The sequence below is a fragment of the Loxodonta africana genome, chromosome 15 (assembly GCF_030014295.1).
Source record: "Loxodonta africana isolate mLoxAfr1 chromosome 15, mLoxAfr1.hap2, whole genome shotgun sequence".
Classification (NCBI taxonomy): Eukaryota; Metazoa; Chordata; class Mammalia; order Proboscidea; family Elephantidae; genus Loxodonta; species Loxodonta africana.
The window spans coordinates 61,388,322-61,532,500 of record NC_087356.1 but is presented as its reverse complement, the minus strand read 5'-3'; the positions used below and the strand labels follow the sequence as shown (position 1 = coordinate 61,532,500).

The window sequence follows — 144,179 nt, the reverse complement described above, 5'->3', positions numbered from 1 at the left end:
AAGCTCCAGAAGATAAGCTCGATAACTGGGATCTCCTAAAAATTAAACACTTATGCTCATCAAAAGACTTCATCAAAAGAGTAAAAAGCAAACCTACAGACTGGGAAAAATTTTTTGGCTGTTAGAAATCAGACAAAGGTCTAATCTGTAAAATCTACAAGAAAATCCAACACCTCTATAACAAAAAGACAACCCAATTAAAAAATCAGCAAAGGAAATGAACAGACTCTTCACCAAAGAAGACATTCAACCAGAAGAACTAAATGGTGCCTGGCTACAACCGATGTCTGCCCTGACAGGGAACACAACAGAGAACACCTGAGGGTGCAGGAAAGCAGTGCGATGCAGACCTCAAGTTCTCGTAAAAAGTCCAGACTTAATGGTCTGACTGAGACTAGAAGGACCCCAGAGGTCATGGTCCTCAGACCTTCTGTTAGCCCAAGACAGGAACCATTCCCAAAGCCAACTCTTCAGACAGGGATTGGACTGGACTATGGGACAGAAAATGATACTGGTGAAGAGTGAGCTTCTTAGATTAAGAAGACACATGAGACTATGTTGGCGGCTCCTGTTCGGAGGGGAGATGAGAGGGCAGAGGGAGTCAGAAGCTGGCCAAATGGACATGAAAATAGAGAGTGGAAAGAAGGAATGAGCTGTCTCATTAGGGGGAGAGCAATTAGGAGTATACAGCAAGGTGTATATAAATTTTTGTATGAGAGACTGACTCGATTTGTAAACTTTCACTTAAAGCACAATAAAAATTAAAAAGAAGACAAAGCAGCCAACAGACACATGAGGAAATGCTCGTTATCACTAGCCATTAGAGAAATGCAAATCAAAGCCACAATGAGGTGCCATCTCACCCCAGCATTACCGGCATGAATTAAAGAAAAAAAAAAAAACAGGAAATAAAAAATGTTGGAGAGGCTGCAGGGAGATCAGAACGCTTATGCACTGCTGGTGGGAATGCAAAATGATACAACAATTTTGGAAAACAATATGGTGCTTCCTTAGAAAGCTAGAAATAGAAATACCATATGATTCAGCAATCCACTCCTAGGAATATATCCTAGAGAAATAAGAGTCGTCACACGAAAAGACATATGCACACCCATGTTCATTGCAGCATTGTTCACAATAGCAAAAAGATGGAACCAACCTAGATGCCCATTAACAGATGAGTGGAAAAACAAATTGTGGTACACACATACAATGGAGTATTACACAAAGATAAAAACAACAATGGATCTGTGAAGCATCTCATAACATGGGTGAATGTGGAAGACATTAAGCTGAGTGAAATAAGTCAATCATAAAAGAACAAATATTGTATGATACCATTACTGTAAAAACTCATGAAAAGGCTTACACACAAAAAGAAACAATCTTTGATGGTTACAAGCGAGGGGAGGGGTGGAGATGGAAACCACTAAACAGACAATAGATAAGTCGTAACTTTGGCAAAGGATAAGACAGTACACAATACTGAGGAAGCCAGCACAACTTGTAAAAAGGAAGGTCATGGAGGCTGTATAGACAGAACCAGACTCCCTGAGGGACCAAATTGCTGGGCTGAGGGCTGTGGAGATCATGGTCTCGGGGAGCATCTGGCTCAATTGGCATAATACAGTTTATAAAGAAAATGTTCTATATTCTACTTTGGTGACTGGTGCCTGGGGTCTTGGAAGCCTGTGAACGGCCATCTAGGATACTCTACTGGTTTCACCCCTTCAGGAGCAAGGAAGAATGAAGAAAACTAAAGACACAAGGGAAAGATTAGTCCAAATGGCTAATGGACCACATCTACCATGGCCTCCACCAGACTGAGTCCAGTACAACTAGATGGTGCCTGGCTACCACCACTGACCGCTCTGATAGGGATCACAATAGAGGGCCCCAGCCAGAGTTGGGGAAGAATGTAGAACAAAATTCTAACTCAAAAAGAAAGACCACAGTTGCTGGCCTGACAGAGACTGGCGAAACCCTGAGGGTATGGGCCCTGGACACCCTTTCAGCTCAGTAATGAAGTCACTCCTGAGGCTCACCCTTCAGCCAAAGATTGGACAGGCCCATAAAACAAAATGAGACTGAAGTAGCACACCAGCCCTGGGGCAAGGACTAGAATGCAGGAGGGGACAGGAAAGCTCGTGTCATGGATTGAATTATGTCCCCCCAAAAAATATGTGTATCAACTTGGTTAGGCCATGATTCCCAGTATTGCATGGTTGTCCTCCATTTTCTGATTGTAATTTTATGTTGAGAGGATTAAGGTGGGATTGTAATACCACCCTCACTTAGGTCACCTCCCTCATCCAAGGTAAAAGGAGTTTCCTTGGGGTGTGGCCTGCACCACCTTTTATCTCTCAAGAGATGAAAGGAAAGCAAGCAGAGAGTTGGGGACCTCATACCACCAAGAAAGCAGCACCAGGAGCAGAGTGCATCCTTTGGACAAGTGGTCCCTGAGCCTGAGAAGCTCCTCGACCAGGGGAAGATTGAGGACAAAGACCTTCCTCCAGAGCCGACAGAGAGAAAAAGACTTCCCCTGGAGCCAACACCCTGAATTTGGAATTTTAGCCTCCTTATTTTTGTTTATTGTGAGGAAATAAATTTCTCTCTGTTAAAGCCATCTGCTTGTGGTATCTCTGTTATAGCAGCACTAGATAACCAAGACAGCTGGTAATAGGGAACCCAAGGTTGCAAAAGGAGAGTGTTTACATGTTGTGGGGTTGTTAACCAATGTCATAAAAGAGTATGTGTACTAACTGTTTCATGAGAAACTAGTTTGTTCTGTAAACCTTCATCTAAAGTACAAGAAAGAAAACATAATGAAATACAGGGGAAAAAAAAATGGACAAAGGATACAAAGACACCACCAACGAAGACGGCTACCAAGGCACATGAGGAAATGCTGGCAATCATTAGCCAGTAGGGAAATGGAAATCAAGATTACAACGAAATACTGTCTCACCTCAACATTACTGGCACAAATCAAAAAACAGAAAATAACAAATGTTGGAGAGGCTGCAGTGAGATTGGAACTCTCATGCACTGCTGGTGGGAATGCAAAATGGTATAACCATTTTGGAAAACAATATTTCTCTTCCTTAAAAAGCTATAAATAGCAATACCATATAGTCCCACAATCCCACTCCCAGGAATATGTCCTAGGGAAATAAAATCTGTCACACAAATAGACATGAGCACACCCATGTTCATTGCGGCATTATTTACAATAGCAAAAAGATGGAAGCAACCTAATTGCCCATCAACGGATGAATGGATAAACAACTATGGTACATACACACGATAGAACACTATACAACGATAAAGATGAATCTGCGAGACATCTCATGACGTGAATGAATTTGTAGGGCATTATGCTGAGTGAGATAAGTCAATCACAAAATGATAAATACTATGTGAGACCACTATTGTAAAAACTTATGAAAAGGTTTACACACAGAAAGAAACAATCTTTGATGGTTACGAGGGAAGGGAGGGATGGAGAGGAAGAAACACTAACTAGACAATGGATAAGTGGTAACTTTGGTGAAAGGTAAGACAGTACACAATACTGGGGAGTCAGCACAACTTGACGAAGGCAAAGCCATAGAAGCTTCATAGACACATCCAAACCCCCTGAGAGCCTGAGTTACTGGGCTGAGGGCTGGGGATCATGGTCTGGGGGACTTCTAGGTCAATTGGCAAGATATAGTTTATAAAGAAAATGTTCTACATCTGACTTTGATGAGTAGCATCTGGGGTCTTAAAAGCTTGTGAGTGGCCAGTTGATTCTCCACTGATTCCACCCCACCCAGAGCAAGGGAGGAAAAGGAAAACCAAAGTCACAAGGGAAAGATTAGTCCAAAGGACTAATGGATCACAACTACCACAGCCTCCACCAGATGGATTCCAGCACAAAAAGATGGTGCCTGGTTACCACCACCGACTGCTCTGATAGGAATCACAACAGAGAGTCCCAAACAGAGGTGGAGAAAAATGTAGAGCAAAATTCAAACTCCCAAAAAAGACCAAACTTACTGGTCTGACAGAGACTGGAGAAATCCAGAGAGTATGGTCCTCAGACACTCAGCACTGAAGTTACTCTTGAGGTTCACCCTTCAGCCAAAGATTAGACAGGCCCATAAAGCAAACAATAATACACATAGCTCAACCATGTATATGCCACTAAAGGGGCACACCAGCCCAGGGGCAAGGACAAGAAGGCAGAAGGGGACAGGAAAGCTGGATGAATGGAAGTAGGGAACCCAAGGTCAAGAAAGGAAGGGTGTTGGCACGTTGCAGGGCTGACAGCCAATGAGAAACTAATTTGCTCTATAAACCTTCATCTTAAGCACACACACACACACACACACACACAAAATTCACAGGGGCGGGGGAGTTAAGCGAAAAGACGATGTATAGATAGAAAATATTTGGAAACCATATATCTGATAAGGATTTAACATCCAGAATATATAAAGAATTCCTACAACTGAATGACAAAAAGACAAAAAACCCAATTTAAAAATGGGCAAAAGGCTTGAATAGACATTTCTGCAAAGAAGATATACAAATGATCAATAAGCACATGAAAATATGCTCAACATTGTTAGTCATTGTTGTTGTTAGGTGCCCTCGAGTTGGTTCCAGTTCATACTGACCCTGCACAACAGAATGAAACACTGCTTACTCCTGTGCCATCCTCACAATTGTTGCTATGTTTGAGCCCGTTGTCGCAGCCACTGTGTCAATCCTTCTTGCTGAGGGTCTTCCTCTTTTTTGCTGACCCTCTATCAAGCATGATGCCCTTCTCTAGGGGCTGGTCCCTCCTGACAACATGTCCAAAGTAAGTGAGACAAACTCTCACCATCTTCCTTTCTAAGGAGCATTCTGACTGTACTTTTTCCAAGACAGATTTGTTTGTTCTTAAGGAAATGCAATGCAAAACCACAATGAGATACCACCTCCACCCACTAGGATGGCTATTATCAGCAAACCAGACACTAACAAGGGTTGATGACAATGTGGCAATACAAAATGGTGCAGCCTCTGTGGAAAAATTTGGCAGTTCCTCAAAAAGTTAAACACAGAATTACCACAAGACCAAGCAATTCCACTTCTAGGTATATAGCTAAGAGACCTGAAAGCAGGGACTCATGTGTACACCAGTGTACATTGCAGCATTATTCAAAATAATGCCAAAATGTGGAAACAACCCAAGTGTTTGTCAGCAAATGAATGGGTGAACAAAATGTGGTATACATACAATAAAATATTATTCAGCCACAAATAAGTAAAATAACGTGAATGAACTTTGAAAACATTATACTAGACAACAATAAATTTACTGTAAGTGTAAGAGTTTATTTCTGGTCTCTCAATTCTATTCCTTTGATCTATATTTCTGTTCTTATGCCAGTTCCATACAGTCTTGATTATCGTAGCTTAGTAGTTAAGTTTTGAAACTGAGAAGCCTGAGCCCTCCAACTTTGTTCTTCTTGTTCAAGATTGGTTTGCTATTCTGGGTCCCTTACATCTTCATATGAATATTAGGCAAATCTGGTTCCTATTATTGTGCAAAAAAAAAAAAAAAAACTGCAAAAAAAGAGCCAGCTAAGTTTTGATAAGGATTGTACTGAATATGTAGATCATTTTGGGGAATTTCGCCAGCTTCCCATCCATAAACATGGGATAGCTTTCCATATATTGAGATCTTCTTTAATTTCTCTCAACAATTTTTGTAGTTTTCAGGGTGTAAGTTTTGCATTTTTTGTTAGATTTAGTCCAATGTATTTTATTCTTGTTGACGCTGTTGTAAATGGAATTGTTTACTTAATTACATTATCAGATTGTTCATTGCTAGTATATAAAAATACTATTGATTTTTGTATATTGATCTCATGCTCTGCAACCATTCGAACTTGTTTACTAGTTCTAATAGCTTTTTAGTGAATTCCTTAGGGTTTTTGATATACAAAATCATGTCATTTGTAAATACAGATCGTTTTACTTCTTCCTTTCCATTTTGGGTGATTTTTACTTTATCTTCTTGCCTAATTACCCTGGCTAGGATCTCCAGTAAAAAGTTGAAAAGAAGTGGAGAAAGCAGGCATCCTTGTCTTGCTCTCGGTCTTAGGAAGAAAGCATTCAGTCTTTCGCCATTAAGTATACTGTTGTTGTTAGGTGCCTTCGAGTCAATTCCAACTCATAGTGACCCTATGCACCACAGAATGAAACACTGCCCAGTCCTGCTCCATCCTCACAATTGTTGCTATGCTTGACCCCATTATTGCAGCCACTGTGTCAATCCATCTCATTAAGGGTCTTCCTCTTTTTCACTGATCCCCTACTTTACCAAGCATGATGTCCTTCTCCAGGGACTGGTCTCCCCTGACAACATGTCCAAAGTATTTGTGACACAGTCTCACCATCCTTGCTTCTAAGCATCATTTAAGTTGTACTTCTTCCAAGACAGATTTGTTTGTTCTTTTGGCAGTCCATGGTATATTCAATACTCTTCACCAACACCACAATTCAAAGGCATCAATTCTTGTTGTTGTTGTTGTCATTGTTAGGTGCCATCGAGTCAGTTCTGACTCATAGCTACCTTATGCACAACAGAACGAAACACTGCCTGGTCCTGCGCCATCCATACAATCATTGTTATGCTTGAGCTCATTGTTGCAGCCACTGTGTCAATCCACCTCATTGACGGTCTTCCTCTTTTCCGCTGACCCTGTACTCTGCCAAGTATGATGTCCTTCTCCAGGGACTGATCCCTCCTGACAACATGTCCAAAGTATGTAAGATGCAGTCTCGCCATCCTTGCTTCTAAGGCGCATTCTTGTTGCACTTCTTCTAAGACAGATTTGTTCGTTCTTTTGGCAGTCCATGGTATATTCAATATTCTTCGCCAACACCACATTTCAAAGGCGTCAACTCTTCTTCAGTCTTCCTTATTCATTGTCCAGCTTTCACATGCATATGATGTGATTGAAAATACCATGGCTTGGGTCAGGCGCACCTTAGTCTTCAGGGTGACATCTTTGCTCTTCAACACTTTGAAGAGGTCCTTTGCAGCAGATTTGCCCAATGCAATGCGTCTTTTGATTTCTTGACTGCTGCTTCCATGGCTGTTGATAGCGCATCCAAGTAAAATGAGATCCTTGACTGCTTCAGTCTTTTCTCTGTTTGTCATGATGTTGTTCATTGGTCCAGTTGTGAGGATTTTTGTTTTCTTTCTGTTGAGGTGAAATCCATACTGAAGGCTGTGGTCTTTGATCTTCATTCGTAAGTGCTTCAAGTCCTCTTCACTTTCAGCAAGCAAGGTTGTGTCACCTGCATAACACAGGTTGTTAATGAGTCTTCCTCCAATCCTGATGCCCCGTTCTTCTTATAGTCCAGCTCCTCAGATTATTTGCTCAGCATACAGATTAAATAGTTATGGTGAAAGAATACAACCCTGACGCACACCTTTCCTGACTTTAAACTAATCAGTATCCCCTTGTTCTGTCTGAACAACTGCCTCTTGATCTATGTAAAGGTTCCTCATGAGTGCAATTAAGTGTTCTGGAATTCCCATTCTTCGCAGTGTTATCCATAGTTTGTTATGATTCACACGGTCAAATGCCTTTGCGTAATCAATAAAACACAGGTGAACATCCTTCTGGTATTCTCTGCTTTCAGCCAGGATCCATCTGACATCAGCAATGATATCCCTGGTTCCACGTCCTCTTCTGAAACTGGCCTGAATTTCTGGCAGTTCCCTGTCGATATACTGCTGCAGCTGGTTTTGAATGATCTTCAGCAGAATTTTGCTTGTGTGTGATATTAATGATATTGTTCTATAATTTCCACATTCGGTTGGATTACCTTTCTTGGGAATAGGCATAAATATGGATCTCTTCCAGTCAGTTGGCCGGGAAGCTGTCTTCCATATTTCCAGTGCTGCATCTGTTTGTTGAAACATCTTAATTGATATTCCATCAATTCCTGGAGCCTTGTTTTTCGCCAATGCCTTCAGAGCAGCTTGGACTTCTTCCTTCAGTACCATCAGTTCCTGATCATATGCCACCCCTTGAAATGGTTGAACATCGACTAATTCTTTTTGGTATAATGACTCTGTGTATTCCTTCCATCTTCTTTTGATGCTTCCTGCATCACTTAATACTTTCCCCATGGAATCCTTCACTATTGCAACTCGAGGCTTGAATTTTTTCTTCAGTTGAAAAAATTTCTTTCAAGCTGAAAGAACTGAAGAAAAAATTCCATTCTTCTTAGGTCTTCATTATTCATTCTCCAGGCTTTGCATGCATATGAGGCAACTGAAAACACCATGGCTTGGGTCAGGTGCACCTTAGTCCTCAAGGTGACGTCTTTGCTTTTCAACACTTAAAGAGATCTTTTGCAGCTGATTTGCCCAGTGCGATACGTCTTTTGATTTCTTGACTGTTGCTTCCATGGGTGTTGATTGTGGATCCAAGTAAAAAGAAATCCTTGACAACCTCAGTCTTTTCTCCATTTAGCATGATGTTGCTTACTGGTCCAGCTGTGAGGATTTTTGTTTTCTTTATGTTGAAGTGTAATCCATACTGATGGCTGTGGTCTTTGATCTTCATTAGTAAGTGCTTCAAGTCCTCTTCACTTTCAGCAAGCAAGGTTGTGTCATCTGCATAACACAGGTTGTTCATGAGTCTTCCTCCAATCCTGATGCCCTGTTCTTCTTCATATAGTCCAGCTTCTCATATTATTTGCTCAGCATACAGATTGAATAGGTATGGTGAAAGGCTACAACCCTGATGCACACCTTTCCTGACTTTAAACCACATAGTATCCCCTTGTTCTGTTCAAACTACTTTCTCTTGATCCTTGTACAGATTTCTCATGAACACAATTAAGTGTTCCGGTATTCCCATTCTCTGCAATGTTATCCATAATTTGTTATGATCCACACAGTCGAATGCCTTAGCATAGTCAATAAAACACAGGTAAACATTTTTCTGGTATTCTTTGCTTTCAGCCATGATCCATCTGACATCAGCAATGATATCCCTTGTTCTCCAACTTCCTCTAAATCCAGCTTGAATTTCTGGTAGTCCCTGTTGATATACTGCTGCAGCTGCTTTTGAATTTTTCTTGCATGCATTATTAATGATATCATTTGATAATTTCTGCATTCGGTTGGATCACCTTTCTGGGAATAGGCATAATATGGATCTCTTCCAGTTGGTTGGCCAGGTAGCTGTCTTCCAAATTTTTTGGTATAGATGAGTGAGCACTTCCAGCGCTGAAGTATGATACTGTGGGTTTTTAGTACATGCCCCTTATCAGACTAAGGAATTTCCTTACTATTCTCAATTTGCATGATGTTTTCATCATGAAGCAAGAAGAGAATGACAGCGGAAGCTACAAAGACTCTTGAGGCTAAAGGAGGCCTAAATGAGATGGATTTTTATTTCTGGCAAGAAAAAACAGGATTAAACTTTGGACCAGAATCCAAATGGGGTAGATGGCAGGCATTTCACCTGAAAAAGATTGAAAGAGAATGAACATTTTCTTAGATAACAGTTTCATTTCTTTTCTCCCCTCCAACTTTCTATAACTTCTTCCCCATTGTCATTCTCAGTTGGCGTATCACTGAGAAGACAGAAGTCAAAAAGGAACTTCTACAACATCCCACCATCTTGTCTGCACACCTTTCTGCGTGTGTTAATTTCTGTGACTGTGGATGAACTATTTGTTCTCCTATCTTAGGCCTACCCTGACTTGTGGCTAGACCCAGTTCCCTTTCACCTACTCGAACATTGCTTCAGCATTTCTTCCCCCCTCTTCTGCATCATCAGTTTTTCATGATTACTAGAGTATTCCCATCAGTATACAAACATTTCTCCACCCTTAAAAATCAACCAACTAGGAAAACAATGTGGTGCCTCCCTAAAAAGCTAGAAATAGAAATATCATATGATCCAGCAATCCCCCTTCTAGAAATATATCCTAGAAAAATAAGAGCCATCACATGAATAGACATGTACACAACTATGTTCATTGCAGCATTATTCACAATAGCAAAAAGATGGAAACAACCTAAGTGCCCATCAACAGATGAATGGGTAAACTATGGTATATACACACAATGGAATATTATGCAACAATAAAGAACAATAATGAATCCACAAAGCATCTCACAACATGAATGAATCTGGAGGGCTTTATACTGAGTGAAATAAGTCAATCACAAAAGGACAAATATCATATGAGACCGCCTATTATAAAAATTCAAGAAAAGGTTTACACACAGAAAAAAAAAAAAACAAACTTTGATGGTTACAGGTGAGAGGAGGAATGGGGAGGGGAAATCACTAACTAGACAGTAGACAAGTGTCAACTTTGGTGAAGAGAAGGACAATATGCAATATAGGGAATGTCAACACAACTTGACCAAGGCAAAGTCATAGAAGCTTCCTAGTCACATCCAGACACCTTGAGGGACCTGAGTTTCTGAGGCTGAGGGCTGGGGACTGTGGTTTTGGGAGATATCTAAGTCAACTGGCATAACATAGTTCATAAAGAAAATGTTCCACATCCGACTTTGGTGAGTAGCAACTGGGGTCCTAAAAGCTTGCGAGCAGCCATCTAAGATACATCTATTGGTCCCATCCTGTCAAGGGTAGAGGAGAATAAAGAAAACCAAAGACACAAGGAAAACACTTGCCCAAAGGACTAAAGGACAACATGAACCACAGCCTCTGCCAATCCGAGCCCAGAACTAGATGGTGCTGGCTACCACCACTGACAGCTCTGACACAGATCACAATAGAGGGTCCCGGACAGAGCAGGAGAAAAATGTAGAAAAAAATTTAAATTCACAAAAAAAGACCAGATTTACGGGTCTTAGAGAGCCTGGAGGGACCCCCAAGACTATGGCCCTCGGATACCCTACTAACTCAGAACTGAAGCTATGCCCAAAGCTCACTTTTCAGCCAATGATTAGACTGGCCTATAAAACAAACGGTAACACATGTGAGGAATGAACTTCTTAGTTCAATCAAGTGTACGAGACCAAATGGGCAACCCCTGCCCAAAGGCAAGAGAGATGGAAGGAAGGGGCAGAAAAATTAGATGAATGGGCCCAGGGAGGCCAGGGCATAAAGGGGTAGAGTGCTGACATTACAGGGATTGCAACCAATGTCACAGAACAATTTGTGTACAAATTTTTGAATGAGAAACTCATTTGTGCTGTCAACTTTCACCTAAAGCACAGTAAAATCAAAAACAACAACAAACACTGAAAGAAGGAAGGAAAGAGAACATCTCCTTTCTTTAGCCCACATCCTCCTTCATGGTTTCCCTTTATAACAAAACTCCTTTGAAAGAGTTGTCTATACTTGCTGTTTCTATTCCTTTCTTCACATTCTCTTTTGAATACATTTTAGTAAGACTACTTGCCTTTACCTCGCAATGAAAGTGCTCTTCTCAAAGCCACCAAAGACTTCCACATTGCTAAATCCAGTGCTCAGTCTCAGATTTCATCTTATGTGACCTATCAACAGAATTAAACACAATCCTTCATGTGCTTTTTTTTATTGTTGTGAAATTATAGGTAACATTTGGCAATTGAGCATCTTTCACATGTACTATTCAGTACCACCAATTGGAGCCCTGGTGGTGCAGTGGATAAAAGCTCAGCTGCTAACCAAAAGGTTGGTGGTTCAAATCCACCAGCCTCTCCTTGAAAACCCCACGGGGCAGTTCTACTCTGTCCTATAGGGTCATTATGAGTTGGAATCAACTTGACAGCAATGGGTTTGGCTTTTTTTTTTGGAATTACATCAGTTGTGTCGTGCAACCATCACCAACATTCATTGCCAAATTTTCAGTCACCATAGACAGAAAGTCAATGCTTCCTCCTAAACAATGATTCCCCCTTTCCCCTTCCCTCCTGCCCTGGTAACCACTATTAAACTTTGATCTCTATACATTTGCCTATACTAGGTATTTCATACAAATGAGATCATACAATATTTGTTCTTTCATAATTGACTTCACCCAACATGATGTTTTCAGGGTTCATCTATGTTGTAGCATGTATCAGGACTTCATATTCTCTTATTTTTGAAGCACTGTAATCACAATACCAAAGCTTTTGATTTTTCGACCTACTTCAACTGACTGTTGCTTCTTAGTTTCTTTTGATGGTTTTCCCACGTATCCTGCTGTTGTTGTTAGTTGCTGTCAAGTCAATTCTGACTCATCTCCTTTCTCTTAATATTGGAATGTCCCAGGGCTGAGTCCTGAGTTTTCTTTTCTACCTACACTTGCTCTTTTGGTGATCTCATCCAATCTCATGGCTTTAATATTATTTATATACTCCTGAATTTATATCTCTGGTCCAGAACTCCCCTAAACTCTACTCCTATACCCCCAACTGTCTACCTGACATTTACACAAGGTTGTCTAATAGATGTTTCAGACTTAATATGTCCAAAATGGAGTCCCTGGGTGGTGAGAACTGTTAAACACTCAACTACTAGCCGAAAGTTTGGAGGTTTGAACCCACGCAGAGTTGCCGTGGAAGACAGGCCTGGTGATATGCTTCTGAAAGGCCACCATCTTGAAAACTCTGTGGAACAGCTCTACTCTGCACACACAGTTGTCATGAGTCAAAATTGACTCAACAACAACAATAATGTCGGAAAAGTAACCCCGTTCTTTCCCTCCAGATTTGCTCTTCCCACAGTCTGCCCCATATCAATTAATAGCAATTCCATCCTTCTAGTTAATTTCGACCAAAAAGCTTAGAGAAATTATTGATTCCTTTCTTTCTCTCTCTCATCTTTCATCAGTCCATTAGCAAAACATGTCATCTCTGCCTTTAAATTGTATCTCCACTTCACGTTGCCACTGCCGGACTCATTTCAAACTACCTTCATCACTTTCACGGATTATTGTTAAGAATTTTCCAAGTAATTTTACTGGCTTGCACCTTGTGTATTTTCTCAATACAGCAGTCAAACTTAACAAATCCAAAAGCCGACTTTCTGTTCTCTACCCTCTCCATTCACATACATACCAATCAAAGCAACAACAGTAAAAAAAAATCTATTCCTCTTGCCATCTTTTCCATCTCAGTAAATAACAACGCCATCCAAAATAAGTATGGTGTCAACTTTTCACATATGTCTTTTTTATACAACCCATTTCCAATCTCTGTTGGCTCTACTTTGGAAATATATTCAGAATACAACTATTTTTTAGTACCTGCCCCATACCACCTTGGTCCAATCATCATCATGTCTCACCTCAATTATTGCATTAGTCTCCTGGTTGGTTTTCTTGCTTCCACCCCTGCCCCCTATAGACAGCAGTCAGAGAAAACCCATTAAAAAAAAAGTAGGATCGTGTCATTCCTCCCTTCAAAACCCTCCTTTGGCTATTCATTTTACTCTAAGTAAAGCCAAATTTCCTACAATGTCAAACAAGGCCCTGATCCTGATTACTTCTAAGACCTTACCTTCGACTACTTCCCTTTTTGATCACTCTGCTCAGCCACATTGATCTTGTTCGTGGACCATTCCAAGGACAGTTTTGCTTCAGGGCTTTTGCATTTGCTGTTTGCTTTGTCTGGGAACACTAGACCCTCAGGAAATGTTTGGTTCACTTCCTTACCTGTTTTAAGTCTTTGGTCAAAAGTGCTGTACTTACCTTATCAAAGAGGCCTCTCATAAAAAAAAATTCCAGATATTTTGACATGATTAGTAGTTTTACCTAATGTTTTGGATCTTTACTCAAAAAGATCTTTATGAAACATTTTATTTCATTTTTCATTTCCTCATTGCTATTGTTATTAAGTGCAAATAATTCAACTTTACTGAGCTACAGTTTTTTCTTCTGTTAAAATAGAGGGCTGTACTAAGTGACCCCTAGTCTCCCCTGTAGCTCTGACATTCTATGAATCCATTAATCATGTTTTATACTTTTTATTGTGGTAAATACATGAGTAACAAAACATGTGCCATTTCAACAATCTTCGCATATACAGTTCATTGGCATTAATAACGATCATCATTTGTCCAACCATCACCCAAATTTTTCTACCACCCTTAACAGAAGCTCAAGGAGCCCTGGTGGTGCAGTGGTTAAGCCCTTGGCTGCTAACCGAAAGACTGGTGGTTCAAATCCACCAGCCGCTCTGAAAGATGTGGCAGCCAGCTTCCAAAAATAACAACTTTGGAGACCCTACAGAGCAACTCTAATCTGTTGTCTTGAGTCAAAATTGACTCAGTGGCAATGGGTACCAAAAGCTCAATGTCCCCTAAGCATTGAATCCTCCTTTCCCCCTCCCTCTTTCCTGTCTACCCCTAGTAACAACTAATAAATTTTGGAGTTGAGTTGCTTCTGCGACCTGGTGCTGCTGCGGGTCTTTTTTCCAAGATGCCTGAGGAGACCCAGAGCCAAGACAAGCCATGGAGAAGAAAGATGTGGAGACGTTTGCCTTCCAGGTCGAAATTTTTTGGTTGATGTCCTTGATCATTGTCTTAAATTATGTAGGGCGGCTGTAAGAGAAATACAAGTGGATGGCTTTAACAAAGAGAAATTTATTTTCTCAAAGCCTCGTAGGCTAGAAGTTCAAATTCAGGGCGACAGCTCCAGGAGAAGGCTTTCTTCCTCTGTCTCCTCTGTAGAAAGATCCTTCTCATAACCTCCTCCTGGACTAGGAGCTTCTCTGCACAGGAATTCTGGGTCCAAAGGACACGCTCTGCTCCCCACACTGCTTTCTTGGTGGTTTGAGGTCTCTCTGTTTCTCTGTTGGTTTCTCTCTTTTATATCTCAAAAGAGATTGATTCAAGACACGATCCAGTCTTGTAGATTGAGCCCTGCTTATTAACATAACTGCCACCTATCCCACCTCATTAACGTCATAGAGGTAGGATTTACAACACAAAGGAAAATCAGGTCAGATGACAAAATGGTGGATAATCACACCATACTGGGAATCATGGCCTAGCCAAACTGATACACATATTTTTGGGGGACACAATTCAATTCATGACAATCATCAATATTTTCTACTCGAAGAAAGAGATCTTTCTGAGTAAGCTTATTTCAATTTCATCAGATGTTCCGGACAAAATCAGATATGAAACTTTACACATCCCAGTAAACTAGAGTCTGGGCAAGAGCTGCATATTAATCTCATTCGAAACAAGCAAGATTGAAACCTCATGATTGTGGACACTGGAATTGGGATCACCAAAGTGTTTATGGAAGCTTTTAGGCTGGCACAGACATCTCCATGATTGGCCAGTTTGAGATGGGGTTTTATTCTGCACACTCAGTTGCTGAGAAAGTGACTGTGATCGCCAAACACAAAGATGATGAGCAGCGTGTGTGAGAGTCTTCAGCAGGAGGGTTGTTCACAGTTAGGATGGACACAAGTGAACCTATGGGTCATGGATCAAAGGTTATCCTACATTTGAAAGAAGACCAAACTGAGTACATGAAGGAAAAAAGAATGAAGGAGATAGTGAAGAAAAATTCTCAATTTATTGGTGATCCAATTATTCCTTTTGTGGAGAAAAAATGAGATAAAGAAGTGAGTGATGATGAGGCTGAAGAAATGGGAGAAAAAGAAGAGATGGAGTCTGATGACAATCCTGAAATAGATGTTGGTTCTGATGAAGAAAAAGAAAAAAAGAAGGATGGTGACAAGAAGAAGAAAAAGGAGATAAAGGAATAGTACATCGACCAAGAGGTACTCAACAAAACAAAGCCACTTGGATCAGAAATCCTGACAATATTACCAATGAAGAATACGGAGAATTCTGTGAGAGCTTGGCCAGTGACTGGGAAAATCACTTGGCCGTGAAGCATTTCTCAGTTGAAGGTCAGAGGAGCCCTGGTGGTGAAGTAGTTAAGAGTTTGGCTGCTGATTAAAAGGTCAGCAGTTTAAATCCACCATTCATTCCTTGAAGACCCTATGAGGCAGTTCTACTCTGCCCTATAAGGTCTCTATGAGTCGGAATTGACTCTATGGCAACGGGTTTGGTTTTTGGTCTCTTTGTCCGAAGACATGCTCCCTTTGACCTATTTGAAAACAGAAAGAAAAAGAATAACATTAAATTGTACATACGCAGAATTTTTAACATAGATATCTGTGAGAAGCTAATCTCTGAATACCTGAATTTCATCACAGGCATGGTGGACTCTGAAGATCTCCCTCTAAATATTTCCCATAAGATGTTGCAACAAAGCAAAATTTTAAAAGCTGTCAGAAAAAATTTGGTCAAAAAGTGCTTAGAGCTCTTCACTGAACTGGTGGAAGATAAAGAGAACTACAAAAATTTTATGAGCAGTTCTCTAAAAACATTAAGCTTGGAATACATGAAGACTCTCAATAGGAAGAAGCTTTCAGAGCTGTTAAGATATTACGCATCTTCTTCAGGGGATGAGATGGTTTCTTTCAAGGACTATTGCACCAGAATGAAGGAAAACCAGAAACACATATACTACATCACTGATGAAACCAAGGACCAAGTTGCTAACTTGGTCTTTGTGAAAAGTCTCCAGAAGCATGGCTTAGAAGTGATCTATATGATCAAGCCCATTGATGAGTACTGTGTCTACGAGTTGAAGGAATCTGAAAGAAAGACTTTAGTGTCAGTCACCAAAGAGGGCTTGGAAATTCCAGAAGAGGAGAAAAAAAAAAAAAAGAACAGGAAGAGAAAAAAACAGAGTTTGAAAATCTCTGCAAAATCATGAAAGACATCTTGGAGAAAAAAGTTGAAAAGGTGGTAGTGTCAAACTGATTCATCACGTCCCCTTGCTGCATTGTCACAAGCACATATGGCTGGAAGGCAAACATGGAAAGAATCATGAAGGCTCAAGCCCTAAGGGACAACTAAACAATGGGCTATATGGCAGCAAAGAAACACCTGAAGATAAACAGTGACCATTCCATTACTGAGCAAAAGGCTGAGGCTGGCAAGAATGATAACTCTGTGAAGGATCTGCTTATCTTACTCTACAAAACCACACTCCTGTCTTCTGGCTTTAATTTAGAAGATCCCCAGACACATGTTGACAAGATCTACAGGATGATCAAACTTGGTCCGGGTATTGATGAAGATGGTCCTACTGACAATACCAGCGCTGCTGTCACTGAAGAAATGTCACCCCTCGAAGGAGATGATGGCACATCGTGCATGGAAGAAGTCTCCTGAGCTCTGCCTGAGGGATCACTTGTACATGTATTTCATACTTTATCCTCATTCACTCTGATAATATATTTTCAAGGATTTTTTTCTTTATTTTTGTTAATCTCTTAAAAATCTGTATGGCATGACAATAAGAGGAAGATTAAGATTTCTTTCTACTGCTAACTGTGATACTGTGATACTTTAGGCACTAAAGCAGAGCTAGTAGTTTTCTTCTAGTTTAACATTACCTTATTTAACAGATCGAGGTAATGTTTTTTGTAGGGTGTATGTAACCTAATGTTAACTCAGTGGCCTAAAATGTTTAGCTATTAGGCAGATTCCTTAGTTAATGAAATTTTTTGTCACTGAAGTCTTGAGATATACCTTGATGTTTAAAAGAAAAATCTTTGTTAAAATAACTTGAGTTTCACCTTCTAGTATCTTATTTTTAAGCCTTCCATCCCCTGTAGTTACCAACTGTGAGTGTACTAGGTCTCTAGATGTTAGTATGCTACACTGAACCAACTCAAAGGGCTTGTTTTCCAAAGAAGAAAGTATGAATTAGAGTAGCAAAGTTATGTACCTACCTAGGCATGGAAGAAGTCGACTAAGCTCTTCCTGAGGTAAAGTATTATAATGAAATGTGCAAAGACCTGAAGAAGAAAACAAAAAGGGATGAACACGCTTCACATTTCTCAAGCTGAAAGAAATGAAAAAGTTCAAGCCTCGAGTCGCAATTTTAAAGAATTCTATGGGGAATATATTAAGCCACACAGGAAGCATCAAAAGAAGATGGAAGAATTACAAAGAGTCACTGTACCAAAAATAATTGATCAACCTTCAACCGTTTCAGGAGGTAGCATAAGATCAAGAACAGATGGTCCCGAACAAGAGGTTCAAATTGCACTGAAGGCAGTTTGTTGTCAACCAACTGAAACAGATCCATATTTGTACCCATTCCGAAGGAAGGAGATCCAACAAAATAAGGAAATTGTTGAAAAGTATTATTAATATCACACACAAGTAAAATTTTGCTGAAGGTCATTCAAAAGCAGTTGCAGCAGTACATTCAACAGGGAACTCCCAGAAAGTCAAGCTGGATTCAGAAGAGGATGTGGAACAAGGGATATCATTGCTGATGTCAGATGGGTCTTCGCTGGAAGAAGAGAATACCAGAAGGATGTTTACCTGTGTTTTATTGACTATGCAAAAGCATTTGACTGTGTGGATCATAACAAATTATGGATAACATTGAGAAGAATGGAAATTCCAGAACACTTAATTTGGCTGTTGTGGGACCTGTATATAGACCAAGAGGCAGTCATTTGAAAAGAACAAGGAGACACTGTGTGGTTTAAAGTTGGGAAAGATGTGCATCAAGGTTGTATCCTTTCTCCATACTTATTTAATCTGTGTGCTGAGCAAATAATTCAAGAAGCTGGACTGTATGAAGAAGGATGTGCCTTCAGGATTGGAGGAGGACTCATTAACAACCCAAGATATGCAGGTAATACAACCTTGCTTGCCAAAAGTGAAGAGGACTTGAAGCACTTACTGATGAAGATCAAAGACCACAGCCTTCAGTATGGATTACACAGCAAAATAAAGAAAAAATCCTCACAACTGGACCAATAAACAACATCATGATAAGCAGAGAAAAGCTTGAAGTTGTCAAGGCTTTCATTTTACTTGAATCCACAATCAACACCCATGGAAGCAGCAGTCAAGAAACCAAAAGATGCATTGCATTGGGTAAATCTACTGCAAAAGCTCTCTTTAAAGTTAAAAAGCGAAGATGTCAACTTCAGGACTAAGATGCACCTGACCCCAGCCAAGGTGTTTTCCATCACCTCAAATGTGTGTGAAAGCTGGACAATGAATAAGGAAGACCTTTGAAACATGGTGCTGGCAAAGAATGCTGAATATACCATGGACTGCCAGAAGAATGAACCAATCTGACTTGGAAGAAGTACAGCCGGAATGCTCATTAGAAGCAAGGATGGCAAGACTTCGCCTCACATACTTTGGGCATATTATGAGGAGGGACCAGTCCCTAGAAAAGGACATTATTCTTGGTGAAGGAGAGGAAGACCCTCAATGAGATGGATTGACACAGTGGCTGCAACAATGGACTCAAGCATAGCAACTATTGTGGGGATGGCACTGGACAGGGCAGTGTTTTGTTCTGTTGTACATAGGGTCACTATGAGTCAGAACTGACTCTATGGTACCTACCAACAACAGGCTATTGCGAGGGTAGCTTGAAAAATAACCCCACTAAGCTTGTGAGTGGAAATGTAATGCCCAGATCACCTGCCGTGTCAAAAGGTTGTAACAAATACAGTTAAAAAAAAAAAAAAAAACCTTTGGCTTGATACAGTTGCCTATTCTATATATTTTATTTGAGTGGGGTCATACAATATTTGTCCTTTTATAACTGACTCATTTCATTCAGTATGTTTCCAAGGTTCATCCACATTACAGCATGCATGAGGACTTCATTTCTCTTTATGTTGTTAGGTGCCACGGAGTTGGTTCCAACTCATAACGACCCTATGTACAACAGAACAAAACACTGCCCAGTCCTGCACCATCCTTTCAATTGTTGCTACGTTTGAGCCTATTGTTGCAATTGATCTCATTTAGGGTCTTCCTCTTTTTTTGCTGACCCTTTACTTTACCAAGAATGATGTCCTTCTCAGGAACTAGTCCCTAAGTCTCACCATCTTCCTGACTAAGGGGCATTCTGGCTGTACTTCTTCCTAGACAGATTTGTTCATTCTTGTGGCAGTCTGTGGTATATTCAATATTTTTCATCAACACCATAATACAAAGGCATCAATTATTCTTCAGTCTTCTTTATTCACTGTTCAGGTTTCATATGTATTAAGGCGATTGAAAATACCATGGGTTGGGTCAGGCACACTTTAGTCCTCAAGGTGACAGCTTTGCTTTTTAACACTTTAAAGAGGTCTTTTGCAGCAGATTTGCCCGATGAAATGCATCATTTGATTTCTTGACTGCTGCTTCTATGGGAGTTAATTCTGGATCCAGATAAAATGAAATCCTTCACAATTTCAACATTTTCTCTTCCAGTCAGTTGACCAGGTAGCTGTCTTCCAAATTCCTTGGCATAGATGAGTGAGAACCTCTAATGCAGCATTCATTTGTTGATACATCTCAATTGGTATTCCATCAAATCCTGAAGCCTTGTTTTTTGCCAGTGCCTTCAGTGTAGCTTGGAGCCCTGGTGGTTAAGAGCTTGGCTGCTAACCAAAATGTCGGTAGGTCGAATCCACCAGATGCTACTTGGAAACCCTGAGAGGTAGTTCTACTCTGTCTTATAGGGTCACTGTAAGTCAGAATTGACTCCATGGCAATGGGTTTTGGTTCAGTGCAGTTTGGACTTCTTCCTTCAGTACCATCAGTTCTTGATCATATTCTGCCTTCTGAAATGGTTGAACTTTGACCAATTCCTTTTGATACAGTGACTGTGTATTCCTTCCATCTACCTTTGATGCTTCCTGTGTCATTCAATATTTTGCCCAAAGAATCCTTCAAAATTGCAACTCAAGTCTTGCATTTTTTCTTCAGTTCTTTCAGCTCGAGAAATGTGGAGCATGTTCTTCACTTTTGGTTTTCTAACTCCAGGTCTTTGCACATTTCATTATAATACTTTATCTTCTTGAGCTGCCCTTTGAAATCTTCTGTTCAGCTTTTTTACTTCATCATTTCTTCCATTCACTCTATGATCAAAAGCAAGTTTCCAAGTCTCTTCTGACATCCATTTTGGTCTTTTCTTTCTTTCCTGTCTTTTAAATGACCTTTCACTTTCTTCATGTATGATGTCCTTGATGTCTTACCACAATTTTTCTGGTCTTTGGTCAATAGCGTCCAGTGCATCAAATCTGTTCTTGAGATGGTCTCCAAATTCAGGTGGGATAAACTGAAGTTTGTATTTTGGCTGTTTTGAATTTGTTCTAATTTTCTTGTGCTTCAACTTGAACTTGCATACAAGGAGTTGATGGTCTTTTCCACACTTGGCCCATGGACTTATTCCGACTGATGATATTGAGCTTTTCCATCATGTCTTTCCACAGATGTAGTCAATTTGATTTCTGTGTTTCCCATCTGGTGAGGTCCATGTGTATAGCTGCTGTTTATGTTGTTGAAAAAATATATTTGCAATAAGGAGATTGGTCTTATAAAATTCTGTCACGTGATCTCCAGTGCCATTTATATCACCAAGGCCATATTTTCCAACTACCAACACTTCTTTGTTTCCATCTATCATGGATTGAATTGTGTCCCCCCAAAACATCTGTCAACTTGACTAGGTCATGTTTCCCTTGTTTGTGTGATTGTCTACCATTTTATCTTCTGATATGACTTCCCTATGTGTTGTAAATCCTATTACACTGATGTAATAAGATGGGTTAGTGGCAGTTATATTGATGAGGTCTACAAGATTAGGTAGTGTCTTAAGCCAATCTCTTTTGAGATATAAAGGAGAGAAGTGAACAGGGAGACAGCAGGAACTCATACCACCAAGAAAGCAGCGCCGAGAGCAGAGTGCATCCTTTGGACCAGAGGTTCCTGTGCTGAGATGCTCCCAGTCCAAGGGAAGACTAATGGCAAGGACCTTCCTCCTGAGCCAACAGAGAGAGAAAGCCTTCCCCTGGAGCTGACGCCCTGAATTCAGACTTTTCGCCTACTGGACTGTGAGAGAGTATACTTCTCTTTGTTAAAGCCATCCACTTGTGGTATTTCTGTTATAGCAGCATTAGATGACTAAGACATCAGCTTTAAAATTCTAGTCACTAGTAATTATCAATGCATCTTGACTGCATGTTTGATCAGTTTCAGACTGCAGAAGTTGGTAAAAAAAAAAAAAAAAATCTTCAATTTCCTCGTCTTTGGCCTTAGTGGTTGGTGCATAAATTTGAATAGTAGTCATATTAACAGGTCTTCCTTGTAGGTATATGGATATTATCCTATCAGTGACAGTGCTGTATTTCAGGATAGGCCTTGAAGTGTTCTTTTTGACAATGAACATGTCTTTCCTCTTCAATTTGTCATTCCCGTCATAGTATATCATATGATTGCCTGTTTCAAAATGGCCAATACCAGTCCATTTCGGGTCACTAATGCCTAGGATATTGATCTTTATGCATTCCATTTCATTTTTGATGACTTCCAATTTTCCTAGATTCATACTTTGTACATGCTATGTTCTGATTATTAATGGATGTTTGCAGCTGTTTCTTCTCATTTGGAATTGTACCACATCAGCAAATAAAGGTCCCAAAAGATGGACTCCATCTATGGTATAAAGGTTGACTCTAAGGAGGCAACTCTTCCCAGGTTGTATTCTGAGTGCCTTCCAACCTGAGGGGCTTATCTTCTAGCACTATATCAGACAACATTCCACTGCTATTCATAAGGTTTTCACTGCCAATTTTTTTCAGAAGTTCCTTCTTCCTAGTCTGCCTTAGTCTGGAAGCTCTGAAAAACCTGTTCACCACGAGTTACCCTGCTGGTATTTGAAATACCCGTGGCAAAGCTTCCAGTGTCATATATACATATATACAAAAAAACAAAAACAAAAACCAAACCCACTGCCACCGAGTCGATTCTGACTCATAGCAACCCTACACAACAGAGTAGAACTGCCCCATAGAGTTTCCAAGGAGAGCCTGGCAAATTTGAACTCCTGACCTCTTGGTTAGCAGCTATAGCACTTAACCACTATGCCACCAGGGTTTCCATGCATATATATATACACATATATATTCATACCATGGAACTGACTTGTATACATGTGTGTTGTTGTTGTTAGGTGCTGTCAAGTTGATTCCGATTCATAGCAACCCAATGTACAACAGAATGAAACGCTGCCCTGTCCTGAGCCATCCCTATGATCATTGTTATGGTTGAGCCCTTTGTTGCAGCCCCCAGATCAATCCATTGCTTTGAGGGTCTTCCTCTTTTTCACTGACCCTCTACTTTACCAAGCATGATGTCCTTCTCCAGTAACTGATTCCTCTTGATAACATATCCAAAATATGCTAGATGAAATCTCGCAATCCTTGCTTCCAAGGAGCATTCTGGCTGTATTTCTTCCAAGACAGACTTGTTCATTTTTCTGGCAGTCCATGGTATATTCAGTATTCTTCACCAACACTGTAATTCAAAGGAATAAATTCTTTGATCTTCCTTATTTATTGTCCAACTTTTGCATGCATATGAGGTGACTGAAAGCACCATGGCTTGGGTTAGGCGCACCTTAGTCTTCAAGGTGACATCATTGTTTTTCAACACTTTAAAGAAGTCTTTTGCAGCAGATTTGCCCGATGCAAGGGGTTGTTTGACTTCTTGACTGCTGCTTCCATGGGCTTTGACTGTGAGTCCAAGTAAAATGAAATTCTTGACAACTTCACTCTTTTCTCCATTTATCATGATGTTGCTTATTGGTCTAGTTGTGAGGATTTTTGTTTTCCTTATGTTGAGGTGTAATCCATACTGAAGGCTGTGGTCTTTGATCTTCATCAGTAAGGGCTTTAAGTCCTCTTCCTTTCAGCAAGCAAGGTAGTGTCATCTGCATAACTGGGGTTGTTAATGAGTCTTCCTCCAATCCTGATGCTGTGTTCTCCTTCACACACTACAGCTTTTCAGATTATTTGCTCAGCGTAGAGATTGAATACAAAAAAAAAAAAAAAATTGCTCTCAAATCGATTCCAACTCATAGTGACCTTATATGGTAGAGTAGAACTGCCCCATAGGGTTTCCAAGGAGCAGGTGGTGGATTTGAATTACTGAACTTTTGGTTCGCAGCCAGGCTTTTAATCGCTGTGCCACCAGGGCTCCACGGATTAAATAAGTATGGCAAAAGGATACAATCCTGATGCACACCTTTCCTGACTTTAAACCATGCAGTATCCCCTTGTTCTGTTTGAACGACTTCCTCTTGACCTACATACAGGTTCCTCAGGAGCACAATTAAGCATTATAGAATTCCCATTCTTCTCAACGTTATCCATAATTTGTTATTATCCACGTAGTTGAATGCCTTTGCATAGCCAATAAAACACAGACAAACATCTTTCTGGTAGTCTCTGCTTTCAGCCAGGATTCATCTGACATCACCAATGATATCCTTCATTCCACATCCTCTTCTGAATCCAGCTTGAATTTTTGGCAATTTCCTGTCAATGCACTGCTGCAACCACTTTTGAATGATCTTCAGCAAAAGTTTATTTGCATGTGATATTAACGATACTGTATATATATACCCACACACATATACAGATGCTACACTGGTTTTGCTTCTCTCGAGAACCCAGCCCAAGACATTTGGTACCAAACGTGTGCTGATTCTAGAAAAACAAAATTGTAAAGATGAGTTTTCTAAATTGGTTCTCAAGTCTGATTAGTTTTAAAGATATTGATGTCTCTGCTTCCTGCAGTAAAGAGGGTACTGCTAATCCATGTCATGAGATAGCAATAGAAATAGACAAAATTTTACCACCAGTAGATCAAGCATCCATGAGAGGTGAGGCTCTAGGTGATTGCGTGTTTGCTACTTTTCTACTATTTTGTCAGAATGAAAAGCATAATGAAACTAGTTGATTGGTCCTGATTGCACTAGACAAAGCCGTAAAAGAAAGAGATGGGCTCAGGGCTTCAGAATCACAGCTCAAGCACTGCGTAAATGACCTCAATATTGCCAGTTGTACCCTGAAAAAAAGCTTTATTTGTTGTAGTAACAGAACTGATATTGGTGGAAATCAAACCCAGAGTCTTATTGTAAGAGTGGTTGAATTACAATGCCAATTGGATTTCCAATCTCGAATGGTGTCTGAAGTTAAAGTGGGAAGAAATGGGATAATGAATGTTGGGATGGGGGCATATGGGCAAATAATCAGGAACTGGGGACACTGAGCCCCTAAATTCTGTTGAATCAGTCCTGCCAACTAAACTGGCCCTCCTATTTCATCTAAAGCATTTACTCCATGTTTGTCTGCTAAACCACACTCTCCAGTAAAACATTTAGCTCCTCCACCCCCATCTGATGAGATTAACCCAGCTGTGTCTGAAGCACCTCTGAGTCATCACCTGGGGCATTATCTGGGGCAAATTCCGTATAAGACATTGCCGAATGTCCCCAGGACCCATCCCTACCACCTATTTTTTCTTTTAGACCGATAACTATACTTAAGTCCCAGCAAGCCCCAAAAGGTGAAGTAGAAAGTGTGACCCAGGAGAAGGTACCCTATACACCAAATGAACTGCTTGAGTTTTCTAGTATGTACAAAAAGAAACCTGGGGAATATGTGTGGGAATGGCTATTAAGGGTGTGGGATAACGATGCAAGGGACATAAAGTTGGGTTAGTCTGAGTTTATTGATATCGGGCCAGTAAATACAGATACTGCATTCAAAGTTTCAGCTTGAAAGGTTGGAAAAGGATCTAATAGTTTATTTAGTTGCATTTAGAAGCATGGATTAAGTGGTGGACTACACTAAATCTGACCCCTGGTGGCTCGGTGTTAAGAGCTCGGCTGCTAACCGAAAGGTCGGCAGTTGGAATCCAAAGGCCAATCCTCGGAAACCCTGTGGGGCAGTTCTATTCTGCCCTGTAGGGTCACTATGAGTCAGAATCAACTTGATTGCAATGAGTTTTTTTTTACACTAAATCAAGTCAAAGTCCCCGACATGCCTTGGTATACTGTAGAAGAAGGTATCCAAAGACTTAGGGAAGTTGGCATATTAGAGTGGATTTATCAGGTTAGACCCACAGATCCACATATGGAATGGCCAAAACACATCTTCTACCATAACAGTGAGGAACAAATTTGTGAACGTAGCCCCAGCATCCTTGAAGACTGCTGTGATTGCTATTTTATGTAAGTCAGATTTGACATTGGGAACTTTCTAAATGAATTAAGACACCTAACTACAATAATTTTGGGGTTAATTACAATAGGGATGATTGGACCCCACGGTGTTAGGGGCCAAATGGCAGCTCTTAATTGACAAAGACAAGGTGGGCATGGTTACCATAATGGACAGTGAGGTCAAAGCAGTAATCAGAACAGTCTGACTCACATGGGCTTATGGCATTGGGTACTTAGTCACAGTGTGCCTAAGAGTGAAATAGATGGGAAACCTACTAAATATTTACTTGATTTGTACAAGTGGAAGAAATCTAGGTCAACTGAACAGAAGTCTAACTTGAATCACCAGAACAGAGAGTCATGACACCTCAATCATTTTCCAGACTTGAGCCAGTTTGTAGACCCACAACCCCATGAATGAAGGGCAGGCTAGGTCCTCTTGAGGAAGGACACCACTACACTGCCAAAATTTAGATTGTTAACCTTTCTTCCAGCCTTCCCCAAAGGGATCTACAGCCTTTTACAAAAGTAACTGTTCACTGGGGAAAAGGAAATAATCAGGTTTTTGGAGGATTACTGGACACTGACACTAAATCCAGGAGACCCAGAATGTCACTGTGGCCCACCATTCAGAGTGGGGGTATACGGAAGTCAAGTTATTAATGGAGTCTTAGTCAGGTCCGTCCTCACAGTGGGTCCAGAGGGTCCCTGTACCCATCCTGTAGTGATTTTCCCAGTTCCAGAATGCATAATTGTAATAGACATACTCAGCAACTGACAGAACCCCCACACTTGAATCCTTAAGAGTAGAGTAAGGGCTATTATGTTAGGAAAAGTCGAGTAGAAGCCATCAGAAGTGCCCTTACCTAGGAAAATAGTAAACCAAAAGCAATGCCACATTCCTAGAGGGATTGCAGAGATTACTGCCACGGTCAAGGGCTTGAAGGATGCATGGGTGGTGATCCCCACTACATCCTCATTCACTTCACCTATTTGGCCTGTGCAAAAAATAAATGGATCTTGGAGAATGACAGTGGGTTATAGTAAACTTAACCAAGTGGTGAAAATACAGGAAAAATATTAAAGGACCCAGGAAGCATAAGAAAAAGATGGAAGGAATACACCAAATCATTGTACCAAAAAGAGTTGATCAACTTTCACCCATTTCAGGAGGTAGTATATGATCAAGAGGTGATGGTACTGGAGGAAGAAGTCCAAGCTGCACTGAAGGCATTGGCAAAAAATAAGGCTTCAGAAGCTGACGGAATACCAGCTGAGATGTTTCAACAAATGGATGCAGTGCTGGAAGCGCTCACTTGTCTATGCCATGAAATTTGGAAGACAGCTACCTGGCCAACTGATTGGAAGAGGTACATATTTGTGCCCATTCCAAAGAAAGTTGATCCAACAGAATGCAGAAATTATTGAACAATGTCATTAATATCACACACAAATAAAAATTTGCTTCAGGTAATTCAAAAGTAGTTGCAGCAGTACATTGACAGGGATCTACCAGAAATTCCAGCTGGATTCAGAAGAGGACGTGGAATAAGGGATAGTATTGCTGATGTCAGATAAGTCTTGACTAAAAGCAAAGAATGCCAGGAAGATATTTACCTATGTTTTATTGACCATGCAAAGGTATTCAATCTGTGTGGATCATAACAAATTATGGATAACACTATGAAGAATGAGAATTCCAGAACAGTTGTGTTCATGAGAGACTTGTACATAGGCCACGAGGCAGTCGTTTGAACAGAGCAAGCAGATACTGCATGATTTAAAATCAGGAAAGGTATGTGTCAGAGTTGTATCCTTTCACTATACTTATTCAGTCTGTATGCTGAGCAAATAATCAGAGAAGCTGGACTATATGAAGAACCTAGCACTGTGATTGGAAGACTTGTTAACAAACTGCAATATGCAGATGATGCAACCTTGCTTCCTGAAAGTGAAGAGAACTTGAAGCACTTATTGATGAAGATCAAAAACTACAGCCTTCAGTGTGAATCACAACTCAACATAAAGAAAACAAAAATCCTCAAAACTGGACAAACGAGCAACATCATAATAAATGGAGAAAAGACTGAAGTTGTCCCGGATTTCATTTTACTTGGATCCACAATCAATGTCCATGGAAGCAGCAGTCAAGACATCAAAAGACCCATTGCATTGGACAAATATGCTGCAAAAGACCTCTTTAAAGTGTTAAAAAAAAAAAAAAAAAGATGTCACTTTAAGGACTAAGGTGCGACTGACTCAAGCCATGGTGTTTACAATTGCTTCATGTGCACCTGAAAGCTAAACAATGAAAAATACTGAAGAAGAATTGATGCCTTTGAAATATGATGTTGGCAAAGAGTATTGAATGTACCATGGACTGCCAGAGAATGAACAAATCTGTCTTGGAAAAAGTACACCCAGAATATTCCTTTGAAGCAAAGACAGCAAGGCTATGTCTCCCATACTTTCGACACGTTATCAGGAGGGACCAGTCTCTGGAGAAGGACATCAGGCTTGGTACACTATAGGGTCCTCAATGAGATGGATTAGCACAGCAGCTGTAACAATGGCCTCAAGCATAACAATTGTGAGTATGGCATAGGACCAGGCACTGTTACATTATGTTGTATTTAGGGTTGCTCTCTGTTTGAACCGACTGCACAACACCTAAGAAGAACTACAGCTACTAGGTGATGACTCCAATTGCAGCTGCTATTGCAGATGTGGTTTCATTGCTTGAGAGAATTAATACATCTCCTGGTACCTGGTAAGCAGCTACCGATCTGGCCAATGTCTTTTGCTCAATTCTGTTTTCGAAGGAACACCGGAAGCAGTTTGCCTTCAGCTGACAGGGCCAGCAATGCACCTTCACTGTCCTACCTCAGCAGTATACTATCTCTCCAGTCTTATGTTATAATTTAGTTTGCAGGGACCTTGATCACCTTTTCCTTTCACAAGGGGTCTCACTGGTCCATTACATTGATGACATTATGCTGATTGGGCCTAGTAAGGAAGAATTATCAATGACTGTGGAATTATGAGTAAAGAATTTGCGTGGTAAAGGATGGGAAATCAACCCCACAAAAATTCAGGGACTTTTGACCTCAGTGAAATTTCTAGGAGTCCAGTGTTGTGGGGCATATGAAGGTATTTCTTCTAAACTGAAGGATAAATTGTTACACCTGGCTCCTCCTACAACTAAAAGGAGGCACAATGCCTGGTGGGCCTCTTTGGATTTTGGAGGCAACATATCCCTCATCTGGGTGTGTCTATTTATCAATTGACTCAAAAAGCTCCTAGTTTCTAGTGGGGCCCAGATCTTGGGTTCATCAGCCCCCATAGCTACATGAGTCTGGGAAAGCCTCCAGCCTGATACCTGACCCATGGACTTGGAACTTGCCAGCCTCTACAACCTCATAAGCCACTTCTTGAGATTAAGCTCTGTCTATCTCTCTCTGTCTGTCACTCTGTCTGTCTCAACATAAAGAAAATAAACATTCTCACAACTGGGCCAATAAGCAACATCATGATAAATGGAGAAAAGATTGAAGTTGCCAAAGATTTCATTTTATTTGGATCCATGATCAACATCCATGGAAGCAGCAGTCAAGAAAACAAAAGATGCATTGCATTAGGCAAATATGCTGCAAAAGACCTTTTTAAAGTGTTAAAAACCAAAGTGTGTGTGTATACATATATATATGTATATACAGTGATACGTTTTGCTTCTCTAGAGAACCCAGCCTAAGATATCATTCATCTATTGATGGTTATTTACACTGTTTCCATCTTTCGGTTATTGTGAATAATGCTTCAATGAACACTGGTGTACAAGTAAGTATTGGTTTGTGTTCCTACTTTCAATTCTTTTGGGTATGCACCTAACAGTGGAATTGCTGGGTGATATGGTAATTCTATGTTTAACTTTTTGAGGAACCGCCAAAATATTTTCCACAGCTGGTGTATCATTTTACAGTCCTACTTTTTTTTTTACCAGCAATAGATGAGGGTTCCTATTTTTCCAAATCTTCACCAACACCTGTTGTTTTCTGTTTTTTTGGTTTTTTAAAAAATCTTATCATAGCTATCTTAGTGGGTGTGACACCTCGTTATGGTTTTGATTTTTATTTCTCTAATGATGGCACCCTGGTGGTGCAGCAGTTAAGAGCTTGGCTGCTAACCAAAAGGTCAGCAGTTAGAATCCACCAGCTGCTCCTTGAAAACTCAATGGAACAGTTCTACTCTGTCTCACAGGATCTGTGATCATTAAGGTCTTGTGTCAACTTGGCTGGGCCATGACTCCCACTGGTTTGGCTGGGTGATTAGGGACTTGGAAGGAACACGATTGGAAAATTGGCGACAAGGAGGTATGAGGAAGAGGTGTGTGGATAGACTTTATCCACCATCATGGTATCCCACACAGCATTACCTTGGATCAAGGCACTCACTTCAGAGCAGATGAGTATGGCAATGGGCCCACGCTCATGGAATTCACAGGCCTTACCATGTTCCCCAACATTCTGAAGCAGCTCTCTTGATAGAATGATGAAATGGCCTTCTAAAGACAAAATTATGGTGCTAGGTAGGTGGCAATATCTTGCAGGGTTGGGGAAATGTTCTCCAGGGGGCTGAATATGCTCTAAACCATCACCCAAAATATGGTGCTGTTTCTCCTATACCCAGGATTCATGGGTCCAGGAGTAAAGGGGTGGAAATGGGAGTGGCACTATTCACTATTACTCCTGGTGACCCGCTCACAAAAGTTTTGCTTCTTGTCGCCACAACCCTATGCTCTGCAGGTCCAGAGGTCTTAGTTCCAAAGGGAAGAATGCTCCCTTCTGGAGACACATTGCTGATTCCATTGAACTAGCAGTTAAGAATGCTATCTGGCCACTTTGGGCTCCTTATGCTTCTGAATCAACAGGCAAAGAAGAGTTACCGTATTGGCTGGTGTGACTGATCCTGATAACCAAGAGGAAATTAGATTGATATTGCATAATGGAGGTAAAGAAGACTATGTCTGAAATGCAGGAGATCCCTTAGGGCATCTCTTAGTATTACCATGCTCTGTGGTTAAAGTTAATGGAAAACTATAGTAACTCAATTCTGACATGACTAAAAGCAGCCCAGATCCTTCAGGAATGAAGATTTGGTCACCCTACCGGGCAAAGAACCACAACCAGCTGAGGTGCTTGCTGAGGGCAAAGGGAATATGGAATGGGTGGTGGAAGTTCTAAATACCAGTTATGACCATGTGACTAGTTTCAGAAATGAGGACTATAATTGTTAGGAGCATTTCTTCCTTGTATGCGTGCATCAGATATTTTTGTTTTCTTTTCTTAAAAAACCCTGTGATGTAGTGGTTAAGAGCTATGGCTGCTCACCAAAAGGTCAGAAGTTTGAGCCAATCAGGTGCTTCTTGGAAACTCTACAGAGCAGTTCTATTCCCTCTTGTAGGGTCCCTATGAGTTGAAATTGACTTGACAGCAACGAGTTTGCTTTTTATTTTTAGTGTCACTGATAAAATGAAAGATGTAAAAGGGCTAGTGCGTATTTGGTTGTATGCGTATTTGTCGTATCATGTTAGGAGCAAGGGTGACTTTATAATTGTCTTTATTCAGAGATGATGTATGATTTAAAGAGATACGTACAGTTGCCGAGTTGACAAGGGGTGGACTGTGATCGTTAAGGTTGTGTGTCAACTTGGCTGGGCCATGACTTTCAGTGGTTTGGCTGTTATGATGTAGTTTGGCAGTCATACAATTATGTGAGCACTTCCATGATGAGATTTGATATAATGAGATCACCTCCATGATAGCATCTGCTGTGAGTAGCCAATTAGTTGAAAGGGAGTTTCCTTGGGGGTGTGGCATGCATCGAATATGTAAATGGCTTTCTGACAAGATTTGTGGGCTTTTACTTGGCATTAGCATATTTGAGGAAAAATCAGATAAGAATATTTTAAAAAAATGAAGAAACCCTAAGAATAATGTGGAACTCTATCCAGAGGAATAACCTACGAGTGATTGGAGCACCAGAACGGGTGGGATAACAGAAAATACAGAGAGAATTGTTGAAGGTTTGAAAACTTCCCTGATATTGTGAAAGAAGCTCATCTAACCTCACACAGGGTGGATCCCAAAAGAAAGTCACCAAGATGTATTATAATCAAACTTGCTAAAACCAAAGATAAAGAGAGAATTTTAAAAGCAGCTAGGGATAAACGAAAATTTACCTACAAAGGAGAGTCAAGAAGACTAAGCTCGGCCTACTCAGCAGAAAATATGTAGGCAAGAAGGTACTGGGATGACATGTATAAAGTCTTGATGGGAAAAAAATTGCCAGCCAAGAATTATATATTCAGAAAAACAGTCTCTCAAATATGATGGCGAAATTAGGACTCTTCCAGGCAAAAAGAAATATAGGGAATTTGCAAAAACCAAACCAAAATTATAAGAAATACTAAAGGGAGAACTCCGGTTAGAAAGTCAATAACATCAGATAACAACCCAAAACTAGAGCACAGGACAGAGCAACCAGATAGCAACCCAGTTAGGGAAATCACAAAAATAAGTCAAAGCTAAAACACTTGAAACAGGGAAACACAGACTTAATTATGAAATATTAAAATAAAAAAGAGGGACTAAAAAATGTTGTCATAGATCTTTCATATGGAGAAGAAGTCAAGGTGATATAAAGAAATAAAAGATTGGTTTAAACTTAGAAAAATAGGGGTAAATATTAAGATAACCACAAAGGAAACTAACAATCCTGCACATCAAAATAAAAAAACAAGAAAAACATAAAGACCAGCAAATACAAAATCAACATCAATGAAAAAGAGGAAAAGAAAATATATAAAGAAAAATGACTCAGCACAGAAAATTAAGTGGAACAAAGAAAGTGTCAACAACACACACAAAAAAAGACATCAAAATGACAACACTAAAAGCATACCTATCAATAATTACGCTGAATGTAAATGGACTAAATGCACCGATAATGAGCAAGAAAGTAGCAGAACGGATGAAAAAACAGGATCCGTCTATATGCTGCCTGCAAGAGACAGGAAACCCTGGTGGCATAGTGGGTAAGAGCTATGGCTGCTAACCAAAAGGTCGGCAGTTCAAATCCAACAGGCACTCCTTTGAAACTCTATGGAGCAGTTCTACCCTGTCCTATAGGGTTGCTATGAGTCAGAATCAACTCTATGGCAATGGGCAATGGGTATCAAGAGACACACCTTAGACTTAAAGACACAAACTTAAAAAAAAAAAAAACTCAAAGTATGGAAAAAATATATATCAAGCAAACAACAATCAAAGAAGAGCAGAAGAGGCAATATTAATTTCTGACAAAATAGATTTTAATGTAAAACCCACCACAAAGGATAAGGAAGGACACTATATAATGACTAAAGGGCCAATACACAAGGAGGACATAACCATAATAAATATTTACACATCAATGACAGGGCTCCAAAATGCGTAAAAGATTTGTGGGCTTTTGTTTGTGCTGGATCCTGCAGCTGGCTTCTGTTTGTCTGACCTCCAGTTCTTGGGTCTTGAGCTAGCAGTTTACTTGCCATCTTGTCTGCTAATCTTGAGATTCGTTGGTCTTCTCAGCCCATGAGCCAGAGCCCTGCTATCTAACTTGCCATTCCTGGATTTGCCAGCCCCTGCGGCTACACGACTCAGAGGAAGCCTCCATCCTGACCCAAGATCCAGCCTTTACAACATGTGAGCCCTTTCCTTAATATAAATCTCTACATATATTTATATGCTTTACTGGTTTTGCTTCTCTAGCACACCAGCCTAAGACAGGGTTGCTATGAGTCAGAAATGACTTGACAGCAAAGGTTTTTTTTTTTTTTAAATGACTAATGACATCGAGGAAACCCTGGTGGTGTAGTGGTTAAGAGCTACGGCTGCTAACCAAAAGGTTGGCAGTTTGAATCCACCAGGTGCCTCCTGGAAACCCTATGGGGCAGTTCTACTCTGACCTATAGGGTCCCTATGAGTTGGAATTGGCTTGAGGGCAATGGGCAATGGGCAATGACATTGAGCATCATTTTATATGCTTGTTGGCCATTTGTATTTCTTTTTTGGATAAATGCCTATTCAAGTCCTTTGCCCACTTTTGATTGAGTTGTTTGTCTTTGTTGTTAAGTTGTAAGAGTTTGTTATATATTCTGGATATTAAATCCTTATCTGAAATATAAACCCCAAACCAAATCAAACCTATTACCTTCAAGTCGATTCCAACTCATAGAGACACTAGAGGAGAGAATAGAACTGCCCCACAGGGTTTCCAAGGATCAGCTGGAGAATTTGAACTGCCAATCCTTTGGTTAGTGACCATAGCCCTAGTTTTCAAAAATTTTCCCCCCATCTGTAGGTTATCTCTTCACTTACTTGATAAAGTCTTTGATGAACAAAAGTTTTTAATTTTGGTGAGGTCCCATTTATCTACTTTTTCTTTTGTTGCTTTTGCTTCAGTATCATATCTAAGAATTCATTGTAAAAACTAAGTCCTAAAGCATTACTCCTATGATTTCTTCTAACAGTGTTATGGTTTCAGTTCTTACATTTAGGTCTTTGATCCATTTTGAGTTAGTTTTTGAATATGGTATGAGATATGGCTCCAGGTTCATTCTTTTGCTTGTGGAAATCCAGTTCTCCCAGAATCATTTATTAAATAGATTGTTCTTTCCTCATTGAACAGACTCATCAGCCTTGTCAAAAATCATTTGAACACAGATATATGGGTTTATTTCTGGACTCAATTCCATTCCATTGGTCTATGGCGATCATTATACTAGTACCCTGCTCTTTCGACTACTGTAGATTTATAATGTGTTTTCAGATCAAGAAGTGTAAGTCCTCCTACTTTGTTCTTTTTCAAGATTGCTTCAGCTATTCAGGGCCCCTTGTAGTTCCATGGAAACCCTGGTGGCATAGTGGTTAAGTGCTACGGCTGTTAACCAAAGGGTCGGAAGCTCGAATCTGCCAGGCGCTCCTTGGAAACTCTGTAGGGCAGTTCTACTCTGTCCTATAAGGTTGTTATGAGTCAGAATCGACTCAATGGCACTGGGTTTGGTGTTTTGTTTTGTTTTTTTCGATTTTGTAATTCCATATAAATTTGAGGATTCGCTTTTCTACTTCTGCAAAGAAGGCTGTCGGAATTTTGATGAGTCTTCCATTGAATCTATAGATTGCTTCAGGTAGTATTGACATCTTAACAATATTAAGTCTTCCAATCCATGAGCACTGAATCCTTCTATTTATTTAGGTCTTCTTTAATTTCTTTCAGTAATGTTTTATAGTTTTATACACAAGTCTTTTTCTTTTCTTTCACTTCCTTGGTTAAATTTATTCCTAGGTATTTTATTCGTTTATGTGTTATTGTAAATGGAATTGTTTCCTTGACTTCCTTTTCAGATTGCTCCTTGATGATGTATAACAACCTGAGTGAATTTTGTGTTTGACCTTGTATCCCGCCACTTTGCTGAATTCATTTATTAATTCCAGTGTTTTCTTGTGGATTCTTTGGGGTCTTCTGGACATACGACCATGTCCTCTGTGAAAAGGAATAGTTTTACTTCTTCCTTCCCTATTTGGATGCCTTTTATTTCTTTTTCTTACCTGATTGTTCTAGCAAGTACATAGCAGGAGTGAGAACAGGCATCCTTGTCTTTTTCCTGATCTTAAGGGGAAAGCTCTCAGTCTTGCTCCATTGAGTACGATGTTAGCTATTGGTTTTTCATAAATGCTCTTTATCAGATTGAGGAATTTTCCTTCTATTCCTAGCTCGTTGAGAGTTTTTATCATGAAAGGGCATTAAATTTTGTCAAATACCTTCTCTGTACCAATTGATATGATCATGTGGTTCTTTTCATTTATTTTATTAACGTGATTGATTTTCTACTGTTGAGCCACCCTTGCATATCTGGAATAAATCCCACTTGATCATGGTGTATAATCCTTTTAATATGCTAGTATTTTGTTAAGGGTTTTTTCATCTTTAGTCAAAAGGAATATCGGTCTGTAGTTTTCTAATGGTATCTTTGACATCAGAGTAATGTACTGTCATAGAAAGCATTAGTAAGTGTTCCCTCCTCTTCTATTTTCTGGAAAAGTTTAAGAAAAATTGGGACCACTTTTATAAATGTTTGGTATAATTCCCCAGTGATGCCACCTGGTTTAGGACTTTTCTTTGTTGGAAGTAATTAGGTTGTATACTTTTGGCCTCACTCTTTCTGAAGGTTTGCATTTCACTTGCTGTTTCTGCTGAGTTATTGTAGACTATAGAGGTAGGTTTTACTTGTGGACAGTAGGATAAGGGCAAGGCATTCTCCTCTGCTGTGACGGCAGCACTGATCTTGTTGACAGAGTAGATGCGTGTTCTATAGATCAAAGGGGAATAGGAGGGCAGAACAAGAGGGTATGGGAGAGTATGGGCATGAGTCCAGCAAGAGAGGAACAACCCCATGAAAGCTCAACCTTGGCTCTTACCCAGAAGGGAACTTCCAGAATCCAGACCAAGAGATGGGACATGTATGTGATAGAGACAGTTCCAGGGTTATGGCAGCAACAGGGGATGTTCAGGTACCAGCTGGTGCTTGGCATATTATCCCAGGCAGTCCAACCTGAAGTGGCTTGTTCCAGCTACTTTGATTTTGAAAACTTGTGTGTCCGCTCCCTTGTATTGTTTCAGTATATTACTTAATCCTCCAGGCCTCACCCTTACCTGTTTAGCCCTTTTATAATGGGCAGGAATAAAACTGGCAACAACTTTATTGACTACCCACTGGTTACAGAGCCCAGAAACTGCTGTTTTCATTTCTTCTAGCCATCTAAGTTATGATAAAGGAAGGAGTAGGGGTCACTGTGAGTTGGAATCGACTCGGCAGCAATGGCTTGGTTTTGGGCTTTTAAAGGAGGTAGCAGGTATTACTTTTCCCTGTTTATTTACTTAGACCGTTTATGGAAGCAAAATCTTTCCCTTTAGTTTTCCTCTAAGTGTAGTGAGCATACTTCACTTTATGTCCCATCATGGACATTTTTTCATGCTTCTCAGAAGAAAAAAAATTTGGAAAATTGGAAATATTGTAGAGAAAGACAAAAGCATGTGTCCTTCTGTCATTCTGGGCCCATTCTACTGGGTAAAAGTCTTTAAATATGTTGATTTATATTTTTCAAGCTCTCTTAAAGGGGAAATGAATAGTCCATCTCTGGTCTTGCTCTCAGTATTACCAACCACAATTGGGGGTATGCCACAGAGAAGTCAAATTGATTCTATTTGATGGAGGCAGTTTGGTCTTGTACTGCATGGGCCATCATTTCTTCCAGGCCCCAAGATGAGATCACCCCTGTTGGAAGTTATCACTCAGTTCTTGACATAGGCTCTCCCCAGCTCAAGCATACACGACAGTCATTAATGGATGAAACTATTAGACGGTGTCATCATCTCAACCCACTAATCCATGTTAGCATCACTAAAATTGGGACAGGCAGACATTTTGTGCCTCCTGATGTGATGCAGTAAGATGCATACACTACATTTTATGAAGTATTTTTGCCAAAAAAGTTGAAACTGAATATAATCAAGCATTTCAGCCTTTCTCACAAGGGTTCTAGGAAAGAATTAAGCCCTAATGCCCTAAGCAATCCATTGTAAGTAATAAATTAACTTCTGTCCTATTCATCTAGAATGGTACTACTTATGTACCATCCTTGGGAGAATTGAGAAAATAGCCCCTCAAATTATTTTCTGTGTTTTTTGGTTTAGATAATGACAATACATAAGAGAAAAGCCACAGAGATTTCATTTATGGAAAATAAAGAGAAGGGAAAACAAGTTAAATTACATCACATAGAAGCAAACAGACATGGAGAATATGAGTCATTCTATAAAAAAAAATGGACCCAATTTCTTCAGCAAGTTAATGGCTTGAATTTAGAAACTGGGAAGATGGCTCTGGATCAACAGATACTAACATAGGTAAACCCATACGTAACAACCACCAAATGTAATATGTGGACCTTGTTTCAATCCTGTAGTGAATAAATAATCTGTAAAAATATATCTTTGAAGCAATCAGAGAAATATCTATACAGTGATGGATACTAAAGTATATTAAAAAAAAAAATTTTTTTGCTATCCAGTGACCCTACTGGACAGAGTAGAACTGCCCCATTGGATTTCCAAGGAGCAGCTGGTGGATTTGAACTGCCGATCTTTTGGTTAGCAGCTAAGCTCTTAACCACTGTGTCACCAAGGCTCCCCTGAAGTATTTAGGGATGAAATAAAATAATGTTCCCATTTTATTTTTAAATAATTCAACAAAACGGGACAAAAGAGATGAAGTAAACTTGATAGTAGTGAATCTAGGTGATGGCTGTGTGAAGGTTTCACCATACTAATCGCTCTACATATTTTGTCTATTAGATTTTCTTTTAAAAAGTCATTTATTTTAGAAAACAAGCCTGAAATGACTTTATTGACATTATGATTATCCTCTCCTGCCCACCTAAATAACAGGAGATTTAGACGGGAAAGTAGTATCCCTTAGTTCGGGGACTTCTGACATGTTTAGTTTTTATCAAGGGGTGACTAGAACCTAGAAGTTGTCAGTGTTTTGTGGTCTTCCTATAAGAAAGACTGATTAAATAGAAATTAGATTTATTCCAACAGATCAGGTCTGCATGGATGTTTACTGACATAACTCACACCCTGAGTAATCAGATAGGCATCTGTCACTTGTTTTTATAAGATGTCCAGTAAACCCATCAACCCATTATAAGGTGTAGCTCATAAATTCGCAGGCGTATAAGAGCTGGAAGAATCAAGGATGGAAGATCATGGGAAGAACATTAGAGTAGAAATGACAAAAAGAACAAAACGGTAATTTCGTAAAAGAAGCTTTGAAATTTTAGGGTGAGATGGGAGTAAGAGAGAGTATTTATTTGATTCAGTTCAAGGATGGGAAAACCATTTATATTTCTATGTTCCCTCTGAATACTATCTTGAAGAGATCAAAAATTTGCTTTTTATTTTTAAGACTCTCTTGCTCTGTCCTCAGAAGCCCTACTGCTATGGGATAGTTTGTTCAGTTTTTAAGACAGAAGTCACAATTTAAATCCTGGCTCTGCCACTTATCAGCTGTGTGACCATAAGCAAGTTACTTAAGCTCTCTGAGCCTCAGCTTCATCATCTGCAAAATGGGAATAACGGTAGTCTTTAGCTCATAGAGTTGTTGGGAGGGTTAAATGAGATAGTGCTTATTCAACAGTTAGCAAAATGCCTGGCACATGCTAAGTGAATAAACGCTGGACACTACTACCAGAATTCCTACCTCCATTATCATCATCAGCATCACCATTGCATGTTCTTGGTCCTACATATCCAAATATTTCTATTCATTTCTTGTTATCACTATCATTCAACAATTCAAGAGGCCCACATGGAATCCTTGATGTTTCAGCTGTCCCAGCTAGGAATGAACTAGGTAGGCATAAGGACACAGGAACGTCTCATTTTGCCTTTTGTATAACTGCCTGAGAGGAGAAGTTTTCTATGCCCCTAGGTAACGGTGGGAGCCCCAGGTGGTGCAAACACTTAACACGCTTAGCTGCTAACTGGAAAGGTTGGTGATTCGAGCCCATCCAGGGGCACCTCAGAAGAAAAGCTTAATGATTTACTTCTGAAAAATCACCCACTGAAAACCCTGTGGAGCACAGTTCTATTCCAGCACACCTGGGGTCACCAGGAGTCAAAATAGATAGACTTGAGAGCACTTGTTTTTTGTGTGTGTGTACGTGTAGGTGATGATGATACTGCGTTTGGTGATTTGATTTTATTCATTGCTCCATCTTACCCTGGGCCTTCTTACACTAAAGCTAAATTTTTTTTGAAGGTGGAGAATCAAGGGAAAAGAGTGCCTTCTTGCCAAATGGATGGGTGTGCCATTTAAATTGCAAATTAGCACGCCTTCTTTATTGCTCAACCAGAGAATTAGATGATGCCTACCTCTAAATCCATCTTCACCCAAAGCTGTATATACCCTCATTAGGCAAAATCCACCCACCTTATCACTTCCTCCAGATTGGGTTATGGTTCAGCCTGAGGAGGAACAAGCCTTACCCTGTTTTCCCAGGTAGACACTGTTTTCTGTAAGGAGTTCAAAGCATTTGCCATACAGATGGCAATACATCTTTTGCTGTCACTCATTAGAACTTCATGTCTTACAGTTAAAACTTAACCTTCTGTCTTTTGGGGTTCAGAGTCAAGAAGTTTTTCTATACAGCTGTAACTCCTTGTTCTTACCTTTCAAGTAACTTGGGTCACAGACAGATGATGGGGAGCCAGAAACAGAGGTGAGACTGGAAGGGAGACTATACAGACGTAAGGCAAGAAGCAGGGCAGAGACCAAGATTAACAATAGATGGTCAAGAGAAGAGAGAGTTTAAGGAAGAGCAGGTTTGGTGCTTGAACCAGCACAGTGGAATCAGTAGTTTAGCTAGACGTGGGTCTCTGAGAGCTGTGGAAGTGTTTGTTTTTAGCCTAGCAGATTTCCATATGGTGGCCCAGGCTGGAAAATCTATCAGAGAATGTGATCTGACACAGGTAAACAACCATAGCTTGAGATTTAGTTAATGCTCTGCTAAATATGTATTTTTCTAATCTATTGCATTTTCTGAACCCCTTGCCTACCTCTTTGTCTTGACCATTGGCAAAATGGAAATGTATAGATGAATAGCTGTTCATGAAACTTAATTTGGCTCCAGGAGTATGATAAAATTGGATCCATATCCCTCCATACCTGGCCCGCAGAGGCAGCAGGGGATGGGCTATGTGTTTTCTTGCTTGGTGTTCTCCTTAGGCCGTGGTTATACTATGTGGTATAATTCTGCTGTATGGCATATAGGAAATAGGTTGTGATGCTTATCTGAAGACACATTGCTTTGAACTGGTGAGCCAGTTACCCCAGTTACCGATATGCCTCATGCTTCTGAGCTTGCCAGGAGCCCTTTCTCAGGTGAGCAGTTGGAACTGTAAGCCTTCCCAGGAAAAATGATTTATAAAGAAATCACCGGGGTGGCTTCCAAGTTGGTATTGCCCGTATATGAATCTCACAGGGCTGAACTTGACTTTTCCTTGGAATTCTAGGGAGCTGGGTACTGGCAAACAACATTTAGTTTAGTTAGCAAGAGAGGTCTTTCATTTGCCTGAAATGACCTTCCAATTCTCAGTTTTAAAACTCTGCTCACCCTTAAGGCAAAGCACTACTACCGCTTGTTCTATGAAGACTTACCTGATTTCACTCAATCAGAAGCAAATACTTCAACGATAGTATGCTACTTACAACTCTACTTAGCACACATTTATTTCTGCCTTACATGATAACTGTTTATGTATGCTAAATGATAATTTTCAGAAAAAGGCAAAATCATGACTCTCCTACAGAAATAAAAATGAACATCTGTTAAAGATTTTATTTAAACTCATAAGGGAATCAAACAGGTGTTATAACAGGTTCCAAGGAAAAAAATGCACAGATTTATATGGATAAAGGAATGTTCAATTGAGTATGCAAATAAGGGCATAACTGGTTTTTCTCCACAGGGCAGGAGAGAAAGTCAATTAAACCTCCACCTGACAGAGCATAATTTGCATGTCTATCAGTTATCTATAATTTGCAGAATTGTAAAATAGTTCAAAGATAACTAAATGCTAAAATCAGGCAACTTGGAAGAGTGTCCCCTAGATAATGCATAATTTTCCGCTGAGGCATACATTTTTTTCTATAGCCTACTCTTGATTGTAAAATAAGGTGGTCTCATAAGATCAGATCTGATGATTTATACAGGTTCAGCAAGAGTGTTAATTTATCACTTAGGCCTTCTTAACTTTGCTTTGCTGGACGTTTTCATTAGGAATCTCAGATTTGACTTTTAAAGACCTTTTAATATTTGCTATGGAGCCCTAGAGAGGCCTGGTGGTGCAGTGGTTAAGAGCTATGGCTGCTAACCCAAAGGGCAGCAGTTTGAATCCACCAGTCACTCCATGGGAACACTATGGGGCAGGTCTACTCTGTCCTATAGGGTAGCTTCAAGTCGAAATCTAGTCAATGGCAATGGGTTTGTTTGTTTGTTTCTTTGTTTTATCTTGAGGCAAAGAAGCCAGGCCAAGAAACTATCTCCATAGGGTTTCCAAGGAGCAGTTGGTGGATTCAAACTGCCGACCCTTTGGTTAGCAGCTGAGCTCTTAAACACTGCGCCACCAGGGTTCCATGTTTCACCTTAAGTACCTAAAAATGTGAGTAAATTCCTTTCTTCTCGAGGTCCCCAAAATATCCTAAGGTTCCTGGGCCTACCAGGCAGTGACCTTCTCACTCACCTGTAAGGCTGGTCCCTCTTACTTTGACCATCTTAGACTGTCTTCCTTTGTTTTTACAGGCTGTTGTTATTCACCTCTGCTTTTAAAGCTGTCAACTATTGTATGTATATTCCCCTTACCTTCTGTCCCATCCCAGTCTCTGACAGCTAACTCCCTACGTCTTCACTGAGACACTGCTTCAGTGCCATATTTCACCAACCCATTTTCCCTGATAGAAGTGCATAACCCAGTACTGAGCACAGACCTCAGTCATACTTGTCAATTACTGGGCTGCTGGACGATGAATAAAGAAGACTGAAGAAGAATTGACACCATCGAATCGTGGTATTGGTGAAGAATATTGAATATACCATGGACTGCCAAAAGAACAAACAAATCTCTCGTGGAAAAAGTACCAGAATGCTTCTTGGAAGCAAGGATGGTAAGACTACATCTCACGTATTTTGTATATATTATCAGGAGAGATTAGTCCCTGGAGAAGGACATCATGCCTGGTAAAGTAGAGGGCCAGCGATAAAGAGGAAGACCTGCAACAAGATGGATTGACACAGTGGTTCCAACAATGGGATCAAGCAAAACAATGATGGTGAGGATGGCGCAGGACTGGGCAGTGTTTCGTTCTGTTGTACATAGGGTTGCTATGAGTCGGAACCAACTCAATGGCACCTAACAGCAACAGCAGTATATTCATTCAGAGTTCATCTGTCTTTGGCCTGACTGGATTTTTTAAAATTTTGAGGGGTGTGTGTGTGTGTTTTAAATCACATTCTATGCAAGATACAAAGAATTGATAAAGAAACGGGTGAGTTTTCTGTTTTTCTAGAGATGCCTGACCATCTCTTTTTTTTTTGGCTGAAGCTCTGTCTTTATCAACTAGGAAGAACCTGTCCACGTTCATAGTGAACTGTTCTAGTTCGCTACTAGGAAGGAGGGGAAAGCGTTAGTAGTAGTGCTCAGTAAGCAGAGAGAAATTATTGGGCACACTCTAGCATACAGTGAACATTTAGATAATTGGAACATTTAGCTGATTCTGAAGAAAAGGAGACTTGGGCTTGAGAATGAGTTTCCAAGAATGTAGGTCTAGGCTCAGAACTCTCTCTCCCAGGAATTTCAATCTTGATTCCTGAGTCTTGCTGTCTGTCCTTTACATATTTCTTCACAAAGAATGCCAACAGTGTACTAGGCGCCAAGGATCTCAGGCCAGTGCTAGAGAGTTTTGTGGAGAAATCCGAGGACGAAGTTTTTGTTGGGCCACAGTAAACAAGAATCAGAGTTTTTCCAGATCTGGAATAGACACCCAGGGACAGCAGGGATATCTTCAGTCTTCGTTGTGTGGCATTGGTTTGACTCAGACCTTCGTCCATCCCACTAGTAAAACTTTTCCCCTGAAGACCATCTAATCCTTGCTGGTGAAAAACATCATAGTTCTTTGAAGTACAAGTTTTGGATTTCTAAACTCTGATTTCCAACTTTCATTTGTCCAACCTGTTCTCCCTGTCTCATTCCTCTTGTTTCATAATGTCACAAGAAAAATGTGTTCCCAACTGTAGAACTAAGACAGGGGCAATATAAGGAATGGAGGCATTCCCACAACTTCCCTGAGCAATGTTGGAGGCTTTATTGGTCAAAGCCAATCTGATTTTACAAATGAAGTGGCCCTTGGGGAGAGCTGATATCTCATCTTTCCACCATTATCGTCACGTGAGTCATGTATGCCTGTTCTCCCTAAGCTTTAACCTTCTTGTCTGAAGAATGGGAAGGAATGTTCTCCTAACCATCCAGAGGTGCAGAGGGAGCTGCTAGATAAGAGTTGTAATACCTTGGGTTCTAAGAAAAAATACTGAAATCTGTACTGATGTGGGCAAAGTTAGGTAGGTATAAACTTGAACTAACATGGACAGCTAACCATAGCATATTCTCAAACCAAACCACCAAATCCACAGCTGTTGAGTCAATCCTGACTTATAGCAACCCTAGAGGACAGAGTAGAACTGCCCCCTAGGGTTTCCAAGGCTGTAAATCTTTACCAAAACCGACTGCCACATCTTTCTCCTGCTGAGTGGCTGGTAGGTTCGAACCGCCGAACTTTTGGTTAGCAGCCAAGTGCTTTAAATATTCTCAAAAGGCAAGATTTATACTTAAAAGGTAAATTTTTTGCCATCCTTCATTTCTAAAATTAGCAAATTACTAAAAGGAACTTATAAGTTAACAAACAGCCCTTTTTTTAACTTAAAAAATTTTAATAAAATAATTATAGATTCACAGGAAGTTGCAAAAATAATGCAGACAGGTCCTGTGTACCCATCACCCAGCTTTTCCCAATGGTTACATTTTATATAACTATAGGAAGAAGTGCAGCCAGAATGCTCCTTAGAGGCAAGGATGGTGAGACTGTGTCTTACATACTTTGGACATGTTGTCAGGAGGGATCAGTCCCTAGAAAAGGACATCATGCTTGGTAAAGGCCAGGGCCAGCGGAAAAGAGGTAGACCCTCAACGAGATGGATAGATATAGTGGCTGCAACAACGGTCTCAAGCATGACAACGATTGTGGGCATGGCGCAGGACTGGGCAGTGTTTCGTTCTGTTGAACATAGGGTGCTATGAGTAGGAGCCGACTCAACAGCACCTACCAACATAGGGCAATATTACAACCTGAAAGTGGACATTGGTACAATGTATGTGTACTGTTCTGTGCCATTTTACCACATGTTAGCTTGTGTAAGTACGCCACGATCTAGATACAGAGCTGTTTTCTCACCAGAGATCTCCCTTGTGTTGCCTGCATACAGTCATATCCTTCTCTCTACACCATCCATAACCCCTGGCCACCACTAATCTGTTTTCCATCTCTGTAATTTTTCCTTTTGAGAACATTACATAAATGAAATCATATACTCTGTGGCCTTTTGATATCGGCTTCTTTCACTCAGCATAACATCATTGAAATGTATCTGTAAATTATCGCATGTATCAATAGTTCATTCCTTTGTGTTGCTTAGTAATATTCCGTGGTATGGATGTAACACAGTTTGTTTAAGCATTCACTTATTGGAGGCATTTTGGTTGTTTCTAGTTTTTTGCTATTACACATAAAGTTGTTATGGACTTTTGTGAACAGGTTTTTTTGTAAATATAAGTTTTTATTTATCTGGGAGAGATGCCCAGGATTGCAGCTGCTGGATTGCATGGTAAGTGTATGTTTGTTTTTTTTTTAAGAAAGTGACAACGTGTAATTGGTCATCTTTTTTATTCACTCTGTCAACCTCTTTCAAATGGTGAACTTAGATCATTTATATTTAATGTAGGTCCTTGGACGATGCAAACGGTTTGCACTCATCTACTAGCCTAATGATTGGCAGTTTGAACCCACAAAGCAGCGCTGTGAAAGAAAGTCCTGGGCATCTGCTTTCATAAAGATTACAGCCAAGAAAACCCTGTGGAGCAGTTCTACTCCGTAACACATGGGGTCACCATGAGTGGAATCAACTTGGTGTCAGTGTGTTTGGCTTTTGTTTATATTTAATGTAATTATTGATATGTTAGGGCTTAACTTTGCCATTTTATTTTTTGTTTTCTGTGTTTTTCATTTCTGTTTTCTTTTTCCTGCTTTTCCATGTGTTATTTGAACATTTTTTAGAATTGCATTTTTATTTATCTGTTGTGTTTTTAAGTGTATCTCTTTCAATAGATTTTTAAATGATTGCTCTAGGTGTTACGTTTTTCATACATAACTTACTACAGTCTGCTAGTGTTTGCATTTTACCAACTTGAATAAACTGTAGAAACCTTATCACAAATAATGTTACAATCTTTGTTTCAATTGTCAAATGCAATTTAACCTCAAGAGGATTACAAGAGTATATTTTATTTACCTGTATTTTTACTTTCTTTTGTTTCTTCTTCCTTCCTATGTTCCAAGATTGCTTTTGAAAAATCATTTTCTTTCTGTTCGAAAAACTGCTTTTAGCCATTCTTTTAGGATAAGTCTGCTGGTGACAAATTTTCTTAGTTTTCCTTCATCTGAGAATATCTTGATTTCACCTTCATTCTTGAAGGATATTTTCACTGTATTTAGAATTCTGGGTTTACAGTTCTTTTCTTTTAACACTTGAAAAATATTATGCCACTTCCTTCTGGCTTCCATGATTTCTGATGAGAAATCCATTGTCATTCGAATTGTTTTTCCCCACAGGTAAGATGTCATTTCTTTCTTCCTGCTTCAATGATTTCTTTGTCTTTAGTTTTCAGAAGTTCGAACATAATGTGTCTTTGCATGAATTTCTTTGGGTTTATCCTTTTTGGGGTTCACTCAGTTTTCTTATTCTATAGGTTTATGCTTTTTTTTTTTTTTGCCAAATTGAGGAAATTTTCAGCCATAATTCCTTTGAGTATTTTTTTTAGCCCACCTTCTTTCTCCTCTCCTCTGGGACTCTGATGACACAAATGTTAAATCTTTTGCTATAGCTCTGCAGGTCTCTGGAGTGCTATTGTTTTTTTTTCCTCCTGTCCTCCCCCCAATTTATTTTTCCCTATCATTCAAATCAGGTAATTTCTATTGTTCTATTTTCTAAGTTCAAGGAGTTCCTAAGTGGCACAAACATTTAAACACTTGACTACTAGCTGAAAGGTTGGCAGTTTGAACCCACTCAGAGGTGCCTCAGAAGACAGGCTTGGCGATGGACCTTGAAAACCCTATGGAGCAGTTCTACTCTGCATACATGGGGCCACTACGAGTCAGAAATGACTTGATGACAACTGCCATCACCAACACCTTCAACTTCAGGTCCCTGGATGGTGCAAACAGTTTGTGCTCAACTATTAACCTAACGATTGGAGGTTCAAACTCACCCAATTGTGCTGTGGAAGAAAAGACCTGGCAATCTGCTTCCACAAAGATTACAGCCAAGAAAACCCTATTGCATAGTTCTACTTTGTAACACATGGAGTTGCCATGAGTTGGAATTGACTCGACAGCACTGGGTTTGTTTTTTTTGCTTTATCTTAAAGTCACTGGTTCTTTTCCTCTGTCCTCTGCAATCTGTTGTTGAGCCCATCCATTCAGATTTTTATTATTGGTTATTGTATTTTTTCAGTTCTGAAATTTCTGTTTGGTACCTTCTATTCCTTTGCTGTTGGAGCCAACTTGATGGCAACTAACAAGAAAAATTTCTTTGCTGAGACTTCCTCTCTTTTTCCCATTTTTTCAAGCATGTTCATAATTGTTCATTGAAGAATTTTTATGATGATTCCTTTGAAATCCTAATCAGATAATTTTAACATCTGTCTTCTTCTTGTTGGCATCTGTCGATTGTCTTTTCTCTTTCAAACTGAGATTTTCCTAGTTCATGGTATGAGGAGTAGTTTTTAACTGAATCCTGTACATTTAGGTCTTAGACATTTTGGAATTAGGTTATGAAACTCTGAATCTATTTAAATCTCTTCTAGCAGGCCTCCTCTGATACTGCCCTGGTGGGTGGAGGCGGCACTGTGTTGTGATTGCCAACAAATGTTTATTAAATGAATGGTTACTTCCAGATACTAGAGCAATGAAAAACTATCCTCAACTTGTGTGACTAGTCTGCCAGAGGCTACCTCATTTTTGTCATTACCATATTTTCCTTCTTATTTTTGCCCTGAACAAAGTGACTTTGGGAGATTTTAATAATTTACCGTCTTCCCCATCCCACTCCTTTTTTTCTGAGGACTGCCTGCTTTCAAGTTGTCCTCATAGATACCTGCTGCCACCACTGGTGTCTAAAGGAGGTTGATATTTGAAAGCAAGGCTGCACTCTTGATTGCTGACAGTGGTCCCCAAAGTCCATTCTTCAGGCTATAATTGGCCATTAGGTCAGTCTTGAGTATCATGAAACCCCAACTTTTGACCAGTTACATCAAGGCTGGGACTTTCTTTGCCAAACCTTTCCATAACATTGGCTTTTATTGAGAAACAAAACCTTTTTGGATACATGGTCACCTTGCTTATCTATCTTTTGACTATGTTGACTTAGAGAGATTTCAGTGTCTGACATATTTTTAAATAGCTTTTTGGATTTTTACGAGACTTTACTTGACTCATCCAATCATCCTGGCCAACCCTATGTTACTCAACATCTGTTATCATGATGCTTACAGTAACTATGGGTTGTCTATATACACACACATATACGCGGATACCCACATACATACACATTTACACACACACACGCACACGATGTTAAGGATTTTGCAGGTCAAACCTATTCTGTTATACTCATTGACGCTTTTTAAGGAGTCTGATCCTTGACACCTATATTTTGCTCTCATTTATTATGGCCATTGGTTTTCTCAGTTGTGGTCAATATCTGATCCTAATACTGTATGTAAGATCATGCCCACATAATAATTGCTCAACTTACTGAACCTACTTACTATGGCCAGGCACTGTGTTAACACTTTTTATATGCATAACTTTAAATTCTTACAGCTACTCTGCAAGGTAGGTGCTATTATATACATTTTACAGGTAAGAGAACTGAGGTTCAGAGAAGTACTAAGTATCTCGGCCAAGATTAACTCTGACTCCAAGCCCAGGTACTTTTCACTATGCCACTCTGCTTCTCAATAAAAAGGTCTAATATGAAATTGAAGCCCTGGTGGCACAGTGGTTAAGAGCTACAACTGCTAACCAAAAGGTTGGCAGTTGAAATCCATCAGCTGCTTCTTGGAAACCTACGGGGCAGTTCTACTCTGTCCTATAGGGTCACTATGAGTTGGAATCGACTTGGCAGCAAGAGGTTAGCATGAAATTGAGTCTTTAAAAAATTGAATAATTTCTATTTCTTCTGATATCCCAACTCCTACCTCTCAATCAAGAATCTGGGTCTTGATTCTATCACAAAAATATTCTGCTATTCTCTGTTACTAAGACAGAAGTAGGAGGATAAAGTGTTCAAAGAATGATGCTTGCGTGTGTGGTGAAATTTCTTTTCCTTTAAAGGTTGGAGTTCTGTTGCCTACTGGCTTAGTCTCGTGGCAATTATTCTCCTAGACTTTCTCAGGTGTTCAGGTGTTTTTGCCCCTTTGAAAAAAACAGCTGAGGATGCTTTTGCCATGTCTGGAAGGACCCAAACAACTAACTGGCTACCTCCAAACTCCTGTGAAGGTTGCCAGCAGGAGGAACTGGCATTTAGTAGTTTTAAATGGCCATTAACTGCCAACTCCGTTGTCACAAATGTCTGACTCTAAACTGTAGTAAGTCATTTTTGACCAATTATAGAGCTATCCACTTAAAAACTGAAGGGCTTTTCCTTTAGTTTCTGATTCAGTAGCTCATCTCGTTCTCTCCTTATTTCCTTTGGGGACTGTCCACACCCCTGCAGAGCTTGGGGAGGTGGTGCGTGCAGAGGTGCCAGGTAACAACAGGAAGGTGAGTCAAGGGTGGAGAGCTTGTGTAGGTGAGTGAAAGGAATACCTGAGCCATGGCATCCCTCTTTGTCACTCCGCCATGCAGCAGGAAGCAAAGAGCTCATTCAGCTCACCCCTAGGAGCAACTAAGAAAGAGTTCCAACAATAGTAGGAGTGTTCTAGCTGCCATCGTGACCCCTAAACAGTGATTTGGTGCCAAAATGCACAGGACTTAACCGGGACAAGGCAAAGACTGTTTCAGGACTGGTCCTGCTCCCGGTGACTTGTTGGCACACCATGAATAACAGCCATACCACCGTGAGAGTATATTCTTCCTTTGTTTATTTTTTTTTATTGTACTTTAGATGAAGGTTTACAGAACAAACTAGTTTCTCATTAAACAGTTAGTATATATATTGTTTTATGACATTGGTTAACAACCCCACAACATGCCAACACTCTCCCTTCTCAACCCTGGGTTCCCTATTATCAGCTTTCCTGTCCCCTCCTGCTTTCTAGTCCTTGTCCCAGGTCTGGTGTACCCCTTCAGTCTTGTTTTGTTTTATGGGCCTGTCCAATCTTTGGCTGAAGGGTGTCCAGTGGCCATACTCCTGGGGGTTTCTCCATTCTCTGTCAGGCCAGCAAGTCTGGTCTTTCTTTTTGAGTTAGAATTTTGTTCTACATTTTTCACCAGCTCTGTGCAGGATCCTCTATTGTGATCCCTGTCAGAGTAGTCAGTGGTGGTAGCCGGGCACCATCTAGTTGTACTGGACTCAGTCTGGTGAAGACCGTGATAGATGTGGTCCATTAGTCCTTTGGACTAATCTTTCCCTTGTATCATTAGTTTTCTTCCTTCTTCCTTGAGAGCATATTCTTAATGCCTCTTTGATAGTTCCAGTCCTGGGTAAGCATGGTCCTCTGAGAGCCACTAACACAGTTTCTCCAAAGGGGCATGAAAAGTGAGTGGTAAGGAGCCTTATTCCTTGGGTTCTCTCCTTCAGAAATGGGGAGACAGATATTTCACACTCCCAGACTCTGGATGGCACCTCTGCAGCTTTGAAGACGGTCTCTTCTTTCCTCTGCTGCACCTCCCATGCTCTGTCATTGCCAGCTACCTTTAAGCTGCCTCCTTGCCTGATTTGTATTCCAGTTTTATCCTTCCCTTTAGTCTCTTGAAACAAGTAGCTGTCTTCCACATCATTATTCTTGTTTATTTTCCGCCCCTTAACCTGCCTTCTTTCAAGCCTAATGTCTGCTGGGTGTCATTGACCCTACAGCCAGTTCATCATCGATTCTGAGATAGTAGGTGTCCCCTGGGATTGCTCCAGGCAAACCACAGTCTATACTCACCCTACCCAGAGGGATAATGTCAACCCCACTGACTTGTAAGAATTAAATAGGTGTGCACCTTGGCACAGCGTGTGGTATATACTTAGTGCTGTTATACTCCCCCTTTGGTGTTCTTCCGTACTTTACCTAATCTAGTGTTTATATCTCTCTTCTAATCCCCTTTCTTCTTTCCTCTCTGTCCCTTTACTTCCTGTCCCTGACTTGTTCTCTTCATTTCTGCCACTGGATCCATGCCCCTGATTGCCTGGCATTAACAGAGGGTTTTACAACTCTACTTACCCTCTTTTTGCTTGACTCCAGGGCTGGTAACAGCCAAGCCCATCATTCTGGGCCCTAACCTGTTTGGTGGAGTTTTGCCTCACTTCCCTGACCTTGCACTTGGGCCTGGTCACTCCTAGGAGTTAGGGGCAGGGTGGGGTTAGGGCTGAAACCCATTTGCACAGAACATTCCTATTTTATGTTCTATTAACAACTTTACTGTCCAGGGGCATGCTGCCTTCTCCACCCTTCTGTGGTTCACCTTGAGCTCATATCCAAGGCTTTGACAGTATCTCAGTTTACAGGTAGAAGCACACCCCAGAAACCTTTAGGCCAGGGAGAGTCATTTATCAGAGCCTGGCGAGTGGGTCGCTATGAGTTGGAATCAGCTCTATGGCAGTGAGGGTGGTTTTGGTTTGGGCTTGGCGAGCACAGAACTCCCTACCTGGTAGCCCGAGAGTGGCCCTCCTCTGCTGCCTGGCTGCTTGCCGCCAGAGAGAGAGCAAGAAGGACTGTCACACCGTCCCCCCTGGGAGTCGGTGGGGAGGCCAGCCCTTCTGAGAAGCAGGGGTGGTAGGATCCTGGCTGGCTGGGTGTCGGAGTCTGCCATCTGAGAGGCACAGGAAGCTCAGCTGGGCCCTGAAACGGGTGTTCTGGGCAATATTGTAGGGCCCTGAGAAACCTTGTGTGTTCCCAGGGGGCGCCCGCACACCGATCAGCGGAATGTGCGGTCGAGCTAGCCCTCCAGGGTGCCTCAGTTTCCCGATTTGTGTCGGGAGCCACTACTCAGGGTAGGGGCCAGCTGTGGGCTGGCAGGTACGTCACAGAGAGCCGGTCACATCTGGCATCCTGGCTTTCAGTTCCCCCCGCTGGCAGTGAGCCGGAAAGTGCAGGGCGAAGAGGAGCCCCCAGACACTGAGAGCGGTCAGTCCCCGCCCGGAGGCAAAGCACAGGCACGCCCACGTGCTGGAGAACTGGCAGGAGCATTGGGCAGCACGCTCCGGCCCAGCGCGACCAGGGGGCGGTCAGGTGCAAGGGGGCGGAGGCGCGGCCGGGGCGGGCCGCCGCGGGGCATTTAAACTCGCCGAGCGCAGGAAGCCGCGGCCGCTCGGCGCTCTCCCCGCTCCCCATCTCCGCTTCCAGGACCAGCTGGCGAGATGCGGGCTTCCCTGGCCCCAGGCGTCTGGTTCCTCCGCGCCTTCTCCAGGGACAGCTGGTGAGCTGGGCTGGGAGGGAGGCCCGGGAGCAGCTCCCCGCCGACCGGGACCGCCCCGGGCTCCAGCCGTGCCGGGCGCTGAGGTGGCGCCCTGGGAGGCTAGACTAGACCGGCTGGGCGTCCCGGCCGCGGCCGGGGATTCTGGCGGGCTGTGGCCCTGGGCTCCTGCAGCGAGGGGCACAGCCTGGACCGGTGCTCACACACGCTACCTGACTCTCGGCTTTCCGCACTCCTCCCGTGAGCCACAGGCTGCCTAGGAGCGTCCCCGCGGTTCGCCATCCTCCTCTTCAAACGCACACGCACACCCCAGGGCAGACCTTCAGAGCGCCCCACTTTGATGTCATTGAGCACCCGGGGACTTGCAGGCTAGGGAACCGAGGCCAGGGGGTGGTGGAAGTGCTGGGAAGTGGCCAGTGGAGTCGCTGGGCGCCTTTCTGGGTGCCTTTAGCCCTTGGGTAACACAGAGGCCATAACTCAGTGGTCCTGGGAGCTTGCCCTGAGGGTTTCCAAGCTCAGAGAGAAGTACCTAGGAAGGGCAAGCCTCTCCGACCAGCTCCTCTGCTCCTTCACTCCAACAGCTGCTTTCCTACCGATTGGGTAAGACCTCAACAGGTGGGGTGTGTGGTGGGGTGAAGGGCTCCAGCCGGCTGGTCGTCGGAGGCTGCACGCTGGAGCGGTTTGCTTGATCTTTTTTCTTACACGGGAAATCTTCCTTCCATCATGAATATAATAAGATGACACGTTCGGTTTAGCGTACAATATAGAGAAAATAACTTCAAACTATCAATACTCTTATTACTCAAACAGTAAAATTCCTGAGGGAGGTTCAACATTTCACTGTAGTTCTTTTTGTTCTTAAGACTTTGTTCTGATAAAGATGTACAGTGAAAAAATTGTATTCCAAGTCTTCTTGAAGATGTCTCTGAAGCGTCACATGACCAGTGGACATAAGGTTGGGTTTACTTGTTTCTATTTCATGACCAAGTTTTATTTCAGTTTTTTTTTTTACAATTTTAAATTTATTTCTAGAAAAGAGCTAATAAATTTCGATTCAAAACAAACTGATATTTTAAAAGAAGATATAAAGAAATCTTGCTTCTGTACACAGTGTGTTTAAATATTGTGCTGTTTGCCATCATTTAGAAATTATAAAATGTAGCATGTATAGCCAGATTCCTGGCTTCTAGGGAGAGAGGGAAGCAAAAACAACAAATAAAACAGATTACAGTGCAATGCGAGGCTGAAAAGCTTAGATTAAATTGATAGGAATTGAGACGAGCCCGCTTAAGGTAGGGCAGGTGCTTTTAAGGTGATCAGCTTATGGTTTTAAAGCTGGAAATCCTGTGTCTCCAACTTGCTCAGCCCTGGGCAAAATGGAATCACTGGTCACCTGAGTGCTTTTCATTTAGTGATGTCCTTGGTGATGACTGTCCTCATCACGTCCAGCCTTCGTCACTCATTTCCTTGGTCCCTTTTCAGTTTGGGACTGTTAAAAGATATTTTTCTGAAAAAGGAACAGTCATGACTTTCCTACAGGTATAGAAAGGAACATGTCTTAAAGATTTTATTTTAATCATAATGAGGGAGCCAGCAGATAAGTTGTAACTTGTTGAAAAGAAAATCCGAAGATCATACCCATTTATAGGAATATTGAGGAAACCGATTTTTCTATAGGTTGGGAAGAAAGACTATTAATCTTCTGTGACTGCACGGGTTATTTTCTATGACTTATCAGTTACTTACCATTTCAGAATTAGAAAATAGCCCAAAGACAGTGAAAGCCTTGAGTCAGATAACCTGGTGGGGTACCCTCTGGACAATGCATGGTTTCCTGTTGAAACAAATTTTTTTTTCTGTGACCTATTGCTTATGAGTCACCCCAGTCGATTCCAACTCAGAGTGACCCTATAAGGCAGAGTAGAACTGCCCCATAGGGTTTCCAACTTCTCATCTTTTGGTTAGCAGCCACTGTGCTACCAGGGCTCTTCCTCATTTTGATAAAAAGTAATCTCAAAGAAAGATTAGTCTCGATCACAGAATAAATCTGGGTTTCATGAGGTTTGGTTTGATTACTTAGGTGCAGCAAGACTCTTAATTTACTATATAGGCCTTCTTATGGTGGCGTAGAGGGTAAGTGCTATGGCTGCTAACCAAGAGGCTAGCAGTTCAAATCCACTGGGTGCTCCTTGGGGAAAACTCTATGGGGCAGTTCTACTCTCTCTTATAGGGTTGCTATGAGTTGGCATCAACTCGATGGCAACAGGTTTGGTTTTTTTTTTTTTTCTTTTTTTGTATGTTTGCTTTGCTGGAAGTTTTCATAAGGAATCTCAGATTGGAATTTAAAAAGCCTTTTACTCTTTACGGAAACCCTGGTGGCATAGTGGTTAAGCACTACAGCTGCTAACCAAGAAGCCGGCAGTTTGAATCTACCAGACGCTCCCTGGAAACTCTATGGGGCAGTTCTTCTCTGTCCTATAGGGTCGCTATGAGTCGGAATCGACTTGATGGCAGTGGGTCTGGTTTCGTTTTTACTCTTTACTGTCCTGAGACTAGGAAGCCATACCGAGAAACTGTCTTCACTGGGTTTCACCTGCCATATGTGAAAACGTGGGAAAATTCATCTCTTTTCGAGGTCTCCTAAATATCCTGAGGTACCTGGGCCTGCAAGGGAGTAACCTTCCATATTTGCCTATAAGGCCGGGAAACCAGTAAGCCGGTTTTCCTGGGAGACTTTTATTAGCATTGGCTTCTTAGAGGCCACCTTAGTTCTTCAAAAGGGGCTGGTCATGTCTGATTAAATGACCATCATTGTCAAATATGATATTCCAGGCAAAGCCTTGGCTACTTAACCAATTTTTTGCAGTGATGTCCTGGTAAAAAAGAGGACAGGGTCTTATTCAACCTGTGGAAACAACCATATTGTCATGAACAGTGAGAAGACACAGTAAGAGTTTCTGAATTGGGAGGGCAGGGGTCAGGCAGGGAGCATACCATATCATTTACAAATGTTTCATTTCAGTTTGTAAAAGCAGAGTCTACTAAATTCTTCTGGATGATAGATAATATAAGAAAGAGAAAGGGCTTCCTTATATACCCACAAAGTAGAACATTATAGCAACATCAACAATATTGCAAACATAAATGACAGTCTTCCCTCATCAGTTCATTCAGTCCTATGTGATTGATCCTTGTTCTGTTCCATCTTGGGTTAGCAGTTTTACGAGCCTGTCTGCTTCTTGACTAAAGAGCTCTGGAAATCCGGAACTTTCTCTTAAATTTGTCTTAAGCGATGCTACCAGAAGCCTGTACCCATGCGTCAGTGCCTGGTACGGTGTTTTTCTGAGCTAGTCCTTGGCTGTTCAAGGACTCTGGCCTATAGCTGATTACAGAGCCTTTAGGGAAGCATCAGAGTTCAACAAAAACCACACATCAGTGACAGAGACTTAAAAAGATGCTGGTTAACTTATTTCCCAAAATAAGTTATAAGTAAAATAATTTTCAAAAGTGAAAGATGTGATGAGAATTCTTAACAGGAATGGTGCAGATGGCTAAGTGCTCAACTACTAACCAAGAGGCTGGTGGTTTGAACCCACCCAGAGGCACCTGGGAAGAAAGACCTGGCAATCTGCTTCTGAAAGATATCAACCTTGAACACCCTATGGAGCACAGTTTTGCTCTGCACACATGGGTCTTCATGAGCCAGAGTCAACCCAACCACAATGGATTTTTTAAATTTTTATTTTTTATGGTGTGTGAAACAAGATCCAAAAACAGTTCTAGATAAAATGTCTAAAATCATAAGGCTATTTTCAAAGAAGGCAGTGAACACTACACCTGATTTATAAAAACGGATGGACATAATTTTTACAAAGGAAAAAACCTTGAGCTATAACATATAATAATCCTGAGACATAATTTATATAATACTCCAAAAATATACCAAGAATATCAAGTAAAGAGATGCCTTGAGTCTAGAATAGATGCTAAACATCTGTGTTTTAACAAAACCCTATAAGAAAGTCTGATGTGTAACCCCATTTTGAAAGTCATTGGCCTAGAAGATGCTAGATTCAAATTAAATAAGTAAGGTTGCAGCCAAGGTAACATTTGAATTGGAACTGAAATCATGACTAGTAACACTATACAGTTGTCATCAGCATTTACCAGGATGCCGATAAGTAGAAACATGTGGACAGAGCAGGCGTTGAGAAATCTGTAGGAATTTCTCATACTGCATATAATTTCTGAAGTATTTATATAAATAACATTTTACCTCTGTAAACTTAACCTAGAGAAGGCTGAGCAGCTCTTCCGATTTGAGAATTATTCCCATATAACTCATCAATAGCAACATCAAATAAACCTAATAGTTTCTAACACCTCTCTCTTCATAAGATGAAAGGGGCCCTCTGGGACATCTCAAAGATAATTTCAGGTACAAAAGAGATCTTAAAAATTTTATTTTACATTTAGGATTTGGTTTGGATAGGGCAAAAATCAAAAGTTGTCAGGAGACAACTTAAGATCGGACCATGGGTGCCTGAAAATACAGTATTTGTCTATTTGAAAATGACAAGAAAACATTTAAAAATAAACATAGAAGGGGAATTGTAAAGAACTTTAGCTCTTTCCTAAGTGAGAAACCTTGTTCTTGGGTGCCGCCGGGTAGGTTCCAACTCATAGCAACCCTGTAGGACAGAGTAGAACTGCCCCAATGAGTTTCCAAGGTGCGGCTGGTGGATTTGAACTGCCAAGCTTTTGGTTAGCAGCCAAGATCGTAACCACTACACCACCAGGGCTTCATCATAATGACCCTGTAGGACAGAAGAGAACTGCCCCATAGGGTTCCCAAGGAGCAGCTGGTGGATTTGAACTGCTGACCCTTTGGTCAGCAGCCATAGCTCAACGCTGTGCCAGTAATCAGGAATAATACAGTTTAAAAAGCATAGAAAATTACACTGGTAAGAAACAACATCGTTGCTATCTGGAAAGATTACCCAGAAGTAAAAAAATAACCTTTTACAACCTGTTCTTAAGAGCAGACCAACAACCACTATTCCAAGAAAAACTTCTCATTTTAACAGCAAGAAAACCAGTTTAGTTTTGTATAAATATATATAATGCTAAAGGGGCCACAACCTCATTTTTAAATAATATGAATAAACCCATCAAAACTGAGTCAGCTTTGGGAAAATTTTCACATACTTAATTGCTTCTTTTCAAACTCGTTATTTGCACATGCTATAATCCAAGGCAAATAAAATTCCCTTTTTACAAACATACAAATTTATCCATTCAGGTTTTTGAAAATTTTTATTTAATTTATTTTTTATCATAAGCGTGTTTACAACACACTTAAACACTTGCCAATGCAACCTTTTTCACATGTACTAATAACTGAGGCCAATTACAGCAGTCATTTTGTATAGCCCTTGCCAGTATCCATTCAGGTTTGTCCTTCACTGTTTTCTTTCTCGTTCTGGAACAGCCAGTCATTTTACCTGGGGATAAAATATTCTCTGTTTTTCCCATAAGAAACAAAAGCACGTCTCATTACCTTGTGTACAAAGTTGTACCTCTCTGCAACTTTTGCTCTTGGCAGAGTCTCATTCACATCTGTGAATTATAACCTTTAAGTAGAGTATATTTCACAGAGACAGTGGGGAAGGAGTGGATAACTGTATTTTAAAAGAGCTAGCAGTTGAGCACTTAACCACTGCACCACAAGGGCTTCTTAAATGTAATGATAGATGTGAACATTCTTGACCACCAGCGGCTGAGGAAGGGTACTCAATGAGTGTTTTACTTCCTTCCGGATGAGTTTAGCTTTGGACTCCTATGATAAACTCTGAGGGCAACAAAGACAATTAAGACATGGTCCTGCCTTCTCAGAACAAAGGACCAGCCTGGAGAGAGGGTGTGTACACATAAGTCAACAGTGTTAGAAACCAAAAACCAGTACCAGTTGCCATCGAGTCAATTTCCAATTCATGGCGCCTCCATGTGTGTCAGAGTAGAACTGTGTTCCACAGGGTTTTCAAAGGCTGATGTTTTGGAAGTAGTTTACCAGGGCTTTCTTCCAAGGCACCCCCGGGTGAATATGAACCCTAACTTTTATGGTTAGTAGCCAAGTGCATAACCATTTGCCCAACCCATGTGCTGACTATGAAGGGGGCGATGGTTCATATGTATTACGTCATTTAGAAGACTAACTAGGAGAATGTAGAACTCAGTGAGGTGAGTTTGAAGAAAGCTGCCTTCTGTATGTCTAGCATGAAAAATGTTAGCAATTATATGTGTGAATTCCTTGACATACAATAAGCATGCAATAAGTGACAGCTATTATTATCATTATCAATGCCAATGTTATTATTAGGGATAGATGGTAACGCAATTCGCCTTTCTCGTGTTAAACAAAATATAGGCTGGGGTAGGCAGAAATAGGAGAAAGACTCACAGTCTGAAATAAAATTAGAAATGAATCCTCTGTCAAACTTGCTGTTTTCATGTGTCCCAAGGAAGGCATTTAAGCAGAAGTGAAGAAAACAGTCCTAGCTAGGCCTTCCTGGCACAGGAAGCTGGAGGGTGGATTGGCCCTGGGCCTTGGACTCCTCATCTGTAAAATGGAGATAATGATACTACTTCATGGGATTGTTATGAGGATAAAATGAAATAGGATGTGTAAAGTACTTAGAACGCCAGGCTCATTAATCACTAAGTAAACATTAGTTAGGGGTTATTATTCTAGCTAATTTTCCTGATACTTGGTGCCAGGTGGTGTTTATTTGCAATTCTTATAGAATGTAAGGTATCTGTTTCTCCATCCAAGATGTGGGTATAATGAAGTGCAGAGAAGTAATGTAACTAGTCCAGAGTCTCATAGCTAGTGAATGACCGAGCTGGAAATTGAACTCAGGTTAGCGTGCCTCCTAAGCCCACAGCCTTTATACTGTCCTGATATAGGCAATCCCCGAAGTTTCGAACATCCAACTTACATTTAACTCGTGGTTGTGAACCAACCCCCCTAAAACCTATTGTATTAAAAATCTCAGGTACATAGAATGGTTTGTATTAACAAACGGGTGCTACTTTGTTTCAGGCATCAAAATGTGTATTATTACTGCATGTCAAAGACGCTTTAGTGTATCTGGAAGTGTTTCTTTAATGTTTTTTGTGCGTAGAAAGTTACACTGTATACCAAGACAGACATTTGACTGACATTCCATACGAACCATACCTAACTATTCTGACTTAACAAATTCAACTTAAAGACAGATTAAGGAATGGAACTCGTTAGTAATCCAGGGACTGCCTGTAATGGTGTGCCGTGGAGAAAAATCAGGCACCCATTTGGCTTTCGACAAATCACTTAATCTCTCTAAGGCTCAATTTCCTTATCTAATAAGAGGAATAACAACTGCACCTATATCACGGGGTTTTGGTGAAGTTAAATAAGAAAATACTAAAAGCCCTTAGCCTAGCAGATAGTCGGTGCTTGGTAATTGCTAGGTACTTCTGAATTTCTGTGGGGGCAGAGGTGGAAGGAGAAGGTCGCCTGTGACTTGTTCCCGGAGGGACTCTGCAAGTTCAGGGAGCTACAAGGAATGAAGGGAAGACAAGAGGCTGGCAGTTCAGGCTTGGCAGCCTGCAGCCTGGACGCAGGCACACAGGGTGCCTTAGAGCAGTCCCTGGACATGGGAGGAGGTGGTGCCAGGTATGCAGAAGCATCTATGTCCAAGCAGACATCCGACTCCCCAGTCTCTGAGGAGTTTCTGCCCAGACAGATTTTCCGGCTTCCTCCTCCTGGAGCCCGTGGGTTCTGTCAGATCCTGCGTGTCAGCCAAGGAGCCCAGAGTTCCTGGAGGTTCCCGAGCCCTAGCGGCCGGGTCCCTGCCCTCTGTGCTGTGTCTTCGTGGGCGTGTCTGGGGACAGCTGGACACCCGCATCTTTCCAGAGAGATGACAGTGGTGGTGCTCGTGGGGCTGGGCCCGTTTCCTGGAGCTCTGTGAGGGGCCCAGCCCGGGACCCAGAGAGGAGCTATGGGAGGGAGGGACCGGGGCAGAGCAGCCTGATGAGCAGGAAGAGGGGGTGCAGGAGAGCCAGAGGCTGTGACCTCCCATGATGCCTCACGTTGTTTTTCCCTACACCCTAATCTTCCCGTGGGAGCTGGAAAAGGCCGAGGCTGGCTGGTAGCCGCTGTTGAGATGAACGCTCTGCCCTCTGGGGTGAGCTAAGGACTCCCAGGGCCAGGCTGCAGCCCATCCTACAGAGACACATGCCCAGAACCTGCTGTGTGCCACATACACGCACATCCCATATGCCTCATTTAATCCTATAACAGTCCTGTGGGGCAGGAGTTTATTATCCTGCTTTAAAGAAGATGAAGCTGAGGCTTAGAGAGGTTAAGAAACTTGCCCTAGGTCATAGTAAGTAGCAGAACCAGAAATGAAAACTTCTGGTCTAAGTCTAGTGTTCTTTTCCCTATTCTGTGGTTGTCTCATATCAGGGGCCCTAAGCAGCTTTCTCCTCTGTGATTTTCCTGGTTACTGCCAAGCGGTGCTTGGTAAGGGCAGAGAAAAGCCTGCTTGAAAATGAGTTGTGGTGGTAAGCAGGTGCTCTGGGGAGGAGCACGGGATCCTGGAAGAGAACCCAGAGAACCAAGTCCATGACCCTGCTCCCTTCCCCCAACTTGTCAGCCCTGCAGCCTCTCAGGGCTGGTCCAGGCTGCCACGTGACCTGCAGCTTCCCTCCCCCCCCTCCCCACTTCATGACTGTACTCCCCAGCTGCACCCTCCCCCTTCCACCCTGCTGGTTCCTCTTCCCTCCTTACACAGCAGACTGTGTGTCTATCTGGCTTTGGGCTGGGCTGCCTGAGTCAGGCCCCAGGCTCTGGTCTGGAAGACAGTAAGGGTTTGGGATTCGTCTGTGTAGTTGGCCGGACCTGGTTTCTCCCAGTCTGACTGTACCCACTGAGCAGTGAGGTCAGAGCTCAGCAGTCACAGAGTAACCATAGACTTGAGGACAGACACCAGGGGGAGAGGCTTGAAGCTCATGACACTCCCTCTGATTGTCCCTGAGCTTGTGTGTGTGTGTCTGTGTCTGTGTCTATGTGCTGGGGGAGGGGAAGGTGCTACTGCTCTACTTTTGGCCCCTGGATCCTTTATGCTCAGAGGAAGTAGTGGGTGGGGGCAGGTGATGGGTGAGGTGTGGGCAGGCTGCCTGGGCTGGTGCTAGGCCTCATGAAAGAAAGGCCACCATCTTACGTATTCCCTGGGCAGGGCCATTATGAACTGTTGTTTAAACAGCCTTTCTTCAGAGGAGGGACCAAGTGAATACCTGGTCCACTACCTCTTCCAAATTTACCGACTCTCACACTCTCTTCCAAAGTTATTCCCGTTGCCTAGAGGAAATTTCACACTGTAGATAAGGCCAGGACTTTTCTTCAGTCTCATCATCCAGGCGTCCCCTATTCAGCCTTATTCTCATAGCAAAACAATCCATCTTTTTTATTTTTATTTTTTTCTCTTTCCTAAACAAAGATCTGAAACCCTGGTGGAATAGAGGGTAAGAGCTATGGCTGCTAACCAAAAGGTCAGCAGTTTGAATCCACCAGGCGCTCCTTGGAAACTCTGTGGGGCAGTTCTACTCTGTCCTATAGGGTCGCTATGAGTCGGAATTGACAGCAACAGGGTTTAAACAAAGATCATTTTAGCCACTAATTTCTTCTGGAAAGTCCTGGGTTCCTTGTGGCTACTAGCCAGTGGGTCCTTTCTCTAGGAAGGATCTTGGGCCCAAGCTGTGAGTCAACTCTATGAGCAGGCTCCAGAGTCCAGGTGGAGGAGAGGCAACAAGTGGAGGAGTCTCTGCCCCAAGAGAGCTTTGCGTCCTCAGCCCTCAGAGCCCCTCCCAGGCCAGGCCTTTCCCTTTCCATCTTGTGTACTGAAGGCCTAGTTGAGCCTCTGCCTCTGTGGTATCTGTTCCCAGGTGGCCTTTCCCTGCCAAGATGTCTCCCAGTGGCAGTAGAGGATTTGGCAGGGGGTGGGGGTGATGGCAGTGTCACCATTGGCCCCAGCTTCGCTCTTATTGTGCCCAGCCCTCATCCTTTTCAGATTTGCTGAGCTCCGGAACACACACCTGCAAGGAAATGCCACCAAGTCCACTTACCAAGGCCACCTGTGACCACAACCATCTAGCGTGCCACACAGCCGCTTGAGCAGCCCTAGACATCTACCTGCAGCTGCTGGTTGTGACAGGGGATGCTGTGGTGTGGTCAGTGAGGGAGCCTAAGTCCCCACAGGCTTCACCTGGGTTGGGGACCATCAGCAGTGTGGCTGCGAAGCTAGGAAGGAGGATCCAGGGGCTGGGCCCTGACTTGGTGCAGCACAGACTGAGGAAGCCACCAGGGAAAGGGGGCCTGTGTCCACCCTTTGCTGAGGTCACCATCCCTCTGATGTGCTGTTTCTCTATTGCCTCTTTTTATGGTAAACCAGACCAAAACCAAACCCGTTGCCATAGAGTCGATCCTGACTCATAGTGACCCTGCAGGGCAGAGTAGAACTGCCCCATAGTTTCCAAGGAGCAGTTGGTGGATTTGAACTGCTGACCTTTTGATTAGCAGCAGAGCTAGCTCTTAACCACTGAGCCCCCAGGGCTCCTTTGTTGTTGTAATGGTAGTGAAAATGGGTCCTCTGGGGTTTTCGTCGGTTGTTTTTGTATGTTGCTATTTCAGGACACACTGTCTCTTGCTCCTACCCCAGAAACCTTCCTAGTGCAAGGTCTTAACAAGGTCGATAAAACCATTATCATGTTCCTTCAAAATTATACACTGGCTCATCAGCTAATAGTTACAAATAGCTATTCCACCTCGCTATCTGACCTGGTTACTCAGTAACCAGTATTGAGTGGTGGGATGTGGGACTTTAAGAAGTGCCACCTCCAGCTAGCAAAGACTCAGAGGGTCACAGGACAGCTGGTCCCACCTGGAACAACCTGGGGGCCTTGCCTGGCATGTCATCCCTTGGCCTGCATGCCCAGCCTGGCCCAGGACCTGTGTCGCCCTCACAGCCTCTCTGGGGCCAGCTAGGCCAGACCCAGTTGTGCTTCTTTCCCCTGGTCCCCTGCTGGGGCCTCTTGATGAAGGAGGGAAGACCTGAGAGAAGAGAAGTGAAACCTGTGGCTGGAGAGGCAGCTGGTGTTTCCGCAAGAGTCTCAGCCTAGCCCAGCCCCTGCCCTGACTGATGGCCCCAGTTCCCTTAGAACTGTGGCACCTTGGAATAGCTGGCAATGTGGACTGGAATGAGCAGTGGACCAAGTCAGGGAGCCTGGATTCAAGTGTGCTCTGCCAAAGCAGCTATATGACTTTGGGCTCACCACCCAGCACCCTGAGCCTCAGTTTCCCAGAGTCCAGGCAGAAGGTCCCAGAGGTTCTAGCCAGCACATGGCACAGCTGAGAACCCTTGTTCCCCAGGAGTCACAAGTCTCTGGCCATCTTGGTAGTCAAGTTTTCTACTGGGGACAGAAATCAGAGCTGGGAGGGAGGTCAGGCCAGGAGCCTAGAGTAGGCCAGGCTGGAACTTACAGGTCAGGAATCTTGCAGGTCAGAATGTCAGTATAGACCTCTGCCGATCCCTCCCTGTTGGCTCTGGAGGAAGACTATGGGAAAGCCTTAGCAGAGCCGTTGCCCACAGGCACCTGGATCTCACTCCAGCAAGGTGAGGGTGGTAGCCTCAGGGGTATCCTGTGTTCTTCTAGACCCAGGTGGGGAGGAGGGGATTGTGCTTGCCTCTAAATCCCTACCCTCTAGCTGACCCAGGGCCTGGAGTCCCCACCCCCCCGCCCTGGGGAGTGTGGTGCCACCCCCATCCCACTCACCTCCACAGCAGAGCATCTTGGCTGCCTGGCTCTTCCCCCCCGCCCCCCGCCCCTGCCCCAGGTCTTCGTCTTCATCTGAAAACAGAAATGACACTGGCTGTCATTTTTAGTGCCCACTAGGCATCAGGAACTATGTAAGACCTATGACAGCATCATCTCAGTAACCTGTCAGTAGCCCTGTGAGAAAGGTGACGAACTCTTTGTTTTTCAGACGGGGAAACAGGTTGAAGGAATCAAACCAGGCTTTGCTTGATTCTGAAGTCCTTGCTCTTTTGTAGACATCACCTCCCTGGAACACTCCCCAGGGTCTCCCTGCCGAGGGTATAAGGTGAAGAAGGCACAGGAAGCTCCCCCGACCCCTCAGTGAGGAAACCGGTCTGCTGCTTCCCAAAAAATCAGCAGAGTGAAGTTCTGGGTCTTCGCTTGCCTTAGCCTGGAGGGTGTCAGAGCTCCCTGACCTAGAAAACCCCAGGCTCCTTCACTGTTTTCCCATCTCCTTGAAGAGAGAGCCTAACTCCATGGCCCCTGCCTCTTCCCAGCCACCTTTCCCTCTGTGCTTGGCTGCAGCCCACCTTCCAGCTATCCTGTGCTGCTTAGAGTTCCCCAAACAGGTGGCGTGATTTCATGCCTCTGTGCTTTTGCACTCACTGTTCCTGCTCCCTGGCACATCCTCCCACTCCAGCTCTGGTCTGCCTGGCCAGCCCTGTTTGTTTTGAAACTCAACTGAAGCCTCACCTCCAGTAATCCTTTCCAGACACTGCTCCCATCCTGGCTCGGCTCGGGGTCCCTCCTTTGTGCTTCCATGTCCCCCAGGGCTTTCCTGTCATGGCACTACTGCGCCCCTTCTAGCCATCCCTACGCCCCCTGCCCCATGAGTTCCAGGAGTAAAGAGACTCCTGCTCAGTGCCTGGCACATGGAAACAGTGTGCTGGAAGTGGGCTGGCAGCCCTGTTTCTGCCAAAGGGAATCAGGTGTCAGAAGTGGGCACAGCTTCTGCTGCCCAGGGCTGGGAGGAAGAGTACTCCAGATTAAAGGGACGTGGAGCAGGTAGGGAGGGTGAAAGTCAGGGAAGTGTGTTCAGAGCTCCCTCCTGGAAGGACAAGGGCCTGGGGCTTGTGGGTGAAGCCCTCCAATGGTGGTGAGTGGTCCTGGAGGAGATGGGTTGCTGGCAGCCAGGCCATACCTCCTGGCCTGTCGTTAGCTCTGACCAGCTCCTGAGAGTGCTTGGTGTGTCTCCTGATTTGCAGCTTGGCTTTCCAGACACCATTAAGGCTCAGGAGCAGCAAGGACTGCACAGCTGGGCCTGACATGAGGGAACAGTCACAAGCAGGGGCCTCCATGGGGCTGCAGCCACCGGGGATCTTTCAGACCCAGAGAGGATCTGATTTGTCTCCAGGTTTGGTGGCCACACAGGCAGGCAAGGGCCCCGGTCTCTTCATGTGGTTGGCGTAGGCTCAGCTGAGTCCTGGGGTTGTGAGGGGTGAACAACCAGGGATGGGGCGAGGCTGATGTTGTGTTCGCCTGTCTGGTGGGGTAGATGGGGTTGGTGCTCTCCTCCATGTGCAACTGATGAGGAAACCAGAGCCAGAAGAGATCGAGGGGTTTGCTTTAGGTCACACAGTAAATTAGCGAGAGAACTCTTTTTTCCAACCAGCCTTTTCCACTGGACCAGGCAAGATCCTGGGCAGGGTGCTGGATTGATGTATTCTGTAGGGCTGTAATTTTCTTCCATCTACTAGGTACTGTCCCCAAATTCTCTCAGGGAATTTTCCCCCAGATTCTGAAGTCCTTGAACTAGGAGTGTGGAGCCCTGTGCCAGTTGGTGGGACCCAGAAATCATTGCTGCCCCAAGCTTGCTGATGCCAGTCACTGTGGCAGGCACCCCAGCTTCCCTGTTGAAGGCCTCTGAGATCCACCTGTATACCCTCTGGAACTGGTAGCCAGAGACCAGATTGTATAGAAGCGTGGATTCTAGACTACAGAGTCGGAACTTCATTTGTAATGAAATGGAGAGCCGCTGCCAAATTTTAAGCAAAGTAATGGAGGGGGTGCCATGTGTGACTTCATTCTCTTAAGAAAATGAACTGTGGGGCAGCGGAGAGAGTGGAGACAGAAAAGCCAGCTCAGAAGCTGCTCCTCACGTCCAGGGGTGAAGTGAGAAGGGGCCTGAATTCAACCTAATCCAGGCTTTGCTGAAATGACCCTTTATTTCACAGGTAGAACCTTGGCAGCAGATTTCTAGAGACAGAAGAGGGAAAATCTCGTGTCCTGTGCCTTAGGTTTATGGAACCTAGGAATGCAGGGGGCCTCAGGGGTCCTTAAACCAAGGCTCTGGATGTTTGTAATGCCTGGCATTTCTCCTGGGCTGGGGGTCCATGCTGAGGTTTATTTTCCACGTGGCTGCCGGCTGCTGACAGCTCAGCTGATGCTCTGTGGGGAAGTAGACAGTGACTCAGGAAGGCATTTGAGTGGCCCCTCCAGATGCTCGGGACAAGGGGATAGGCTGGGAGCACAGTGGAAACTTTGAGCGGTGCTGAGTTGCACTGTTCTTTCCCTGTCAGGAGACATGGGAAGAGGAGGGGCCCATGTGATGTGTGAGCCACAGCTGGAAAGAATGAACTTTGTCGAGTGGAATGACCCGGCAGGGACTAAGCAAAAGGACCTGGGCTCAGTCAACAGCTCTCCCTCTGTTGACTCATTTCTGACTGTGGTCAGCCTCTGCTCTAAACGGGCCAAAGCAGGTGCTATTTCTGCACCATTCTAAGCTTAAGAAGAGTATTGATCTCACCCTAAAGACGGACCCTTCTCCCACTTCAGCCTTCCACCCACCCTCCCTTACCATTTCTGACATTTTTAAAACAATTCTAACACCTCAGCCCCATTGCTATCGTTCTCTTTCTCTCCCTCACTCACACACAAGCATCCTTACATTCGTGAGGCCACAGAAAAGTAGAGGTGATGGAAGGTAGCAAGAGCAGGACGAAGTACTGTCCTGCTGGGGGTGGGACCAGGGACCAGGGAGAAACGGCCTCTTGAACACATTGGCCTCTGGGCATTTGCTTCCACCTCCCCCTTGGTTTCTGCCACAAGGAAGTTGTGTCTACAGGGGAGCCTGAAGGTGAAGAGTTGGTGGTGCTGAGGTCTTGGGGCTGCTGGTATGGCCACCAGTGGGCTGCTGGGCCTGCCTTCCTGCTAACCCAGATGCCCACCTTTTCCTGCAGGTTCCGAGGTTTCATCTTGCTGCTTACCTTCCTCGTTTATACCTGTTACCATATGTCCAGGAAGCCCATCAGTGTTGTCAAGGTGAGGCTGGGCTGGTGGCAAGAACGAATGGAGGAGATGCTGGACCCAGCAGAAACACCCTTTAGTGGAATGGTCTGGAACTTAGCCATAACCATCCTCATCCCCTTAACATGATCACTGAAACTGCTTCTCCCCCCTGGCAGATCCCCACGTTCAATAGTCCTTTTCCCGGGAAGGTTTCCCTGGGAAAAAGGGTTCACCCAGGCAGCTGTGTTGGTGGGTATGGCTGGAATAAGAGAGCAGGCACCCTGGGCTATATGGGTTGTGCTCGTGAACTCCTATCAGGTCTGATACGACCACTTAGTTCTGTGTTCAGTTCCTGCAGAGAGAGGTGTTAGCAGGGAGGAGTGTGGAGCCTGGGGGCGTGATGAGGTGAGAGGGCAGAGGCCCTGGCGTGGTTGGGTAGGAGGCTGCTCCTCTCAGAGCTGAGGGGTCTGATATGACCAGATAACCCCATTGCCTCTCCAGAGTCGTCTGCACCAGAACTGTTCTGATCTGATCAGGCCCATCAACGATACCCATACTATCAATGACACCACGTGGTGCAGCTGGGCTCCATTTGGTAAGAACAGGGGAAGTCGCTCTTCTCTAACTCCCCTTCCCGTCTCTCCAGGAGGGGGTTGTCCAGAGCCAGGAAGAGCTTCCTGCAGGGCAGCCAGCAGTCAGCATTCTGTCTCCCTTCTGTTTTCAGACAAGAGCAACTACAAGGAGTTACTGGGGGCTGTGGACAATGCCTTCCTTGTGGCCTATGCCATCGGCATGTTTATCAGGTAATGAGAGAGGCCAAGCCTGGGGCCATCCCAGGGTCAGAGGGTCAGAGCTGCTGCCCCTCTTGACTAACTTGGGCAGCCAGGGGACCGGGGGTTGAAGTGAAAAAGCTGATGGCTCCCTCAGATGGAAACGAGACCAAGACTTGTGTGTGTACTGTCAGTCCACAACCATCTTTATTCCCATAGTATGGCCCCTGACACTGCTCCTCAGTGTGGCACTTCCCTGCTTTCAGTAACTCTTTTTCCTGGATGCTTTATTTTTTATTCTTTTGAGTTTCTTCACCCAGATGGCCATGTTGGTGAGCATGGATGGAATACAGTTTGTGCCAGGCTAGGATCCCTTGAAGATGATCTTGGGGCAGGGAGAGCTTAGAAAATCTCATCTTCTCCTGTGCCCACAATGGTGCAGCCACTGGAGATTTTGCATAGTAAGCATGGTGCTCACTGCCAGAGATCAAAGATGAGTAAGGCAGGGTATTGCTTCCAAAGGGTTCCCGGCCTAATGGGGGTGACCAATGTTTAGATAATGTAAGCGGCAACTACAAAGCAAGGTGGTGGCTCTTTGACAGAGGTGCCTGTAGGGTGCCCGGAGAGCTCAGGGAGTCACTTAGTCCAAGCTGGGGCTAGGGAGAAGGGACTAGCCAATGAGATGATAATGGAGGACATAGTACTTGAGTTGAGAAGAGGAATTAGGCTTGGCTGCAGCAGATGAGGAGCCAAGCAAAAACAACAGGAGAGCAAAGTCATGTAAATGTGAAGCAGTGTGATCTATGGGAGGAAATATTACAGGTTTTCCAGAGTGCTGGAAGTTTGAGGGGGGTCATGGCAGAAGATGGACCCGAAGACCGAGGTTGTTCACAGACGGTCTCGTGTGCCGTGCTGTGGGTACACGGGAGCTATCAAAGGGTTTGATGCAGAGGTAACTGGTGCCAATCCACGTTTAAAGTGGATCACCCTGAGGGTGAGGCTGAAGATCGATTTGAGGAGGGCAGGACTGGAAGCCTGTCATACTAAGGAACAGCTTTGGCAATAGCCCAGGTGAGCTTTCAAGAGATCTTGAGTTAGAACAGTAGTAACAGATGGAAGAGAGCTGACACACTGGAGAAATATTTAGGAAGTAGAATGAATGGATCTTGGAGGTTGAATGTGAAGAGTAGGAAGGAGAGGGAGGGGAGGCTGAGGTAGCTCATTCCAGCTGGGGTGGTCGATGGATGGCAATGCCATTAATTCAGATAAAGGGCTCAAGGAAGTGGCCTGGGTGGAGTGTTGAATTTTGAATTTAGAATGTTTTGGGTCTAAGTGAAGTTTCCCAGAAGGCATTTGGTCCTGAAGATCTGGGGAGAGATAAGGACTAAAGACATAAAGTTGTAGGTATTTAATATATTGGGGGGGGGGCGGGAATCAGTTGCTGTTGAATCAATTTCAACTCATGGCAACCCCAAGTGTGTCAGCGTAGAACTGTGGTCCATAGGGTTTTCAAAGGTTGATTTTTTCTAAAGTAGATCACTAGGCTTTCCTACTGAATTTAATATATAGGTGGCAGTTAAAACTGTAAAAGTGATTGAATAGACTACCCAGAGGGTTGTGAGACGGAATGGTCAGCAAAGGAAGAGGAAATAGGCAACAGTAACGTGAAGGCCCGGGGAGAGCATTTCAAGGAGAGAGATCAGTAGTGTCAAATAAAGCAGAGACATCTGGGAAGTGGAGGACTCAGGTTGTCCTGAGATGTGGCAACAAAGAGGCCACTGGTGGTCACCTTGGCCAGAGCAGTTTCAGTGCAATGTGTGGCAGGGGAAGAACCAAGATGGCAGAGAGGCAAGGAGTAGAAATAGCAGAGATTAACCACAAATCTACCTCTGTCTCTCCAGTGGGATTTTTGGGGAGCGCCTCCCCATCCGTTATTACCTGTCAGCCGGGATGCTGCTCAGTGGCCTTTTCACTGCCTTCTTTGGCATGGGATACTTCTGGAACATACACATGCTTTGGTACTTTGTGCTCATCCAGGTATGGGTCCCTTCCTGCACTCTGTCCTTTGTTCCAGTCACAGAAAAGGCCTCAGAGATGGTTAGTCCTGCTACCCTCCCCAGGTCACAGCAGATATGGGACTTGAGCTCTTGGTGCCCGGTCAAGAGTGCCTTCTGTCACACTCCCCAGGGTCCTCCTTCCCAATCTTGACATTTACGCATTTATTCACTTAGCAAGCCTGAACTGGACCCCACCCTGGGGTCGCTTTAGCTGCATGAGAGGCTCAGTCTCTGCTCTGAAGGATCTTGGGCTAGAGAAGAAGTCAGCCCGTGACATTAGGGTGTGTGTGTACAAGCACATGAGGTGAGGGTGAGATGTGGAGTGTGGGGTGTGGCGGGCCCCTCGACATGGATGTTTACCCTCCACAACCCAGCAGGGGTCAGAGCAGGGAGCTGGCAGTGTGGCCAAGCCTGCGCCGATCCCCACCTACTTCCTCCCGCAGATCTGTAATGGACTTGTCCAGACCACAGGCTGGCCCTCTGTGGTGACCTGCGTGGGCAACTGGTTTGGGAAGGGAAGGTGAGTGTGAACTGGGGGGAGGAGTGCAAAGTCCCAGGAGGGCTGTGGCTAGTCAGGAGGTCACTCCTGACCCCTCATGTAACTTCAGGGTGAAAGACTAGAAAGCTGCCTCCATCTTGCTGATTCTGAAGTGCCCAGTTTTAGGGGTTAAACAGTTGTGCTAATTTTCTCAGTGTGAAGTTTTAATCTGGGCAACCTTCCTTATACTTTGTCCTCATTATAGAGGAATTTCCATTTTGAATGAAGACGAAAATGAAACCTTTTTCCTTAAAGTGGCTTTTGTGAAAAGCTGTTGCTTTGGAGTAGGGCTGTCCATCCTCGGTGCTCCTGACATTTGGGGCCGGATAATTCCTCTTGTACTGTAGGATATTTAGCAACATCTCTAGCATCTATCCAAAAGGTGTCAGTGGCAACCCCCAGTGTGACAATCAAAAATGTCTCCAGACATAGCCCCAAGGTGAGGCCATGGCTTTAGAGTAAGATCAGTGGACAGAAGAGAGGAAAGGGGGTGGGGTGTCCCTTGCCCCCAGGTATAGTGAGCCCTCCATGGGGAAGCCCTGTGTGCTGCTTGGGGAGGGGCGAGGAACAGAGCGAACATGAGAAGCAGGACCTCAGGCGTTGCTGTAGCTGTTGACACCAGCCAAGCCATCTCGACTCCCTGTCTTGGCTTACGCCTTTCAGGGCTTTAGGAGTCCCAGGCTTTGGTGCCTCTAAGGAGCTGCAGGCAGCCAGCTCTGAGCTTGGTTGAGGCTGTTGCTGTGAACTGTATTTGTCTCCTCTCTTTTTCTCTCTTCTCCCCTCTCCTCCCTTCCAGGCGAGGCCTCATCATGGGCATCTGGAATTCCCACACATCTGTGGGCAACATCATGGGCTCCCTGATTGCCGGCGTCTGGGTGAATGAGCAGTGGGGCCTGTCCTTCATCGTGCCTGGTGTCATCACTGCGGCCGTGGGCGTCTTCACCTTCCTCTTTCTCATAGAATGTGAGTGCAGGTGGGGTTCCTGGATCCATCCCTCTCCACAGACCCCATAGCTGAGCCTCCCAGTTCCTCTCCCTGGTTTCTGGGAGAAGGCGGCTGGATATAGTGGAGAGATTGTGGTCATGGAATTGGCAGACTCACTGTGTGACTTTGAACAGACCTGTTAACCTCTCTGAGCCTCAGCTTTCTCATTTGTAAGATAAGAGTAAGATACCTGCTTCGTATGGTTTTTGACAGTTAATGTGAGGTAATGTAGGTAAACTGCCTGGGCCATAGTCAGCGCTCAGCAGACATTGATTGGGTCTGAGGGGTGTGAGGAGGAGGGGAAGGTGGGGTTGAAGGTACGTCCTTATAGTACCTAATCTCTTACATTTGGTGAACAGCTTGTCTGCATTCTCTGACAGCTGTGAGTCAGCAAGGCCAGGTGTTATCCATTGTGTAGGTAAGAAGACTGAGGTCTCAGAGGCAGTGGTGATAGAGCCGGTTGTTAGGAGAACACAGCCTCCTGACCCCAGTGCCCAGCCTCCTCATGCTGGGAAGTACGCTGTCCACACTGGGGGCTGGCTCTCCAAACTGGCATAGACCCAGGGCAAGGTGAGGGCCTGTTCCACTGGGAAGCTTCTTAAAAGGTTTTCTTTCAGACCCAGAAGATGTGGACTGTACCCCTCCTCAGCACCATGTAAGTGTGAGCCCTCCCAGCCCCACCCTGCCTTCTTGCTTCATGCAGAGGGGGTGGTCCCAGAGAGAGATGGGGAATTGGGGGAAGGAGCTGGGGCCCCACAGTTACCTCACAGGCCTAATGTTAGGCCCTGGGGTTGGCTGCTTCACAACCCAATGGGCCTGCAGGAGGTCAGCCCAGCCCAGGAGAGAGCCACATCCCTCTTACAGCTCAGGAGACCCACCTCTCTCACATGGGTTGCCCTGCCAGCTGCTGGGAGGCAGTGCACAGACTTGCCCCACTACTAGGGCTCATCCCTTTTCAGAGCACTCCAGGAGGGGACCAGGACAACCCTGAGGACCCTGCGAATGGCCCCTGCTCAGACAGAGAAAGCAACCTGGAGGCCACTGCCAGATGCTCCAAGGAACCGAGTGTCAAGCCTGCCGCCATCAGCTTCCTTGGGGCACTCCGAATCCCGGTGAGAAGTGTGGGAGCGGGGGGATGAAAGAGAGGCTGTCTGGAGTCTTCTGTTGGACAACAGGGAGGGGCCAGTAGGATGATCTGTGGTTTTCAGGATTTCCTTACCAGAGATGTTCAGAGTGGGTAGTGGTTGGGGAGGGTAGTCTGGGAAGCTTGCCTTCAAGGACGCTGGCCTTGCATTTGAGTAGCAGATGCATTGCTTTTGTTTAGACTGAATGTATATCAGAGGTTGCTTTGTGCAGTGGGTGATGGGAATTACTGGGTGGTGCTGAGCCACCCCTGGGGGTCAGCTCTGGACCAAGGAGGTCTTGGACCTTTTCCATTGTACCCTCTGGCTTGCTCCCCAGGGCGTGATAGAGTTCTCTTTGTGCTTGCTCTTCGCCAAGCTGGTCAGTTACACGTTCCTCTACTGGCTGCCCCTCTACATCTTCAATGTGGGTAAGTGCAGGAAAGAAAGCAGGTGGGAGAAAGGGGTCTCTGGCGGTAGGGGGAACCGCCATGGTGGTGCATGTGACTCCAGTACCCAAGCATGATTTCTGCTGAACCTCTCCTCCGGGCAAAGGAGATTTGTTAAATAGGAACCTAAACCAGTAGAATTTTCACCTTTCACGTGGAAGACTTCAATTCCCAGCCAAGGCACCTCATGCATGGCCACCACCTGTCTGCCAGTGGGGGCTGGCATGTTGCTATGATGCTGAACAGGTTTCAGCAGAGCTTCCAGGCTAAGGCAGACTAAGAAGAGAGACCTGGCGATCTACTTCTGAAAACCAGCCAGTGAAAACCCTGTGGATCACAACAATCTAATACATAACCCATCATGGGGGTGGTGCAGTGCTTGGTTCTGTTGTGTATTGGTCATTTTGAGTCAGAGGCTGACTTGACAGCAGCTAATGAACGACAGCAACAAACCCTGCGTGCTACCCCTTGGACCCTGATTCCAGCCCCCTCCCCTTCCCTGGACATGTGTGGGGATTGGGAACTGAGGGCTCAGTTCTGCAATCCCCCTGTCCTCTTCTCCAGCCTTTAATCTAGTCTCCTGGTCTAGGAGAAACCCACCTGTAGGTTCTTGGCTCATAGGTGGGTAGTTTTGGGGTTGGGTGCTAGAAAAGGTTTGCTTTTTGAATACCTCCAGGAGTCCCTTGAGCCTTTGAGCTACCATGCTCCCTGTAGCCTGGCTGTGACCACTGCTCTCTTCTCCCAAGGGGCTGCTGGGAGCCTCAGGAGACTGGTACCTTTGTGCCTGGGTCTGTTGGACTGGGCAGGGTGTCCCCCTTGTGCATCTGCCTTTTGCTGCCCCTGTTCCGCCCCAGGATGCAGAGATGAGGTCACTCTCATGGTTGAAGAAGGAGGCTTTGGTCAGCTTTTCCATAGGTGGGGCAACTCTACCAGGGAGCGGCCCCCTCCCCTACCTCCAGCCCCCCAAGCCTCCAAGCTCTGTCAGGCTTAAAGACGTCACATCCAGGGCTGTGGGAGGGATAGGCTGCTGTCACACCCTGCATTTGTTCTGAACAGGATGCTGCGGTGATTAGTCATGACCACAACTCAAGCTGTGGCTTGCCCCACAGCTGTGTCTGTGGGGCATCTCTCAGATTGTAGTAGAGTGCCAGGGCAGGTCCTGGTCACTGAGACTCTTTGTTTTGTGGCTTGATGCTGACTTCAGAATATGAATCAACTTTGGGGGCTGGGCTATAACTCCGGCTTCTGGACAGTCCTTTTTCTTAATCTAGAACCAAGTCCCTGTTTCCTTCATGTCTCCTTCCTGTCTCTGTTTATTGGCAGAGACCTAAATGAGTGTGAAGCCCTCGTTGTGGTGCGGGGGCTGCTCTAGGTCAGGAGCAGAGTGGGAAGGGCAGCTGGTATAGGGCTCAGGCAGGGGGAGGTTAGTGGGAGCAGCTCTGCTCTCTGGGAGAGATGGCCCAGTGAGGCTGTGTTCTTGGGGGCTGGATCCTGTGCTTCCACGGGGAAACGCTAGTCCAAGGCCAAGGTCACTCTGGAGGGGAGAGAGGGCAGTACTGGATGGAGAGCAAGGCCGGGCTCTGGTCCTAAACGGCTAGACTCATCATCGTGTGACTTGAGCCAGCCACTTCTCCATTGGTCCTCTGCTCCTTCCTCTGAAAGGAGGGGCGGGACTGGATTGAATGCTTTGAAGGGAATTTTCTGGCTATGGCAGGCCAAGATGTTTGCCCCAGGCCCAGGTCTGACTGCAGTTCTGTTCTCCCCAGCTCACTTTGATGCCAAGGAGGCCGGGAACCTCTCTACACTCTTTGATGTTGGTGGCATCATAGGTGAGACTTTTTCCTGCTCTGCCAGCGGTTGCTGCATCCCCCTCTGCTTTTATGGGGTGCAGAAAAGGACAGGGCCAATGGGACTCACCTGGGCAGGTGGCATCAGGGGGAAAAGGGCTTCTGGCTTTATTCTCAATCCTGCTCCTGCTCGGTTGAGTGGCCCTAAGAAAGTGGCTCTTGTGTGTAGGTCTTCTCACTGGTGTAAGGAAAGGGCTGGGAAACAAGAAGCTCTCTGGGATCTTGGTACCCAGGCCCAGGTTGGAGCTGGGCAGGGTGACGGGGCCAAGCTTGGGATGCACAGCAAGTGGGAGGGCTGTGTCCCCACCCGGGGTGGCGTATGCGAGTGGGATGTGTGTTCCAGGTGGCATCCTGGCCGGGCTCATCTCTGACTATACCAGTGGCAGGGCCACCACCTGCTGCATTATGCTCATCGTGGCTGCCCCCATGGTACGTATGTCCTTCAGAACAAAGTGCGTGCATGCATGCAAGTGTGTGCCTGTGGGCCTGAACTGTGTGTGCACCTGTTTCCTCGAGTGTGTGCACATCTGGGGAGAAGGAGAAGTGAGGGGTCAGCAGAGGGCAGGCACCTGGGGAAGAGAGCCAGACAGTTTTGTGAAGGGATGAGTGACTATGTGGCTTTGGTGGAGCAGAGGGAGACCAGCTGCTTCACTTCTTGACCAAGCAAAGAATAAGAGATTGAAGTTATATGTGAGAGAAGATGTTTTGGGAAAAAGAAAAACAAGAGATTACCACATCTTAGGCCCTCCATCCTTCGGACACTTGAAGTCTCGAAGGGTCTGGGTATAAAGGCAAAAGGAATAAAGTGGTCTCTGTGGTGCCAGTAAGGGCAGCCCCTGGCAGAGCCTGGCTGTGACAGCTCTCCACTCCCTCCTCTCAGATGTTCCTGTACAACTACATTGGCCAAAGAGGGATGACCAGCTCCATAGGTGAGGAGACAGCATCAAGTTCTGCCAGGCCACAGGAAGGGCACCCCTTGGCTCTACCCTTTGAGGCTGGGCTCGGAACATCAGGGGGAGGGGCCAGGAAGTGGAGGCTCTCAAGCCTGATGCCTGGGAGTGCTCGCCTGCTTTGGGGCCGAGGCTGGTGGTGGCCTCTCATGATAACCGGACTATCTCTGCCCTAGTCATGCTGATCATCTGTGGGGCCCTGGTCAACGGCCCTTATGCACTCATCACCACTGCGGTCTCAGCTGACCTGGTGAGCAGGGCCATCTCCCACGGGTGGGGTGGGGGTGGAGGTCAGGGCCTCTGTCTGAAGACCCATTTTTCTGGCATCTTTTCCCCTTTCCCTCTCTTGCCCTCATTCTCTGCAGGGCAGTCTGCAGAGGCGAGATCCACAAAGTCCTTCAGAATCTACCTCAGGCCCCCTTTTTCCTCTCAACCCCAAGCCCTTGTGGCCTCCTTCCTCCAATCTGCCCCTCTCCCATCCTGGTCCTGCTGGGTGCTCTGCTCAGCCAGGCCTCCTCCTCTGCTCTCCCCCAGGGCACTCACCAGAGCCTGAAGGGCAACGCCAAGGCGCTCTCCACTGTCTCGGCCATCATCGACGGCACTGGCTCCATAGGTCTGTGACTCTCGTGCTTGGCTTCTGACAGCCGAGCCTGAGCCTTGCCCTGGGAAGATTCCTGTGGGCAGGGAGAGCCAGGGTCCTCATTTGATCCATCTCATGGGTTGTGCTCCATACAGGTGCAGCCCTGGGGCCTCTGCTGGCCGGGCTTATTTCCCCCACGGGCTGGAACAATGTCTTCTACATGCTCATCTCGGCCGACATCCTGGCCTGCTTGGTAAGAGCTCCTAAGGTACACAGGTGGGTACTGGGGGGCTGGAACCCCGGAGGCCCAAAGCATTGGCCACGTGGGTTCTGGGACAAGGAGAGCAGCAGCCCTTTGCTCAGAACCACCTTCTCTCCCATGGGGGGTGCCCTGCCAAGTGAACCTCTGTGCCTACCCCTTTCCCAGCTGCTACTCTCTTGGTCACCCAGCATTGGGTGCTAGTGTCGCCTTCTCTTCCCCACAGTTCCTCTGCCGGTTGGTGTACAAAGAGATCCTGGCCTGGAAAGCATCCCTGAACAGGAGCAGAGGGTGAGCCCCCTAGATGGCTGAAGCCCCACCTCTCCCACCCTCACTTCCTGTTGGAGTCAAAACAAATGCTCAGCTTGCCTAACCCCATTCTGAGACTGGCTCCAGTCCAAATGGCAGGGAGCTGAGCCAGGCCCTGGGCGTGCTATCTGGACCCTCCCTTCAGCCCCACTAACCTGTATCCCCTATTGTCCTCTATGTGTCTCCATAGCTCTAGTCTGGCCCTAACCCACCCGCGATAGTATTTTCCTCAAGTCCCATGACTTTTGTGAGTATTTCCGTCAAGTCCGTGGCTAATATCTCATGAGAACGGGGTCTGCATGCAAATCTTCTGTCCTCTAATGTGATTTCTCCAACTTTCTTTTTCTTGGTGGTCACTTCTACAACCTGAACAGAGCATGGTGCTTGGGAAGTTTCCAAAGGGGTCTGAGATGCCACAGAGGTTGGCAGCCTCCCCTCTTAGGGAGAGCATCAGCGCTCTGTTCTCCCAGGACAGAGGAGGCAGAGGCGGGAAACAATCTTTCCTCTGAACTCAGACCCCAAGGTGCAAGTGCCTCCTGAAGTTCAGAGGCCAAGGCCGTCTGCCCCCTCTGCTCTGGGTCTGCAGGGAAAAGCAAATACTAATCAAAGCCTCTGCAACAAATTCTAATCAAGTGGGTCGGTACCCATCCTGGTATGCTCTCTGCTCTGTGTCCAGTGGTGGGAGGGTCGTAGAGGTGGTATGAATAGTTTAGTGCTGAGGCGGGGACTGCTGCGTGCTGGAGCTGGTGGTCAGGAAACCCTCTTTCAGTGGTCTTTCTGGCTCTTCTTCTAAGTAGGAGCCTCTTGCTAATGAACAAGTGGCCAGAGCATTGGACCTGGCCTGGATGGTGAATGTGAGGGAGAATCTCCTGGGGTCGTGGTGACTAAAGTGCTATCTGAGAAGCACTTTCCTTAAGAAAGGCATCATCCAGGCTCACTGGGAGAAAAACTGAGAGTAGGAGGCATTAGGAGTGGCTCCCTGGCCTGCCCTGGAGGAGGGCAGGAGGTTGGAAGAGTGTCACTCTGTGTTCCTTCCACCCATGCTCCTCTGGGCCAGGGCTGAGGGGTCATTGGGAGGGGAAGAAAAGAAGCCTGAAGTGGAAAAGAACAAATATTTAGGAAGCAACTACTCTGTGTTTAGAATCAAGTCAGATTTAGGGCATATTAACTTACCTTTAAGCAACCTTGAAAGGTAGATATTCGAGCTTAGAAATGATAGAACTAAGGCTCAGAAATCATGGAATACGCCTAAGACCTTCAGCTTGTCATGGCAGAACCTCAATTGGAACCCAGGTGTGTGGAGTTATTTGCTGTTCTCTGTATCACTGCTGTCCTAAGCCAGTCCTTTTCTGAGGAAAGGCTACTGTGTGGCGAGTCATTGGCTACAGCAGAGAGAGCACTGGACTTGGCACTGTATTGTCCCTAGACAATCCTGACTTCTCTGCTCACTCTCATCTATAAAACTTCAGGTATATCCCCTAGAGTCTTTGTACCTCCACATCTTTATGTGTAAAATGGGGCTACTTATCCCTGGCAGGGCTGAGCGGAGGCTGAGATGAGAAGGGATATGTGATCTTACTTTGACAGCTACCAGATGTCATATAAACGTCATAAGGTTAATGTTATTCAAAATGCTGCTGTCCCTGTCAAGAGGGGAAAGGCAGAGATGAAAGGCAGTCATTACGGACCCTAGGAACCTGTCTTCCCCAACCCCATCATTTCAGCTTATTAACCTCAGTCTCCTGTTTTCTCTTCTATCGCCTCTCCCCTCCTGATGCAGGTACAGAGAAATCTGAAGCCCCTACTGGAAGAGAAGCATGGGGGACTCCCCTTGGGCCCCCAAAGTGCTCCCCATGGGAGAGACAATGGACACTTGCACAGATGGGTGAGGCAAAGTCTCTTGACCCAATACCAGCTAGGCTGGGCGGCGCAGCCCAGCAGTTGCTAAGAGCTTAGGAGCTTCTCCGTGGGAAGGGGACTGCCAAGGATGAGAAAACCGAAGATGAAAGGACCTGCTCTCTGGGAGCTGCAAGCAGATGGGATGGGGCTCAGAGCTGAGTACTGTCTCCATCTTGCTCAGGCTCTTGCTTATTCAGCTTCCAAGACAGAAGGCAGAGGTTCTATGGGGCCAAGGACTGGAAAAGGTGGATCTCTTCTTCCCACGTTGAATTTAAATCTCTTATAATCAACCTGTCCCTTTAGTGACAGGTGGATATCTCACCCTGCTCCAGAGACATCTGGCCTCCCTTTGTCTCTTTGTCCCTGAACCGGACTTCTCTTTGTATTTCCCCAACTTGGACCCTCTTCTTCAACCCTCCACCGGATACTATTTATAACTTCCTTACCCATTTTGATTAAGGTATTATTGCTGTATCCTTCAGGGTCAGGAATAGGGTAAAGCCAGGCAGGGGCCAATAGAATAAAAGGTAAAGGTGTCCTCACCCTCAGGCTTGCCCAACACTGACAGTGAGTCCTCCCTTGCTTCACCCTAGTCCAGCCCTCTGGGCCCACTGCTGTGGTGGGGGTAGGGACAGAGTATGACTAAAAGTACTAGTGTGTGACAGCTCTACTCAGAGTGAAAGTAGAAAACAGACCCAGAGTCATACTGTGCCCTGAGCACAAGCAGCCAGGGTGACAAGACTGGCAAGTCATGAGAGAACTGTCTGCTCCATCCAAGCAGCCATTACCTGTGCACTTGTTTGGAGTTATCTGTAACCCCTGTTTTCTACCCCGCGTACCTGATGTACTTACTCTGAATGTATTCACTCCTCAAACCCCAAAACCTGGATTGCTACCTGCCAAACTGGCTCTTGGCATTACGTCTGATCCTTCAAGCCGCCTGGCAGCACAGTACAGATTTCCTTTTGCCAGCTGTGCGTGTACTGTTCCTTGTGGAGCGTGGCACAGCGGCAGCAAGCTGGGCTCGCCTGGGTTGCTGGAGGTGATGGCCCAGGACCACCATGTTGATGTGTTGAGGCTTGTTTACAATGGGCGTTCACTGTGGGGGTGCCGGTGATATCAGTGACATGTGGAGCCCACTAGGAGCTTAGAGCTCATACAAGATACAACCACTACATTAACTGGGACAGTCTGTGGGCCAGTGTGTGAACTGGATACAAATCCCTCAACAGTGAAATTGGTCTTCCAGGCTCTGACGGTAAAACAAATATGTCGGTCTCGTATTGCCTCATACTCACTAAGGCCTCAGAGCCTACAGGCTAGGAGCCATAGTACATGGTGTTATGTTCAGCTCTAATGAAGGCTTCTCTCAAGACCACAAAGATTGATCTGATACCCTCACTTTGGTGGGATTAGCTCAGGAGCTGTGTTGCTTGTATGAGCCACTAGATGGTGACATAATCCCATGATAGAGCCCAATGTGGGCCTGTGCTCCCATTTGCCTCCTGAAAGTGGGCGGAGGACAGGTGTCTTCACCTGCAACTTTCAGCTTTCTGTTGCAGACAGAGGTCAGGGTAGGAGGGTTGGGATACTGGTCCTCCTTTGGCTTTTTTGGTATCTTCTCTTCCCCTGTGTCACCACTTAACTAGCTTTAAGCTGTTTCCTCATCTAGAAGGTGGTGGTAACATCACCTACTTCATAGGGTTGGTGTGAAGGGAAACAAGTAAGCATTAAACACGTCCTTGCCCTTGGGGAACTTGTCTAGTTAGGAGGAGAAGATAGGAATATGAAAACATTTAAAAACAATACAAGAAATAATACAGAGAGCTAGTGACTCGAGTTGAGAGGTGGCACTATTTCTTGGTCCAGCTATGAAGGGATAGGGGCTGGAGGGAGGGTGAGTCCAGTGACAATAGGAGGAATACATGTGAAAGGATCATGAAGGAAGAATTATTAGGACTTGAGTGATTAGGTGGTATGGGGAGGTGGAAGAGGGTGGCTAAACTGAGTACTTACCAAGCCCCTAACATGTTAGCTATTAAACTGAAAAGCCAAACCCATTGCTGTCAAGTCAATTCTGACTCATAGCAACCCTATAGTACAGAGTAGAACTGCCCCATATGGCTTCCAAGGAGCAGCTGGTGGATTTGAACTGCCACCCTTCCAGTTAGCAGCCATAGCTCTTAACCACAGCACCATCAGGGCTCAGTGTTAGCTATTAAAAAAAAAAAAAAAAAAAAAGCTATTAGGGACTGGAAAATGAACAAGACCCAACCATATACCAGCAGATACATGTGGTGCCAGACATATGCAAAAGGCATTGTGGGAACTTAGAGCCTGACCTTAGAAATGACGACTTGGGCCATAGGTGGGGAAAGTTGGGGAACCCCAGCCCTGAGATCTGCCCTTTTGCACTTATCTCCCAGGCCCCTGCCCCACCTCCGCCCTGGGCACTGACTGTTCACCAGGGGCCTCGTACGTGCCTTCTCTGGGCCTCAATGCTCACATGGGGCTAATGCAGGAGCATTACATTAATTAGTTATTCATTTAATTTAACTCACGTTTGGTCTCAATTAAGCCTAAAGTGTTCTTCCTTATAGATGCTACAATAACTCTTGTAATTAAAAAGCAGTAACTCTTTGCATTTCTCCTTTAGAGACCCATTGGGAGGCTGGGCTAACATGGGGGGAAGAAAGAAGCAATGAAAAGAAAGGGAAAGAAGCTGTTGATAGGCCTCAGCATTCTGCGGCTACCGCTAAGGGCGGATGGGGGGACCCTGCAAATTGGAGAGTGGCCTGGAGATAAAGAGGCAGATCTGTACATCAAGGAGTAGGGTAGGGTGTGGATGGAAGGTAGAAGTACGCGACCCTTAGCATTGGAAGAATGGGCCATATATTTTATGGGAGGCAGAATAATGGTCCCCAAAGATGTCCATGTCCTAATTCCTGGAATATGTGCAAATGTGATTAAGGATTTGAGATGGGCGCATTATCCTGGCTTATCAGGGTGGGCCCACTGTAATCATGATGCTCCTTATAAATGAAAGAGAGGCACGAATGTCAGAAAGATTTGAAGATGCTACACTCCTGGCTTTGAAGATAGAGAAAGAGGCCATGAACCAAGGCAAGGAAACGGATTCTCTTCAGAGCCTCCAAAGCCTTGATGTTAGGCCTGTGAAGCCACTTCAGACTTCTGACCTCCAGGACTGTGAGATAATAAATCTGTGTTGCTCTAAGTCTCTAGGTTTGTGGTAATTTGTTACAGCAGCGGTAGGAAGCCAATACATATTCCCATGTGAACTGGGGCACGATCAACTTGAAGACAGGAAAGAAACGCAGGAAAACAAAAGAAACCCCCCTCCAAATTAAAGTGGAGGGGAGGGCCTTGTAGGGTTGAGGTGCAGCATAAATGCTGCCTGTGTAACTGCTCCAGTGAGTTCTCTGAGGGCAGGTCTGGGCCAACTACGTGCACATCCTTTATAATAGCCAACAGGATGTGAGGAAATCATATATGTGAACTTGCTCCTTCTGTCAGTAGTGTTCAGTCCTGACTTAGACTCTTGCCGTCATTTCCTAGGTCTCAGGAAACTGAGACAAGAGTACGTATTTGGGGCTGGGGGAAGACTTGGACACATTTTTTTTTCCCCTGAAGAAAACCATCCTACTTCTACCACCAGTGATCTGCTAGAGACAGGGATCAAGGAAAAAGCACTGTTGGTTTGGGCCTTTGATTCTTCTATACCAAAAAAACCCAAAGCAAACCCATTTCCATCCCGTCAGTTTCGACTCATAGTGACCCTATAGGATAGAATAGAACTGCCCCATAGAGTTTCCAAGGAGCAGCTGGTAGATTCGAACTGCCAACACTCTGGTTAGCAGCAGAGCTCTTACCCACTGAGCCACCAGGGCTCCTTGATTCTTCCATAGGTCCTCTGAAAACCAACCCAAGCATCAAAGATTCCAGGTGGTCAGTGCTGAAAGGAGTGACTGCTACGTATGTCTTCTTGAAAACTCCAGTTACTAGCAGCTTAACTGTATCTCTAAGCAAGGGGGAAGCCAAACCCTAACAAAAAATGAACCAAACCCACTGTCGTTGAGTTGATTCCGACTCAGGGTGACCCCATGTGTTACAGAGTAGAACTGCTCCACAGGGTTTTCTTGGGTGTAATCTTTACAGAAGCAGATTGCTAGGCCTTTCTTCTCTGGTGCCCCTGGGTGGGTTCAAACCACCAACCTTTAGGTTAGTAGACAAGTGCAAACTGTTTGTGCCACCCAGGGAAGTGGGTGAAACATAATAATGACCCACCAAAACCAGGGTTGATTGATGAAGTTGTCTCCAAGGTCCAATGAGTCTTAACTGGTTTGCTCCAGACCTGCCCAATCTCGTAAAATTCTGGGTTTTGACTCAGCTAATTCTCTTTGGTATTTCTATCAAGTGGCTTGGCACTGCCCAGCCTCGGTCCCTCCTGAGCTTAGACTCTAGAGCCAAACTGCCTGACTTTCAAGTCCTGACTGCGACTTACCTAGTGATCTCTAGCAAGTCACCTGACCAGTCTGCCTGTTCCCCATCTGTGAAATAAGGATATTAATTGTACCTACAGCAGAGGGTCGGTATGAGGATGAGATAAGTTAATACAAAGCACTTAGAAAAATGACAAGCACATTTACTAAATGTAATAAAATCTGTGATTTCAGGACATGAAGAATAGGCTTATTTCCAAGTTTTGGGATGAATAAAGGTTAAAGATTGAACTCTTCCAATCCTGAGTTTTTTATGCTCCTATATGGGGCAGTTCTACTCTGTCCTATAGGGTTGCTATGAGTCAGAATGGACTTGACAGCAATGGATTTGTTTTTTTTGTTTGTTTGTTTAATGAAGATAATCAACACTTCACCAGATTTGTTTCCTTACAGTTCCCATTCCCACATCTAGAAATTGGCCCCTATGTAACAATAGCCAAATACTTAAAGGTTTAAACCAAGAAGTTACGATAAAATGTTATTTGTAGGGTACATGGTAATTAAAATTCCTTAATAAAACTTTTAACTTTTTTGAAAATAGGTTAGGGAGATGGCATCAGACACGGTATTAACCAATGTAAAAATAAGCAGTTGTCTGGAAGCTGAAACGATCTTTAAACTGGGAAATGAGATGTCAGGAGTCCTGATGTCAGGTTTCAGCCCTACTACTAATGAGCTGTGAAACTTTGAGTTCCTTCCCCTCCCTCTGCCTGTTTTCTCATCTGTACCATAATTGAGCAGGTTTCTTTACACAGTGAACAGAAAACAAAACAAAAACGCTTCAACCGCAACAACACTGAAATTGAGTTGACAGAGTTTATGTCTTAAAGAACAGAAGGAGAAATGGATTACTTTGTGTTAGAATAAAAACACCGAAAAATCATTTGGATGCTTTCATCCTAGCATGGAGCTGGGAGATGGCCTAGGCACCTCGGAGCCTAGTTCTTCACTGGGGTGTAACCCCACAGGAACAGTGCTCTATACCCCATAGGCAGACAATAGATCCTGAATGAATGGCTGGATGCGTGAAGGAGTGGCTACGCATTCAGGTACCAGGGGTGGTCCCTGAATAGTGATACAATAATCCTGGTACAGTTTCAGATGAAAGACCTAACACCATGCATCAATAAAGAATGTTAGCTTTACTTCCATTGTTATGCTGAGAAATTTAGGAAACATGTCAAAAATGACCAAGTAAGGTCAGGACCACAGATTGTATTTTGCCAGCTTGAGAAACTTCTAAAATAAAACAGAGCACCACCTAAATGATCCGACAAATCTCTCTTGTGGGATAGGAAAGTACCCTGCTCTTTTAGCTTTTGTCAGGATACAAATTTAAAAGGCTAAGAAATAAGCTATTTTCTTATATGGTGTTGTTGTTAGGTGCCGTTGAGTCTGTTGGGACTCATAGTGACCCTACTCTCCATCTTCTAAACAGGATCACGCCAGTCTCTTTCCCTGGGGTCCCCTCTGGGTAGGGACCGGTACAGCACAGCCAGAGAATGTGTAATGGGACACTGGGATGGTTTGCTGGTATTTAAGGGATCATCTCCAGGAAGGCTGAGAGCATCCACAGCACCATGTCAGACATCCATTACAGAGGGGCATGGAAAACTCCCAGTGAAATTCATTTTGTGCCCTCACAGGTTCCACTTCTTATCCCAACCCCGAGGGTGTTTTTCCAGGTTGGATCTGACTGCTTTGAGTATACAGGTAGATAGTAATCTTATCACCGATTTACATTTACCCAGTGAAATACACTTTACAAAGTATCATTTTTGCTGAAAGCCAGCCCCTGATACACAAGCCTGACAGTCACATGTGTGTAAAAAGCATTAGGTGATATAGTGCTGGTGATTGGAAAGGAATTCAGTTTGAACCTTCACGCACTTTTTCCTCCATGAAAATAGTCACACAAACCTTCATGGCTATAAGTGGGACACTTTTTTGGAAAAATAAAAAAGATAGATTTGTGGTCAGCGAACTGTAAGAGTTTTCCCAGATTTGCTTTTCAGCAAGAGAAAGTGACAAATGGCAGGCTGTGCTTGTCCGGAGTCGTGTTCCTCTTGGGTTGGCTCAGCACCTCAGCCTGGGGGTGCAGATCACTGGAGGCTCAGCACAGGTGTCCAGAGGGTAGCACAGCAGCAGGAGATCCCATGGTTAACCCCACTTCCCTCAGTATTTCTGCATTCTCCTCTCCTCTAATCTGCTGGAAGGATCTTTCTTCTGTCTTCCCTGTGCACCATGGTCCAGATTAAGAAACTATTTCCTTTGAAGATTTCTGCGATAAAGCCTTATCTGCAAAGTTTTTCAAGCTGAATAAGATAAAGAGGTAGTTGAAGTGTAGGGATAACAATACCTGACCCTCACCAGCCCTTGACTCTCAAAAAAGTCATGAGTTCTCCACCGTTTTGCTTTAGAGCTTACCTACCCCCTTGGGTGACAGGACTGAGTACCCACATTGACAAGGAGCCAGCAGAGAAAGCTAAAGAGAAATGGTCGTAGTCTTTCTAAAACTCTCAAAGTTCTGGAAAAAAAAAAGTCTGTTTTCTTTCTAATCCTAGACAGGCTTTGGAGTCTGCCACACCTGGGTTTTCACACTGTTTTGCTGTTATGTGAAGCTTGGGCAAGTTAGTCAATCTCTTTAAGCCTCAGTTTTTTCTGCCTTAAGATGGGGGTGATGAAAAATAGGTTGTTGGAAGAATTAAATAAACTTCAAAGCAACTAGTGTTCTACTGCCATATAGCATGTGCTCAGACAACATTCTCTTTCCAAATTGTTTTTTAGTTCTTAACTTCAGGCCAGGAAACTCTTCTTCGAATAGCTCAGGGAGTCGGGGCGAGATTTCCAAAGCAGAACCAGCCCACAGCTCCTCCACTTAATAATAAGCCTCACCTCATCAAGGGTCTCAGACAGCTATAAAGTTATATTTAGTCCTGAGAAGATACATTCCTCACCAGCTTTGGAGAAAGGGCTACAAGGATGAAGAGAGATGACAACAGCCCAGAAGGGACTCTTACAGTAATTAAATAAAATACACAAAGGTCACCAACTCCCAGAAGAAAAAGAACCCAGAAAATACAGAGCAGTAAGACAAAAAACCCAACATTTCTATATATTTCCTTTAATTTCCCAAGCAAACTTGAAATGTACATTCCAAAACCTGTGGCCAAGACTTTGAAGTCAGTCACCTGTTTGGTTATTGTTTCTGTCTTGCCCAGAGGGAAGTGAGACCCCCTTGCTTTTACAGTTCTGTGGACTAATAATATGCACAGAGTATCCAATAACCAACATCTGAACGAGTCTTCCAAATAACCATATTAAAACAACCTTTGAGCTTTGAGTACCTTTCCTTTCCACATGATCTTCTGATCATTTCAATACATCAATACATTCAACATGTAATTTTACATATTACCCAAAAGGGTCAGGTACTTCTGCATATTTGACAACAGAAGCCAAAATGCTCCTTTTCCCAAAATCCACTTAGTAACATCCTGATTGAAAATCTACTCTATGCAGATCACTGTTACTTTTTGCCTTTCTAAACAGGTAGGAAACCGGAAGTACTGGTGGTAAGAAGACGGCACCATTCCTTCTTAAGCTGGTGAGAAGTTTTCCCCACAGGAATAATTTGGCAACCCTGATTTTAGAACCCAGGACTCAAGGAATTTTTCAGAGGGATGCATGGAGATTCCTCAGACCTTAAGGCATGAAGACCCTCAAAATAAGGGTCTGAAGAGTGCCTTTCTGTTCATCAGTGGCATCAAAACAGGGTCTCGGTTTTCTTGAAGAATGATCAGGAGGACCGGAGTGGTTTGGCATAGATAGGCTCCAGGATGTAATGAATTAGAACCAAGAAGAGTCCTCCAAGAAAGATAGCACTGAGGAAAGCCAGCAGGACATAGCGGCCAATGAAAAAGGTGTCCACGATCTGGAAAAAGAAAACAAAATGAAGTTACTATCACTTCAGCAGCCTGGCTGTGCTACTCTGAACTCCATGATGAATGGAACACGAGCTTTTTCATAACTTCCTGTAACATCTGCCCTGACTCTCCTCTGTAAGTAGACAGGAAAGAATCTTTTTCTCAACTCTCTAAGCAGGAGATACAAGGTAAAGGAAGGACTAACAGGACACAAGGAACAAATGGCTTAATTTAGGAGGTTCATGAACACTGTTAGGTCCCTGGATGAGTTCAGGACATAAAAGTTCTGAAATCAGTTATTTGAAAGTGTAAATGAGAAGCTTGCTTGGTTCTGCAAAGACTCATTTTGTTGTTCTTAACTTTTTACTACAAAGAATTTCTAACATATGTAAAAATACAATAGTATACTAAACTCCCTTCTACCTAAGACCCAGCCCCAACAATCAACAACCCACTGCCAGCCAGGAAGGTTCATTTTCCAAATGAAAAGGTTGTTCTCTGAAGCTTTCATCAAAAGAGCTCTGACCCCTAAAATTCATTACCCAGCATTCTAGGGAAAATGGCCACTTACCTAAGACACTAAAACATGAAGAGGATAGGTAACTTACCTCAAACCAGACAGTTGGCTCCCTGGCCTTTGTTGACAAAAACCTACAATTAGTGTTGGCTCTACCACTTCCCTGCTGCATACTTTCAGAGCTGTACTCTCCCCAGATCCAAATGGTGGTACTCACATTTGAACAGGAAAGAATATACCATGGACACCCAAAAGAATCTGTCTTGGAATGCTCCTTAGAAGCAAAGATGATAAGACTTCATCTCACATACTTTGGACATGTTATCAGGAGGAACCGGTCCCTGGAGAGGGGCATCATACTTGGTAAAGTGGGCGGTCAGCAAAAAAGAGGAAGACCCTCAATGAGCTGGATTGACAGAGTGGCTGCAACAATGGGCTCAAGCACAACAACCATCATGAGGATGGCGCAGGACCAGGCAGTGTTTCGTTCTGTTGTACATATAGGGTCACTATGGGTCAGAACTGACTCGACAGCACCTAACAATAACAACAATGGAGCAGCAACACAAACCAAGTGACTGGGTGACTTCATAGCTTCCAGAAGCTTTAAGAACCCAGTACCTAGAAGAGAATCCAAAATATCTGAAAGGTGATTGTGGTAGATAGAATAATGCTTCCCCTCTCCAAAAAAAAACTAAGATGCCCACATTCTAATCCGGAAATGTATTAATATGTTAGATTACATGGCAAAGGGGAATTATTGTTGCTAATCAACTCTCTTTGAGATGGTGAGGTTATCCTGGATTATGCGGATGGGCCCAATGTAATCACTAGTGTTATTAAAAGTAGAAGAGAGGATCAGAGGAGGAGATGGAGGCAGAATCAGAGATGCTACATTGCTAGCTCCAAAGATGGAGGAATGGCCTGTGAGCTGAGGAACATGGGCAGCCTCTAGAAGCTGGAAAGGGCAAGGAAATGGACTGTCTCCTAGAGCCTTCAGAAGAAAACAACCCTCCCAATGCCTTGATTTTTAGCCCAGTGAGGCTGATTTTGGACTAACCTATAGAACCATAATACGTTTGAGTTGTCTTGGCCACTAAGTTTGTGGTAACTTGTTAAAGCAGTAATAAGAAACTAACACAGTGATTGATACACAAACTCACACAGTGACACAAAGCACCTGTCAAATCCGAGCACTGGTATGATCACTGAGATCCAAAGACACCAAGAAGACAAGGGCTGCAGACACCTCAGCTGCTCCAGAGATGACCACAACACTCAACTTACAAAGGTCAGTTTGATAAGACAGCTTTAACGTAAGTTTGACCTTGGCTCCAGTACTGAACAGGTCTCTCGTGGGCTACATGTTTGCTCGTTCGGCAAGTTTCACTTTTTAATTAGCCAATTAGCAGGCCTTGGGTGCAGAAGGCGCAGGTCATGTATTATGGATATAGTATTGAGCCAGGCTGCTGCAAAGCCCAGTTCTCAAAATCTGAAAATGAAAACTCCAACTCTGCTGGCCATGCTGACGAGCATGTTTTGCTCAACCCCATTTTTCTCTCCTGGTTCTGAAACTCATATGACAGAGGAGAGAGGGACTGATGGCAGAACAGCATTTGCTTTGTGCCCGCCTTCCAATGTTCACATAGGCAGTGAGCCAGAAACAGGGCAGCCTACATCACTCTTCCCATTTAGAAGACAGGGAAACTGAGGCGGGAATCACACCTTAGCTCACAGAGATAGTACTTAAGACTGCTGGAGTAGTTTTCAAACGCTGACAAAAAATCTGGCAGGTATGGAAAGAATTCCTTAAATTTGTGTGGTATTATTTTCTTTGGAGTTTTCTGAACTAATTTCCTTCCTTTGCCATCGTTAGTCGTAGGTAGAGTGAGAAGTGTGTGCATCAATTTTAGTTCAGAAATTATAATTTTGTATACTGTTATATGAAGAAAAAAATCATAGCTTAGTAGTAATTTCTGCCTTCCAAGAGAAAAGACCCAAATACTGACATCTTGGGCCACTAGAGAGAGGACAGAGGTGAAATAAATGCCATTTTGAGAGGAAAGTAGACAAGAGGGGTCAAATGGCAAGTTGAAGAGTTTATGGTGACAAAAGATAATGCATTTTAAGATTAAGCCTTACAATTCAGGTTTTGACCTCGGTTTGAATCTTTGATCTGCCTCATATATATGTATGTATGTATGACCTTGGACAAGTTACCTTAACTTTCCTTGCCTATAAAATGGGAATAACAATAGTATCTACTTCCTAATACCTAGAGTTGTCCTGAGGCTTAAACGAGATAATGCAAACAATATGCTTATCACAAGATCTGGCACATAGTAATCCCTTCAAAAATGTTAGCTATTGTCATTACTATTTTAAAATTTAAATGGAAGTTGAGAGAGAAGAAGCTCCTAGAAGGGATAATAGGACATAAGAAGTCAATGCCATTATCAAGATTCTAGGAGTCTGAGAGAACTGTGCATGGTAAAGCCAGAACCCCAAATCATGAATGAGTCAGAATGGGAAGGGGCTCCTGAGAAGGATTATGAAAGAAATGATAAAGGTCTATTTAAAGAGGTGGGTGCTGGCAGATGTGGCCCCGGGATTAGGGACAAAGGAGCTCCCAGATGACGGTCATTACTGAATTTGTCTGTCTACAACTTCTGCTTTCCATAGACATGTTCCTCTTATTTACTGCTGTTCTCTGTCGAAATTATTCTCTCCATATCATGAGTGGAAAAATTCAAACCCGAGGATGGAAAGCATGTAAGTCAGCACCCAGAGGGTGGGGCATACGTATGTCTGCCTGGGATCAAGGTATCTGAGCCAGGCTATCAGGAATGGAAGCACTTCAATCTCAGGGACCTGGCCTCGTCCTATTCCTGACTCTCTCTTTCTGTCCCCAAGAGTATGAGGGATCTTTTTAGACACTGCTCATTCAACATGGTACAAGTTGGAGGTGAGCTCAAACCAGGCAAATCTCTGCCTGGTGACATTGCAGGTGAGGTTCAGAATATCATTCCTTTCCTAGGCAAAAAAAAAAAAAAAAAAAAAGGCAAATAGGTAGGAGGATTTAACACTCCCTTTGGGCTTGCCCATCATCGTTTTAACTTTACAGTTAAGTTCTTGTAGCACATTTCAGCCAATGTGATATCAGGGACCACTGTAGGGCAGGGTGGAGGCCTGGGTCAAGAGAACAAGAGTTACAAAGCAGGAAGGAAATGAAACCAAGAGTTTTACCTTAATTTCCACCTCTGGGGTTGGGAATTCACTGGCTCGGGGAAAAAGCACCAGAACTGATGTGATGATCACAGCACCAAGGAATACAAAAATGACAGAGAACCTGGGTTCAAAAAGACAAAGCACTGTTGGTTTCCCCTCATATCGGTTAGGCTTGGCCTGGTTGTTCCCTGGGGCCAATATTCTGTGTTTCAGCCCTTTTACTAATGCCCCACACCTGCTGTCCGCCCTGCCTAACAAGCGGAGACATGCTTTCCCTCCCATTCCCAAACGCTTGCCGTGGACAGGATGCGTTTATGCTTAACAAGGTCATTCCAGATATCTACGAACGAGAATTGGTCGTTTTCACTTTTGCCTCTGCACATAATCTTGAAAAACCAAAGCAGCCTCTCTCTTGCCCCTACTTCTGGTTCTGTTTTCAGACCAGAATACTTTAGTCAATTATATAACTCTCTGCTTCAAATTGGTATGCCTGGCTGGAGAGTTCAATGCTGCCGTTTTACTCTGAGTCAGTTCATGGCCTAACTATTTGAAGTCACTACCTCCTACAGGGCCAGCCCAAGCCACTACATGTTCTTTAGTTTCTCTGGGTCCAGGCCTAGAGCCTTAGGGACTGGCAAGCATCTGCCATAAATCTAAACAATTAGAGAACACACACACATGAAATTCAATAGGCAACAAAAGCAGATTTTCTTGTCATCTCTTGTGACTCTCCGTCTCCTCCCTTCCCCTCCCACCTCTGCTTCAGAGCATATTTAACACAGTGCTGATACCCGCTGCTCATAGTGACCCTATAGGACTGAGGAGAACTGCCCCATGTGGTTTCTGAGGCTGGAAATCTTTACCGAAGCAGACTGCCACATCTCTCTGCCACCAAGCAGCTGGCGGGTTCCAACCGCCAACCTTTAGGTTAGCAGCCAAATGCTTAACCACTGTACCACCAGGGCTCCTTGGTACTTAAGAGGTTAAAATGCAACTCATTCAAACTGCTAGTAATTACAGAAACGATCTTCTGAATTCTAAATGTTTAATGAGTGTCAGCAATTTGCCTCTAATTGCTTTTACCTAGGACTCCCAGCTGGAATGAAGGAGTGCCTTACCTGGCTACACCAGAGGCTCGGGATAACAGGGCACACAGCAGCAGCACTAACACCCAGAGCAGGGCCAAGATGAACACGCCTGTACCCACTCCGAGCACGGTGCCAGCCATTCTGCGGGGAGAAAGGAGGCGTCAGCACCACAGCTGATGCTCAGGCCACTGGCCGCCCGCGCACAGGCAGCCAAAGCGTCCTTCAGCTCCAGTTACTGCCTGCTTTACCCACGCGCCCGCCCCAGTGTTTATTGAGGCAGTCAGGTAAATACACAATGCCCTAACTTATTATGGAGAAGTTTTTGATGACTGGTGTGTTAGGGGAATTAATCAATACAGGTCATTAATCTTCAGCAATGTCCAGTCCCAGAGTCTTTTAATAACCAACCAACCAAACAAAAACCCACGGCCCTCCAGTGAATTCCGGCTCACAGTAACCTATAGGACAGGGTAGAACTGCCCCCATAGGGTTTCCAAGGCTGTAAATCTTTACAGAAGCAGACTGCCACATCTGTCTCCCGCCAGAGCACCACCAATCTTTCAGTTAGCAGCGGAGTGTTTACCCGCTGAGCCACCAGGGCTCCTCGAATCCCTTAATAGGAACTAGAAATTTAGAACCCAAAATGTTCCTTTTGGGCAGGGGACTGAGCAGCCGCTTTCTGGTCTACATGTGTTATTTCTCATTTGGTGTCTGAGCCCTAGTTCGACTTCTTCCCCCAGCCGGCAGGAGAAAACTGCCCTCTCCCTTGATATAGAACCCTAACTAAGGACGGCTGGAAGGCGCCAGGACCTGGGAGTTCGCTGCAGAGGTGGAAGTTGGCACTCTCAGGTTAAATCCACAGAATGGGAAAGGCAGAAATTTCCTACTCTACTGTAAAAAAAAAAAAAAAAATTTTTTTTTTTTTTTTTACTGTTCGGTTTTTATTCACAAAAGGAAGAGAACTCCTGAGTCCTTGAAGAAGACGACCAATAGCAGTCATCACTATTTTCGAATCATTTTTTGAATCATTTAATCATGGCAATAACGTTCTGAGGCAGGTATTATCTAACATACCCACTTTACAGAAGAGATAATTGAGGTATAACTGAGAAGGGGTATGTATTAGTTTTCTAAGGCTGGCATAACAAATTACCACAACCTGGGTGGATTAAAACACAAGAACTTCATTCTCTCAATGCTCTGGAGGCCAGAAGTTCAAAATCAAGGTGTCCTCGCAGCTCTGTTAGAAGCCTCTATTGGAGAAACCTTTCTTTCCTCTTCCAGCATCTGGGGGCTCCAGGCTTTCCTTGGCTTGTGGCTGCAGTACTGCAGTCTCTGCGTCTGTCTTCACATGGGCTTCTGCTCTGTGCATCTGTCTACTCTTCTGACTCTCCTAAGAGTTAGGGCCTGGAGTTTGGGCCCACCTGGATAATTCAGGATGATCTCACCTCGAGATCCTTAATTTAATTACATCTTCAAAGACCCTATTTTCAAATAAGGTCAGCCACAGTTTCTGTATGAAGGGGGTTTCTGGGGTGCTGATATTTGTGGGGGGCTCATTCAATCCACTATGGGGTAACACTGTGCTATGGTGCCTCCCTAACTTTCCCTTTCAGAGACAAGTTTTAAGCAAACAAATTCCTCCTTAGGTTGCTGGTTTTCCTTACCTTGATGGTTGAAGTACTACAAAAATTATTACCTAAGAGAATTTCTGTTATAAAGGCTTTGCTAAGGAGGCCCTAAGCATGACCTGCTTAAAAAAAGAAGATTCTACCAAGATTTATGATGTGCACACCATGTAAAGCCTTGTGCTGAAAGCTGGGGGTCACAAAGGTAATCAAGACACACCATCTAACTGACGGGCCTATGGTCTGTTGGAGAGAATGGTCATGTAAACAGCTATCTACCCACGTTACATTCTGATAAGGGATAAAAAAAAGGGCCGTGGGAACAGAGAGGAGATAGGGAGAAGGGCTTTCATAAAGAAGACAACTTTGCATCGGCAGGTTTGGGAAAGACTCAAGTGTGGCAAGTTGACAGAGTAAAGGGAAGCGGGGGCAGGGAGGGGGTGGCAGGAGAGAAGCCTGGCTCCCATCTGCCTCTCTAACTTCATTGGGTAGTATTCTCCCCATCACTAGAGGCACACAGATGCCATCTCAGTAACTTTAACATGCCAAGTTTTTCCCCATCTCTGCATCTTTGTATTTGCTGTTTCTACTGCCTGGAATTAACCTTCCACCCCAAACAAACCAGTTGCTGTCAAGTCAATTCTGACTCATGATAACCCCATGTGTATCAGAGTATAACTGTATTCCATAGGGTTTTCAATGGCTGATTTTTTTCAAAAGTAGAGCACCAGTTCTTTCTTCAAGTACCTGTCTTAGTTATCTAAGCCCATTGCTGTCGATTCCAACATGTAACGACCCTATAGGACATAGTAGAATTGCTCCATAGGGTTTCCAAAGAGCAGCTGGTGGATTCGAAATGCCGACCTTTTGGTTAGCAGCCAAGCTCTTAACCACTGTGCCACCAAGGCTCCGTCTTAATTACCTATGGCTGCTATAACAGAAATAACACAGGCGAATCGCTTTAACAAACAGAAATTTATTTTCTGTTTTAAGAGGCTATATGTCCAAATTCAGGGTGCTGCTTCTAGGGGAAGGTTCTTTCTCTGGAGGAAAGTCCTTGTCTCTTTTGAGCTTCTGCTCCTGGGTGACCTTCATGCAGCTTGGCATCTATCTTCCCCCATCTCTGCTTCTTAGCTTGCTTCTTAATCTCCTTTATATTTCAAAAGGAAACCCTGGTGGCGTAGTGGTTAAGTGCTACAGCTGCTAACCAAAGGGTCGGCAGTTCGAATCCACCAGGTGCTCCTCAGAAACTCTATGGGGCAGTTCTGCTCTGTCCTATAGGGTCGCTATAGGGTCACTATGAGTCAGAATCGACTCGACAGCACTGGGTTTGGTTTTTTTAGTTTATATCTCAAGAGAGATTGGCTGAAAATACACCCTACACTAATCCTGTTTCGTTAACATAACAAAGACAACCCATTCCCAAACGGGACAATAACCACAGGCACAGAGGTTAGGATTTAAAACACATATTTTGGGGGGACACAATTCAATCTATTCCAATCACCAGTAATTATCAATGCATCTTCATTGCATATCTAAGTGATTTCAGACTGCAGAAGTTGGTAAAATTCTTCAATTTCTTCTTCTTTGGCATTAGTGTTTGGTGTGTAAATTTGAATAATAGTTGTATTAACTGGGCCTCCTTGTAGGCATATGGATGTTATCCTGTTACTGACAGCATTGTATTTCAGGATAGATCTTGAAATGTTCTTTTCGACAGCGAATGCACTATTCCTCTTCAATTTGTCATTCCCGGCATAGTAGACCAAATGATTATCCAATTCAAAATGGCCAATACCAGTCCATTTCAATTCACTAATGCCTAGGATATCGATTATAGGATGTTCTGTTTCATTTTTGACAATTTCCAATTTCCCTAGATTCATGCTTCGTATATTCCAAGTTCCAATTATTAATGTATGTTTCCAGCTGTTTCTTCTCATTTGGAGTCAATAACTGGAAAATATGGTCTTGGTAATAAAACAGCACTGGAGATCACATGATGTGACTTTGCAAGACGAACGACTTATTCATTGCAAATACCTTTTTTCAACAACATAAATGGTGAGTATACATATAGACCTTGCTGGATGCAATACACAAAAATCAAATCGACTACATCTGTGGAGAAGCTCAACATCACCAGTCAAAATAAGGCCAGTGGCCAACTGTGAAACAGACCATCAATTGCTTATATACAAGTTCAAGTTGAAGCTGAAGAAAATTAAAGCAAGTCCACGAGAGCCAAGATACAACCTTGAGTATATCCCACCTGAATTTAGAGACCATCTCAAGAGTAGATTTGACATATACAGAACATTCCACCCAACAGCAACCAAGTATACTTTCTTTTCTAGTGCACATGGAACATTCTCTAGAATAGACCACATATGAGGTCATAAAGAAAGCCTTAGCAGAATCCAAAACATTGAAATATTACAAAGCATCTTCTCTAACTATAAGGCCATAAACGTGGAAATCAATAACAGAAGAAGCAGGAAAAAGAAATTAAACACTTGGAAACTGAACAATACCCTGCTCAAAAAAAGACTGGATTATAGAAGACATTAAGGATGGAATTCACAGAATCCAGTGAGAATGAAAACACTTCCTATCAGAACCTTTGGGACACAGCGAAACCAGTGCTCCGAGGTCAATTTATATCAATAAATGCACACATACAAAAAGAAGAAAGGGACAAAATCAAAGAATTATCCCTACAACTTGAACAAATAGAAAGACAGGAACAAAAGAAATCCTCAGGCACCAGAATAAAACAAATAATAAAAATTAGAGATGAACTAAATGAAATAGAAAACAGAAAAACAATTGAAAGAATTAACAAAACCAAAAGCTGGTTCGTTGAAAAGACAAAAAAATTGATAAACCACTGGACAAATTGACAAAAGTAAAACAGGAGAGGAAACAAATAACCCAAATAAGAAATGAGATGGGCGATATTACAACAGACCTAACTGAAATTAAAAGAATCATATCAGATTACTATGAAAAATTGTACTCTAACAAATTTGAAAACCTAGAAGAAATGGATGAATTCCTAGAAACACACTACCTACCTAAACTAACACAAACAGAAGTAGAACAACTAAATAGACCCATAACAAAAGAAGAGATTGAAAAGGTAATCAAAAAACTCCCCCCTCCCCCCAAAAAAAGCCCTGGCCCAGAAGGGTTCACTGAAGAGTACTACCAAATATTCAGAGAAGAGTATTTCAGAGCATAGAAAAGGATGGAATACTACCAAACTCATTCTATGAAGCCACCATATCCCTGATACCAAAACCACATAAAGACACCACAAAGGAAGAAAATTATAGACTTACATCCCTCATGAACTTAGGTGTAAAAATCCTCAACAAAATTCTAGCCAATAGAATTCAAAAACATATCAAAAAAATAATTCACCATGACCAAGTGGGATTCATATCAGGTATGCAAGGATGGCTCAACATTAGAAAAACAATTAATGTAATCCATCACATGAATAAAACAAAAGACAAGAATCACATGAGTTTATCAGTTGATGCAGAAAAAGCATTTGACAAAGTTCAACACTCATTCATGATAAAAACTCTCAGCAAAATAGGAATAGAAGGAAAATTCCTCAATATAATAAACGGCATTTATACAAAGCCAACAGCCAACATCATCCTAAATGTAGAGAGCCTGAAAGCATTCCCCTTGAGATTGGGAACCAGTCAAGGATGCCCTTTATCACCCCTCTTATTCAACATTGTGCTGGAGGTCCTAGCCAGAGCAATTAGGCTAGATAAAGAAATAAAAGGCATCCAGATTGGCAAGGAAGAAGTAAAATTATCTCTATTTGTAGACAACATGATCTTATACACAGAAAACCCTAAGGAAGCCTCCAGAAAATTACTGAAACTAATAGAAGAGTTCAGCAGAGTATCGGGATACAAGATAAACATACAAAAATCAGTTGGATTCCTCTATATTAATAAAAAAGAACATCGAAGAGGAAATCACCAAATCAAACCCATTTACATTACCCCCAAGAAGATTAAATACTTAGGAATACATCTTACCAGGGATGTAAAAGACTTATACAAAGAAAACTACAATACACTTCTGCAAGAAACCAAAAGAGACCTACCTAAGTGGAAAAACATACCTTCCTCATGGATAAGAAGACATAACATTATAAAAATGCCTATTCTACCAAAAGCGATCTATACATTTGATGCAAATCCAATCCAAATCCCACCAACATTCTTTAATATGATGGAGAAACTAATCACCAACTTCATATGGAAGAGAAAGAGGCCCCAGATAAGTAAAGCATTACTGAAAAAGAAGAACAAAGTGGGAAGCCTTACTCTACCTGATTTTAGAACCTATTATACCACTACAGTAGTCAAAACAGCCTGATACTGGTACAACAGATACATAGACCAATGGAACAGAATTGAGAATCCAGACATAAATCCATCCACATATGAGCAGTTAATATTTAACAAAAGCCCCAAAACAGTCAAATGGGGAAAAGACAGTCTTTTTAACAAATGAAACTGGCATAACTGGATATCCATCTGCAAAAAAATGGAACAAGACCCATACTTCACTCCATGCACAAAAACTAACTCAAAATGGATCAAAGACCTAAACATAAAATTTATAACTATAAAGATCATGGAAGAAAAAATAGGGACAAAGCTAGGAGCCCTAATACATGGCATAAACAGTACACAAAACATTACTAACAACACAGATGAGAAACCAGACAACTGGGAGTTCCCAAAAATCAAACACCTGTGCTCATCCAAAGACTTCACCAAAAGAGTAAAAAAATTACCTACAAACTAGGAAAAAGTTTATAGCTATGACATTTCGGATCAGCATCTGACCTCTAAAATCTACGTGATACTGGAAAAGCTCAACCACAAAAAGACAAATAACCCAATTAAAAAATGGGCAAAGTATATGAACAGATACTTCACTAAAGAAGACATTCAGGTAGCTAACAAATACATGAGGAAATGGTCATGATCATTAGCCGTTGGAGAAATGCAAATCAAAACTACAATGAGATTCCATTTCACTCCAACAAGGCTGATGTTAATCCAAAAAACACAAAATAATAAATGTTGGAGAGGTTGTGGAGAGACTGGAACACTTACATACTGCTGGTGGGAATGTAAAATGGTATAACCACTTTGGAAATCGATTTGGCGCTTCCTTAAAATCTAGAAATAGAACTGCTATATGATCCAGCAATCCCACTCCTTGGAATAAGAGCCTTTACACCAACAGATATATGCACACCCATGTTCACTGCAGCACTGTTTACAACAGCAAAAAGATGGAAACAACCAAGGCGCCCATCAATGGATGAATGGATAAATAAGCTATGGTGTGTTCACACAATGGAATACTACACATTGATAAAGAACAGTGATGAATCTGTGAAACATTTCATAACATGGAAATCTGGAAGGTTTTATGCTGAGTGAAATTAGTCAGCTGCAAAAGGACAAATATTGTATGAGACCACTATTATAAGAACTCAAGAAATAGTTTAAACAGAGAAGAAAATATTCTTTGATGGTTATGAGAGGGGGGAGGGAGGGAGGGTAGGAGATGGGTATTCACTAATTAGATAGTAGATAAGAACTACTTTAGATGACAGGAAAGACAACACTCAATACAGGTGAGGTCAGCACAACTGTACTAAACCAAAAGCAAAGAAGTTTCCTGAATAACCTGAATGCTTCTAAGGCCAGCACAGTAGGGGCGGAGGTTTGGGGACCATGGTTTCAGGGGACATCTAAGCCAACGTCATAATAAAATTGATTAAGAAAACATTCTGCATCCCACCTTGGAGAGAGGCGTCTGGGGTCTTAAACGCTAGCAAGCAGCCATCTAAGATGCATCAACTGGTCTCAACCCACCCGGATCAAAGGAGAATGAAGAACACCAAGGACACAAGGTAATTACGAGCCCAAGAGACAAAAAGGACCACATAAACCAGAGACTATATCAGCCTGAGACCAGACCCGGGTGCAATTGATGACTGCCCTGACAGGGAACACAACAGAGAACCCCTGAGGGAGCAGGAGAGCAGTGGGATGCAGACCCCAAATTCTCATAAAAAGACCAGACTTCATGGTCAGACTGAGACTAGAAGGACCCTGGTGGTCATAGCCCCCAGACCTTCTGTTGGCCCAGGACAGGAACCACTCTAAAGCCAACTCTTCAGACAGGGATTGGACTGGACAATGGGTTGGAGAGGGATGCTGGTGAGGAGTGAGCTTCTTGGATCAGGTGGACACTTGAGACTATGTTGGCATCTCCTCCCTAGAGGGGAGATGAGAGGGTAGAGGGGGTTGGAAGCTGGCGAAATGGACACAAAAAGAGAGTGGAGGGAGGGGGCGGGCTGTCTCATTATGGGGAGAACAATTGGGAGTATGTAGCAAGGTGTATGTAAGTTTTTGTGTGAGAGACTGACTTGATATGTAAACGTTCACTTAAAGCACAATAAAAATTAAAAAAAAAAAAAAGAAGAAGAGTAGCTTTGATGCTTTGAACACTAATGACCAAAGACCAGACGAGTTGTGGAATAACATGAAGGACATCATACGTGAAGAAAATAAAAGGTAAAATTAAAAACTTTTGTGCATCAAAAGACTTTCCCAAAAATGTGAAAAGGCAAGCTACCAACTGGGAGAATATCTTCGAGAATATCTTCGAAGACCATGTATCCAATAATAATCTAATAACCAAAAATATATATAAAACTTCAATAACTTAACAACAAAAAGACAACCCAATCATTAAATGCGCAAAGGACTTGAATAGACATATCACCAAAGAGGACATTCAAATGGCCACCAAACACACAAAAAGATGCTCAGTGTCACTAGACATCAGAGAGATACAAATTAAAAGCATAATGAGATAGCATTTCACTGCCACTAGGATGGCTAAGATAAAAAAAGAAAAGAAAAAAAGTTGGCAAGGATATGAGGAAACTGGGACCCTTATCCATTGCTGGTAGCAATGGAAAATGGTATAGCCATTGTGGAAAATAGTGTAGCGGTTCCTCAAAAAACTAAAAATAGAACTCATATATGACCCAGCAATTTCACTCTTAGCTATGCACCCAAAAGATTTAAAGCAGGAACTCAAAAAGAGACTTGTACACCAATGTTCATTGCTGCACTATTTACAATAGCCAAAAGATGGAAATAACCTAAATGTAAATCAACAAATGAATGGATAAACAAAATGTGGTACATACATACAATGGAATACTACCCAACCAGTAGGAGAAATGAAGACTTGAAACATGCCACGGTATGACTGGAGCTTGAAGACATTACACTGAGTGAAATGGGACAATCACAAAAAGACAGCTATTGTATGAATTCACTTATATAAAAAGACAAGAAAATATAAATGTATAGAAAAAGCAAACTTTTGTATACGCAAATATTTATTAGTGGTTACCAGAGGTATGGGAGAAGGGGAAAAAGGGTGTTAACAGTGATGAAAAAATCAAATTGATTAAGGGCAGGGTTGCATAAACAATTATCGTAATTGCTATCAGTAAGCTGTACCCCTATAAAAAGTTGAACTGGCAAAAGTTGTGTGATAGATATTGTCTTGGTCGTCTAGTGCTGCTATAACAAAATACCACAAGTGGATGACTATAACAAAGAGAAGTTTATTGTCCCACAATCCAGTAGGCTACAAGTCCAAATTCAGGGCCTTAGCTCCAGGGGACGGCTTTCTCTCTCTGTCGGCTCTGGATGAAGGTCCCTGTCATCAGTCTTCCCTTGGTCTGGGAGCATCTCAGCCCAGGAAGCTCAGGTCCAAAGGACGCGCTCTGCTCCCGGTGCTGGTTTCTTGGTGATATGAGGTCCCTGTGTCTCTCTGCTCTCTTCTTTCTGCTCTCTTTTATATCTCAAAAGAGATTGGCTTAAGACACTACCTGATCTTGTAGACCTCATCAATATAACTGCTGTTAATCTATCTTATTACATCATAGTGATAGGATTTACAACATACAGGAAAATCACATAAAATGGTGGACAATCACACAGTCTTGGGACTCATGGCCCAGCTAAGTTGACAGATATTTTTGAAGGACAATCCATGACAGATATATTTACAACAGTGCAAAAAAAAAAAAAAAAATGTAGCTGCTGAGACTGCTTATGTACAACCGAACACCTCATGGGATTTGGTTCCTTTATTTGGAGGTTTATGGTCATGATTTCATGCAACATTCAGTTAAATGGCCTAATAATGTGTTTAGTGTTTGTGTTCTATCACCTAGTTTGTCAGGTGGTCACTCAAGGCACAATTATTGGTCTCTTCTTTTTTATTCACTTGGAACAACACAGGAAGAAGAGTCAGGAATAGGAAGAAGATATAGAATGTGTGGCCAATTGCCTCCATGAACAACTGCCTCCTTTGTCATGAGACCAGAAGAACTGAATGCCGCCCAGCTACCACTATTGAACATTTTTATGAAAGATTCTATAGAAGACTCCTGATCAAAAGGGGGAAAGTGCAGAACAGAATTTCAAATTCTCATGGACTCTAGGCTTTCTGAGGACATGGAGGCTGGATGAATCCCTGAAAGGATTGCCCTGAGATAATCTTTAAAATTTAAACCAAACTACAAGACACTACTGCAAGAAATGAAAAGAGACCTACATAACTGGAAAAACATATCTTACTCGTGGATAGGAAGACTTAACATTATAAAAATGTCTATTCTACCAAAACAGATCTATAAATACAATGCAATCCTGATCCAAATTCCAATGACATTTTTTAATGAGATGGAGAAACAAATCACTAACTCCATATTGAAGGGAAAGAGTCCCTGGATAAGTAAAGCATTACTGAAAAAGAAGAACAAAGTGGGAAGCCTCACTCTACCTGATTTTAGAACCTATTATACCGCCACAGTAGTCAAAACAGCCTGATATTGGTACAACAGATACATAGGCCAGTGGAACAAAATTGAGAATCCAGTCATAAATCCATCCACATATGAGCAGCTGATATTTGGCAAAGGCCCAAAGTCAGTTAATTGGGGAAAAGACAGTTTTTTTTAACAAATGATGCTGGCATAACTGATATCCATCTGCAAAAAAATGAGACAAGACCCATACCTCACTCCATGCACAAAAACGAGCTCAAAATGGATCAAAGGCCTAAATATAAAATCTAAAACAATAAAGATCATGGAAGAAAAAATACAGACAACACTAGGAGTCCTAATACATGACATAAACAGTATACAAAACATTACTAAAAATGCAGAAGAGAAACCAGATAACTGGGAGCTCCTAAAAATCAAACACCTATGCTCATCCAAAGACTTCACCAAAAGAGTAAAAAGACTACCTACAGAGTGGGAAAACATTTTTAGGGATGACATTTCCAATCAGCACCTGATCTCTAAAATCTACATGGTACTACAAAAACTCAACTACAAAAAGACAAATAACCCAATAAAAAAAATGGGCAAAAGATATGAATAGGCACTTCACTAAAGAAGGCATTCAGGTAGCTAACAGGTACATGAGGAAATGCTCACGATCATTAGCCATTAGAGAAATGCAAATCAAAACTACAATGAGATTCCATTTCACTCCAACAACCCCCAAAAAAGCCAAACCCAGTGCCGTCGAGTCGATTCTGACTCATAGCTACCCTATAGGACAGAGTAGAACTGCCCCATAGAGTTTCCAAGGAGCACCTGGCGGATTCGAACTGCAGACCCTTTGGTTAGCAGCTGTAGCACTTAACCACTATGCCACCAGGGTTTCCCACTGCAGCAAGGGCGGCATAAATCCAAAAAATACGAAATAATAAATGTTGGAGAGGCTGCGGAGAGACTGGAACACTTTTACACTGCTGATGGGGATGTAAAATGGTACAACCACTTTGGAAATTGATTTGGTGCATTCTTAAAAAACTAGAAATAGAACTACCATACAGTCCAGCAATCCCACTTCTAGGAATATATCCTAGAGAAATAAGAGCCTTTACACGAACAGATATATGCACACCCATGTTCACTGCAGCACTGTTTACAATAGCAAAAACATGGAAGCAACCAAGGTGCCCATCAATGGATGAATGAATAAATTATGGTATATTCACACAATGGAATATTACGCATCGATAAAGAACAATGATGAATCCATGAAACATTTCATAACATGGAGGAATCTGGAAGACATTATATTGAAATTAGTCAGTTGCAAAAGGACAAATATTGTGTAAGACCTCTTATAAGAACTCAAGAAATAGTTTAAACAGAGAAGAAAGTGTTCTTTGATGGTTATGAGAGGGAGAAGGAACAGAGAGAAGGAGAGGGGTATTCACTAATTAGATAGTAGATAAGTTTTATTTTAGGTGAAGGGAAAGACAACACACAATACAGGAGAGGTCAACACAACTGGACTAAACCAAAAGCAAAGAAGTTTCCTGAATAAACTGAATGTTTCGAAGGCTAGCAGGGGTGGGGGTGGGGTTTGGGGACCATGGTTTCACGGGACATCTAAGTCAATTGGCATAATAAAATCTATTAAGAAAACATTCTGCATCCCACTTTGGAGACTGGTGTCTGGGGTCTGAAATGCTAAGAAGCGGCCATCTAAGATGCATCAATTTGTCTCAACCCACCAGGAGCAAGGAAATATGAAGAACACCAGAGAAACAAGGTAATTATGAGCCCAAGAGGCAGAAAGGACCACATAAACCAGAGACTATATCAACCTGAGACCAGAAGAGCTAGATGGTAAAAAAAAAAAAAGGTACCCGGGTACAATTGATGACTGCCCTGACAGGGAGCACAAGAGAGAACCCCTGGGGGAGCAGGAGAGCAGTGGGATGCAGACCCCAAATTCTTATAAAAAGACCAGACTTAATGGTCAGACTGTGACTAGAAGGACCCCAGAGGTCATGGTCCCCAGACCTTCTGTTAGCCCAAGACAGGAACCATTCCCAAAGCCAACTCTTCAGACAGGGATTGGACTGGACTATGGGATGGAAAATGATACTGGTGAAGAACCAGCTTCTTGGATCAAGTAGACACATGAGACTATGTTGGCATCTCCTGTCTGAAGAGGAGATGAGAGGGCAGAGGGGGCCAGAAGCTGGCCAAAGGGACATGAAAATAGAGAGTGGAGGGAAGGAGTGTGCTGTCTCATTAGGGGGAGAGCAATTAGGAGCGTATAGAAAGGTGTATATAAATTTTTGTATGAGAGACTGACATGATTGGTAAAATTTCACTTTAAGCACAATAAAAATTAATAATAATAAAAAAAACTTAAACCAAATTATCCTCTGAAGTAATCTTAAAACCAAACAACAGTTTAGCTTAACTAGTAAAAAAGGTCTGCCTTGAGCATTATGCTCTTTTAAGAACTATCTATATGGGATCAAATTGACAACAGCAACTTGAAAGACTAGATAGGAACCTTAGGGGACAGTGAGTTTATGTTAATGAGGGAAGAACAATTTAGAAAAGGAGGATGAGAATTGTTGCACATCTTGAAGAATTAATCAATGTCACTAAATTATACACGTACAAACTGTTGAATTGGTGTATGTTTTGCAGTGTATATTTTCAACAAAAACAACAACAAAGGGAATAAAACTTGGGGGGAGGGGGAAGCAAAAGGTCATTAAGAAGATAGAAAAAAAAAAAAAAAAGACCAAAATGGGTGTCAGAAGAGACCCTGAAACTTGCTCTTGAATGTAGAGTAGCTAAAATGAATGGAAGAAATGATGAAGTAAAAGAGTTGAATGGAAGATTTCAAAGGGTGGGTCAAGAATACAAAGTAAAGTATTACAATGAAATGTACAAAGGCCTGGGGTTAGAAAACCAAAAGATAAGAATGCACTTGGCATTTCTCAAGCTGAAAGAACGGAAGAAAAAATTATAGCCTCAAGTTGCAACATTGAAGGATTTTATGGGCAAAAAAAATTGAACGATGAGGGAAGCATCAAAAGAAGGTAGAAACCATAATAAATGCACAAACACTAAAAGATAAACTAGATAATGGGGAGCTATGAAAAATTAAACACTTACGCTCATCAAAAGACTTCATCAAAATAGTAAAAACAGAACCTACAGGTTGGGAAAAATTTTTTTGGCTCCAACATATCTCACAAGGGTCTAATCTCTAAAATCTATAGACTACTTCAACAACTCAACAACAAAAAGAAAATAATTCACTTAAAAAATGGGCAAAGGACATGAAAAGACACTTCACCAAAGAAGACATTCAATTGGCTAACAGACAAATGAGGAAATGCTCCTGATAATTAGCCATTAGAGAAATGCAAATCAAAACTACAATGAGGTATTATCTCACCCAATATTCCATGGACAAAAAAAAAAAAAAAAAACACAAATACAGGAGAGGTTGTGGGGGACTGAAACTGTTATTCACTGTGGGTGGGATTGTAAAATGGTACAACCACTATGAAAAATGATATGCCACCTCTTTAAAAAGCTAGAAGTAGAAATATCATACAGTCCAGCAATCCCACTCCTAGGAATATATCCTAGAGAAATAAGAGCCATCACATGAATAACATATGCACACTGTGATGGTTAAGACTGTGTGTCAACTTGGTTGGGCCATGATTCTAAGTGTTTATATGTGATCATTCCCATGATTGAATCTGCAGTGAGTAGCCAATCAGTTGAAAGGGAGTTTCCTTGGAGGTGTGGCCTGCATCTGAATATAAGCAGACATTCTGGTTTTCTTGCTCACTTTGGATCCTGTGGCTACCTCCTGTTTGACTGAACTCCGGCTCTTTAGACTTGAGCTACCAGCTTATCTGCAGACCTTGGGATTAATTGATCTTCACAGCCTGAGAGTGGGAGCCCTGATCTTCAACCTGCCAACCCTGGGGCTACCTGAATGGAGAGAAGCCTCTATCCTGATCCAGGGACTTGGGACATCCCAGCCTCTACAACTGTGTGAGCCGTTTCTTTGATATAAATCTCTCTCTATATATATTTATGTGCTTTATTGGTTTTGCTTCTCTAGAGAACCAGCCTAAGACACACACCCATGTTCATTACAGCATTATTCACAATAGCAAAAAGATGGAAACAACCTAAATGCCCATCAACAGATGAACGAATAAACAAACTATGGTACATACACACAATAGATACACCACAACGATAAAGAACAATGATGAATTCGTGAAACATCTCACAACATGGATGAATTTGGAGGGCATCACGCTGAGTGAAACAAGTCAATCACAAAAGGACAAATACTCCATGAGACCACTATTATAAAAAACCAAGAAAAGGTTTACACACAGAAAGAAACAATCTTTGATGGCTATGAGGCAGGGAGGGGCTGGGGAGGGGAAATCACTAACTAGACAGTAGACAAGTGTTAACTTTGGTAAAGCGAAAGACAACACAACTTAGGGGAAGTCAGGACAACTTGACCAAGGCAAAGTCATAGAAGTTTCCTAGACACATCCAAACACCTTGAGGGACCGAGTTACTGGAGCTGAGGACTGGGGACCATTGTTTTGGGGGACATCTAGGTCAATTAGCATTACATAGTTCATGAAGAAAACGTTCTACATCTTACTTTGGTTGAGTAGCATCTGGGGTCTTAAAAGCTTGTGAGCAGCCATCTAAGATATACCTGTCCGTCCCATCACATCCAGAGCAAAGGAGAATCAAGAAAATCAATCGCCCAAGGAAAATATTAGTACAAAGGACTAATGAACTTCATGAACCACAGCCTCTACCAGCCTGAGCCCTGAAGAATTAGATGGTGCCCAGCTATCATCACCAACCACTCTGACAGGGATCACAATAGATGGTCTCAGACAGAGCAGGAGAAAAACTAATAACAAAATTCAAATTCACACAAAAAAAGACAAAGAGTGGAGGAACCCCTGAGGCTATGGGCCCCGAGTCCTGCTAACTCAGAACTGAAGTTATTCCCGAAATCTACCTTTCAGCCAAAGATTTGACAGGCCTATAAAACAAAGGAATGTGCTTCTTAGTTCAGTCAAGTATACGAGACCAAATGGGCAACAGCTGCCCGAAAGCAAATATGAGAAGGTAGGAAGGGACAGGAAAACTGGACAAATGGACACAGGGAAGCCAGGGTGGAAAGGGAGAGAGTGCTGACACAATGTGGGGATTGCAACCAATGTCACAAAACAACTTGTATATAAATTTTTAAAGGAGAAACCAATTTGTGCTGTAAACCTTCACCTAAAGCACAACAAAATTTAAAAGAAGAAAAAGAAGATGAAAGGAATACACAGAGTCACTGTACCAAAAAGAATTCGTCGATGTTCAACCATATGATCAACAACCAATGGTACTGAAGGAAGAAGTCCAAGCTGCACTGAAGGCACTGGCCAAAAAAAAACAAGCCTACAAGAATTGACAGACTATCAGTTGAGATGTTTAAACAAATAGATGCAAGGCTGGAAGTGCTCACTAGTTTATACCAAGAAATTTGGAACACAGCTACCTGGCCAACCAATTGGAAGAGGTCCATATTGTTACCCATTCCAAAGAAAGGTGATACAACAGAATGTGGAAATTATCAAACAATATCATTAATATCACATGCAAGTAAAATTATGCTGAAGATAATACAAAAACAGTTGTAGCAATACATAGACAGGTATAAAAATGGCTGACTCCCATAAGCTAGAGGCCAGACAATCCTCCGCTCTCTGCCATCTTTACTAATTCTGACACCAACGGCCCCTTGCACGGCATTCTCAACTTCTCTGCTGGGTTTCGTAATTCATTGCAACTGCCACACAGAACTCACAGACCATACTCATAATTACAGAGCTTATTAGGGAAGTAACAGTTACAATTCAGGATATAATTCTTCCATCAGGACAGCTTCTTCCCAACTGTGCTCGAAGGCATGCCCTTCCCTGGCCCTAGGCCTCTCCCCAAAGGCGCTTAGCTTTCTCTCTCCATGGGCCGGGAACCCCACTGCACCGTCTCCTGCTGCTGGGTCCCTGCTGCCGGTTCTCTCCTGCCACTGCTTCTTACCATATCCAGGGTTACAGCTCACACACTCTCTCTCTCTCTCTGTCTCCTGCTTCCAGGAGCTTCTCAGCACAGTGATCCTGGGTCCAAAGGATGCACTCTCTGCTCCGGGCTGTTCTTCCTTCGTGGTGGTAGGATCCTCCTCTTTGCTCTGGAATTGGCTCTCTTGTAAGGCAAAACTGACCAATCCCCTTGTTGGGTGTCATGGATTGAATTATTCCCCCCCAAAATATGTGTATCAACTTGGTTAGGCCATGATCCTCAGTATTCTGTGCTCGTCCTCTATTTTGTGATTGTAATTTTATGTTAAAGAGAGGTTTAGGGAGGGGTTGTAGCACCCTTACCAAGTCACATCCTTGATCCAATGTAAAGGAACTTTCCCTGGGGTGTGGGCTGCACCACCTTTGAGAGATAAAAGGAAAGAGAATCCAGCAGAGAGGAAGGAATTCATACCACCAAGAAAGTGGTGCTGGGAGCAGAGCGAGTCCTTTGACCTTTTGGCCCAGGGTCCCTGTATGGAGAAGCTCCTACTCTGGGGGAAGACTGATGAAAAGGCCAACAGAGACTGAAAGCCTTCCCCTGGGGCTGACACTCTGAATTTGGACTTCTAGCCTACTAGATTGTGAGAAAATAGATTTCTCTTTGATAAAGCCATTCAATTGTGGTATTTGTTATAGCAGTACTAGATGACTAAGACAGTGGGCCACAATTACCCTATTATACAGTCCTGCCCAGTCACCAGGGTGGGAGTTACAAGACCATGGCTATAAAGGCCACACAAAAGTAATCGATCACACCGTAACAGGGAACAGCCAGAAATTCAAGCTGGATTCAGAAGAGGACATGAAACAAGGGATATCATTGCTAGCGTCAGATGGATCTTGGCTGAAAGCAGAGAATACCAGAATGATGTTTACCTGTGTTCTATTGACTATGTAAAGGCTTCAACTGTGTGGATCATAACAAATTGTAGATAACATTGCGGAGAACAGCAATTGTGAAGAACACTTAATTGTGCTCCTGCAGAACCTGTACATTGAACAAGAGACAGTCATTTGAAGAGAACAAGGGAATACTGTATGGTTTAAAAATCAGGAAAGATGTGCGTCAGGGTTGCATCCTTTCACTACACTTATTCAATCTGTATGCTGAGCAAATAATCAGAGAATCTGGACTATATGAAGAAGAACATGCATCAGGATTGGAGGAAGACTCGTTAATAACCTATGACACAACTTTGCTTGCTGAAATTGATGAAAACTTGAAGCATGTACTACAGCCTTCAGTATGGATTATACCTCAACATAAAGAAAATAAAAATCCTCACAACCAGACTAATAAGCAACATCATGATAAATGGAGAAAAGATTGAAGTTGCCAAGGACTTTGTTTTACTTGGATCCACAATCAATGTCCACGGAAGCAGCAGTCAAGAAACCAAACAACATATTGCATTCGGTAAATCCACTGCAAAAGACCTCATTAAAGTGTTAAAAACCAAATATGTCACCTTGAGGGCGAAGGTGTGCCTGACTCAAGCCATGATATTTTCAATTGCCTTGTAAATGCATGCGAAAGCTGGACAATGGATTAGGAAGACGGAAGAAGAGGAATTGCATTTGAATTACAGTGTTGACGAATATCAAATATACAATGGACTTCCAGAAGAATGAACAAACCTGTCTTGGAAGACGTACAGCCAGAATGCTCCTTAGAAGTAAGGATGGTGAGACTTCATCTCATGTACTTTGGACATGTTATCAGGAGGGACCAGTCCTTGGAGAAGGACATCATGCTTGGTAGAGTGTCAGTGAAAAAGAGGAAGACCCTCAACGAGATGGATTGATACAGTAGCTGCAACAATGGGCTCAAACATAGCAATGACTGTAAGGATGGTGCAGGACGGGGCAGTGTTTTGTGCTGTAGTACACAGAGTTGGTATGAGTCAGAACCGATTCAACAGCACCCAACAACCTAACAACAATGCATTCCATAACGGTGCCTCTGTGTGGACTCGAATCTCCAACCTTTAAGTTAGCAGCTGAGCATGTTAACCGTTTGCACCGCTCAAGGACTCCTGCCCCAAACAAGGAGTCCACCATGTGCAAGGCGTGTCTCCTCATCCTTCCAATCTCAGTTTAAAAGTCACTTCCTCAGAGGTAGTCCCTGACTGCCTCATCTAAAATGAGCCCCCACAACAATTACTCTCCACTACGTCACAATGTTAATGTCTTTTTCTCAGTCTATAATTTTTACTTATTTGCTTACAGGTTTATTTTCTGTCTCTCCAACTAGAATGGTAAACTCCATGACAACAGGGACTTTATATCTTGCTCATCACTGTATCCTGAGTTTTTAGAACAGAAGTTATACTCAATAAATATTAGTTAAAGGAATAAATGAAGCAGTGCTAAAATGCCCACAAAAGTCAAGTGAGGGAGTGATAAGGTCATATCTAATTTTTGAAAGGTAACTCTAACTTCTGGTCAATGAGCTGGACAGACCCAATGCTGGAAATACCTCCCACCCAGAAAGCATATAGAAACGCCGGGAAAAAAAGAACAAAGCAGTTTTAATACACAGCAGAGCTCAAAAGCAATAAAGGAAAATCCTTAAGTGCTATAAAAAAAGTAACTGGAAGCCTGAGCGGTAAGCAGGAGCTGCAGCCCAAAGGCCTACATGGGTACTGGAGACAGAAGTAGGCTGGAGGAGCAGTGTGGCAACTGCTTTAGAGACTATTTGGCAGTATCTACAAAGCTGAATATGCATATACACTAGATTCAGATTCACCTCTTCTATTCCTAGGTATAAGCAGCCCTGGTGATGCAATGATTAAGTGCTCGGCTGCTTACAGAAAGACTGGCAGTTCGAACCCACCCAACAACTCCCCAGGAGAAAAGACCTGGCAATCTGATCCTGTAAAGATACAGCCTAGGCAACACTATGGGGCCATTCTACTCTGTCACATGTTGTCGCAATGAGTTGAAATTGACTCAAAAGCACCTAACAATGACAATAGCTATAATTTTCACTTCTAACCCCAAAGATTAGCTTGACCTGTTTTTGAATATTATTTAAATGGAACCATACAGTATGAATGCTTTTGCCTCTGGCTTCTTTCAATATTTGTGAAATTCATCCTAATTTTTGGGTGTAGCTGGGTATAGTTGTAGTTTGTTCATTCTCGTTCCTTTATACTATTCCATTTTCTGTAATAATTATTATGACACCAGTCAGTATCATAATCCCATCAATAATATTGATCTAATCTAGGATCCAACTTGGGGAGGCAGCCAATTAAAAATATCTAGGAAAGGGGAGTATCTTAGTCATCTGGTCCTGCCATAACAGAAATACCACAAGTGGATGGCTTTAACAAAGAGAAATTTATTTCCTCACAGTAAAGTAGGCTAAAAGTCCAAATTCAAGGCATCAGCACTAGGGGAAGTTTTCTCTCTCAGTCAGCTCTGGAAGAAGGTCCTTGTCCTCTACCTTCCCATGGTCGAGGAGCTTCTCAGGTGGAGGGCCCTGGGTCCAAATGACACCCTTTGCTGCTGGTCCTGCTTTCTTGGTGGCATGAGGTCCCCAACTCTCTGCTTGCTTCCCTTTCCTATTATCTCTTGAGAGATAAAAGGTGATGCAGGCCACACCCCAGGGAAACTCTCTTTACCTTGGGATCAGGAAAGTGACCTGAGTGTTACAATCCCACCCTAATCCTTTTTAACATAAAATTATAATCACAAAATGAAGGACAACCACAGAATACTGGGATCATGGCCCAGCCAAACTGATACATATTTGGGGGGGGTCACAGTTCAATCCATTACAGGGAGTTATGCATAGGAGGTATTTAGCACCAGGTGGCCCTTTGGTGGACTCATCTGATGTCTTGTTCTACTTCTCCCAATATGTTTACCCAAGTACAACTAGAAGTACTGGCAACTGCATGTAGTCCTCCTTGCTAAACTAAAATAAAATCAAGGGCAATTCTATATTCTAACACAATTTTGGCAACGGAGTTTAAAGATTTGTTTTATGCTTCCTATCAATAAGTTCACTGGTTATTTGTAACATAAAAAAAAAAAAACAACAACATAGTAGTAGACAAATAGTGAATAGATTTTTCAAGTTCAGGGATACCAACAAGTGGTAAGAGGCCTCAGAGAAATGCCCAGTCATCCCTGGGTGTGTTATAGGGCTGTTGTTAGGTTCTACGAGATCTCTTTTGTATTTGGTAAGAATTTTTAAATCTCTGGTCCAATGGGTGCTCTCGTCATAAGAGTGGATATTTAATGGGACTCCCCAGGGTACATTGGCCATATATGCTCCATCTGTCTAAAGAAGGTAATGCCCGAGTATAAGGCCTGATACCGTCGTTTTCTTTCAAATAGGCTGAACCCTACATAAAAATGTATATCCAGGGAGTGCACAGATCATTCCTGTTCCAATCTAAGTATTGGAAAAGGGATAGTCTGGTTTGTTTTTCAAGCCGTTTTTCCAGTAAGGGAGTCATTGCAAATAGACAGCCCTGCTAATTCTGATTTTTCTTAAGATGAAGAAAAACTGGAGCTTCTTGATTGTTAGCATTCCAAAAGTATAACAGTACTGTATAATATTGGTCATGGCCAACAAAGGGAATAGGGCATCTATTAGTGTAACTTTAGGGCATGTCCAAATGTGAGAGAGATAAAAGCAGGGCACTAAAGGATAAGTCCACCGCTCATCTGTCAGTTTGTTGTGCTACAGTGGCTTGCATGTATTTCAAATACCAGCAGAGTTACCACAGTGGACAGGTTTCAGTGGAAATTCCAGACCAAAACAGACTAGGAAGAAGGACCTGGTGATCTACGTCTAAAAAAAAAAAAAGTACAGTGAAAACCTTAGAATAGGAGCAGAATATTGTCTGATATAGTGCCAGAAGATGAGCCCCTCATGTCATCAGAGTCGATCTTAATGACATGGATGGAGTCAAGCTTTCAGGACCTTCATTTACTGATGTGGCACAACTCAAAATGATAGGAAACAGCTGCAAACATCCATTAATAATCAGAACGTGGAATGTATAAAGCATGAATCTAGGAAAACTGGAAGTTGTCAAAATTGAAATAGAATGCTTGAAGAGAGACATCCTAGGCATTAGTGATCTGAAATTGACTAGTATTGGCCATTTTGAATTGGACAGTCATATGGTCTACTCTGCCAGGAATGACAAATTGCAGAGAAATGGTGTAGCATTCATCCTCAAAAAGAACATTTCAAGATCTATCCTGAAGTACAACGCTGTCAGTGATAGGATAATATATATATGCCTACAAGGAAGACAAAATAATAGGACTATTATTCAAATTTATGCGCTAACAACTAATGCCAAAGACAAAGAAATTGAAGATTTTTACCAACTGAAATTGATCAAACATGCAAGCAAGATGCATTGATAATTACTGGTGACTGAAATGTGAAAGTTTGAAACAAAGAAGAAAGATCAGCAGTTGGAAAATATGGCCTTGGTGATAGATATTATGTGGAAGATCTCATGATAGAATTTTGCAAGACCAATCACTTCTTCATTGCAAATACCTTCTTTCAACGATATAAACGGCAACTATACACATGGACCTCACTAGATGGAATACACAGGAATCAAATCAACTATATCTGTGCAAAGAGACAATGGAAAAGCTCAATATTATCAGTCAGAAAAAGTCCAGGGTCTGACTGCAGAGCAGGCCAAGAATTCCTCATATGCAAGTTCAAGTTGAAGCTGAAGAAAATTCAGACAAGTTAATGAGAGCCAAAGTACAAAGTTGAGTATATCCGACCTGTATTTAGAAACCATCTCAAAACTAGATTTGACATACTGACCAAAGACCAGGCGAGTTGTTTGATGACATCAAAGAATACATATGAAGAAATCAAAATGTCATAAAAGACAGTAAAGAAAGAAAAGACCAAAATGGATGTCAGAAGAGACTCTGAGACTTGTTTTTGAACATGGAGTAGCTAAAACAAAAGGAAGAAATGATGAAGTAACAGAGCTGAACAGAAGATTTCAAAGGGTGGCTTGAGAAGACAAAGTAAAGTATTAAAGTGAAATGTGCAAAGACCTAGAGTTAGAAAACAAAAACGGCAAAACATGTTTGACATTTCTCAAGCTGAAAGAACTGAAGAAAAAATTCAAGCCTCAAGTTGCAATATCGAAGGATTCTATGCGCAAATAACTGAACGACACTGGAAGCATCAAAAGAAGGTGAAAAGAATACACAGAGTCACGGTACCAAAAAGAATTGGTCGATGTTCAGCCATTCCAGGAGGTAGCATATGATCAAGAACTGATGGTACTGATGGAGGAAGTTCAAGCTGCACTGAAGGCATTGGTGAAAACAAGGCTACAGGAATTGACAGAACACCAATTGAGATATTTCAACCAACAGATGCAATGCTGGAAGTGCTCACTCCTCTACGCTAAGAAATTTGGAAGATAGCTACCTGGCTAACCAACTGGAAGATATCCCTATTTCTGCCATTCCAAAGAAAGGTGAATACAGAAACTGTCGAACAATATCATTAATATCACATGCAAATAAAATTTTGCTGAAGATAATTAAAAAATGGTTTCAGCAGTACATCAACAGGGAATACGAGAAATTTAAGCCAGATTCAGAAGAGCTCATAGGATGAGGGATATAACTGCTGATGTCAGATGGACCTTGGCTGAAAGCAGAGAATACCAGAAAGATGATTACCTATTATGGTGTGATGGATCACTTTTGTGTGGCCTTTCTTGCCATGGTCTTGTAACTCCCACCGAAGTGATTGGGTGGCACTGTGCAAATGAGGTAATTGTGGCCCACCAAGGAGATTGGTCAGTTTTGCCATCCCACTAGGCTTAAAAGAGAGGCAATTCCAGAGCAGAGAGTACCCCACCACCACCAGGGAAGTGGAGCCAAGAGCAGAGAATGTCCACTGGACCTGGGATCCCTGCACTGAGAAGCTCCTGGAACCAGGAGACCGAGAGAGAGAGCTGTAACACTGAACATGGCAAAAAGCAGTGGCATGCGAGACCAGCAGGAGATGGCACAGTGGGCTTCCTGGCCCATGGAGCAAGAAAGCTGAGTGCCTTTGTGCAGAAGCCTTGCTGGTGGAGTAGAGTATCTCCGAGCCCTTGGTGGAGTTAGGTTTGCTGATCCACAGAACTAGAGCTGAGTGCCTTCAGGCAAATGCTTACTGGTGGAGTGGGCTACCTCCAGGCACTTATCAGAGCTTTGTGACACTTGCCTGAGGAGGGCAGAGGCCAAGGGCCAGAGGGCACGGCTGAGAAGAGGGTGTCCTGAAGGAAGAATTGTATCCTGAGCATTCCTGAACGTGAGTTGTAACCTGTTACTTCCCTAATAAGCCCCATAATCGTGAATATTGTCTATGAGTTCTGAACGGCCACTGCAATGAATTATTGCAATAAGTAAAGAATGCTGTGGGAGAGACGGTTGGTGTCAGAATTGTTAAAGATGGTGGAGAGAGGAGGCATGTCTGACCTCTGCCTCATAGGAATCAGCCTTGGGCTGTTGATCTTGATTTTCCTTCCCCCTTGTAAAGTTAGAGGAGGTCAGACACCACCCCCACATCATTTTTATACTTGTGTCTTATTGACTATGCAAAGGCATTCGACTGTGTGGATCATAACAAATTCTGGATAACATTGTGAAGAAGAGGAATCCCAGAACACTTAATTGTGCTCATGTGGAACCTGTACATAGATCAAGAGACAATCATTCAAACAGAACAAGGAAATACTGCATGATTTAAAAACAGGAAAGGTGTGTGTCAGGGTTGTAGCCTTTCACCATACTTATTCAATGCTGAGCAAATAATCCAAGAAACTGGACTACATGAAGAACAACACAGCAACAGGATTGGAGGTAGAATCATTAACAACCTGTGATATGCAAATAACACAGCCTTGCTTACTGAAAGCAAATAGGAGTTGAAGCACTTAGTGATGAAGAACAAAGACTACAGCCTTCAGTATGGATTACACCTCAACATAAAGAAAACAAAAATCCTCACAACTGGACCAATAAGCAATATCATGATAAACAGAGAAAAGACCGAAGTTGTCAAGGATTTCATTTTACCTGGACCCACAATCAACGCCCAGGGAAGCAGCAGTCAAGAAATCAAAAGACACATTGCATTAGGCAAATCTGCTGCAAAAGTTCTCTTTAAAGTGTTGAAAAGCAAAGATGACACTTTGAGGACTAAGGTGCCCCTGACCCATGCCATGGTATTTTCTATTGCCTCATGTATATGTGAAAGGTGGACAATGAATAAGGAAGACCAAAGAAGAATTGATGCATTGGAATTATGGTGTTGGTGAAGAATGTTGAATACACCATGGACTTCTGGAAAAACAAGCAAATCTATCTTGGAAGAAGTCAGCCAGCATGCTCCTCTTCTAAGAGAGGATAACCAGGCTTCATCTCATGTACTTTGGACATGTTATCAGGAGGGACCAGTCCTTGGAGAAGGACATCATACTTGGTAAAGGGTCAGTGAAAGAGAGGAAGACCCTCAAGGAGAAGGATTAACACAGTAGCTGCGACAACAAGCTCAAACATAGCAACGACTGTGAGGATGGCACAGACTCGGCAGAGTTCTGTTCTGTTGTATACAGGGTCACTATGAGTTGGAAGTGACTCAACAGCACCTAATAATAACAACAACAAAGGATAGGTAAGGAAGTTAGATAGATGCCACAGCCTGACATGAATGGCTCATTTGGGAATGGCATAGATATTAACAATGGCAATAGGTATGAAAGTTAAAGATGGGCAATGCCAATGGATCAGAATTGTCAAGTCCCGCTTTTGGGATTTGATGGCTAATCCAGCAATCAGTCAGATTATTAGTGCTAGCTGCTGATTGAGGTATTGTAACAAAAGCATTTCTTTCCAAGGGTTAACAAGAGTCACGGTATACAATAAGAGAATACTTGAGGAAAGCTTCATAACGCAAGAACACTAACCAGAAGTAATATAATAAGGCAATTATCATAAAAATAATGGCTACAATAAAACAAATTCCTCCTTCAGTTATTTGCACGGGAAGAACAAAATGTTAAAATAGGGGATTATGCCACAATAATGTAATAAAGCAATTTAAAAAAAGTATAGCAAAAACTATAAAGCAAAGTCCAAAGACTTCAGCAGCCTATATGAGTGGGTTCCTAATTAAAACAACACAATATGGCTATTAAAAACATGACAGTGATGAGGATTACTAATGTAAGGATTAGAATCATAAATTGGATTTACCAATTACTGAAACTAAACAAAGTTCAACAATATCAAAACCTTGCATGGGGTCTTATTCTGTGATATTGGGAGGAGCTGTCTGCTTCCGAAGTCATCCGCTCCTAGCCACCAGGGCAGTTATAGGTGATCCATAAGTCCCCAGTGGATACACAAGTCCACACAGGTTCCTTGGCTGTCTTTAGCTATGAAAGGTGAACCCAAGAGTTCACACCTTCTAACTTGGCTACTCAAGAGTTGGTGAGAAGTACTAAGTAGAGTCCTTTCCAGTGAGGTTCTAAGGAATTCTTTAGTTAATGCCTTTCCCAATAGACAAAATCACCTGGGGAAATTTTGGATAAAAAATGAGATTTAGCTTCATCGTTATTAATAGTTTCTTTGCAGGGAAATAAGTTTTTGAATAATACATCAGGGTTTGGCAATATTCAAGTATATGTTGTTGGATTAAGTTGGGTTCCTTGTAAACCACATATGGCAAGGATACGGGTCTGCCAGTTACTTTGTCATAAGGAGTGAGTTTGTACTTTCCAAATGGAATAGATCTCAAAGGACTTTAGTCCAAGTCAGGGTCAAGGACTCACAAAGTTTAGCTATTTGTGCTTTAATTACATCATTTGTTCTTTACACTAATCCAAAAGATTGTGGGTGGTATGTGCAGTGCCAGTCTTTGATAAATTGGAAAAATCTTGCATACTTCTTGGATCACTTGCCCAGTATGGTGAGTAGCCTGGTCACTGCAAGGAGTTCTCAGGGCTCCCCAGATAGGGATGATATTCTCTAAAAGCTTCTTTGCCACAAAAGTGGCAGTAGCATTTTGCAAGGAAAAGCTTCCACCCAATGTGAAAATAAACAAATCATTACTGGCACATATTTATGTTCATTTGTAGGTGGAAGCTGAATGAAGTTTAACTGCCATTCAAGCATAGGTCCAGGGGGCAATGGGTATTTCCCAGAAGACATCTGGAGATGCTTCCTAGGGCTGTAAAGAGGGCAAAGGGAACAGTGGCTAGTAACATTTTCAGCAGTTTCAAAAATTTTTCCCCACCAATATTTCTTTAAGGTTTCAATCAGCTTGTCCCCTCCTACATGGAAGTTTATGTGTAAAGCTAGAGCTATAAGGATATGTGAACATTTAGGAAGGACAGGTTTTTGTTTAGGTCATATCTGTAATCTAGTGGATGTATCAAAAAAAACAACCTGATTACTTCCATTTCTCAACTTCTGTGATTGGGGCAATTTATTGTCTTTTGAGAAGGTCATCTAAGGTAACTTCACTAAGAGTACAATCTTCCATGATAAATGTCATGAATGCTTTTTATTTCCCTCCTTTCATTATGACCTGGCTCTCCAGGGCTAGCATGGTCATGCATGAAGTTTCCTCTAGCTATCATGGGAGCTAGGAGGATTTGGGAGGCAATCTGTTTAGCTGTTTTATCAGCTAGATTGTTTCCTTTAATCTCCTCTGTTTGAAGTATTCCCTTAGTCTGATGAGCTTGTACTTTAACAACAGCAATCTCAAAGGGAAATAGAAGAGCTTCATACCAAAATCATGAACTATACAGAATCCATGCCAAAGTAACTTCAGGAAGGGTGCTGCTTTCTAAAACTTCCATGGAAGTGGTAATGGCATAGCCTCCTTGATAATGAGAGCTTTTGGGGTTGGGTCTTGTCATGGATTGAATTATGTTCCCCCAAAAATGTATATATCAATTTGGTTAGGCCATGATACCCAGTATTGTGTGGCTGTCCTCCTATTTTGTAATTTTATGTTGAGAGGATTAGGGTGGGATTTTAACACCACCCTTACTCAGGATACCTCCCTGATCCAAGGTAAAGGGAGTTTCTCTGGGGTGTGGCTTCAAGAGATAAAAGGAAAAGGGAAGCAAGCAGAGAGTTGGGGACCTCATACCACCAAGAAAGCAGCACTGGGAGCAGACTGCATCCTTTGGACCCGGGGTCCCTGCGCCTGAGAAGCTCCTCAACCAGGGGAAGACTGAGGACAAGGGCCTTCCTCCAGAGCTGAAAAAGAGAGAAAGGCTTCCCCTGGAGCTGACACCCTGAATTTGGACTTGTAACCTCCTAGACTGTGAGAGAATAAATTTCTCTTTGTTAAAGCCATCCACCTGTGGTATTTCTGTTATAGCAGCACTAGATAACTAAAGCAGGTCTCAAATATGACCCAACCACAAATAGAATCAAATCAGAGTTAACAAGAGTATTTTCTTTTAAATTATTTCTAGGAGACAAAAGCTGCTCAGTTAAGTCTAAGCAGTCATGAGGGTGACTGCTGTCGTCTGGAGTGGGTAAAAAGAGTAGACAGGTTTAATGACACTGTAGTGTGCAAGTGGATATTAGAAGCAGCCAGAAGGAGGACTTCATATGAGGTGGGTTTGCTAGCTGAAAGACACTGGGTCAATGTTGAATTTAAAGTGGAAGAACCTGCATGAGGTATATAAACACCAATAAAATTTCCTAAAACTATGTCTGCTGTTTTTTGCGCTAGCCTAACAGTGGCAGCAACCACCCTAGGGCAAGAAGGGTATCCTACCACAACTGAGTCTAGTTGTAAACTGTAAGAGCCAGCTGGCCTTTGTTGTCCTCCGTGCTTCTATGTGAGGACTTCTAAGGCATTCCCGGATACCTCTTGTATAAAAAGCGAAAAATCCATATTATAATTAGGAAATCATAAAGCTAAAGTATCTACTACAGACCCTTTCAATTTCCGTATAGTTTCCTTGCCATCCTCTGAAAGCTGGAAAGAATCCACTTCAGAAGTTTTTTAAGTATTGATATGAAGGCTGTGCTGGTAAAGAAAATTTGGTGTCCAAGTCCTATGATAGTTGCTGAGTCCTAAAAACCTTCTCAGTTGTTTTTTGGTGGTAGGAACAGGGAAAGCTAAGATGGTCTCTTTGCTTTTGGGGTCAATGGTGATTTCTTTTGCTGAGATTATGTGTCCCAAACATTTAACAGATGGCTGAGCCAACTGCAGTTTTTCCTAGAGGCTTTGTGTTCACCATTAGCCAAATATTTTAGTAAAAGAATACTGTCTTGAAGACAAGCTTGTTGGGAACTAGAGCAGATCAACAGATCATCAACATATTGCAATAGACACATGCGTGAATTGTAAGGGCTGCAAGTCTGCATGCAAAATCCGAGAAAAATAGGTAGGAGATTTGGTGAAGCCTTGGAACTTCACAGTCCAGGCATATTGATCTCCTCAAGTGAAGGCAAACAAATATTGGCTATCTGGGTGTACAGGAATGCTAAAGAAAGTACTTCAGAGGTCTACTACAGTGAAATAAGTGGTCTCAGGAGGGACATTAGAAAGAAGTAAGTATTAGGAACTATTGGAAATCTAGGAATAACAATGCAATTGATGGCCCATAAGTCCTGTACAAACTTCCAGCCCCAGTTATTTGGTTTCTCAACAGGGAAAACAGGAGTATTGCAAGGGGTGGTACAAGGAATAATTAATCCTTTAGCAAGGAAATCTTGGATAATAGGGGCAAGCCCTTCTTTGGATTCTTATTTCAAAGGATATTAGGAAGTTTTAGGTAACAGCTTAGAGGTATCAATCTGGATCTTATTTGGGTCTATTGATAGTACCCGGTCAACATCTGTAGAGATAGAAGACCATAAAATTTCTGGTACAGAGGAAAGAGTCTAAAAGAGAAGCAGCAGAAAGATGGCATTCTTGCAGAGGCAGTTAAGTGCCTGCAGGTAACAAAAAGCCTCCTTCTTATCTGATTCAAAATCTGTTTGCTTATGGGTGCCTAGCAAATACAGTAAGAGCTCTCCTTTATCAGTATATTGCAAATGGCAATTCCATTTAGATAGAAGATTTCACCTTATAGATTAAGTGGAGTATTAGAGCTAAGTAAAAATGAGTGCATGTCTTCAATAGAGCCCAAAGAAATAGGGACTAGTTGGGAATGAGCCAGGGTATGTACTTGGTTAGCTACCCCCACAACTTTGGAACTCTGGGTACTCCGGGGCAGAGGCCTTGTAAACATAAGGGATTTACTGCTGATAGGGCAATGCCATTATCAATAAAAAATTTACAAGGTTCTCCATTTACTTGCAAAACTGTTTCTCCTTGAGGATTTAAAGTCTCTGTAATTTCCTTGGAGCCTTTTCATTTCTGCTCAGATTTGGTTCCACCTGATGACAGGTTGTTCAACTTATTTTTTTAATTTCATGCAATCTTTCGTAAAATGCCCAGGTTTTTTACAGTAATGGCAAGTGCCAGGTTTAGTACTTCCAAAGGGACTAAATTTACTTTGGTAAGGGAACTGTAGTCATAGCAACTCATAGCGACCCTATAGGACAGAGCAGAACTGCCCCATAGAGTTTCCAAGGAGCACCTGGCGGATTCGAACTGTAGACCTTTCACTTAGCAGCCACTGCACTTAACCACTACACCACCAAGGCAAGACTGGCTTGAGGATCTTTTTAACAGCATGTTCTAACCAGAATTGGGCATTGCCAGGGCTGATTAGCATATGGACTAATTGATATAGGTCTGGCAATCCAGGCTGGTATGCTTCAAGAAGGATTTTAAATTCTTTAGCAAATTTATAAGGGTCCTTATGCAAATGTGGAAAATGTTTAACAAAGCTATGCAATTCAGTGTGAATCCAAGGAATGAAGGACACACCAGGTTCACTGGTAGTTTCCCTAGTGCTAACTCTGGACCTTGGTGTGGGATGGAGCTTGAGAGGCATCTCAGGGATAGTTCTTAACCTTTCAGAAGGTTATTCAGGAAAAAAGTGAATTCAGAAAGGGTGTTAGTAGCAGAATAAGAAGACAAAGATGGGTATAAAGAAGAACCAGCCCACGGAGGAGCAGAGGGATTAAGGGTCTGAGGAACAAAAGTAGGTGGCTGACATTCCATTTCTTTTTGTCTCTTTGTTAATTTGGAAACAGTGTCTTGCATTGAGGCCATTTGACTTTTGATGTCTTTTAGAGGCTTCCATATACCAATAAAAACAGGCATCCCATTGTGGTTGTCAAATTTGGGAGCGCTTTTTTTCTAATTGACTGCACAAGAAAACTAGTTTGTTCAGGTCAAAAGAGCCCAATATCGGCCATTGATTTTCTAAGCTGTCTTTAGTAAAAGTATGCCGGCTCTCCAAAAACAAGCAGGAGCAAGGACCAAAGAGCTTGTTCATGTGGGTGGCTGGAGTGCCTGAAGGTGGTCCCATCAATTCCTCAGAACTGGCATTCCCCTTCGTACTAAAACAGTGAGCTGCATGTGCTATAAAACCAGAATGTGAACCAAAGCCTGAACGTGCAGATACCTGAATGTGCGGTGAAACCTGAATGTACACTAAAGAAGACAAGTGAGCTCGAACTTAATGGGCTGTGACCTTGATTCTTCCAGAGTCTTTAAGATTCTAGAAAGAGTTTGCTGCAGGGTGGGACTAGCGTTTTGCTTTAACCAATATGTAATTTCAGTATGTGAACTTTGGCTTGCAGCCGGCAGGTAGCCTAGTATTCTTGCCCAGTTCATGATCTGGCTTATCCTGTCATGGGAGTCTTTAACCACTTTTGCAGCTGGTAACCACCCATCGGCTTTTACTGATCCATCTGTGCCCAAGTTTTGTCTGGCAGCTTCTAAGACCCAGGAGAATCATAGTAACAGGCTCACCAAATTCAATTTGGCAACGAACTCGTCCAAACATTCAGAGTATGAACTGAAAATGAAACTACAAAAGGAAAGAAATTCAACAATAAATCTCAAAGAGCATCTGTGCAAGGAAGTGGAGCTCGACTAGAGAGACTATTTATCTCTGACTACTTCTGGGATTCTGTTGAGACAGAATGGCTGAAGGGGCCCACACCTGTACTGAAACTCTGCGTCCTTGATGTCCCAGGGGCCGCCAAAGATAATTTGCCTTCGAATCCCACATATCTGGCACCAAGAAATGTCTTAGAGTAAGAACACGTACTCTGTTAAAAGTAAAGAGATTAAAGGTTCAAGGCAGTTTGAACCAGAGGGATGCTTAGTCCACCACAGTGAAACTAAATGCTCTGAGGTAGTGAAGTTAGAAAGGCATATTTATTTGGTTAAATCAGCAACTTCAGGTACAATTTTCTGATTGGAAGTTATAAAATTAGGGTAGTAGGAGGCAGGACAACTCGAAGCGGGGCTGTTAATATTACTGGCCTAAAGTATATATGTGGGCTGCCTAGATTGGTTAGTCTTCTAAATTACCGAAGTACGTGACTAAACTGGGGTTTACAGAGTGGTCACAGGGAAATACAAGACACTTTCTGAGACCATTCTGTTAAGACAGTATCTTTAGCAAACATTCCCTGAGAATTGCTCATGCAGGAGATTTCTGATCAGGGACTTGTGCCGAGACATTTTTCTCACATCCTTAGCTTAACTGCAGAGAAAAATATTTCCTTAGTTGCACGATTAAGTTTGTTTTAAGGTTAATGGTTACTGGGGAAACAAATACAGGTTTAAAATGGAGCTGGGGCTCAGACCGAGTCAGTCATTTTGATAGTCAAGCACCTCAATTTTGGGGCTCTCACACAATGGAAAATAGTGACTGGAGGGCATAAAGGAGGTTTCTGGGGAGCTGATAAAATTCTATTTCTTGATCTGGATATTGATTACATGGTTTTGTTCATTTCATTAAATCGTACCTAGCTGTTCACTTATGATTTGCATACTTTTCTTTTTTAAAATAAAAAGTTTATTTTAAAAAAGAGTCTTTTGAGAAGGGAAAGTTTTGACATGTCGTGGGGTTGTTAGCCAATGTCATAAAACAATATGTGTTCTGTTTAATGAGAAGCTAGTTTGTTCTATAAACCTTCATCTAAAGTTCAATTAAAAAATAAAAAAGAGTCTTAAGAGATATATTAACCAAATATAATATATAGGGACATTGTTAGGGTCCTGATTCAAATAAACCAACTCGAAAAAACTTTTATGAGTCTATTGGGGAAATTTCAACAGTATCTGGACACTTAATGGTATCAGGAAATCAGTGCTTATTTTTAAGTGAAAAATATATAGTTTTAAATGTGATGGTATTGTGGTTATATTTTTAAAAGATTTTTTTATGACATATACATATATGAAAGCATATATACTGATGTTTCTAGATTTAAAAAAGTGATGTCTAGGAACTTCAAAATTAGCTGGGGGAGAGGAGGTGAAGGGGACTAACATGGAACAAAGCTGGCCATGAGTTAATTGTTGAAGCTGGGTGACGGGTACATGGGGGTATATTTACACTAGTTTCTATACGTTTGCATATATTTGAAATTTTCAGTAATAAAAAGATATGTGCATATGTGTAACTAAGACTAAATCCAACAAAAGATATGTACGATTTTTATAGACAAAACTATAAAACTTTATTCAAAGACAGATTATTTTAAAAATCTGAAGACATAACCCAGATCTGAACAGAGAAATAACACATTCCTCGATAGGATGGCTCAAAATTGAAAGATATCAATTTTCCTTAAATTGATGTATAAATTCAATGAGATTCTAACCAAATTTGCAAAATAATTTTTTGTGGAACTTGAAAACGATCCTAACTTCATATGGTAGGCCTAAAGGCCCAAAATAGCCAAAACAATTTTGAGAACTAGGATGAAAACCTGGTTTCATGTTACCATGACACATTACATAAAGTCAAGGCACCTAAAACACTGTGACAGTGGCACACAGACAAGTAGACCAGTGGAATAGAAGGGCAGACCCAGACATAGATCCATGCAGTTATAAGAACTTTATAAATGACAGCTTTACATGTAGTTTTATGATTTAGTGGGTAAATGATTTCACAGATGGTGTTGGAACAAAGGATTATCAAATTGGAAAATAATAAAACTAGATCTATTATGTAACATATATATATAATTTTATAATAAAATAGCATATGTTTGAATATACAAATGCTCAGACTGACTACACTAGAATACATGATAAAGCACAGTAATTAGATGTTTGTACCTACACTTAGGATCACAATGAATGCAAAAGCAGGCTGATGAAGGTGTGTTGTACTGGCAACTTGAATACCATGAGCTGTGCTGCCTTTAGTTACATGATTTTCTAGAGTGGTGAACAACTCTTCTTAAAGTTCCAAGCCACAACTAAGTATAATTTCCCTTCATTTAGAATACAGTAGTATTCCTGGAAGTTCTACTATATGAAACTATAACAACAACAACAACAAAATACATTGTTTATACGGAAAATGGAGTTACATCTAGGCTCAGAGAATTATAAACAGATTTTTCACCTAAACAAGTATTCTGTGGAATATTCAAAAGTTATACAGGATGCAGGATAAATCTTCATTGTGAAGGACTGTCTCATGCATTGCAGAACATCTAGCATCCCCAGGCCCTGCTGTGTCAACCCCAGTCATGCCTCCCATCACAATAATAACTAAATATGCCCTCATAATGTAAGAGGCAGCCATTTGAGCAGAACAAGGGGATATGGCACGGTTTATAATCAAGAAAGGTGTGCATCAGGGTTGTATCCTTTCACCACACTTACTCGATCTGTATGCTGGACAAATAATCCCAGAAGCTGGACTATATGAAGAAGAACAGGGCATCAGAATTGGAGGGAGACTCATGAACAACCTGTGTTATGCAGACGACACAACCTTGCTTGCTAAGAGTGAAGAGGACTTGAAGCACTTATTGATGAAGATCAAGGACTACAGCCTTCAGTGAGGATTATACCTTAACAAAGAAAATAAAAATCCTCACAACTAGACCAATGAGCAACATCATGAGGAAGGAGAAAAGATTGAAGTTGTGACGAATTTGATTTTACTTCGATCCGCAATCAACACCCATGGAAGCAGCAGACAAGAAATCAAACAATGCAATTGCATTGGGCAAATCTGCTGCAACAGACCTCTTTAAAGTGTTGAAAAGCAAAGATGTCACCTTGAAGACCAAGGTGTGTCTGACCTAAACCATGGTGTTTTCTATTATCTCATATGCGTGTGAAAGCATAAGGAAGGCCAAAGAAGAACTGACGCCTTTGAATTATGGTGTTGGCGAAGAATATTGAATATACAATGAACTGCTAAAAGATCGAACAAATCTGTCTTGGAAGAAGTACAGACAGAATGCTCCTTAGAAACAATGATGGTGAGACTACGTCTCATACTTTGGACATGTTATCAGGGGAGATCAATCCCTGGAGAAGGATATCATGCTTGATAAAGCAAGGGTCGGCAAAACAGAGGAAGACCCTCAATGAAATGGACTGACACAGTGGCTGCAACAACGGGCTCAAGCATAACCACGATTATGAGGATGGTGCAGGACAGGGCAGTGTTTCCTTCTGTTGTACATACGGTTGCAAGGAGTTGGGACTGACTCGATGGCACCTAACAACAACATGCCCTCATAAATTCTAAAATGCCCCCAAAGGGAAGTACCACACCCTTGGGGAACTACTGCTCTAGAAAAACTCTTTCACAGAGAGGCATGTACAAGGATGTGCATTACAGCTTTGTTCACAATAGCAAAAAATCAGGAAAAAAAATATCCATCAATAAGGGTGTATACAATATGATATACTCATAACGAATACCTGAGGAGTCCCTGAGTGGCACACGTGGTTAAGGAGTGAACTGCTCACAGCCTTGAAAACCCTATGGCGCAGTTCTACTCTGCATACAACGGGTCACCATGAGTCGGACAGCAACTTAAGGGGAACTGGGAGACTGCTAGGCCTGAATTCACCAGAGAGTCTTGGGTGAAGCCAGATCGCATTCTCGCACCCCTTCTCCTGGGCGGTTCTATGATTTGAAATCGCTGCAGTGACTCGGTCTTTCTCAGCTACATCACCAGGGGCTCCTAGCGCAGCTGCCTGCGGACATACTAGTTAACTAGCCGCTCTCTCCAGCCATGCAGGGGATTCAAGCTGGCGACAGGAAATATTCCAAGTCTAATCTACAGCATGTTCACCCAATAATTGAATAAAGATTAGACCTTCACGTATAAGATGTTTGAATCAGGCACTGACATCTGACCTCCTTAAGAGCAGGAAAAAACGGTCTTTCCTTCCCTGCCTCCAGTTAAGTATTGATTGGCCGCCGGTAGTAAGGTGGTGAGGCTGGTCTGTGAGGTCCGCGCACAGCCACCCGCCCACAGTTCTTCCAGCCTGGGCAGGCCGACCCTCCGCCATCCTTCTCCCTCCCCAGCGGCCCCACTATCTTTACCTCCGCCCCATCACCTGGCTTCCCTTCTCCCCGGACCTCTACTCACGATTCTCAGTCAGGTCTGTTCCAGCCCACGGAGGTGGGGGGGGGGTTGCCTCTACTTACGGCGAATCACAAGTGGGCTTTCATCAACAACAATCCGGATTCGCTAATCAACGCCGCTCTTTCAATGCCGAGCTTCCCCCTCATTAGCTTACACCCACTTCGGCTCCAGGCAACGCCAAGCGTGATGGGCGGGCACGTCGAAGTCCGTTCCGTCCGCTGATTGGTCGATGACGACCCGGCCTCAGGTTCAATTGGACAGCGACGGTAGCGGGCTTCCCTGCGCCCCACTCCCTCGTCAATCATATTAGCCCCTTGCTAACTCACTCGATCATTGGTCAGTCTAGCCTGGGGGCGGGTTGTTGGGCGGAGGGGAAAGGCATCTCGCACCTCCCCCGGCGTTACCATGGAGATGGCAGTGCCTGGTGGTGAAGCCGAAGGGCCAGGGAAAGAGCTTCCTCTCCATCCACCGGCCATCTCGAGGTCCGCAGTCCAGACATTGGTGCCTGTTTCCGAGTCTTGTAAACTCTTCAGTTACCTACCCAATGGCTGAGAGTGAGACACGGTACTTTCTGTGCAAGTCAAATCAGGCTTCAAAAAGGGGGCAGGCCCAGTCATCAGGAGTCCCTAACAACCCTCCATGGAAACCCTGGTGGTGTAGTGGTTAAGTGCTACGGCTGCTAACCAAAGGGTCGGCAGTTCAAATCCTCCAGGCGCTCCTTGGAAACTCTGGGGCAGTTCTACCCTGTCCTATAGGGTCGCTATGAGTCGGAATCGACTCGACGGCACTGGGTTTGGTTTTTGGTTTGAACAACCCTCTTGGCAGGAACCGAGTTCGAAGCACTAGTTGTAATACCATAGTGCATTTATCCTCATCTCACCGTATTTTATTTGACGTTATTCTTATGACATAAACTGAAGTAAGGATTAAGTATTATTCTATCCGCAGGACAGACTGGGCAAGAGGCCTGGAGTCAATCTGTAGCCACACCCCCAGGGAGCTGGAATTGGAGCTTGTCCATGAATTTAGCAGACTGGTCTTACCTAACTGCAAACCAGAATTTGCCATGATTTTGTTCAGAGGCCTGTTAGACCAAAAGATCCATAAATCAGGCCAAGGAGCTGCATACTCGACTACTGTATCAGGAAGGGAGAAGAGACAAAAAACAATACCAAGTTGACACCTGCAGTATTTGAATATTTGACCTTAGACAAAATTCTGAAATATCATGAAGCCAACTATTCAGTGACTGAATCCCTGATTTTGGGAATACCGAAAAAAAAACCAAACCCACTGCCGTCCAGTCATTTCCAACTCATAGCGACCCTATAGGACAGAGTAGAACTGCCCCATAGAGTTTCCAAGGAGCGCCTGGAGGATTAGAACTGCCAACCTTTTGGTTAACAGCCGTAGTACTTAACCACTAAGCCACTGGGTTTGCTTTGGGAATACAGCTCCTTTAATTTGTGGAGAATCATAGCTTTATGTGTGAAATGGAAGAAAATGGTTGCGTTCTATTGAATACGTGTCTCAAATTCATTCTACTTTCAGTGCCTCATTTGCAGTTACATAAACTATCCCAAAATTTCTTACATGTTTAGCATCTTAGCCTGACTTGGCCCAGTAAGGAGCTCTGTGGTTAAGAAAATCGTTATTTTGATTAACTCGTTTTATTACAATTCAGTGTTAACTGTAGATAAGCACTGTTAAGGACTGAGGATACAAAAGACATATGATGTGACTCCTGCCTTTATAGACTGTGGTTTTGTAATGTTAGGTCAAAAAAACATGAAACACGAGCAGCTCAAGATGGTGGCTTAGTCACATAACCGTGCTGTCCCCCTACAGCAAAGGACCAAGAAACCAAGTGAAACAGATACAGATGACAGTCTGGGAACCCAGAACAGCAAACAGAAGGAGAATTAGATTGAACACGGAGGGAAAGGAGAAACGGAACCAAAACAGCAGGCAGGGTGCCTATGGACTGTAGACGCCCTGCCAACTGGCCAGGCAGCATGGCCATCTTGAGACAAAGCAAGTAGCATTCTCATGTGAGAAGCACAGGACAGCAACTTCCCAGAATCCCCAGTAGGTGACAGAGAAACTGGTTAGACAAACCTGGCGTGAAGCAAGGTGAGTGGAACATGAACTGGATCTAAGGAGAGAAGCACAAAGGTGGGCTAGATTGCTAGGGATCCAGGCAACCACAGAGCAGGGAGGGAGTCAGAAAATGGGGACAGAATTGCTCACCAACAGTGGTCCCCAATCATTTGAGCGGGTGGCACTGGTGGAGTGGAGGATCCTTGCAGGGATGACTAAAGATCCCTCAACCAACAAGATTCTAGACAGCCTCCCCTCCCATCACATTTGATCAGGGTTCGGTCTTGATCATCAACTGCACTCTAAGGGGAATGCCCTGGAGCCCATGCCAAAGACTGGAGGAACATGCTCCCCCCTTGCACCCCACCTTTCTGGTGACCACTGGTGTGCCCCTCTCCCATCTTACATGCAGTGATCTGTGGTGTGCCCTCCCATGAAACTGGACCTGACACTGGAGGCTCGTGCCCACTCAGCCCACAACCACACCACCTCACCTGCCTAGAGACCAACAGTGTGTGCTCCCACTACCAGAATGGCGACCAGAGGCATGACGCCCCCCGCCCCGCACCTGCCATCCCACCCACCTGGGGACCAGCGATGTGAGTTCCCCTGCCACCCACTCAGTGACTGGTGACCCATATACCCTCGCCCCAACTATCTGGCAACCAGCAGTGCACAGACACCGCACCCAACCTAGCAACTGGCGAGAATGCTCCCTGGACCCAAGCCCCAGCAACCAGTGGGACAGACACATCACCTCATCCGAAACACCAGTCATTCTGACAGGTGCCATCTGTACCTCTGCCAAACTGCAAGCAGGAGATTCTACTGCCTTCATCCAACATCTGCCCAGCTGTGCCATCACACAGCCCCCACACAAACAGTTTGTACAGGCTGCCTACACTAGCTCTGAAACCCCTTGATACCTCACCACCTACTGATATGCCAGTTTGTGCGTGCACAGCAGGCCTACCCTGTCCATTTGGGTAGCACTCACAGTGGATAGGGAGACATTCTGCCCTGACCCCAAAAGAAAATCACCAAGACATGTCATAATCAAACTTACCAAAACCAAAGACAAAGAAACAATTCTGAGAGCAGCTTTTTGAAAAAATGAATTATTACCTACGGAGCACCAATAAGACTAAGCACTGATTTTTGGGCAGAAACCATGCAGTCAGGAAGGCAACTGAATGATATATATAAAATTCTAAAGGAAAAGAATTGCAAATCAAGAATCATATAGCCAGCAAAATTGTCTTTCACATACAATAGTGAAACTAGGATTCAGAAAAACAGAAATTAAGGGAATTTGTAAAAACCAGACCAACTTTACAAGAAATATTAAAGGAAGTCCTTTGTACAGGGAACCAACGACATCAGACAACAACGTGATATTAAGCTCAAGACTGCATCGCCCAGATACCAAACTCAGAAAAAAAATTCTCAAAAGTAAACACTGCAAAACTGAAAACAGAGAAACAGAGATGTCAATCTGTGAACAACTATAACTTCAAAACAAAAAGGGGGAATAAATGGTGTAGTTATAGGACTTACATAAGGAAAGAAAGTCAAGGCGATATCAAGATACAACAGACTGTTTTAAACATAGGAAGATAAATGTAAATGTCAGAGTAAACTCAAAGAAAATTAATAAATCTACTCACCAAAATAAAGAAGAAAATCAAGACACAAAATCAACAACAATGAAGGATAGAAAATCATAAACAAAAAGAACTCAGGACAGAAAATTAAGAGGAACAAAGAAACAGTTAACCCCACACCAAGAAACAAAACAAAACAAAAAGGCATAACAAAATGGCAAGAGTAAATTCATACCTATTGGTAATCTCATTGAATGTAAATTGTTTAAATGCACCAGTAAGACACAAAGAGCGGCAGAATAAATTTTAAAAAATGACCCATCAATATGTTGCCTACAAGAGACACATCTTAGACACAAAAGCATACATAGGTTAAAAATCAAAGGATGGAAAAAAATATATTAAGCAAACACTAATCAAAAGAGAGCAGGAGTGGTGATAATAATCTCTGATAAAACAGACTTTAAGTCAAGAGCCATTATAACCACTAGGGCCAAAGATGAAGAAATAGAAGATTTTTATCAGCTGCTACAGTCTGAAATTGATCGAACATGCAATCAAGATACATTGATAATTACTGATGATTGGAATGCGAAAGTTGGAAACAAAGAAGAAGGATCAGTAGTTGGAAAATATGGCCGTGGTGATAGAAACAATGCCAGAGATCCAATGATAGAATTTTGCAAGACCAACGACTTCTTCTTTGCAAATACCTACTTTCACCAACATAAACAGCAACTATACACGTGGATCTCGCCAGATGGAACACACAGAAATCAAATTGACTACAACTGTGGAAAAAGACGATGGAAAAGCTTAATATCAGTCAGAACAAGGCCAGGGACTGACTGTGGAACAGACAACCATCGATTGGCCATATGCAAGTTCAAGCTGAAACTGAAGAAAATCAGAGCAAGTCCACGAGAGCCAAAATATGACCTTGAGTATATCCCACCTGAATTTAGAGACCATCTCAAGAATAGATTTGACACATTGAACACTAGCGACCAAAGTCCAAATGAGTTGTGGAATGACATCAAGGACAACATCCATGAAGAAAGCAAGAGGTCACTGAAAAGACAGGAAAGAAACCAAGAGCAAGAGGGATGCCAGAGGAGACTCTGAAACTTGCTCCTGACCATTGAGCAGCTAAAGCAAAAGGAAGACTAAAGGACAAAGGAGGGCATAATACAGTGATTAAAATTTCAACCCACTGAGAGGATATAACCATAATATTTATGCATCCAATGACAGAGCTCCAAAATACATAAGACAAACAGAATTGAAAAAAGAAATACAATAATAGTAGGAGACTTTAATACAGCACTTCTGACAATGAACAGAACATCTAGAAAGAAACTCAACAAAGATCCAGAAGATCTAAATAACACAACCAACTCAACCTCATAGACATATACAGAACATAGCACCCAATAGCAGCACAGTACACATTCTTCTCCAATGCACACGTATCATTCTCTACATAAGACGATATTTTAGGCCACAAAGCTAGCCTCAATAAATTCAACAACATTGAAATAATACAAAGCATCTTCTCTGATCATAGTACTATAAAACAAGAAATCAACAGAACAAGAAAAAAAATTAAATACATGGAAACTGAATAACACCTTACTTAAAAACTACTGGGTAATAGAAGAAATTAAAATATGAAATTAAAAATTTCTTACAATCAAATGAGAATGAAAACATGACGTATTAAGATCTATGGGACACAGCAAAACTAGTGCTCAGAGGCCAATCTATAGCAATAAATGCACAAATTAAAAAAAGAAGAAAGGGCCAAAATCAATAGCTTAACTCTACAACACAAACATATAGAAAAGGAGCACCCAAAGAAGCCAACACTGTCACCAAAAGAAAGGAAATAATAAAGATCAGAGCAGAAAAAAATGGAATAGAAAAAGAAAAACAATAGTAAGAATCAAAACTAGAAGTTGGTTCTTTAACAGGGTCAATTGATAAACCACTGACCAAATTGACAAAGGAAAAAAAATGAGAAGATGTAAATAACCAAAATTAGAAATGAGATGGGTGACATTACAACAGAGCCAACTGAGATAAAAAGGATCGTAACAGAATATTATGAAAATTATACTCCAACAAATTTGAAAGCCTAAAAAAAAAAGGGTCAAATTTCTAGAAATACATTACCTACCTAAACTAACTCAAACAGAGGTATAAAATTTGAACAGACCAATAACAAAAGAAATATTGAAGATGTCATAAAAAACGCTCTCTCAAAAAAACCCCCAAAAACAAAAAAACCCCAAAGCCCTGGCCCAGGCAGCTTCACTGGAGAATTCTACCAAACATTCAGAGAAGAGTTGACACCAATTCTACCCAAACTATTCTAGAATATAGAAAAAGAAGAAATACTTCCTTAATTCATTCTGTGAAGCCAGTATAACCCTGATACAAGAGCCAGGCAAAGACTCCACTAAAAAAGAAAATTACAGATCAATACCCTTCATGAATTTGTTGTTGTTGTTGTTGTTGTTAGGTGCCGTCTAGTTGGTTCCGACTCATAGCGACCCTATGCACAACAGAACGAAACACTGCCCAGTCCTGTGCCATTCTTACTGTGTCAATCCACCTCATTGAGGGTCTTCCTCTTTTCCACTGACCCTGTGCTCTGCCAAGCTTGATGTCCTTCTCCAGAGACTGATCCCTCCTGACATGTCCAAGGTATGTAAGACTCAGTCTCGCCATCCTTGCCTCTAAGGAGCATTCTGGCCGCACTTCTTCCAAGACAGATTTGTTAGTTCTTTTGGCAGTCCATGGTATATTCAATATTCTTCACCAACACCACAATTCAAAGGTGTCAACTCTTCTTTGGTCTTCCGTATTCATTGTCCAGCTTTCACATGCATATGATGTGATTGAAAATAACATGGCTTTGGTCAGGCGCACCTTAGTCTTCAGGGTGACATCTTTGCTCTTCAGCTCTTTGAAGAGGTCCTTTGCAGCAAATTTGCCCGATGCAATGCGTCTTTTGATTTCTTGACTGCTGCTTCCATGGCTGTTGACTGTGGATCCAAGTAAAATGAAATCCTTGACAACTTCAATTGTTTCTCCATTTATCATGATGTTGCTTATTGGTCCAGTTGTGAGGATTTTTGTTTTCTTTATGTTGAGGCGTAATCCATACTGAAAGCTGTGGTGTTTGATCTTCATCAGTAAGTGCTTCAAGTCTTCTTCACTTTCAGCAAGCTAGGACCTGGCAGTCTACTTCTGAAAAGCATTAGCCAGTGAGAACCTTATGAATAGCAGCAGAACATTGTCATGAATTTAGATGCAAAAATTCTCAACAAAATTCTAGCCATCAATGTATATATATATATATATATAAAAATTATGATCAAGTGGGATTCATACCAGGGATGCAAGGATAGTTCAACATTAGAAAATCAATCAATGGAATTCACCACATGAATAAAACAAAGGGAAAGAATCACATGATCATCTCAACTTATGCAGAGAAGGCATTTGATAAAATCCAACGCCCTTTCCTGATAAAAACTCTCAGCAAAAGAGGAATAGAATGGAAATTACTCAACATTTTTAAGGACATATGTGCAAAACCAACAGCCAACATTGTTCTCAGTGGAGAAAGACTGAGAACGTTCCCCTGGAGAACATGAACAAGACAAAGATGCCCTTTATCACCACTCTTATTCAATATTGTACTGGAAGTCCTAGCCAGAGCAATAAGGCAAGAAAAGAAAATAAAGGGTATCCAAATTGGAAAAGAAGTAAAATCACCCTTATTTGCAAATTCCATGATCCTGATTTTATACCTATAAAATTCCAGAGACTGCACAAGAAAGTTACTCGAACTGATAGAAGGATTAGCAAAGTAGCAAAATACAAGATCAACACACAAAAATCAGATGGATTCTTTTACACTAACAAGGAGGACTCTGAAAAGGAAATCAAGAAAACGATACTATTTACAATAGCCCCCCAATGGATAAAATACCTAGGAATAAGTCTAACCAGGGACAGAAAAGACATACAAGAAAAACTATAAAACACCACTGCAAGAACCTAAAAGAGATCTATGTAAACGGAAAAACATTCCATGCTCATGAGTTGGAAGACTTAACAGTGTGAAAATGTCTGTACTACCAAAAGCAATCTATATATTTAATACAACGCCTATCCAAATCCCAGGAACATTCTTTAATAAAATGGAAAAACTAATCCCCAACTTTATATGGAAAAGGAGGAGGTCCCGAATAGCTAAGGCAATATTGAAGAAGAATGACAAAATAGGAGGCCTCTCACTTCCAGACCTCAAAACTTACTATGCAGCATGGTAATCAAAACAGCCAATGACAGACACATACACCAATGGAATAGAATTGAGAACCCAGAAGTAAATTCATCCATCTACAGGCAGCTGATGTTAGACAAAGGATTAAAGTCCACTCAATGGGGAAGAAACAGTCCCTTTAACAAACAATGCTGGCAAAACTGGATATCCATATGCAGAAAAAATGAATCAGGATCCATACCTCACACCATGCACAAAAACTAACTCAAAATGGATCGAAGACCTTAACGTTACAGCTAAATCTATAAAGTTCCTGGAAGATAACATAGGGCTAAAGCCAGGGGACTTTATTTTCACCATAAATACCCTTCAAATAAAACTAAAAATTTGTGAATGAGAAGATAAATTAGATAACTGGGAGCTCCTAAAAATTAAATACTTATGGTCATCAAAAGACTTTACCAAGAGAGTAAAAAGAGAACCTACAGGCTGGGAAAAAATCTTTGACAATGACATGTCTGATAAGGGTTTAATCTTTAAAGTATGTGGAAAATGTCAACAGCTCAACAACAAAAAGACATACAATCCAATGAAAAAATGGGAAAGGACATGAACAGTCACTTCACCAAAGAGGACATTCAGGTGGCCAACAAATACATGAAAAGATGCTCAAGATCATTAGCCATTAGACAGTTGCATATCAAAACTACGACTAGATACCACCTTCCAAAAAACCAAACCAAACCCAGTGCCGTTGAGTCGATTCTGACTCATAGTGACACTATAGGACAGAGTAGAACTGCCCCATAGAGTTTCCAAGGAGCGCCTGGCAGATTCAAACTGCCGACCCTTTGGTTAGCAGCCATAGCACTTAACCACTACACCACCAGGGTTTCCAGATACACTTTCCCCAGGCAAAAATGGGAATGGTCAAAAACCAGAAAACAATAGATGTTGTAAAGGTAATGGGGGGATTAGAAGTCATACATTGCTAGTGGGATTGTAAAATGGTACAACCACTGTGATGGTTAAGATTGTGTGTCAACTTGGCTGGGCTATGATTCTCAGTGGTTTGGCAGTTATGTAACGATGTAGTGTGGCACTTACGTAATCATCCTCCCATTTCCGGATCTTATGTAGTCATCCCCCATTTTGTGATCTTTTGTAAGCAGCCAATCAGTTGAAAAGGGAGTTTCCTTTGGAGTATGGCCTGCATTCAATATATATATGGATAGCCTGGCAAAGCTCCCATGCTCTGGATCCTGCATCCAAATCATCATCCTCTGACCTCTGGTTCTTGGGATGTGAAACAGCACCTTGCTACTTGACCTGTAGATCTTGGGATTCACCAGCTCCTGCAACCTCATGAGCCAGCATCCTTCAGCCTGATCTGCCAATTTTGGGTTTGTCAGCCCCTGCAACCACGTGAGTAAGGAGAAGCCTCCAGTCTGACACCTGACCCAGGGACTTGGGATTTGCCAGTCTCCACAACTTCGTGAGCTATTTCCTTGAGATAAATCTCGCTCTTTATGTATACACTTTGCTGGTTTTGCTCCTCTAGAGAATGCAGTCTAAGGCAACCACTATGGCTTCCTCAAAAAGCTAGAAACAGAAATACCTTATGATCCAGAAATCCCACTCCTAGGTATATATTCTAGAGATATGAGAGCAGTGACATGAATAGACACATGGACACCTATGACCATTGCAGCATTATTCACAATAGCAAAAATATGGAAACAACCTAAGTGCCCATCGACAGATGAATGGATAAACAAAATGTGGTACATACATACAATGGAATACTGCACATCTGTAAAGAATAACAAGAAGTCTGCAAAACATCTTATAACATGGATGAATCTGGAGGACATTATGCTGTGCGAAATAAGTCAATTACAAAAGGACAAATACTGTATGGTCCGACTTTTAAAAAAAAGTCAAGAATGGATACACCCACAGAAAGCTCTATTCTTTGATGGTTACCAGGGGTGGGAGGGGCCAGAGGGGGAATCGCTTTCTAGATAGTACCCGTTGTCGCAAGTCGTTTCCGACTCATAGCAACCCTATATACATGGTAAAAAACCCAACCCAACATAGTAGACACCTGTTATTTTTGGTGGTGGGGAAGACAATACCAAATATGGGTGAAATCTGCACAACGTGACGGAGAAAAATTAAGACGTACACGAGAAAAAAGGACAATTTTGGTAAATGCTATAACATATGCAATTTTGTGTAGAATAACCAAAAAAATAATGGGCCATACCTGCTCAAAAGCAAAGACAAGGCAAGAAGGGGCAAGAACACTGGACAAATGGACACAGGTAACCTGGGGTAGAGAGGGAAAGTGGGAGACTGCTGACACAATGGAGGGATTGCAACCAATGTCACAAAACAATTTGTTTATAAATATTTGAATGAAAAATTAATTTGAGCTGCAAACTTTCAACCTAAAAAAAAAAAAGCACAATTAAAAAAGAAAGAAAGTCTGTAGGCAAGGAGAATTCGTTGATAATTTTCCTAATTTTGGTCAGTGCTAGAGGTCCTAATACGTGGCATAAATAGGATACAAAAGATAACTAACAATAAACAAACACCAGAAAATAAAGCTGGATGACTGGCATCTTCTTTTAAAAATTAAACACTTATGCACATCAAAAGACTTCACCAAAACAGAACCTACAGACTGGGAAAAAATTTTTAACTATGACAAATTTGACAAAGTGCTAATCTCTAAAATCTACAGGAAAATCTAGCACCTCAACAATAAAAAGACAAATAACCCAGTTAAAAAATGGGCAAAGAATAAGACACTTCACCAAAGAAAACATACAGGCAGCTAACAGACACAGAGGAAGTGCCCACTAACCCTAGCCATTAAAAAAAAAATGCAAATCAAAACCACAATGTGATATCATCTCACCCAGATACTACTGCCACGAAAAAAAAAAAAATGTTGGAGAGGTTGTGGGGAGGTTGGAACTCTTATGCACTGCTGGTGGAATGCAAAATGGTACAACCATTTTGGAAAACCATACAGCACTTCCTTAAAAAGCTAGAAATAGAAATCCCATATGACCCAGCAATCCCACTCCTAGGAATATATTCTAAAGAAATAAGATTCATCACACAAATAGACATATGCACACCCATGTTCATTGCAGCATAATTCACAATAGCAAAAAGATGGAAATAATCTAAGTGCCAATCAACAAATGAATGGAAAAACAGATTATGGTACATACACACAATGGAATACTACACAACAATAAAGAACAGTGATGAATCTGCAAAACATCTCCCAACATGATGAATCTAGAGGGCATTATGCTGAGTGAAATAAGTCAGTCACAAAAGGACAAATACTGTAGGAAACCACTCATTCAAAAATTAATATACCATAACCAACAGTTTTTATAATATAAAAACTCGTGAAAATATTTATACACAAAAAGAAACAATCTTTGGTGGTTACAAGGGAAGGGAGGAATGGGGAGAGAAAAACACTAAATAGACAGTAGATAAGTGGTAACTTTGGTGAAGGGTAACACAGTACACAATATTGCGGAAGCCAGCACAACTTGTCCAAACAAGGTCATGGAAGCTCCATAGACACATCCAAACTCCTTGAGGGACCAAATTACTGGGCTGAGGGCTGTGGGACCATGGCCTTGGGGAACATCTAGCTCAACTGGCATAACATAGTTCATTAAAAAAAAAAAAAAAAGTTCTACATCCTACTTCGGTTGGTAGCATCTGGGGTCTTAAAAGCTTGTGAGCAGCCATCTAAGATACTCCATTGGTCTTACCCTGTCTGGAGCAAGAGAGAATGAAGAAAACCAAAGACACAAGGAAAAGATTAGTCCAACGGACTAATGGACCACAAGTACCACAGCCTCCACCAGACTGTGTCTAGCATAACCAGATGGTACCCAGCTACTACCACCAATTGCTCTGAAAGGGATCACAATAGAGGGTCCCAGACAGGGCAGGAGAAAAAAGTAGAACAGAATTCTAACTCCCCCTACCCCCAAAAAAGAAGACCAGACTTACAGGTCTGACAGAAACTTGAGAAATCCTGAGAGTATGGCCCTGACACCCTTTTAGCTCAATAATGAAGTCACACGTGAGGTTTACCCTTCAGCCAAAGATTGGACATGCCCATAAAACAAAATGAGACTAAATGGGCACACCAGCCCAGGGACAAGGAAGAGAAGGCAGGAGGGGACAGGAAAGCTGTTAACAGGGAACCCAAGGTCAAGAAAAGGAGGGTGTCGATGTGAGGCGTGGGTGGCAACCAATGCCACAATGTGCGTATTAATTGTTTTTAATGAGAAACTAATTTGCTTCGAAAACCTTCATCTAAAATACAATTAAAAAATAAGAATTTCTGTAATTTGGAATAGTATCTCATCTGCACAAATACAATGTAGCATATACCAATTTAAGAATACCTGCACTTTCAATACGTATTTCAGCTATCGATTCTGAGCTGCTGTCTCCTGTCCATTTTTCTCACTATGTAGCCACCACAAAGAACCGTTTCACTTTCATGCTCTGTCACTCTCCCTTAAAAATCTCTCTCTTCCCCCTCCAACACAGGAATTCATAACTGGCTGAGTTACCCTTCCAACCTGGATGGGCTGTATGTGTGAGTGTGCTTGAGCGTGGGCAGAACATGGAGGGGGAGTGTCCAGGAACCCTGAGATTGTAAGGTTTAGTGTATATGTACATATATGGGCTTTTGGGGGAGAGGATCCATAGCTTTCATAAGGTTCTTAAAAGAGTCAATGACTCCAAGATGATTAGGAATTAGAGGTTTAAAACATGTGTTTCGGGGAGAAAACTGCTCAGATGTGTGGTGGGGAAGAGTGATCTAGGCCTCCTGGGAGTATTATGACGGCTGATATGAGGAAGGACTCTCTGCCCACTTACACCAGCCCACCCAAGTTTTACCCTCTCTGCTGCTCAGAGAGGTGATAAAAATTTATCAGATTCACAGAACATCTGAACTCAGAAGGTGATGAAATCCCAGTATAATTTTCTCCGAAGAACATTCTGATTAATGAAAACTGCAGAGGAACTAATTTTACGAAAATAGCCAATGGGATTGTTTCACTTGAAGCAAGCTGGGAGAGTGGTGCTGATGCCAAGCAGGAAGATGCAAACAATACCATTGTGCGGAGCTGACAGCTCCAGTCTTGGAGCATATTTATTAAATGTCTTTCCCCTGTGAATTATTAAGTCTGGATTTGGGGAGGATGCTGGAGCCAACATAATAAGACGATAGAGTGGAGAGCAAACCTTGGACAGCTTTCTTCGGCATTATTGCAGTATTGTGTCTTGTGAAAAGTCTTAGCCTCTCCTGGTGCTGGAGGTGGAGGGGAGCTCTCTCTTTTGTGGGACTCCGAAATGGACGAGACAAATAATGTGCTTTTGATTTCTAATTTATTTGCCAGTTTCTATGAATCAGAATGTTTTGCAGAGAAAAGTCAACCTGTTGGCTGATTGCCAACTGGGTGCCAGATATTTATTTTCTGGGAAGGCTGTTTTGTCCAGAAAAGGAAGAACTTGGCCTATTTTAACACTGTACCAAATTGAATGTTTTAGGGTAGTCAGCTATCAGACGATTGGGTTCACCTGGTTAATTTGATAACTGGGGAAGTGCTGGGAAGGTGTTCTAAGGTTAGCAAAACAGGACGCTAGGTCAGGCAGCCCCAGAACTGAAGTTCTCAAGGCTTCTTCCCCTGTTTATAGACAGTGGCCTTCACCAAAATAAATAAATAAATACAGAATATTTGTGGGACTGTACTCTTAAGCTGGACTCATTCTTAAGCTAAAGAACGGGAAAAGGCAGCTCAATCATTTGAAAAGCTGGAGCTCTGGTACATGAAGCATACCTGGTTTATTGGAAACTTTTAGCCCTTCTCTCCGGACAGCAGAATAGAGGGCAGTGGGCTATGTTTTTTCTTTCTTTTTTTTTTTTGGCCAGGCACCACCCGGTTATTTGCACAAGGCAAGTGACAATATGTGCATCAGTATGGATGTCATGTGAGTTGGTACCATTTATTCATTATTGTTCATTCATTCAACAAGTACTATTATTGTGTTGGAAAGTGGAGACGAAGAGTGAACAAGACAAGTCCTTGCTCTCATGGAATTTATATTCTAGTGGTGGATTCAGACAATCAACAAATAAATATCTAATACCATACTAGTTGAGAGCTTGCCTGGTCACCAAAAGATCAGCAGTTCGAAACCACCAGGCACTCCTTGGAAATTCTATGGGGCAGTTCTGCTCTGTCCCATAGGGTCGCTATGAGTCAGAATGTCTTGACAAGTGCTGTCAAGAATAAAAATAGGTAAAAGAATAAAGAGTAATGAAGGGGCAGGTAGGATGGGGTACTGTTTTATATGGGATGGTGAAGAAAGACATCTCTGATGAAGTAACACCTTAGCAGAGACCTGAAAGAAGCTAGAGAGCAAGCCAAGCGGATATCCAGGAAGAGTCAACGGCCAAAAAAGCATACATAGGTCCTTACAGGAGAGGGTGCCAGGTGTATTCCAAGAAGAGAAAAGGAAGCCAGTGGAGCTAGAGAAGAGTGAGCTAGAGGGAGGAGGGGAGGGAGGAGCTGCAATCAGAGAGGTGATGGAGTAGATGGTGGAGGTCCACCCTTGAGGTCCTTGTAGTCACTGAGAGGGCTTGAGGTTTCTTCTGAGTGGGATGGGAAACCCCTGGAGGATTTTGAGCAGAGAAGCTACCTGATGTGATTTACCAAAAAGCAAAAACAAGGGGAAAAAAAATTATAGTAATGAGTATGTCAGATATGAGTTTGTGCAGCCCATGGGCAGAATGGAGGCTGCTTCCCATAATACCAAGCCACTAACTAGCTTTTGATGATTCCAACTCAGTGTGTGCTATGAGAGGGCTCGTTTCATTTTTCCCCATCTGTAGATTAAGTGGAATTTCTTTGCTATTTGTAAAATGGCGGTCTCTTGG

At 42.8% G+C, this 144,179-nt stretch overlaps 2 protein-coding genes and 1 pseudogene across 3 annotated transcripts; 2 read left to right on the top strand and 1 right to left on the bottom strand.

Moving 5' to 3' along the window:
* Nucleotides 1-14,433: 14,433 nt before the first annotated feature.
* Nucleotides 14,434-17,303, top strand: LOC100662878 (heat shock protein HSP 90-alpha-like; annotated as a pseudogene).
* Nucleotides 17,304-52,519: 35,216 nt separating this feature from the next.
* SLC37A2 (solute carrier family 37 member 2) lies at nucleotides 52,520-81,872 on the top strand. The gene is made up of 18 exons (XM_064268898.1): nucleotides 52,520-52,708; nucleotides 67,801-67,882; nucleotides 68,351-68,444; nucleotides 68,574-68,652; nucleotides 70,521-70,656; nucleotides 71,120-71,196; nucleotides 72,011-72,177; nucleotides 72,816-72,853; nucleotides 73,158-73,310; nucleotides 73,660-73,750; nucleotides 75,535-75,597; nucleotides 75,959-76,044; nucleotides 76,496-76,544; nucleotides 76,742-76,815; nucleotides 77,100-77,178; nucleotides 77,301-77,398; nucleotides 77,631-77,695; nucleotides 79,494-81,872. Exons 1-18 carry the CDS (start codon nucleotides 52,650-52,652, stop codon nucleotides 79,507-79,509), a joined length of 1,506 nt encoding a protein of 501 aa, XP_064124968.1. The 5' UTR covers nucleotides 52,520-52,649; the 3' UTR covers nucleotides 79,510-81,872.
* A 411-nt stretch (nucleotides 81,873-82,283) lies between these two features.
* On the bottom strand, nucleotides 82,284-129,555 carry TMEM218 (transmembrane protein 218). 2 transcript variants are annotated; one of them, XM_003417428.4, is made up of 4 exons: nucleotides 129,176-129,555; nucleotides 92,922-93,032; nucleotides 91,822-91,924; nucleotides 82,284-88,066 (listed from the first exon to the last, which is right to left on the bottom strand). In XM_003417428.4, exons 2-4 carry the CDS (start codon nucleotides 93,029-93,031, stop codon nucleotides 87,932-87,934), a joined length of 348 nt encoding a protein of 115 aa, XP_003417476.2. In that variant the 5' UTR covers nucleotide 93,032; nucleotides 129,176-129,555; the 3' UTR covers nucleotides 82,284-87,931. The 2 variants fall into 2 exon arrangements, with proteins under 2 accessions (XP_003417476.2, XP_023412847.2); XM_023557079.2 differs by having other exon boundaries at nucleotides 129,235-129,555.
* Between the last annotated feature and the right edge of the window lie 14,624 nt (nucleotides 129,556-144,179).

Excerpts from the sequence above, each read along its gene's own strand:
- TMEM218 (XM_003417428.4), bottom strand. The coding sequence starts at position 93,031 with ATGGCTGGCACCGTGCTCGGAGTGGGTACAGGCGTGTTCATCTTGGCC. Across the intron at positions 91,925-92,921 it reads CGAGCCTCTGGTGTAGCCAG|GTTCTCTGTCATTTTTGTAT; the intron begins GTAAGGCACTCC and ends TTTTGAACCCAG. Across the intron at positions 88,067-91,821 it reads CCCCAGAGGTGGAAATTAAG|ATCGTGGACACCTTTTTCAT; the intron begins GTAAAACTCTTG and ends TTCTTTTTCCAG.
- SLC37A2 (XM_064268898.1), top strand. The coding sequence starts at position 52,650 with ATGCGGGCTTCCCTGGCCCCAGGCGTCTGGTTCCTCCGCGCCTTCTCC. Across the intron at positions 73,311-73,659 it reads TTGGGGCACTCCGAATCCCG|GGCGTGATAGAGTTCTCTTT; the intron begins GTGAGAAGTGTG and ends CTTGCTCCCCAG. Across the intron at positions 73,751-75,534 it reads CCTCTACATCTTCAATGTGG|CTCACTTTGATGCCAAGGAG; the intron begins GTAAGTGCAGGA and ends TGTTCTCCCCAG.